The 144179-nt window shown below is 42.0% G+C and overlaps 2 protein-coding genes across 4 annotated transcripts in view; one reads left to right on the top strand and one right to left on the bottom strand.

Moving 5' to 3' along the window:
* The window catches only part of KRI1 (KRI1 homolog), a 157887-nt gene extending 151836 nt beyond the window's left edge, over nt 1-6051 (top strand). Inside the window, exon 19 of the mRNA XM_070741788.1 lies at nt 4383-6051. Within this exon, the coding sequence (XP_070597889.1) occupies nt 4383-4764 (382 nt within the window). The 3' untranslated portion in view covers nt 4765-6051. The remainder of the gene's footprint in view (nt 1-4382) is intronic.
* Nucleotides 6052-61977: 55926 nt separating this feature from the next.
* ATG4D (autophagy related 4D cysteine peptidase) lies at nt 61978-126858 on the bottom strand. 3 transcript variants are annotated; one of them, XM_070741785.1, is made up of 11 exons: nt 126657-126858; nt 125206-125504; nt 113123-113206; nt 112540-112713; nt 111804-112137; nt 85076-85140; nt 84800-84948; nt 84302-84380; nt 84038-84114; nt 62734-62853; nt 61978-62342 (listed from the first exon to the last, which is right to left on the bottom strand). In XM_070741785.1, the coding sequence occupies exons 2-11, from the start codon at nt 125420-125422 to the stop codon at nt 62160-62162; spliced, it is 1482 nt and encodes a 493-aa protein (XP_070597886.1). In that variant the 5' UTR covers nt 125423-125504; nt 126657-126858; the 3' UTR covers nt 61978-62159. The 3 variants fall into 3 exon arrangements, with proteins under 3 accessions (XP_070597886.1, XP_070597887.1, XP_070597888.1); XM_070741786.1 differs by lacking the exon at nt 126657-126858 and adding an exon at nt 126289-126466; XM_070741787.1 differs by lacking the exon at nt 125206-125504 and having other exon boundaries at nt 126657-126853.
* Between the last annotated feature and the right edge of the window lie 17321 nt (nt 126859-144179).

The raw sequence follows: 144179 nt of genomic DNA, 5'->3' as shown, positions 1-144179 counted from the left end.
ACACTAGAGCAGATAACTGTCTGGATCTTATCTTCTGCAACAGCCAAAGTGCAATATATGGCTTACAAACAATAGAACCTTTCTCCAACAGTGACCACAACATGATAAACTTCAATCTCAACCTAAGCCACACTAAGATCCACCCATAATGTGACACAGAAATTTAACTTCAAAAAAGCGAACTATGAAGACGTTGATGCCCATCTCTCAACATTAAACTGGCAAACTTTATTCTCTAACTGCAACTCTGCAGATGACCTCTACAACACATTCTTTCTCGAGATGAAAATAATCATCAGACTTTATGTACCATTAACAACTACCCCAATCAAGAAAAATAACCTCCCAATTTCAATAAGAAAATTACAAACAAACAAAAACCATCTGGCGCAAAAAAAAAAGGGACAAGTAGCAAACTTCATAAGCCATTATAAAAGCATATGCAACCAAATAAAAGCAGAATGCCTTAACTGCCACAGCATACAACGTCCAGTCAACGAAGCAGTGGAAGTGATGTGCCGGTGTCTGGAGGCTGTTGAGGCCTGGATGGGTGTCAACAGACTCAAACTCAACCCGGATAAGACAGAGTGGCTGTGGGTTTTGCCTCCCAAGGACAATTCCATCTGTCCTTCCATTACCCTGGGGGGGGATTATTGACCCCCTCGGAGAGGATCTGCAACTTGGGCGTCCTCCTCGATCCACAGCTCACATTAGAGAACCATCTTTCAGCTGTGGCGAGGGGGGCGTTTGCCCAGGTTCGCCTGGTGCACCAGTTGCGGCCCTATCTGGACCGGGACTCACTGCTCACAGTCACTCATGCCCTCATCACCTCGAGGTTCGACTACTGTAATGCTCTCTACATGGGGCTACCTCTGAAAAGTGTTCGGAAACTCCAGATCGTGCAGAATGCAGCTGCGAGAGCAATCATGGGCTTACCTAGGTATGCCCATGTTTCACCAACACTCCGCAGTCTGCATTGGTTGCCGATCAATTTCCGGTCACAATTCAAAGTGTTGGTTATTACCTTTAAAGCCCTTCATAGCACTGGACCAGAATATCTCCGAGACCGCCTGCTGCCGCACGAATCCCAGTGACCTATTAGGTCCCAGAGTTGGCCTTCTCCGGGTCCTGTCAACTAAACAATGTCGGTTGGCGGGCCCCAGGGGAAGAGCCTTCTCTGTGGCGGCCCCAACCCTCTGGAACCAACTCCCCCCGGAGATTAGAAGTGCCCCTACTCTCCTTACCTTTCGTAAGCTCCTTAAGACCCACCTTTGTCATCAGGCATCTCCCCCGGGCATATACAATTTATGAATGGTATGTCTGTATGTATGTTTGTTTTAGAAAATGGGTTTTTTAGAATATTTTTAAACTGTAGTTTAGATTTGTTGTAAATTGTTTCACTTTGTTGTGAGCCGCCCCGAGTCTGCGGAGAGGGGCGGCATACAAATCTAAATAATAAATAAATAAATAAATAAATACAAGAGGAAAACCTCATACGCTCCAAATCCAATTGAGCCTTCTACAACTTTGTCAACAACAAACTCAAGGATTCTAGACCTATCCCACCTTTCAGAGAACCCAACAACAAAGAATACCATGACGATTCATCCAAAGCAAACCACCTCAACTCATTTTTTGGATCCGTCTTTGTCAACAGTAACGGTTCATCACCCAATTTCATCAATCGCGCCACAAACTTTCTCAACAACCTAACCCTTATAGACTTTACTGAAGACCGAGTTGAAAAAGCATTACATGATCTTAAACCCTCTCTATCAGTTGGACCTAACGGTCTATGTGCATACTTCCTAAGAAAGCTTTCTTCTGCTATAGCAGAACCACTGAGCATAATCTTCGAAAAATCCTACAGAACCAGCACACTTCCTAAACTATGGTCAAAAGCTATGGTCATCCCCATTTTCAAAAAAGGAGACCCCTCTCTTGTTGATAACTACAGACCAATATCACTATGCTGCGTCCAATGCAAAGTCATGGAATCAATTATAAACTAATCAATTACCCTCCACCTTGAAACTAATAATCTGCTCTCTAACAAACAATTTGGATTCAGAAAAAACTAGCCTGCAACCTACAACTCCTTCACTGCAAAAACATATGGACTACTCATCTTGACCAAGGAAAATCTATAGATGCAATTTATATTGACTTCTCCAAAGCCTTTGATTCAGTGGTCCATGACAAACTTCTCCTAAAACTCAAATCCTATGGCATCTCAGGAGCCCTCCGCAGCTGGATTACAGCATTCCTGTCAAACAGACAAGTGGTTAAAATAGGAAGCACCATATCTACCCCTGTCCCTGTTAAAAGCGGTGTTCCCCAAGGTAGCGTACTGGGACCAACTCTCTTCATTCTCTACATCAATGACCTTTGCAATCTCATTACAAGCAACTGTTCTCTTCGCAGATGATGTAAAACTCTTCAACACCACCGATAACACAACTACTCTCCCCAAAGACCTAGACTCTGTTTCTGATTGATCTAACACATGGCAACTTCAAATCTCATCCAGCAAATGCTCTGTCATACACATCGGCAAAAAGAATCAGAACTCCAAATACAAACTGAATAATCAAATTATCACAGATAACCCCCATTTGGTTAAGGACCTTGGAGTACTAATTATAAAAGACCTAAGTGCCAAAGCCCACTGCAACAACATCGCCAAGAAGGCTTCAAGAGTTGCTAACCTAATCCTACATAGCTTCTGCTCTGGAAATCTCACACGACTTACCAGAGCATACAAAACCTTTGCCAGTCCCATCCTAGAATATAGCTCATCTGTTTGGAACCCATACCGCATCTCAGACATTAACACCCTCGAAAATGTCCCCAGATTCTTCACCAGAAGAGCCCTGCATTCCTCCTCCCGTAACAGAATACCGTACAAAACTAGACTTACAATCCTGGGCCTAGAAAGCTTAGAATTAAGACGCCTTAAAAATGATCTAAGTATTGCCCACAAGATTATATGCTGCAATGTCCTGCTTGTCAACGACTACTTCAGCTTCAACCACAACAACACAAGAGCACATAACAGATTCAAGCTCAATATTAACCACTCCAAACTTGACTGTAAAAAATAAGATTTTAATAATAGAGTTGTCGAAGCATGGAACTCATTACCGGACTCCGTAGTATTTCATAACCCCCAACATTTTACCCTTAGACTGTCCACGGTTGACCTCTCCAGATTCCTAAGAGGTTAGTAAGGGGTGTGCATAAGTGCACTAGAGTGCCTTCCGACCCCTGTCCTATTGTCTCTCCTATATCCCATATTTATTTATTTATTCATTTTTTATGCCACCCTTCTCCATAGACTCAGGGCAGCTTACAACATGTTAGCAATAGCACTTTTTAACAGAGCCAGCATATTGCCCCCACAATCTGGGTCCTCATTTTACCCACCTCGGAAGGATGGAAGGCTGAGTCAACCTTGAGCCGGTGATGAGATTTGAACCGCTGACCTTCAGATCTACAGTCAGGTTCAATGGCCTGCAGCAGTGTTCCCTCTAACTTTTTTGGGGGGTGGGCGGAAAAGTATAGTGTCTGACCGGTAGTCCCTTCGGGACTGGGCGGCACAGAAATAATAAATAAATAAACAAACAAACAAACAAACAAATAAATAAAAAAAACCACCTGTTTTGCCTCAGAGAATTTGTGTGTCTATAACAGTGAGCTCATAATAGGGCAACTCTATCAATATCAAAATGCCACTTAAATAGTTGAGCTAGTTTCTCCCCTCTGCGGAGAGGGGCGGCATACAAATCTAAATAATAAATAAATAAACTAGATTTTGATTTTCTTTCTCTCTTCCTTACTCCCATTCTTTTTCTTTCTCTTTTCCTTCCTCTCTTTTTTCTATCTGTTTCTCTCTCTTCCTCTCTCTCTCCTTCCCTCACTCTTTCCCTCTCGGCTTCTGGGCAGGTTTGAAAAACTCTGAGTTGATGATGATTTTTAAGTGAGCCATAGCTCACTGCTCAGCTTAGAGGGAACTATGGCCTGCAGTACAGCACTCTACCTGCTGCGCCACCCTGGCTCTTTTTTGATATCTCCTCTTCTATCCCTATATCTTTCTTCTATTCTGTCATTGATTATTTTATCCAATATTCTCTCTTCTATTCTTTGTCTAATTCTATTTCCTCAAAGGTGTCCTCTATTACCTTCATTGTGTATTATTGTGTATTGGACAAAATGAATGAATCAATGAATAAACAAACAAACAAACAAACAAATAAATAAATAAATATTTTTAAGTGCGAGAACTTGCACAGCTGGTGTCTGACTAAATACTTCCCCCCCCCCCCACTGTATATGCTCATGGGATCCTTAAGATCTGATTTTGTCATATGATCTTTTTGCAGAATGGAAAAAGAAAAGGATGGAAAGCAATTTCAGCCTAAGAAGAGAAAAATGAGCAGGAAGACCAAGTGTTTTGGGCATACTTCAAAAGAAATACAGTTAATTAGTGCTGGCTGTGAGGACGAAGGACATTTGTTTCTCAAGACCACAACAGATTCTGTTACAGGGAAAGAATTTGATGCTCCTGCCTCAAATGGTTCTTGTTCTCTGCCCCCCAGAGTTCAGAGATCAAAAAAGAGAGGCAGAAAGGGATTAGTATTGGGCACAAAGTTACGAATGAAAGGCTCAGAGTTCAGTTGCCAGAGGCTCCTAGCCTATGGTCTCAATCCTAAGGGCTTGCGCTATCGCCAGCTGCTTTGTGAGAAGAGGCGGAAGAAGCAATAGTGGGAGGGAGGGGCAGTCATATTTGGCCCATTAAGGGACAAGCAGTGTCATCTACTTTGATTTCAGAGTTCAGCCTCCTTTTCTCCTTTCTACTGTTTGTTAAGAGTGGTGGGCTTTAAACTCTACCACTTTGATTTTGGGAAATATGGATCAAATTGATGATATTTTAATGCATTTGCTGCCTTTATATTTTGTATTCAGCTGAGTCAAGAATCTATTGCAGTAGCTAATCCTATATTATTCCTTTTGATCACTTCCACTTGCATACTAGGAGGGCCACTGCTTGCGAAGTACCTTATTCATAATTGTCTTCATATTTTTAAAAAATCTCTAGGTGATTCTGAAATGAAAATTGATCTTTATTGCCCTAAATACCTTTGGACCATGTGGCATAGTATTTAAAGACTAAATGTACTTTAATATTTTGATTACATTGAATCATGGAGTTAGAAAAGCCACTTAGGTTTCATGTCCCTTTTGTTCAGTGCCAAATCCCAAAGAGTTTGTTGTTAAAAAATATCTTGTTTTCAAAAATATCCAATACCAAAGGAATCTTCCACTTCTCTAGATAACCGGTTGCATTATTAGAAATTTTATTGAAAACAAACTGCAGAATAAAATGTGTGTCCAAGTAACACAAGGATAGGTTCATGTCAGCACACGTCCCAGCATTTAGAGATTTTGCTTCTCCATCTTGGGAGGAGCTATCATTCAGGTTGGGATGTCCTTACCCATTCAGATTGAAGACCGAGTCTGCTAATTTATTTGATCCCAGATTTTACTTGGTCCTCAGTCTGGATGTGCGTGGTTATCAATCTCCCTTACTGGATTTGGCTCCTTTTCATGAGTAGAATATTTTTTTAGTAGATTTTATTTTATTTTTTTTAATAGTTTTTATTTAGATTCTTTAAAAACATAACAACCAAAAATAGATAAACATACATTTACAAAATACAACAACAAAAACAACAAAGAAACAAAAACAATAACAACGAAGAAAGAAAAACAACAACAACACGATAACAAATAACAATCAAAGTATACTCATATGAGGAGGGAAAATGTAATTCCTTCTATTGTTAAATATTTCATGTTCTGGTAAATACAGCCAGTATCCACTATTAATCATTTTGGTTATCCATATTCTATCAATAGTAATTTATTTCCTAGCCGCTTTCTGTGCACTTTTTATTAAGTATTTAATTTCCTAAAGATCTTTATTTCCATATATCTATTACACCCATATCGTACCAAATTTGTTATACCAATAAAGGAAAAACAATTGAATTGTTATTGTCGTATTTTAATTTAAACTTTCCTTCTCTTGAACCAATCGTAAAAAGAATTCCAGATTTTATAATAAATGGAGTCTTCTTTATTTTTTAATTTAAGAGTTAACGTGTCTGCTTCTGTGCAATCCATAATTTTTTAAACGATCAGCGAGTCATCTGGTGAGTTAGGTTGCTTTCAACATTGGGCTACCGCCATTCTAGTTGCTATCAATATGTGTATCATTAAATAATATTTATCTTTATCTAATTTCTGATCTATAATTCCTAAAAGGAATGCTTCAGGTCTTCTGTTTACTTTAATTTTAAGTACAGTAATACCTCGTCTTACTAACCTAATTGGTTCCTGGAGGAGGTTCGTAAGGCGAAAAGTTCATAAGATGAAACATTGTTTCCCATAGGAAACAATGTAAAATGAATTAATGTATGCAACAACAAAAAAAACGCAAAAAAATGCTGCCGCCCCACTTTCACCTTTTGAAACAGCCGGGCGCTTCTCAGCGTTCTCCCCAAGCCGAACCCGGAAGTTCGGCAAAAGTTCGGGTTAGGGTGGCCGCCGAGAAGCCCTGCCGTCCAGCTGTCACCTTTTGAAACAGCCAGGGGGCTTCTCGGCAGCCTCCCGAACTATGAACCCGGAAGTTCGGGTTTGGAGTTTGGGTTCAGGAGGACGCTGAGAAGCCCCCCAGCTGTTTCAAAAAGCGACAGCCGGGCGGCGGGGCTTCTCGGTGGCCTCTCGAACCCGAACCTGGAAATTCGGCAAAAGTTCGGGTTCAGGAGGACGCCAAGAAGCCCCCCGGCTGTTTCAAAAAGTGACAGCCGGGCGGCGGGGCTTCTCGGCAGCGGCAGGTTCGTAAGATGGAAAAAGTTCGTAAGAAGAGGCAAAAAATTTCCGAAGTCCGGGTTCGTATCTCGGATTGTTCGTATGGCGAGGGGTTCGTATCATGAGGTACCACTGTATATCCATTATCCATTTTTGTATCTTAATCCAAAATTCCTTTATTTTTGGGCACGTCCACCAGATGTGGTAGTAAGTCCACATGTTTTTCTTGCATCTCCAACACTGTGGCTTTATTCCAGTGTATATCTGAGCTAATCTTGCCGGGGGGGATGTGCCATCTATAATACATTTTGTATAAGTTTTCCCTGAATGCCGTTGATTTTGTTAATTTATAATTTTTAGACCAGATCATATCCCACTTATCTAAATTTACAATATAACCAAAATTCCTATTCCAACTATGGATATTATTCTTGACTATATATTCCTCTATTTTTTAGTGCAATAAATATTTATAGATTTTGGAGATCAGTTTTTTATCTTGTCCCAAGATTATTTTATCAAGTTCTGTTTCTCCCTTTTGTATCCCTATTTTTCTTTTATCTTCTTGGTATCTTGATTTTATCTGGGCATACCAATCCATTCTTATCTCATTTTTTTCTAATTGTTCCCTGGTCTTCAATTCACCTCTTTTGTCCAACCATCCTATTTAAATCTTTAGTGTTTGGCTGCATCGCAGCTTCCATGCTGGAGAACCATTTTGAAATTTGTGGGTAGTGAGCTCTTTTAATTTTGGTCCATACCTCATATATTGAGTTTCTGATAATATGGTGTCTAAAATGTTTGTGGGTTCTGTCTTTCTCATCCCATAAGAAAGCGTGCCACCCCGACTTCTGGTCTGGTCAGGGATCGCTGCGGAGGCTCCGGGGCAGGGCTCTGTCCCCGAGACTCCTTTCACCCTTCCAGAGGTCGCGGATTGTGGTTGGATCAGGTCCAGATGGCCCAATCCTAGAACAGGGGGCTCCCCCCTGTCCGAGGAGCTATTGCCGAAGCTCCAGAGGCAAGGGTGTGCCCCGCAGCTCTGGAAACGGGAGAACCGATCCTTGGAATCCCAGAGGATTCAGCCATTGCAATTCGTCTACACCAGTGGGAAGCAGAAAAGCGAGAAGAAGTCTAAGATCTGGAAGCCTAACAGAACAGAAAGAGAATACAAAAAGAAAAGAAGAAGTAAGGTAAAATTTCATTGTTCCATGATAAGCTCAGAAGATTGGAGTAAAGTGAAAGTTTAAGTTTAAGTTAATAAGGCGAAAGAGAAAGTTCATAGAAAAATTCATATCCTGGGGCCAAAGAACAGACGACCGGATCTATTTTCTTTTTTCTCTTTTGTTTCCTATATTGAAATCGAACTTTTGGATTTTTGAACTTGGATCAGAGTTGGATATATAAATTTAAATCTGCATGGGAGTATTAAGAGACATGATTTGGTAAAGCTGTAATAAGGATTGGAATTTCTAAGTCTACAGAACAACATTGAATCCCGGGCACTACTTTTGTTTACGGAGGGATCACGTTTCCTTTGTTTCAATTTTCAACTTTAAAATGGAATAAACCTGCAAGTAAATAAACAATTTAATGATTTGACGAATTTGTGACTCAAGTATCATCTCAGCCATCTCCAGTACATCAAAGTGCTACTGCAACCAATGTTCCCTCTAAATTTTTTTCGGTGTGGGCGGAAAAGTATAGTGTCTGAGCGACAGTCCCTTTGGGACTGGGCGGCATAGATAAATAAATAAATAAATAAATAAGAAAAAATTCCCTTTTTTTATTAAAAGAAATTAATAATAAAACAAAACCAAAATCTATTACTATTATTATCTTCCCTTTTTCCATCCCTGTATCCTCCCCCCTTGTGTGAACCATTTCCAATTAGAGGTGAGCTATTGGAAATGGTTCAAGAGTTCACACACACACACACACAAACGGCTGGGGTTTTTTTCCTCTGTTATTTTTTGGGTGCTTTTTACCATATGCTTTAAATCAAGAGTCATTTCTCTCTCTTTCTCTCTCCCCCTCTTTCTCTCTTTCTCTCTTTCTATTGCTTTCTTTCTTTCTATCTCTCTTGCATTCTTTCTCTTCTCTCTCTTACTAGCTCTCTCTCCCCCCTTTCATCTCTTTCTCACTCTATCTCTCTTGCTTTCTTTTTCTTCTCTCTCTTGCTATCTCTCTCTCCCCCCCCTTTCTCTCTCTCTTAGCAGCAACATTGGACAGTAGCCGTGGGGTGGCGGCAGGGTGATCAGCTGTGAGGCGGAGCTCCAGAACTGAGGCACCGATGGTGAGGGGGCTGCGAGAGTGCTTTCTCCCAGCCCCCTCACCGTCGATGCCTCAGTTCCGGAGCTCTACCTCACAGCTGATCACCCTGCCCTTTGGGAACGCCTGCCCTGCCTCTACTGCAGCTCCTTTGCTGGAAGTCTGGGATGAAAGCGCTCCCAGCAAAGGGGCTGCGAGAGGGACGGGGCAGGCATTCCCGAAGCCCGCGGAGAAATCCCTCTCGCAGAAGAAGTCGCACGCCAGGAGAAGTCGCGCACCAAGGCAGGAGGCAGCGGAGGAGGAGAGGGGGCAGATCGGGCGGGCGGGGGGCAGGGCCGAGAAGCCAGGGGTGCATTTGGCTGGAGGCACTGTGGGGAGGCAGGGGCGGCCGCGGTTCCCTTTCCTTTTACTGCTGGCGCCTCCCCGCCCCCTCCCCGCGGGCTGGCAGGGGGATGGGGAGCACGCACCCGTGGAAAAGGGCGTGAGCGGGGGTATTTGGGGGTGCGTGCCTGCTTACAGGCGCAGCTTATGGGGAACGGTGACTGCAACCATGCTTGCCAAAGAGAAGGAGAAAGAGAAAGCACAATCACAGCCTACCCTTGTAACGATACAAGAGACATTGAATGCAATGAAAGATTTCATGCTAAAATCTCAAGAAGATGCAAATCAACAACGTGAAGGTTTAAAAGCAGAAATAGGTGAACTGAGGGCAGACACGGGAGAGATGAAATGAAAGAAATACAACAGACTTTGAAAGAAAATGAAGAAAGAGTAAAGGCAGTAGAGGAGAGAGCCGGAAAAATAGAAAAAAGAATGGACTACTTTGAAGATAGATCTGATGTACTTAATAAAAAATATGATGAATCAATTACACATCTTGAAATACAACGAACATCCTTAAGATTTCAGAACATAATAGAAGAAAAAGATGAAGATTTACAAGCAAAAATGGCAGAAATTATTGGAGGAATCCTTCAGATGGACCCTTCGGAGCTAACAAAAGAAATCGAGGGCAAAGGCAGGGGTGGTAAGGCATGCGGGCATCATGGCAAAAACAAGGCTCGAGCCCGGCTCCCCCCCAGGACATTTGAGGCGCGGCGCGGTGGCAGTAATGGCCAAACCAGGGGTGGGAGTGGCACGGGTGTCATGGCAAAAACAAGGCTCGAGCCCACCCCCCCACCCACCCCCAGCACTCCAGCAGTGCCCTACTTACCTTAACTGGATCCGGGGAGCTCCCAAACTAAAGCCTCCTTGGCTGCCGGCCGGGGTTAAATACTCTGAAAAGGGGGCGTGTCCAAAATTCCCGCGCTGAGGAGAGAAGCAGTTTAATTGGCTTACCTCTGTGCGGGGATTTTGATTGGTGTGCAGGAGTCGATTTCCATCTGCTAGCGCGTACGTGTGCAGCTTATCGAGAACAGTGGCCCCCACCTCCTTCTTCCAAGGAAGCTTCACTACCTGACTCTGTCAGCAATAAAACAGGCCTATGACATGTTGATGTTTCCCCTGCATCCACCTCCACATTCCTTGGGGCAGGAGCTGGGCCAGAGCCTGTCACGCTGTGGGTTGACAGCCTCCAAAGACATTAAGAAACATCCTGTAGTTAAATGGTTAGCTCTGTTAATGTAGCTCCTCCCTTTCTATGATGTAACACTGCTTTGCTCACTTCCTCCCTCACGCAGGAAGAGAAGCTGTAGCCATTCTTCTCTTCTTAGTTGTTAAGATGTGAAGACATGTTTTTATGCCGCTCCCGGCAATATAATCTTTTTTACTTTTTCTAATAAAAGTTAACTTTGTTCTGAAATGCCTGCTTGTAGCTTAATTCCATCGACCTCCAGGAAACCTCACTTCAGCTCTAACAGGCTGATTTCTCTCAGTGAGATCCTTTTCCCATCAGAGCCAACCACAACACTAACCGAAGACCAACAACAAAAACTCAATAAACCTTTTACAATGCTCGAATTACAGCAATCTATCAAAAATAAGAAAAATAACAAAGCAACGGGTCCCGATGCAGTACCTGCGGAATTTTACAAATTAGATAGTGATATACTTTTTTCAAATATGTTAGAGTCATTTAACAAGATAATAGCGGATGATAAAGTACCTAAATTATGGACAGAAACTTTAATAACATTAATAAATAAAGCGGGAACAGAAAAGGAAAAAATTGAAAATTATAGACCGATTTCATTATTAAATGTAGAGTATAAAATTTTTATATCAATATATGCATTTAGGTTTAAAAATATTATAAATGAAATAATACATGTAGACCAGTATGGATTTTTGCTAGGTAGACAAATTAAAAATAATCTGAGGACAATTACAAATACTTTAGAATACTATGAACAACACCCTGAAAAACAAATGGCACTTGTATTTCTTGATGCCAAAAAAGCATTCGATAATGTAGATTGGGTTTTCATGAAAATACAATTAAATAAGATGAATGTGGGAACCAATTTTTTTAACATAATCAATGCTATCTATTCCAATCAATCAGCAAAAATTATAATAAATAATGAACAAACAGAAAGATTAGAAATACAAAGAGGAGTTAGACAAGGTTGCCCTATATCACCATTATTGTTTATTTTAACATTAGAAATACTATTTGGGGGAATACTAGTTGGGGGAAAGATCAAAGGCAACATGAGAAAATATTATTTTACTGAAAGAGTAGTAGATCCTTGGAACAAACTTCCAGCAGACATGGTTGGTAAATCCACAGTAACCGAATTTAAACATGCCTGGGATAAACATATATCCATTGTAAGATAAAATACAGGAAATAGTATAAGGGCAGACTAGATGGACCATGAGGTCTTTTTCTGCCGTCAGACTTCTATGTTTCTGTTTCTATTAATAAAAATAAGAACAGAAAATGATATAAAAGGATTACAGATTAAAAAAGAAATACAGTATATAAAGTCCAAGCATTTGCTGATGATGTGGTCTTTATAATAGAAGACCCCTTGACATCAATATTAAAACTAATAGACCTAATAGAAGAATATGGGAAAGTGGCAGGTTTGAAAATTAATAAGGAAAAGACACAAATACAAAAAAACATGATGGATTTACAGATAAAACAATTAGAAAAATTAACAAATATGAAGATAACAAAAAAAGTGAAATATTTAGGTATCTGGATTTCTCCTAAAGCCATGTCTTTAAAAAATGATAACTATATAAAGCTTTTAGGCCAAATTTAAAAAGACTTGGAAATATGGAACAATTTACAGTTATCTTTAGTAGGAAGAATTTCTACAATTAAAATGAATATTCTTCCCAAAGTATTGTTTTTATTTCAGATAATCCCAATAAATCCAGGAGGAAATTTTTTTAAAGAATTAACTAAGATTACTAAAAAATTCATATGGCAAGGTAAGAAACCAAGAATAAAACAAAGTTCATTAGAAGATCGGAAAGAGAGAGGAAGGCTAGCCCTCCCAAATTGGAAGTTATATTACCAAGCGGCAGCACTATCGTGGATAAAAGAATGGCTAATTTTGGAAAATAGAAGATTATTAAATTTAGAGGGCCATGATTTAATGCTAGGTTGGCATGCCTACATATGGTATGAAAAGTCCAAAACCCATTCATACTTTAAAAGAAACATAATTAGAAAGGCATTAATAGATGTTCGGAATGAGATTAAAAAAAATAACTTTCTAGTAATGCCAGAATGGATCTCGCCGATAGAAGCTATTTCTCACCCTAATTTGTTAAAAGAAGATAAAATATGGAAATATAGAGATTTACTTGATAACCAATTAAAACTGAAAACAAAACAAGAATTACAGGAGTCAGGTATAGAAATAGATTGGTGGCAATACGCCCAGATTAATTCTAGATACCAAAAAGATGCGAGAATATTTATATTTAAGAAGGATAATAATATACTTGGGAAATTACTAACCCAAAACCAAGGAAAATTGATCGGGAAGTTATATAAATATTTAATAAACTATAAGACAATAGGTTGGATATTAAAAGATAATATGATCAGTTGGTGCAAAAAGTTAGGAAAAGAAATAGACCTAGATACATGGAAAAAGGTTTGGACATATAACTGGAAAATAACTAAATCAGTATCTCTTAAAGAAAATCAAATCAAGATGTTTAATAGATGGCATTTGCCACCTAATAGGATTTCAAAGAGGTTTCCAAGTACTTCACCGATTTGTTGGAAATGTAAAAAAGAAATTGGCATATATTTTCATGCATGGTGGACATGCCCAAGATGTATTGGAATAAGGTAGAAAAATGGTTAAAGGAAATCACAAACAAGGAAATTAAGAAGACCCCAGAATTTTTCTTATTAGGTATCACAGATATTAGATATATAAAAGAAATATGTTATTTAATAATTCATATATTAGTAGCAGCAAGGATTACATTTGCACAAAAATGGAAAGAAAAGGAAATTCCAAAAGACGAAGAGGTCTTTAGGAAGATTATGGAATGTGCAGAATTAGATATGATGACGAGAAGGTTAAATCAGTGTTTCCCAACCTTTTTTGAGCCGCGGCACATTATTCATATTTTCAAAATCCTGGGGAACACTGAACGGGGGGGGGCGCGGGGGGCTAAAGAAAAGTTTGGACAAAAAAAATCTCTTCCTCCATTTCACTCTATTTCTCCCTCCCTCTTTCTCTCCCTTCCCTTCTTTCTCTCCATCCCTCTTTCTTTCTTCCTCTCTTTTTTGCTCTCTTTCTCTCTCCCTCCTTCCCTCCCTCTATGTCTTTCTCTCTCCCTTGCTCTCTCTCTGCCTCTCTTGCTATCTCTTTCATTCTCTTTCTCTCTCTTTCTCTGTCTCTCTTGCTATGTCTTTCTTTCTTTCTCTCTATCTCTTTCTCTCTCTCTCTTTCTCTGTCTCTCTCTCTGTCTCTCTTGCTATCTCTTTCTCTCTCTCTTTCTCTGTCTCTCTTGCTATCTCTTTCTCTCTTTCTCTTGCTATCTCTCTTTCTTTCTCTCTTTCTCTGTCTCTCTCTGTCTCTCTTGCTATCTCTTTCTCTCTCTCTCTCTTTCTATTTCTTTCTCTCTCTCTTGCTATCTCTTTTTCTCTCTCTTGCTATCTCTCTTTCTCTCTCTCTCGGGCGGGGGGTGGGGGCTAAAGAAAAGTTTGGACAAAAAAAATATCTCTTCCTCCATTTCACTCTATTTCTCCCTCCCTCTTTCCATTGTATCTCTCCCTCCCTCTTTCCTTTCTATCTCTCCCTCTCTCTTTCCATTGTATCTCTCCCTCCCTCTTCCCTCCCTCCCTCTTTCCTTTCTATCTCTCCCTCCCTCTTTCCTTTCTATCTCTCCCTCCCTCTTTCCTTTCTATCTCTCCCTCCCTCTTTCCTTTCTATCTCTCCCTCCCTCTTTCCTTTCTATCTATTTTCTTTCTATCTCTCCCTCTTTCCTCCCTCCCTCTTTCCTTTCTATCTCTCCCTCCCTCTTTCCTTTCTATCCTTCTCTCCGTCCCTCAACGGCGGCAAAGAAGAAGGAAGGCAGGCTGCAGAGGGCATCGAGGACAAGAGCGCTCCCTCGCTCCCTCGCCCTCTGACTTCCCTCCCTCGCTGCTGAAGGGACGAGTGCGGGCACGAGCGCGCACGCGGGCCCGTTGCAAGAAGTTTTTGTTTGTTTGTTTTTTCCTTCCCCCGGCTCACAGGAGAGAGAGAGAAAGAAAGAGCGCAGCCAGGGAAAGCGGCCTTGAGCCGAGTGTGGCAAAGGACTCCTTGCCAACCAAAAAGGGGGTGGGGGTGGTGAAGGCAAAGCCTGGGAGGCGGGGAAGGGAAGAGCGGGAGACCCCCAGACAGAATGGCTGAGGGGAAGGAAGGAGGGAGGGATTGAGAAGTGAAGCCAGGGAGGGCTGAGAGAAAAGGGGAGCGGCGTGCGCGCGAGAGGGGGGCGGGCATTCCCAAAACGGACGGAGAAAGCCCTCTCTCGCAGCGAAAGCGCTCCCAGCCAGGGGGCTGCGAGAGAGGGCATTCTCTGTCCGTTTCGGGAAAGCCCGCCTCGGCACCGGCAGCGCCCTGCCCGGCTCCACGGCACACCTGGCTGTGTCTCGCGGCACACTAGTGTGCCGCGGCACACCGGTTGGGAAACGCTGGGTTAAATAACCAAGTGGAAACAGAATTTTACAAAACTTGGGAGAAAGTCTACAACTGGTAGAATGCAAAAAAGGATCTTTAAAGATATTAAAATAAAGCATGGAATAGTTAAATTTACTAGATTGAATATATTGTATAGTGATACTTGATAGATAAGCTTATTTTTGCTAATTGATTTTAATTATTTAATTATAACTATATAATGACTAGAAAGTATTGGAAAGTCAAGATTTTCATGTTATTGTTTTATAGAGATATTTCATTGACAAGTTTACCTTTCTGTATTGATCTAAACTAGAATTAGGTTTTTTTTTCTGTATTAAGAAAACTTCTATACTTAGCGGAGCAATTGTAGCTCCTTTACATGTTAAATGTTGTCTGTCTCTTTTTGTCTTACATTTTAAAAAATTAATAAAAATATTTTTTTTAAAATGAATGGGAGTCTTAAAGCTGTCACATTTTAAGACCCCTGGGTTAGGGATTAGGATGTACTGCAAAGGTGTCCAAACTTCCTGAGCTAGTCCTCCTCTAACTGTGGCTACTTGCTCTTTAAACTCAATCAGACTCAATCCAGACAAGACGGAGTGGCTGTGGGTACTGCCACCAAAGGACACATCCATCTGACCGTCCATCACCCTGGAGGGGAATTATTGACCCCCTCAGAGAGAGTTCGCAACTTGGGCGTCCTCCTTGATCCACAGCAGACATTAGAACACCATATTTTGGCTGTGGTGAGGAGGGCGTTTGCCCAGGTCCGCCTGGTACACCGGTTGCGGCCCTATCTGGGCATGGAGTCTTTGCTCACAGTCACTCATGCCCTTATCACCTCGAGGTTCGACTACTGCAATGCTCTCTACATGGGGATACCTTTGAAGAATGTTTGGAAACTTCAGTTCGTCCAAAATGCAGCCATGCAAGCAGTCTTGGGCCTTCCAAGAAATGCCCACATTTCACCATCAGTCCGCAGACTACATTGGCTACCAATTTGTTTCCAGTCACAATTCAAAGTGATGGTTATGACCTATAAAGCCCTACATGGCATAGGACCAGACTATCTCCGAGACCAACTTCTGCCACACAAATCCCAGCAACCAGTGAGGTCCCACAGAGTTGGTCTCCTTAGGGTCCCGTCGACCAAACAATGTCGACTGGCAGGAACTAGGGGAAGAGCCTTCTCTGTGGGGGGCCTGGCCCTCTGGAATCAACTCCCCCCGGAGATTCATACTGCCCCCACCCTCCTCGCCTTCCAGAAGAGTTTAAAAACTCATCTTTGCCACCAGGCCTGGGGTTCCTTAGATCTTCCCCCCTGACCAATGAATCCTTTAGTTTGACTGTTGAATGAATGATATTGATAGCTTTTTTATTAGAATTTTAAGATTGTTTTTTAAGGTATAAATTGGATTGTTTTTTAAAAAATTTCTTTACTGTTTTCCAAAAATAAAAAATAAAAGAAAATATTTCTCACATGTTTTGTTCTGATTTTACAGATCTTAATCCATTTCTATTACCTTTTAGATACATCATTCATTTCTTTATATATTTTGTTAAATTATGTACATTCAAATATAAATATCATGAGTAGCGTTTACTATTAAGGTAAAAAGAAAGACATAGAAATCGTACATCTTATGTTTTTTTTTACTTCATTTCCATTAGTATTGTAAGGTAATTGTTATTTTTCTTGTGTATACTGATACTTTGTCTTGTTACATTTTCAGTTTTTGTTTCGAATCCATTCGTGCCATTTGTGCCATAATTGTTTGGGTTTTTTACTTTTGGTTTCCTTGAGTTTGTCATTTCGTCCATCTCTATACATCTATATATTTTGTCAATAATCAAAATTTCCAATGGGGTCTGTTCATTTTTCCATGTTTGTGCCAATGAGATTCTGACTTCAGTGTTTATGTGTGTCATAAGGAAAAGCGTTTGCTTGGTATAGGGTCTTCTCCAAATTCCTAAGAGCATACCTTCGGGTGTGTATTCTATCTTCTCTTTTGTAATTTCTGTAAACCATTTGTGGGTTGTTTTCCACATTTTTTGAATTTTGGGGCAGGACCACCACATGTGAAAAAAGGAACCTTTTTGTTTTTTACATTTCCAGCAGGTGTCTTGTAGAGGCGGGTAGATCTTCGCTAGTCTAGATGGTGGCATATACCATCTATAAAAGAGTTTATAAAAAAATTCCTTATATGCTGCTGACAGTGTGATTTTAGATATTGTGTTCCATGATTTCTCCCAGTCCACTAAGTGTATGTCATGTTGGACATTTTTAGCCCATGCTATCATAGGATTTTTGACTGTGTCCTTTATTCTTTCTTGTTCAAGGAGTAATTGATAAATTTTAGTGATCTGTTTGTCCTCATGTCCTGTCAAGATTTTATCTAGAGTTTTGGTGGAGATTTCAATACCGGGTGTATGTCTATCTTTATTATACCTGGATTTTATTTGTGTATAGGTCCACCTATCTATTTTATAATTTTGTGATTCAAGTTCTTGTCTGGTTTTCAGGTCCCCATTTGGATATAGGATACCTGCATATTTTAGCATTTTTGTTGGGTCTATCAAATTTGGATAGATGATGGCTTCCATGGTAGATAACCATCTAGGGATTTTGGTGTAATATTTCCTTTTAATTTCATACCAGGTTTTCAATAAAGATTTTCTAATCATGTGTTTATTGAAAGTAGTTTGTATTTTCTTTTCATTTTTCCAGAGATGGGCATGCCAGCCTATTTGTAAGTCATGACCCTCCAGTAACAGGATTATTTTGTTGGAAAGATTAATCCATTCTTTTATCCATACTAGACTAGCAGCATTATAGTATAATTTTAAGTCTGGGAGTCCGATGCCCCCCCTGCTTTTACTATCCTGGAGGTATGAGAATTTAATTCTCGGGTTTTTGTTTTGCCAAATGAATCTTGAAAAAAATTTATTTATCTCTCTAAAGAATTTTTGATCTAAATTAATAGGAGCAGTTTGGAAAAGATAGAGAAATTTTGGGAGGATATTCATTTTTATTACCGCGATTCTGGTTAATATTGATAATTGTAAGTCCTTCCACTTTTCCAGATTTATTTTAGTTTCCTGTGCTAATTTCTCGTAATTGTCTTTCTTAAAGGGTATAATCTTATTGGATATTGTTAGTCAAAAATATTTGGTCTTTTTTGTGATTTGGAGATTTGTGACCTCTTTTAATTTTTTAATTTGCTCTGTCATCATGTTTTTTGTCATGAGCATTGTCTTTTGCTTGTTAATTTTTAATCCCGAGAATTCACCAAATCTTTCTATTTCTTTGAGTAGTTCTGGGCCTGAATTTATAGGATCTTCCAGAAAAAAACACTATATCATCTGCATATGCTCTCAGTTTATATTCCTCATCTTTTATTTTAATTCCTTTTATTTCTTTATTTTTTCGTATTTTATTTAACAGTAATTCTTCTATTAATATAAATAGGAGAGGTGACATTGGACAACCCTGGCGCACCTCTTTTTCTATGGGGATTAGATTTGTCATGTCACTGTTTATTATTGCCCTGGCTGACAGGAGAGTATATATATTCTGAATGATATTTTCGAATTTATTGCCAAGTTTTAGTTCTCTAATTAGTTCTAGTAGGTATTGCCAGCTAACATTATCAAATGCTTTCTGCGCATCCAGGAAGGCAAGAGCTACTTGCCTTCTTGGATGCGCTTCGCAGTACTCTAAAATGTCTATCACCGTCCTTGTACAGCCTGAAATTCATCTAAATGGTAAGAAACCGCTTTGATCTGTATTAATAATTTTGTTTAGAATTCTTTTAGTTCTTTCTGCTAGCATGGACATGAAAATCTTGTAATCCGTGTTCAGCAGTGATATTGGTCTATAATTCTGTATTTTTTCTTTGTCTAATCCTTCTTTCCATATTATTGTTATATACGACTCTCTCCATGAATCCAGGATTTTTGCCTGCTTTAATATTTTATTGTATGTTTCTAATAGTTTGTTTCTGTATAGTTATAGTTATGTTTCTGTATAGTTATTTCATCGTTTAGCATTTCCTTATCAATATCCTCAATTTGCAGTATATTATTTTCTAATATGTATTTTGTTATTTTTGGTATTTCCATTAGGTTTAGGTTAGGTTTAGGTTTATTGGATTTATATGCCGCCCCTCTCCGCAAACTCGGGGCGGCTCACAACAATAATAAAAAACAGCACAGTACATAATACCAAATCCAATGCCCACCCATCTAGTTACAATTTAAAATTAATAATCTCATAAAAACAGTATATATAAAGAAACAGGCACACTGTCAATCAATCAACAAAACAACATGGGCAAGGGGGAGGTGTTTTAGTTCCCCCATGCCTGACGGCAAAGGTGGGCCTTAAGGAGTTTACGAAAGGCAGGGAGGGTGGGGGCAATCCTAATCTCGGGGGAGCTGGTTCCAGAGGGTCAGGGCCCCCACAGAGAAGGCTCTTCCCCTGGGTCCCACCAGACGACATTGTTTAGTCGACGGGACCCGGAGAAGGCCAACTCTGTGGGACCTAACCGGTCGCTGGGATTCGTGCGGCAGAAGGCGGTCCCGAAGATATTCTGGTCCAGTGCCATGAAGGGCTTTATAGGTCATAACCAACACTTTGAATTGTGACCGGAAACTAATCGGCAACCAATGCAGACTGCGGAGTGTTGGAGTGATATGGGCATACTTGGAGAAGCCCATAATTGCTCTCGCAGCTGCATTCTGCACGATCTGAAGTTTCTGAACACTTTTCAAAGGTAGCCCCATGTAGAGAGCGTTACAGTAGTCGAGCCTCGAGGTGATGAGGGCATGAGTGACTCTGAGCAATGACTCCCGGTCCAAATAGGGCCACAACTGGCGTACCAGGTGAACCTGGGCAAACACCCCCCTCGCCACAGCTGAAAGGTGTTTTTCTAATGTGAGCTGTGGATCGAGGAGGACGCCCAAGTTGCGGACCCTCTCTGAGGGGGTCAATAATTCCCTCCCCAGGGTAATGGATGGACAGATAGAATTGTCCTTGGGAGGCAAAACCCACAGCCACTCCGTCTTGTCTGGGTTGAGTTTGAGTTTGTTGACACCCATCCAGGCCCCAACAGCCTCTAGGCACCGGCACATCACCTCCACTGCTTCGTTGACTGGACATGGGGTGGAGATGTACAACTGGGTATCATCGGCATATTGATGATACCTCACCCCATGCCCTTGGATGATCTCACCCAGCGGTTTCATGTAGATATTAAATAGCAGGGGGGAGAGGACCAACCCCTGAGGCACCCCACAAGGGAGAAACCTCGGGGTCGACCTCTGACCCCCCCCCCCACTAACACCGACTGCGACCGACCGGAGAGGTAGGAGGAGAACCACTGAAGAACAGTGCCTCCCACTCCCAACCCCTCCAGCCGGCGCAGAAGGATACCATGGTCGATGGTATCGAAAGCCGCTGAGAGGTCAAGGAGCACCAGGACAGAGGACAAGCCCCTGTCCCGGGCCCGCCAGAGATCATCCATCAACGCGACCAAAGCAGTTTCCGTGCTGTCCCCAGGCCTGAATCCAGACTGCTGAGGACCTAGATAATCGGCTTCATCTCTTCCGGTTTGGTGGAGATCGCGGTGGGACATCTCTGGCAGGGCTCTGCCAGGCGATCCTTTCTACCCCCTCTGAAGGTCGCATTTGCGATCGGATCGGGCTCGGATGGCCCGATCCCAGAACAGGGGGCTCCCCTCTGCCCGAGGAGCCATCGCTGAGACTCCGGAGGCAGCGGTTCGCCCCGCAGCTTCGAAGACGGGAGAACCGATCCTCTTTGCCTAAGAGGACCGGCCAGCGCTTTCTCCCCTCACCCAGCGGGAAGCTGAGAAAAATTTCTGAAGCGAAAGTTTTACATTTAACCGACTGAAAAAGAATACATTCGATAAAGGACTCAAGGTAAAAAATTTCCTCTTTGTTTCAAGACTAGAATTAGAAGATTTGATCGTACTGAAGCCTCAAGGGAAAGCTTTCTTTAACAAGGCGAAAGCGAAAGTTTTTTTTTCTCTTTGAGATTCATCCGCAAACAACAGCCGAGACTAATCCTTCTCATTTTCATTGTTTCCATTTTGCATTTGAATTTTGGAACCTATAAAATATTTTTTCTACCTTATGCTCTAATAAAAGAACTTAAACTGGAAATGACTATTTAGAAAATTTTAATGGCTAAAAGAAATCAGTAATGATGAGTAAAATCTCTTTTTTATAGTCTGCTAAAAACATTGTGTTCCGGGCTGACATTTCAACAGCGGAGGAATATAACTTTGTTGCCTTATTTTTTTTCCTCATCCTGCTGTCTTTGCAACATAATAACATAATATAACAATTTGAAAATAAAATGGAAATAGAAGAAATTGACACCTTTCCTTTGGAATATTTACCCTTGGATTAACCTAGCTGGATTATCTGCTGACCGCCTTTGGATTACTTGCTGATTGCCTTTTTCTTGGGATTATTTTTTTCTTTTTTGAGAACTTTTTCACATCTGCCTGGCCATATGAACCTCTAACCTGACTCCATCTTGGGATCTACTTTTTTTTGCCTCTGTCTTGAATTTGGAAAAGAACATAGACTCCATTTTAATCACAAGAAAACTATTAATTTGACTTTCTTTTTGAGACCTGCAACTGGGATTAAGTATAACTGTATCTTCTGACATTTGGATCTACATTCTTCATTTATTTAGTATAATTTCTTGATCTATAAGAAGACTATAAGTACATATACTGTGTTTTCTTTTTGATTAATTAATCCTCTTTTGATCCCCTTCTGATTTTCCTTCTTTTTACTCTTATCTGTAAAAGAAGTTTGAATTGAAGACTATGCACTGTTAACAAACCTTGGCTTCCTGCTCTATTCTAATTATTTGAATTGAAATATTCCCCCTTTTTTTTCTTTCTCTCCCCTTCCTTCTCCCTCTTTCCACTTTCCTATTAAGTCTCTTTTCTCTTCTTTTTTTCTTCACTTTTTTATAACCTCCCTTTTTAAAATAGTTATTATTTTTTCTTTGCTGTTATTTACTCTGCCTTCTTATTAGACTATCTATTTTTAACTTTTACTTTTCTTTTATTCCTAAAAGTCTCACATTTGTTTTCTTTGGTATTATATTTTTAAATTTTTAAATTTTTAAAATAATAATAATAATAATATATACTGGATTTTGAATTTTGAATTTTCCTGACAACTGAAAAGTTATATTTTAAGGGTAATTGTTAATAAAACAGATTGAACAGATTTGGAATTTATAGAAATTTTCTCCCTTTCACCACATACAAATTTAGATTGATTTAAATTAATTTGAATTTTAAATAGTGGATTCAAAATTGATAATGTCAAGTTCTTCAACTTTTGTTAAAACGGTTAAAAAACAAACTACTGCAACAATCTCTTCTCCACAAGCGTCGCCGCGTCCTTCCCCGACGCATCAGACGTCAGTTATGTCTTCCAAGGATAAAGAAAAAGACAAAACAATGCAGTCCAACTTTGCAACACTACAAGAAACTTTAAACACTATGCAGGACTTTATGTTCAAATCTCAAGAAGATGCTACCCAACAAAGAGAGGCTATAAAAGAGGACGCAACACAACAAAGAGAAGCTATAAAAGCAGACTTGACAGAATTTAAAAAGGAGATGGCCCAACTGAAAGTTGATATGGGCGAGGTGAAAGACCAGATAAGGGAGATTCAACAAACACTACAAGAAAGTGATGATCGAGTGAAAAAAGTTGAAGAGAAATCTGACAAAAATGAAAAAAGAATAGAATATCTTGAAGGGAGAGCTAATGCAAGACATAGAAGACATGATGAATCAATCATGCAGTTGGAGATGCAACGTGCTTCGTATGGACTACGATTTCAGAATATGAAAGAGGAAAAAGATGAAGATTTAAAAATGACTATGGCGGAAACTATTGGAGGAATACTCCAGGAGGATCCTGCTGCGCTAGCGAAAGAAATCGATGAAGTTTACAGAACTTCGAATAGTTACATCCGTCGCCACAACCTCCCAAGAGAGATTCATATTAAATTCACCAGGAAAACTTTGCGAGATGACATACTCCACTGGGCAAGAAACTCCAAACTCCAACATCAAGGAGTTGAAATAAAAATATTAAAACAAGTTCCAAGAAGTGTCAGAGAGAGCAGAAGAGATTACCATTTCCTTACCAGAATTTTGATCAAATAAAATATAACTTATCGTTGGTTAATCCCACAAGGTCTTTCTCTGACATGGCGCTCTACAAGATACAAGTTGGAAAACGTAGAACAAGCTAGGTATTTCTTTGAAAATAGTGGCATCAGTCACATGGACTTTTCAAATAAGCAACAAGAGGCTCAACAACAACCAGCACAACAGCAACTAGGGGAAAAATCAGTAATCCAACAAGAAGAACTTTTTGAACACTGCTCAGGCAATAGAGCAGGACCAAGGTGCTAGAAGAGTTCAACCTCAGCGAGAAACCAAAAAACCTACTAAATGACAACAAGTAAAGATCTAAAGATCTTTTCGGTAAATGTTAATGGACTTAATGAACCAAGGAAAAGGAAACAAATCTTTTCTAAAATCAGAAGTCAAAATGCTCAAATTGCAATATTACAAGAAGTACATATTAAAAAAGATAACCAAAAATTATTGTTGAATCCCAAAATTGGAAAAATGTATGCTGCATTAGCAGATCAAAAAAAAAGAGGTGTGGTGATGTATGTTGAGAATTCTATAAATTCCAAACAAATATTCAAGGATAATGACGGTAGAATACTGATTGTACAAGTTGATATTGAACCTAGACCTATAGTGGTTGTTTCTATTTACGCCCCTAATGAAGACCAAATGACATTTTATAAAAATTTACATCAAATAATAATAGATTTAGCTATTGAGAATGTATTAATAATAGGTGATTTTAATGCTATTGCGAACAGGCAACTAGACCATTCAGGGGGGGGAAGTAATAATAAAAGGAAAAAAAGTAAAAAAACAAGAAATTTACTACCTAGTACTTTTCAAAAAATGAAAGCAGAATTACTGTTAAATGATATATGGAGGGAAAGACACCCCCATAAAAGACAATTTACGTTTTATTCTAATCCCCACAAAATCTGGACAAGAATAGATATGGTATGGACACCAAAAATGGTCGCAGAACAAATAAGGGAGGTAGAGATAGATGTCAATACATGGGCCGACCACAATCCAATAGTGGTTTATATAAGAATGAATAATAAACAGAATATTTGGCGGATGAATAGAAATATATTAAACGATAAGAACTATAAGGATTGGATCGAAAAGGAACTAAAAATATTTCTTGAAATTAATAAAACTCCAGACACCACTCCACAGAATTTATGGGATACACTCAAAGCTTATATAAGAGGGTTAACAATATCCTATATAGCAAAATACAACAAGGAAAATAAATTAAAGTATGTACAATTAATAAATGAATTAAAACAATTGGAATTTGCATCGCAGCAACACATCAAGAACAGAGATTTTAAAACAGAAATAAATGTAATTAAACATAAAATTAGAATTATAGAACAAAATCAAATAACTGAAAAAATTAAAAGAGCAAAACAACATTATTTTGAACACGCAAATAAACCAGGCAGATGGCTAGCATATAAACTTAGAAAGCAGAGTCAATCCAAATTGATAAAAAAACTAGAAGATAAAGATGGTACAACAAAATATGATACAGAAGGAAAGGCGGACATTGTGTATAATTTTTATAAAGATCTCTATGCCAAAGATAATGTTAGCGAAGATGAAGTTTTTAATTACTTACAGGCTTCAAAATTACCACAAATAACAGAAGACCAACAGACTACATTGGATGGACCAATAACAATGGAAGAACTCCTAACTATAATTAAAAAACAGAAAAACAACAAGGCCACTGGTCCAGATGCTATACCGGCAGAATGGTACAAGATAGAAAACGAAATAATAAGAAACCATATGTTAGAAACTTTTAATTTATGTAGACTTGAGGGTAAAATTCCGAAATCTTGGTCAGAATCGTTGACAACTTTAATACACAAACCAGGTACTGACCCAGGAAAAATCAAAAATTATAGACCCATATCATTATTAAATGTAGATTATAAAATATTTATTGCCATCTATGCAGATAGACTTAAATGAATTATAAATGGAATAATACACCAAGACCAAAATGGATTTCTACCAGGGAGACAAATTAAAAACAATCTTAGAACTGTAATAAATACATTAGAATACTATGAACAACATTCAGATAAGACAGCATCTTTAATGTTCTTAGATGCTCAAAAGGCCTTTGACAACGTTAACTGGACATTTATAAAAATCCAATTAAACAGAATGAGATTTGGCCCAAAATTTGTTAATTTAATAGATACTATATACTCAAAACAAATGACTAAGATAATATTAAATAATAATCAATTACCAACACTTGATATAAATAAGGGAGTTCGTCAAGGATGTCCTATATCACCATTGTTATTCATTATGACTCTTGAAACTTTATTAATTAAAATAAGAGCGGATTCTGAAATAAAAGGTTTAACTATAGGAGACGAAACTTACAAACTTCAAGCCTTTGCAGACGATTTAACGTTTATAATCGAAGAACCGATAACAACAGTTCCTTCTTTATTGCAAACTATTGAACAATACGGAAAGGTAGCAGGTCTAAAGATAAATAAAAGCAAAACTTTTTTCTTAACTAAAAATATGAATAAAATACAAGAAACTAAATTAGAAAATATTTCTGGAATAAAAACCGTAAAGAAAGTAAAATACTTAGGAATAAATTTAACAGCGAAAACAATAACATTAAAAAATGATAATTATATAAAATTATTATCAGAAATTAAAAAAGATTTAGAAACGTGGAATAACCTGAAAATATCATTTTTAGGAAGAATTGCCACAATTAAGATGAATATTTTACCTAAGGTTTTATTTCTTTTTCAGGTAATTCCAATAAATCCAGGGGGAACTTTTTTTAGAACTTTGACAAATTTAGTTAAAAAATTTATATGGCAAGGGAAAAAAGCAAGGATAAAAATAAACTGTTTAGAAGATATTAAAGAAAGAGGAGGATTTGGTCTTCCAAACTGGAAATTATATTACCAGGCTGCCGCCTTAACATGGATTAAGGATTGGATAACTTTAGAGAATAAAAGAATATTAAATTTAGAAGGACATGATCTCATGCTGGGTTGGCACGCGTTCATATGGTATGACAAGGAAAAAAATCACTCATATTTTAAAAGACACACATTAAGGAAGTATTTATTAGAGGTTTGGAAAGACATAAAGAAAAATCACTTCTTAAATGTTCCAGAATGGATAGCCCCCCTAGAAGCAATAACACATCCAAAGTCTATAAAAGATACGAAAATATTTTATAGATATAAAGAACTATTAAATGACCAGATGAAGCTAAAGCCTAGGAATAAATTACAAGAAGAAGGGATAATAATAGACTGGTGGCATTATGCCCAGATTCGATCTAGATACCAGAAGGATAAAACTCTTTACATTTTTAATAAAAGTAAGAATTTGCTAAGCAATTTAATTACCACCAATTCAGTAAAAATGATAGGGAAAATATATAAATTTCTTATCGCTCATAAAAATATAGAGTTGACTCTAAAAGATACTATGATAAGATGGTGCAGAAATATAGGTAAGGAAATAGATATAGATACATGGGAAAAAGTTTGGATTAATAATTGGAAAATGACCAAGTCAGTTTCATTAAAAGAAAACCAAATTAAAATGTTTTATAGATGGCATCTCCCACCAAATAGGATAGCAAAAATGTTTCCCAAAACATCCCCATTATGTTGGAAATGCAAGAAAGATATAGGAACTTATTACCATCAATGGTGGACATGTGGTAAAGCAAAAATTTATTGGAAGATGATTGAGAAGATATTAAAAGAAATATTAAAGCATGATATAGATAACACCCCGGAATTTTACTTATTAGGAATTACCAATCAGACTTATAAAAAAGAAACTCTTTATTTAATCATACACATATTAACTGCGGCTAGAATAATATATGCGCAAAATTGGAAGGGGGAGGAAATCCCCAAGAAAGAAGAAGTTATAGCTAAAATATTAGATTGCGCTGAAATGGATATGATGACAAGACGATTAAACGATCAAGAAGATACTAAATTTTATGAAACATGGAATAATATATATAAATGGTTAGATAAGAAAAAATAAGAGATGTATTTGTTTTTATTTAGGCAATAACAATATTAATATTAGCTCAAATGTATTTGTTGATGATCATGATATAATAGTTTATTCACAACCAACATATTAAGAATTTTGGTTTATGTATGTTTAGTAGTAGTAGTAGTTGAGAGTAGTTGAGAGTTGTTTAAATGTTTGATTAGATGAATATATTATACATAAGCAACATATTAAGAATTTTTACTTATACCGTACTTACATTGCATTTAAGATTTGAAAATTTTTTACTAGACCTTTTAACATTTAACAAATATTTGATTATGTATTCTTTTTTCTATTTGAATGTATACTTTCAAAAGAAGCGGGGAAATACATCCCCACTCTATGTTCAATGTTTGTATGTCTGTATGTCTATTTTATGAAAACAATAAAAAAAATTATATAAAAAAAAAAAAAAGATAATCGGCTTCATCCAAGGACTGCTGGAGTTGAAGTGCCACCACCTTCTCGACAACCTTCCCCATGAAGGGAAGGTTGGAGACTGGATGGTAGTTATTAAGCACGGCTGGGTCCAGGGAAGGCTTCTTGAGGAGGGGGCGCACAACCGCCTCCTTATAAAGGGGCGGAAAGGACCCCCTCCCCAAGGAGGCATTGACAATCTCCTGGACCCAGCTCCGTGTCACCCCTCGACTGGCCGAAACCAGCCAAGAGGGACACGGATCCAGTAAACAGGTGGCGGAACTCACAGCTCCAATGGCCTTGTCCACTTCATCAGGTGTCACCAAGTCAAACTCCTCCCAGACAGATGGACAACGACGTTTAGCCCCAGTCACGTCGACTGACTCGTTGTCAGTCGACTCTGCTTCACAATTGGAGTCGAGTTCTGCTCGGATCCGGGCGATTTTATCAGCGAAAAACGTGTTAAAATCCTCGGCACTACTCTGCAAGGGCTCCCCAACTCCCCTCTGATTAAGAAGGGAGCGGGTTACCCTAAACAGAGCGGCCGGGCGGGATTCCGCTGATGCAATCAAGGCGGCATGATACGCGCATCTTGCCGCCTTGAGCACCACTTTGTAAGTCTTAATATGAGCTCTTACAAGTGTTCGATCGGATTTGGACTTACTCTTCCTCCATCGCTTCTCCAGACGTCTCTTCTGGCGCTTCAACACCCGGAGCTCCTCGTTGAACCATGGAGCTCTACAGGGGCTAGTGCCGCGGAGAGGTCGCAACGGCGCAATCCGGTCAAGAGCCTCCCCTGCAGCCTTGTTCCAGGCCTCAGCAAGAGACTCTGCCGAACTTTTGACAAGTGTATCTGGAATAACCCCAAGCGCCGTCTGGAAACCTTCTGGATCCATCAGGCGTCTGGGGCGGAACCTCCTAATTGGTTCCGCCTCCCTGCGGGGAAGGATTGGAGCCAGGAAGTTAAGCCGCAGTAGGAAATGATCTGACCACGACAAAGGCAACACTTCTAAGCCCCTTAATCTCAGATCATTACTCAGTTGCTCAGAGAGGAATATCATATCGGGTGCGTGCCCACCCTCGTGAGTCGGACCCTGAACTACTTGAGTCAGGTCAATGGCTGTCATGGTGGCCATGAACTCCTGTGCCAGTCCAGAGGAACCGCCAAGCGACGGCAGATTGAAGTGCCCCAGGACGATAAGTCCGGGGAACTCCACCGCCAGCCCAGCCACCTCCTCGAGTAGCACAGGCAGGGCTGTTGACACGCAGCTGGGAGGCAGGTACGTGAGTAACAAGCCCACCTGAACCCCTAAGTCCAACTTCACCAGGAGGGACTCGCAACCCGCAACCTCTGGAGCAATGAGCCTACGCAGGCCAAGACTCTCCCTGGCTATAATAGCCACTCCTCCCCCCCTTCCCTGGGGTCGAGGTTGGTGCCATACCCGAAACCCAGCTGGGCAAATTTCAGAGAGAGGAACTCCTCCCTCTGGGCCCAGCCAGGTTTCGGTCACACAAGCCAGGTCGGCCTCCTCATCCAGGATCAGATCCCGGATGAGGAGAGCTTTATTTACAACCGACCTGGCATTGAGTAGCAACAACTTGAGCCCAGGGCCAGAATTACACTCATTACCAGTGCCTTGAGTTAAGCTCATGGAGCCTGAAGAAGGGATCGCTACTAAGCAGCGATCCCTCCTTCCCCTGGAACGGCTAGCTCCATTAATTCTTGTTTACATAGATTTTTATAATAATCATGTATTATTTCTTTTTTCTGTTGTTCTGTGTGTTGAGCTATTCCATTTTTGTCTTGTAATTGGTAAATCAATTTGTCACTTTTTACTTTTTTGATCTTTTGGGAAAGCCATGTACCTGATTTGTTGGCTGTTTCAAAATAGGTTTGTTTTGTTTGTTTTATATTTCTAATTAGTTCTTGTTGCTCGATGGCATTTATTTTTTATTTGGCTTTCCTTAGTAGTTTTAAAATCTTACTGTTTGTTGGGTCTTGTTGGAGATTCTTTTCTAGATTTGTGATTTTATTTTTATAATGATTGTACTCTTCCTTCTTTTTGTTTTTTTGCTGTGTATGCTATTGTTAGTCCTCTAGTGTATGCTTTTGTATTGTTTGTATTGAAGTAGGTTGTTTTTTGTTTTCTATGAGGAATAATTCTATTTCTTTATTAATCATCTTCATGTAGTTTTCATCTTGGAGCAAATTTGTGTTTAGTGACCATCTTCTGTATTCTTTCTTTTCTCCCTGCCATATAATCTTTAGTGAGTTGTGGTCAGCCCATGTGTTTGGCTCTATCTCAACCAGTTTTATTTTTTTGTGCATTCCTTTGTTTATCCATGCCATGTCTATTCTCGAAAAGGAGTTGTGTGGTGCTGAGAAAAAAGTAAATTGTTTCTCTTTTGGGTGTCTTAATCTCCAAATGTCTATAAGATCTAGTTCCTCTGTCATTTTATTAAATGTAATGAGTAGAGTGGGTCTTTTAATTTTATTTTTATTTCCTGTCTTATTATCCATATTTGGGTCCACGATCCCATTGTAATCTCCTATTATACAAACGTTTTCAGAGTTAATTTGAAGTAGAATTTTGTGTATTTTTTTATAGAATTGTTTCAATTTTTGATTTGGGGCGTAAATATTAACTATTATTAGTTTCTCTCCTTTGATTTCAATTTTGATTATTATATATCTTCCTTTTGGATCTGTTCTTATTTCTTTCGGTTTTAATTCTTTTTTCACATAGGTGGCCACCCCTCTTTTTTTTATTTTCGTCTAATGATGTATAGAGTTCTCCCAACTTGGGGTATTCCAAATATTTTTTATGTGGTAATTTAATGTGTACTTCTGGCAAACATATTATTTGGGCTTTTGGGCTCAAGAGTTTGGAAAAGACCTTTCTTCTTTTGTGACTATTATTAAGGCTGTTAATGTTTATTGAGATTAGTTTGATTTCTGATGCCATTTAATTAAGAATATTTTTCTCTTTGGTGCTGTTTTATTTTTTATTTGTTTGTTCATTTTGTTTTGTTTTGTTGCTATTGGTTGTTTATTTATTCGCTGCCGCTGCTGTTGGTAATCTAGTCTTGGTTCCTTCTTCTCTTTCTTTCTCCCTTTCCTTATCCTCTAATCTTGTTTCTTCTTGCCTATATTCGGTTCGTCTACCTGTCTCTATTTTGTCTTCTTTGCCTGAGTTTAATCTATCTCCACTTTCTGTAGTCTGGACCAACTATTTGTTCAAACATTTCTTGCGCTCTTTCCAGAGTATCAACTTTAACTCTTCTACCTTCCAAATTTATCATCATTCCTTCCGGGGTTATCCACCTAAATGTGATTTCCTTTTTATTTAAAAGTGAGGCTAGAGTCTTATAATCTCTTCTTCACTCCATTACCCTTCAGGGGATTTGTTTTAAAATATTTAATTCTCTACCTTTGTATGTCAATTTTCTTTTCTCTGGAAGCTGCATATATTCTGTCTCTTATGTTCTTTCTGGCGAATCTTAGGTGAATTTCCCTTGGCAGTTGGTGTCTACGTGCGTAATTTGTGTGAATTCTGTAAATTTCGTCCATCTCATTTACTACTTCTTCCCTACTGAGTTGTAAAATCCCAGCCACAATATTTGTCATAATTTCCCCTAGATTTTCGTTTTCTGTTTCAATTACATTTTGAAACCTCAGGAAATATGAAGATCTCTCTAATTCCAGTTGGATCAAGGAATTTTCCAGTTCTTTATGGGAGTCTTTTAGTTTTTGGTCAACATATTCTATTTTTTTTTTCATTTTGTTCTGTTTTTTTCCCACCAGGACTATTTTTTGTTCATTTTTTTGTGTTGCCATTTGGGTTGATTCCAACCTATTTTCCAATCTTAGTATATCAGTTTTTAACTCCTTATGATTATTTGTAATACGTTCTTGCAGTTTAATCATTGTCTCCTGCATTATATTTAAGGTGTTATTCATATTCTGCATTAATAATGTTCCCCCCTTTTCTTTTTCTGAATTTAACATCTCATCGATTTGCCTTCGTGAGGCTGGGGAAGCTGTATTCCCTGATGTTGTTAAAGTTGGTTTTTTACTACCTCTGGGTTGGTAATTAGCCATTTCCTTTATAATTTGGTTTTGTTTTTCTAAAATAGAATAAATTCTATTCCATATAACCATAAGAAATATTTTAAAAAAATAAGTTAGGTTTACAATTCATAAGTTTGATACCTAAAAAGTTAAAGGTTAGGAAGATTATAAATATCAGTAGGATGAGTACAATCAACTATTAGATATGTTATCAGTATTTAACAAATAAATATAACTATTCTTATATATCAATAAAGTAATTAATTGTACATGTTAAAATTGCTATATTTTATAAAGTTGCTTTAATATATAAGATCATATGAAACTAAATTATTCTAAATACTATGTTTACTTCTAATTCTAGTATATATATATATATATATATATATATATATATATATAATATGTATCTTGCTTATATCTAAATATATCTATTAATAGCTAATATTAATTCAAAAGAGTTATGAAAGGGAGATTTTTTTTTTAAAAGGGAGTAAAGCTAGAACAGAGCTTGATGAGGGGCAGTGAATGAAAATTATACAAGTATTTTATGTTAAATATTATAAACTTATTCTATAAATTTCTACAAATAAATTGGATTGTTATTATTGTTTCCTGTTTTTCTGTACATGCTGTGAGCCGCCCCGAGTCCTCGGAGAGGGGCGGCATACAAATCCAATAAAATCTAAATCTAAACTTTTTAGCTCTATTTACAAAGAGCCATAAAGATTATCACCGGAGATTCAGGAAAGGAAGTGAAAGGACAAAATTGCAGTATTTTGAGGAGGAAGAGAAAGAGGAGCTGCTTATCTCTCTCTCCCCCCTCCCTTGCAGAAAAGATCAAAAATGATGTAACAGGAAGTGAAAAGTATCTCCTCCTGTAGTCAGGGCAAGGCTGGGGGTTGCTTTAGTCCATTCTCACCCTGGGAAAGGGAGACTGGAGTCCAGATTGCTTTAATACCATAGAGGTTGGTGAAAGAAACTGTATTGAATTCAGGTTTCTTTCAGTGTGATAACTGGTAAGGGAGGTGAAGTTTCTGTGCACACGCGTTGTGTCTCTTTTCATTCTGCTTTGGGCAGCCAGAGATGTGGGTGGGGCTAGGCTATTCAGTGATAGAAATGAATAGGGAAATGCTGGAAATTTGCATTGGCTACCGTAGAAGGAGGCTACTCAGAAGCACTGAGCAATTTCTTTGTGTATGATATGACTGTATGTATGTTTTTTAATATATATATTTGGGTTTCTTGTTTTTTTAATGTATTATTGTTATTTTAGATTCTAACTATTAGATTTGTCATTATATATTGTTTTTATCATTGCTGTAAGCCGCCCCGAGTCTATGGAGAGGGGCGGCATACAAATCTAATAAATAATAATAATAATAATAATAATAATAATAATAATAATAATAGTAATAATAATAATAATAATTTTGCATAATACAAACTCTTTTCCCTTCTGTCCTCTTTCTTACTCTTACTCTCTCTCTCACACACACACAGAAGAGTCTGGCACTCAGATCATGCAGGGAAAGCACAGGGAGAGCAGCTTCTCCCATCCTTCCCAGAAAGTGTCTCTGCTGATCAGGGCCAAGGGCAGGGAGCATTCCCCCAAAGCTTTTTATTGCAGCTGTTTGGCCTTTGAAGCTGCTGCTTTCCTTCTCCACCTCGGGGGTACTTCCCCTCTCCACTGCTCCTCCATGTTGTTGTCCTCAAAGGGTGATCAGAGCACACTAACCTCCACCCCAGGCACTGGAAATTAAGCCTTGTGTTTTCTCCAGTGAAGCTGCCATTTCGATTGCTATCTCCCCCTTGGTTCTTCCTTTCTGATTGATGGTTGGATCAATCTCCTGGAATAACGCCAATTGCGGTTATTACTGCTGTCCTACCAACTCCTTTGCCCCTCCCCAGGTGCAGCATTCAATGTATAAGATGCACCCAGTTTTTGATTCTCTTTGAAGGGGGGTAAAAAAGTGCATCTTATACTCTGAAAAATATGGTAACCTATCAGCCACTGTTGCCTCTAAGCTGCGTGCATCTGTGCACGTGCATCCCAAAACACCCCCTGCGCATGCCAAAACACCACCCCACACACCCTTTTCCAAGGGCACGCAAGGAGCCGCGGCTTCCCCACACACCTCCGCCCCCCTCGCGCCCCTGGCTTCTCGCCGCTGCCCCCCACCCACCCACCCGATTCACCTCTTTCTCCTCCTCTGCTTCCCACCTTGGGGTGCGGCTCCTCCTGCAGCAGGAATGCCCGTCCCGCCCCTCTTGCAGTCCCTTCGCCGAGAGCGCTTTCGTTCTGGGCTCTCAGCAAGGGGGCTGCAGGAGAGGCGGGGCAGGCGTTCTCACAGCAGAGGCCGGCAAAGGTGATTTTCAATGTCGGGCACGCAAGTGCATGCGCTGCCCATCCCCCTGCCAGCCCGCTCAGAACATTCAAAATAAGAAAAACCTTCACCAGCGAAGGTTTTTCTTATTTTGAATGTTCCAAGCAGGCTGGCAGGGGGATGGGGAGTACACGTCCCCATGCCCCTGACATTGAAAATCACTTTCACCGGCCTCCGCTGTGAGAAGAACAGAGAGAGAACGAGAGAGAGTGAGAGCAACAGACAGAGCAAGAAAGAGGGAAAGTGAGAAAGAGAGAGAGAAAAAGGGGGAGAGAAAGAGAGAGTAAGAGAAAGAGAACAAGAGAGAGAAAGAGTGAGAGAAAGAAAACAAGAGAGAGAGAAAGAAAACAGAGAGAGAGAAAGCAAGAGAGAGAGAAAGAAAACAAGAGAAAGTGAGAAAAAGAGAGCAAGAGGGGGGGAGAGAGAAAGAGAGAAAGAAAGAAATAGATAGAGAGATGAGAGAGGAAGGAAGAGTGAGAGAGGAAGAAAGCAAGAGAGAGAGACAGAAAGCAAGAGAGAGAGAGAAGAGTGGAAGGAAGAGAGAGAGAGAGAAATGATAGAAAAAAGGGGAGAAAAAAGAGAAATGAGAAAATGATTGAGGCAGAGAATGACAGGAAAGAGAGAGAAACAGAGAGAGAAGTGACTGTTGATTTAAAGCATATGGTAAAAGCACTTAAATAATAACAGAGAAAAAAACCCCCAGCCCTCACCTGTTTTTATTAATAGTTATGTTTTTGGTTTTGCTGGTTGTTTAATACTAATGGATTTTGGGGGTTTTTTCATTATTAATTTCTTTTAATAAAAAAGAAGGGATTTTTTTCTTATTTGTTTATTTATTTATTTTCTATGCAGCCCAGTCCCAAGGGGACTGCCGCTGAGACACTATACTTTTCCGCCCACACTGAAAAAAAATTAGAGGGAACATTGCTATCAGCCTTGACATGGTGACTCTTAAGTCAGGTGGCTTCCAAAAAAGGGTACCCCTTCCAATGAATTAAGTACTGTAATTGCCCCTGGAAAATGCAGGAATCCAAAATCTTTTCATTTCATAGTGGGTTTCCAACTCTACCACTACAGGGGGAGGGGGCGGTTATATACATGGCCAACTGTTGGACCCAAATGTTGGTTGGCTAAATGTCTGGTTTGGTTTAAGCAGGCTGCAGTGGAATACGGGGTGGATCTTACCTAGGATTCTAGGTAATGCAAATTGCACCGTGACCAGGTTGATCACTTTTATGATTGGGAAAGGGCCTAGAACTTTTGGACCTAGCTTTTTAACCAAATGTATTTGGTTGACAGGAAAACCTTATCCCCCGGGGGGGGGGGTTGCGCATGCGTGAGTGAGTGAAGACGCTCTGCTGAACGCTCTTCAAATGAGAAAGTAAACATTGGATTTTAAACTCTGTCGAACCACCCTAAGTCTCAAATAAATTGAACTAAGCAATAAAGCCATACATTTGAAGGAGAGAGAAACAACTAGGAAACAGTCTGCTTTCCACTCGGAACTGTGAGTAAACAATAAAGTTAAGAGGAAAGATGGCGGAGAAAGTGGGGGAGGAGCTCACAGAAAGAATGGATGCCTTGGTAAAAGCTTTTGTTGTGGTCGGTCAGCAGTTAAAAGAATTGCAAGATGTGGTTACTAAGACCGCAACTGATTTACAAACAGTGAAAACAGAGCAAAAAGCCCAAGGTAACAGAGTTTCCAAACTGGAAGAAGAAAGAGAACATGATCGTCAATGCATAAGTATGTTAGAAGACAGATTAAGAAGAGCAAATTTACGCCTGAGGGGCTTCAAAGCTGATTTTGCTGATAGCAGAAACATGATCCAAAATATCCAGCAGTGGTTTAAGGAGAATAAAATTGAAGTGTTGGACCATGAAATAGAGAGAGCACACTGGGTTTTTGGAGCAAGATAAGACCCAAATCAACGGGACATTGTAATTAAATTTTCCTCAGAAAGAACGGCTGAAAAAGTTTATAAAGAATTAAGAAAAATCACTAACCTTACTTCTAAAGGAGCCCCGATTCGGGTGTTAAAAGATTTGTCAGTGTCAACCCTACAATTAAGAAGTCAAATGCGCCCGAAAACGGAGGCCCTGTTCAAAGGAAATATGCATTTCAGTTGGCAGTATCCCGCCATTATCGTTGTGTTTCAGGAAGGCAGGATGTATCGAGCAAAAACATTCCAAGAAGGAAAAGAAATGCTGGCGAAACTCGGCTTGAATCCAGATCTACAGCAACAGGCAGGAAGAACAACAGAAGTGCTGGAAGAAGGGGGGGCAGCAGGAGGAGGGGGGAGTAAAGATCTTATGGAACTTTTACAATCAATATTCCTTGGCAAACAAGCTCTTTTGGGGAAGGAAGCACCGGATCCCAAGGCGGAAGCAAGAGTCATGAGGCAAAAAAAGAAATGAAATGTTTGTAAAAATCTCTGTCTTAACTGTTTTAATGGTTTTACATATTAAGGGGAAAAGTTGAGGTCTGTTTCAATTTAATATCTGCTTTAACTTTAATCAAATTAAGGGAGACTTGGGGAGGGGAGTGTGGGGTTTTATTTCCAACTTTAAAATGGTGTTTGGGGGGGCACTAGCTTCGATGGAACCATGCCCCTTATGGTGCCTAGCCAAAGCAGCGGATTTCCCCCCCCCCCGCTTTTCTCTCCTTGTGAGAGAGAGTCGGGGGGAGGCACCTGGATGGGGAGAACCTTTAATAAAAATGAAAAATTAACAGAACTCTTGGTTGCAAGAGGGAGAAAGGTTAAATGGAAATACTATGGGTGATCGAACAATTATGGCGTTGAATATAAATTTATTTATTTATTTATTTATTTATTACTTAGATTTGTATGCCGCCCCTCTCCGAAGACTCGGGGCGGCTCACAACACGTGGAACAAATCAAAAATAATCTGACAAATTTAAAATATTTAAAGATTTAAAAAAGACCCCATATCCTAACAGACATACACACAAGCATACCATATATAAATTAAACATGCCCAGAGGGAGATGTTTCAGTTCCCCCATGCCTGACGGCAAAGGTGGGTTTTAAGGAGTTTACGGAAGACAGGAAGAGTAGGGGCAGTTCTAATCTCCGGGGGGAGTTGGTTCCAGAGGGCCGGTGCCGCCACAGAGAAGGCTCTTCCCCTGGGGCCCGCCAACCGACATTGTTTCGTTGACGGGACCCGGAGAAGGCCCACTCTGTGGGACCTAATCCGTCGCTGGGATTTGTGCGGCAGGAGGCGGTCTCGGAGATATTCTGGTCCAATGCCATGAAGGGCTTTAAAGGTCATAACCAACACTTTGAATTGTGACCGGAAACTGATCGGCAGCCAATGCAGACTGCGGAGTGATGGTGAAACATGGGCATACCTAGGTAAGCCCATGACCGCTCTCGCAGCAGCATTCTGCACGATCTGAAGTTTCCGAACACTTTTCAAAGGTAGCCCCATGTAGAGAGCATTACAGTAGTCGAACCTCGAGGTGATGAGGGCATGAGTGACTGTGAGCAATGAGTCCCGGTCCAGATAGGGCCGCAACTGGTGCACCAGGCGAACCTGGGCAAACGCCCCCCTCGCCACAGCTGAGAGATGTTTTTCTAATGTAAGCTGTGGATCAAGGAGGACGCCCAAGTTGCGGACCCTCTCTGAGGGGGTCAATAATTCCCCCCCAGGGTGATGGACGGACACATGGGATTGTCCTTGGGAGGCAAAACCCACAGCCACTCTGTCTTATCCGGGTTGAGCTTGAGTCTGTTGACACCCATCCAGGCCCCAACAGCCTCCAGGCACCGGCACATCACTTCCACCGCTTCATTGACTGGGGATGGGGTGGAGATGTAAAGCTGGGTATCATCCGCATATTGATGATACCTCACCCCATGTCCCCCATGTAAATGGTTTAGCATCGCCGGTGAAAAGGTATAGATTATTGAAATTAGCGAAAGAAAACTATGTGGATTTCTTATTTCTTACTGAAACTCATAAGGGAAGGAAAAAAACGGATAAACTGATTGAAAGTAAAGAATGGAAATATATTTTTGAGAGTAGAGGAGAAACAAATTGTAAAGGAGTGGCCATATTAATAAATCAAAGAAATGTTTTTCAAGTGATACAAACAAAAGGGGATAAAGAAGGAAGATTATTATGTGTAAAAGGAAAAATGAATCAAAAGATGATAATGTTAGCGGTAATATACGCTCCAAATGTAAATGCTAAACAATTTATTATGAATACAAAACGTAAACTGGATTTATTTTCAGAGGGGACGGTGATATTTGCTGGGGATTTCAATGTAGAAATAACAGCTAATAACAAAGAAAAGAAGCAATTAAATTTGAATAAGTTAAATATGATAGATTTACACTCTGATAATTCAAATAGAGGGACATATTATTCAGCAAGACACAATAAGTTTAGTTGTATTGATTCATGAACAAAACAGGAAATATTCAAGTTAAAAAGGCAGAAATCAAAAGTAATTGGATATCTGATCATGCAGCTATAACGGCAGTTATAAAGATAGACCCTACTGGTAGACAAAGAATTTGGAGATACAATACAATTGTCTCAGTAAGTGAAGAAAATAAGGAAAAAATTCAGAAAGATATTCAAGAATTTTATGAAATAAATCAAAATGACGGGATGAGACAAGAAGGCAGTTATTAGGGGTAATCTAATTAGTATGGAGTCTTATATCAGAAAACGTTGGGGGATGGAAAGGGGAAAAAGAATAAGGGAAATAGAATCAATAGGAGAAAATTTGAGAATAACCAGAAATAGAGAATGGAATGACTTGTTAAAACTTAAACAAAGAGGAAGAAAATTGGAATAATATGAGAATAGCAGTGAAACAGAGAATTGAAATATGGGGGGGGGGGAAATCAGTATTACAAATGGCAAAATACCTTTAAAAAAGAAAAGAAAAATTAACAATAAATGGTTTGAAGGATAAGGATGGAGTAATGAAATATGGTAACAGAGAATTAGAAAATGTAATAAGAATTTAATGCAAAACTATATGAAAAAGAACATGTTATGTTACAAGAAATAGAGGTTAAAGAAAGGCTGAATGAGGAAAGAAAGACAAATGTTAAATGCAAATATAACAAGGGATGAAATAATTAAAGTGGTAAAAGGGTTAAAACCCGGTAAAGCACCAGGCCCCGATGGATTTACAGATGAATATTATAAAACGTATATAGAAATTCTATTACCACATTTGGAGAAACTGTATAACAATATCCTCATAACATTAGATGTTCCACAAACATGGAAGGTGTCTGAAATTGTAACAATTCCTAAACCAGGTCGAGACTTAAAAGAACCAGGTTCCTACCGCCCAATTAGTCTGCTAAATCAAGATTATAAAATTTTTATGAAAATTTTATCAAATAGGTTGGAAAATATATTGCCAAGGATAATTGGGAAAGACCAGTATGGTTTTATAAAAGGGAGAAGAATATATGAGCCAATTAGAAATATAGTGAATGTGCTGCACAATGCTACCAAAACTAAAAGGAAAATGGGATTACTAAAGTTAGATGTTTACAAAGCTTTTGACAAAATAAATCATGAGTATTTGTTCCAATTATGCAATAGTTTTAATACGGGGAAAGGGTTTTGTCAAATAATAAAAGAAATATATAAGGACAATACAGCCTACGTCAGAGTGAACGGAAATAGAACGGAGAAGATAGGAATAAATAATGGGATTAAGCAGGGATGTCCCCTATCCCCGATGCTTTTTGCAATGGCAATTGAAACACTGGCAAATAAAATTAGAAAAGATATACAATGGAAGGGATATCAAATAGGAAGTATGGAATTAAAATTTATTTGCAGATGATGCTATAATAGTTACAGTAACACCAATAGATATGATTAAAAGAATGATTATAATACTTCAGGAGTTTAAAAAACCAATCAGGTTAAGAGTGAATATGGAAAAATCAGAAATCATTTGTTTAAATACACGGCCTAAAGAGCAAATTGAAATACGGAAGGTATCGGGTTTAAAACTGGGTAGCAAGAAAATGAAATACTTAGGAGTATGGTTATTAAAGAATCCGGAAAAAATGATGGAATTTAATTATAATTTAAATTTAATTATAATTTATAATTAATGGAATTTAATTATAATTTAATATGGAAAAAAATTCAGAAACAAATTGGCTAAATTTGATTGGTTAAGTAAGAGCTTTAAAGATGATGATTATCCCAAAAATGCTATATATTCTACAGGTAATGCATGGAACTTTCCCAATAAGAAAGATAAGAGAATGGGACACCAAATTGAATGTGTGGATAGAAGGTAATAAAAGACCAAGGATTAAAAAAAAATGGCTGATAGCAACGAAGGACGAGGGAGGCTGGGAAAATCCAAGCTTGGAGTATTATAGGGACGCATATCATATTGATAGGCTAATGGAATTACAATTATTAGAGGAAAAACCATGGGTAGAATTAGAGAAAGAAATTAATGATATTAAGGATCAGGAATTATTATTTAGGAAATGGAATAAGGTAGAAATAAATAGACTATTAGACCCTACTAAAGCGATAATAGAGAGTTGGATGAAATGGCAAGATAAATTGAAAATGACAAACTCTAAATTAGCAACGCTGCATGTGATAAATACAAAGAAAGAAAGTAACCTCGCAAAGATAATATGGGAACTAAGGAGGAAAGGTATACAGAGAATAGTTATATGAAAGGGATGGAAGAATTAATAGAAATGAAATAGAGAGGTGCTTGGGAAAACAAAACTGGTTACAAATCAATGCGATAAACACATATTTAAGTAAAAGGGAAAATAAAGAAATATTTATGAGACAAGAAATAAATTTAGAAAAGATACTAAGGGATAAGTGTAAGAATATAAAAGCACAAACAGGTAACATATATAGATAATTATTACAAGCAGAAGAACAAGTAGTAAAAGGACTGACGAGATATTGGCAGGACGAATTAGAAATTGATGAATGGGATATGGAAGTTATAATTGAAAATATTAAAAAAATTAAAAACACAAGAATAAGAGAGATGAGAAGAAAAATACTACATAAATGGTATTATACACCAGTACAATTAGCACGTTTTCAAACAACGAAGAAAGGAAATTGTTGGCATGGGTGCAAGGAAAAAGGAGTATTTATGCATATGTTTTGGGAATGTAATAAAGTTCAAAAATTCTGGAAACAAATACAAATGGAAGTGAATAAAATTACGAATGGTAACTGGAAAATAACTAAGGAAGCAGCATTATTGATAAAAAATAGTGAGGTAAAAGAATACGAAGAAATAAAAATTGCAGCGATAGAAAGTGTCCAGGCAACTATAGTGCTTGGGTGGAAAGATGACAATAAATGGACGATAAAAAATGGGTGCAAATACATGGCGGATCACATTCACTATGAAATTATGGAAATTAGACTACATAATTATAATGAAGGAAAATTAGCAGCAACAATGAGGCGGTGGGAGAAGGTTAAAAATTATATATTAACATCAGTAAGCGATGCAAATGTAAGAAATAAAATTCAATCACTCTATAAAGAATGAACAATGTAACCCAGAGACAAAGCAAATGAAGGATACAAAATGGATTCTTCCCTGGTGAAGGGATTTTTTTTTCTGTATGGTGATGGTACGCTTTATGCTTTCTGTTTGTTTTTTGTAAAATTCTAAAAAATCAATAAAAATATATTAAAAAAGAAAGAAAACCTTATCCCCCCACTCTAAAAGGGGGTTGGAATGATCGATGTTTTTCTGCTTGCTTCTTGTAGGCTTTCTCTGCCTCAACAAGTGCCTTTTTTGTGTCCTCCCATCCTCTCTTTAGTTTCTCCATCCACTCCACCAATGGATGAGGGAGGTTCTGTAGGTAGTTCAGGCATGGGGACAAAATCTTGTCTACGGGTGATCTGGAAAGGAGTTAGTCCCATGCTGCTATGTATGGAGTTGTTGTACGCTACTTCCACCAAAGGCAGTAGTTCAGCCCAATTGTCCTGCTGGTAATCCACAATATCTGAGATATTGCTCCACTAGGGTGTTAGCTTTTTCAGTGACTCCATTAGTGGAAGGTTGGAAAGCTGAGCTACATCCTTGGGTGGAGCCAATGGCACGAACTAATTCTCTCCAGAATCTGGCCATAAATCAGACCCCCCCTGATCTGATCTGATTCTATGGGGGGCTCCATGCAGTCTGTAAATGTGTTTCAGGAATATCTTAGCCAGATGTCTGACAGTGGGTAGTCCCGAACAAGTGGTGAAATGAGCTTGTTTAGAGAATAAATCAACAACAGTCCAAATAACTGTGTTACCCTTGCTCTTGAGCAGCTCCACAATGAAATCCATCACTATTTCTTCCCAGGGTCTACTGGGGTTGGAAACTTGCTACAACAACCCAGGAGGTTTACCAAAGGTATGTTTCCTAGTGGCACAGGTAATACAGCTCCTTACCATAGTCTTTGACTTCTGCTCTCATCCTGGGCCACCAGAACTGCCTCCATGCCAGGTGCAATGTTTTCAGGAATCCGAAGTGCCCCTCTAGTCTGGAGTCATGACTTTGTTTATGTATTGCATGAACACAGCTGGTGCCCCGTTTAGGCCAAATGGCATAACATGGAATTGAAAACTAGTTGAAAGCAGTTTTCCACTCATCCCCTTCCCTTATTCTTATGCAGTAATAAAGTTCTCTCAAATCCAGTTTGATGAACATTTTCCCCTTGGATAGATGATTGAAAAAGTCCTTTCTAAGGGGAAAAGGATAAGGGCACACACAAAGCATTTAAATTTCTAAAATCAACCATTAGGTGGCTCCCTCCATCCATTTTCTTCTTAAAGAGAACTGGGGCTGCTATTCTTGAGTTTGCAGGCTGAATGAATTCCCCTTTTAGGTTGGTGTCTATGTACTTCCTCAGCTCTTTCAATTCCTTTGGTGATGTTGCATACATTCTGGGTTTGGGGAGAGTTACCCCTGGTTCAAATTCTATTGCACAGTCTGTTGGTCTGTGAGGGGGCAGTTCATTGTAATCTTCCTCACTGAAAACCTTTTCCAAATCTCAAGGGGCACTTTTTGGAGTCCTGGGAGCATTCTCACCTTGGCTGTAGCTGCTGCAAAGGGGCTATCTGTTCCCTCCTGGAGAGGGAGATCCCCCCTTTGGATTTTTAATTTCTCTACTGCGGCTTTGCTGATAAGGCATCTCGGGCACCCCGTATCTATCAGGGTCTGTACTTCTCCCTCCTCCCCTGTGGTTATTACTTTAATCTTTTCCTTAAAGAGGAATGGGTTCACTCACCATAGAATTCTTTTCTCCGCTGGGCTCCTCACCCCAATCGGGGCTAGGCCCTGAAGGAACAGCTTCTTTGCTCTCAGGAGAATCCTCAGGAGGGAACAGCTCCATTGTCTGAAAGGCCCACTGCCCTGGTTCTGAGGCTTTTCCCAGTTTCCTTTTTGCTGCTGAGCATGACTTGGTTCTTGGGAGATAGAGGGAGGCTGGGGCCAAACACTCAGCCACCCTGTGGCCAGTCGCCACTGTTCCCTGTAAGCTGCGTGGCTGTGCAGACAACTAGAAATTCCCATGCAGCACTTTTCAAGTGCAGCACAATCATGCCTCTTTGTCTGTTTCAGTCTGGTTCTTCCCCGCTCCACCCTTTGCCGAGGGCAGCTGGGGACAGGAGGGGTGGCAAGGAATGCTGTTGCTCCACAAGCATCCTTTCCTTTTTTCTGGCTCCCTGGTGAAATTAACACACACCCCCCCCACATGAGGAGTGCTCGTCAGAGCGCTCAGCCTCAGCTTTCTCACCATGGCGGAAGAGCAGTGGGCCAATCCAAGTACCACACGAGATGATATCTGGGTAAGGAAGATGGCAACGGTCAGCCAGAGTCCCTCTCACTTGGTTGATTTGGCATGTGGAGGCAAGGAAGAGCCCTAATCAGGAGAGACGGTCCACGGGGAGAAAAGGTTTACCCGATCTAAGGATATCAAATGTTGTTTTGCCCAAGGAAAGATGTTTGTGTTTCACCCTTTGTTTCTTTTTAATCCCGGCCTCTGTGGTATCTCTTGCACAAAAGCACTCAAAGCATTCCCTCTTATGGAAGTATTGCCCCATTCCCCTTGAATGATTTAAGGAAAATTATTTCAAATCTTATAAAACAGAATTATAACTTGCATGCGTGGGTTGAATAGATTGAAAGATTAACATTAGTATGGAAATTACCTTGTCCTCTCCCCTTTTGAAATTGAGGGGATCTGCTGCCTGAGAACTCTTTTGTCTGTGATCCTCATGTTTCAGGCAGGGAATCCCCTCCCCAATTCCAAAAACAGCATATGTGGCAGGTGCTGCCACCTGAAAACTCTGTCCTCCATGATCCTTGTGTTGCAGGCATCGTTTTTGGAATCAGGGAGCTCATGGGCTGCCACTTGAAAAATCTTTCCTCTACGATCCTCATGATTCAGATGACAGATCACCTCTCTGATTTAACCCTGTTGTTCTGCTCAAAATTACTCTCTAATGTTATGTTCCCGGGTCTATTTGACCTGGACCGCAAATTGTTCATTTTAGGTACTTATATTTGGTCTTTTTGAAAGCTTTTTTCATTTGGAAACAAGTTTGAACATTTCTGCACACATTGAAATGAAAATTGAAATGAAAAAATTAATGCTTATTGGCTTATTTTGCTGATAAAATGTGTGCCCCCGTTTTTGTGGGTTTTTTTTCAATTTATGGATAATTTTGCTTGCAAAATGCGTTCTATTTTACTAAAGTTGGTGTGGGATTGGTAGCTTGAACATTTCTGAACATAATGATATGAAAATTGAACTGGAAAAAATTGATGCATATTTGTTTATTTTGCACATAAGTCTCCCCCCCCCCGTGTTCAATTATTTCAATTTATATAATTTGAAACTTACATACTTGTTTTTAGTAAAATGGATTTCTTTCATAAAAGTAGTTGTCTGGCTATCATGTGCTTGTTTTTCAAAAGGATATTCCAAATATTTCTAGCCAAATAAATATAAAAAGTGAAAATAATGGCACACAGCAAGGCCGGTGGTGGTGGCCCTTTTGTTGACAAAATAAATAAGAATCATTTTTTCAGTTCATTTCTATTCTCCCATGCCTCTGGAAGGAGAGTCCAGCATGGGTTTAGCTCAAGTCTTATTGGTAGGGACTGAGTTTTAAATTAATGTTATTAACATATTAAGTAGGTACCGCCCCCTTGCTGCCCCAAGAACTCAGTTTTTAAAAAATCAGTCTAGAATAGGGACTCTGAGTTTCTTGCTGCTAGCAATTGGAGTTTAAATAAATGGGATTGGATTGTATGTTTTGTATTATTTGTGATGATTGAATTTAATATTGTTGTTTCTTTGTTTTTTCTCATGTACAGGTGACTGATTCGGCTGAGGTCTCTGCCCTCCGCGGGCACCACCTCCATCAATCTCCTTATGGGGCCTCTTCTCCCTGCGAGTACTGCCCTGAAGAGGAGACGTTGAGCTTCAGATTCCTGACCTCCGAGGCCATATCTAGCCCTTACACCCCGGGTGCGGGGGGGTGTCCATCCCCTGCCCACCAAACGGGGGCGGCAAGACAAATAAAAACGCGTCGGGCTGGAGCGCCTCTCAGCTGATTTCGGGGAAAAGGAGGCGCGAGAAGCCGAAGGAGGCAGGCGGCAATACACAAAAGAAAACAATCAGCTGCTATTAAGTGCCGTGACTCTCGGCTAGTTAACTGCCAAGTAAATGCTTATTTAAAGAGGCTTCAATTTTAGGAGGGGTGATATCTCCCGCGCCCGCCAATTTCCCTCAGAAACGGCGCGCAGACAACCGTTGTTTTTAAATTGTCGCGATCTTGGCTGGCTGCCAGCAACCTCCTTACTGTTTTTTCTGCCCGGTAACAGCCGGATTGGTTTAATCACTCATGTGACCGGGGCTAGTACCGAGGCCCTCTTTTAATGTGATGCATTCCTGCTCCGGTACTTGCAAGTACAGTCGGTCTGGATAGTTTGGTCTGCTATATAAATTCATTGATTACTGTAAGTACGCTGCCCCATTATTAACCAGTATGGCTGAAAAACAAATACGTCATGGGGAGGAGCAAACCCAGCCTATTCCAGAGGCCTCCAAAGGCAAGAAAAAGGCCTCATCCAAGGCCAAATCTAAATCTTCGCAATCTTCATCTTCCTTGAAGGAGGCTGAGAGGAAGATTAAAGCACTTGAACAGCGTTTGGAAGCTGCCTTATCCTCCCCAGCACCATGGATACTTCAAATACCCCCCTTTCAACTGCTTCCATCTGTGGGGTCATTACCACCTGGATTGGCTCTGGGCACCTCAGGGTCTGCAACAGAAAGGGACTGGTCACCTGACCGCCAGGCCTTGCCATGCCCAACCCCACCATTGCCTTCGCCCATCGTCAGACCTGAGAGACCTGCCTCAGTCACTCATTTGGTGTATGGGCCTCCTGTGGGGGTGCATTCAACTTGTCCTCCCTCGGCAACGTTCACCCCAACAGCGGCAGGGCTTAGAACTCAAACAGATGCCTTGCAGGCCTTTTGTCCTTCCCTGCAGGACTTGATCGCAAACGTGTACACGCAGGGAATGGCGGCTGCAGCCCATCGCGATGCGGCCTTGCCTTCTCATTTAGGACAGTCCAGAGGCCTTTGGTCAGCCCCACCGCCCCCTTCTGGACTGGACTCTATGGCTGGTGACACAGGTCTCCTCGAGGGGGAAAGCGATCATGGCAATGACTTGTCTGATGATGAATATAGCTTTCCTGAACAACCAGCTCCAGCGGGTCTATTTAAGCCAACCTTGTTCAGGGTCCTCTTACACAAGGCTAAACAAGCCTTAGATGTCCCGGGCTCCTCAGCGCCTACAGGCACAGGAGACGGCATGAGAACATCTGCCACTCTTTGCAAAGAGCTGCCCAAGGAATCAGACAACATCCCGGCATCTGAAATATTCCTGGAGAACATTAAACGCCCATGGCAACATCTGGCGGCAGCGCAAGGTCCTTCCAACCTGGAGCGCCGTTTCTACACCTTTGGCGAGGACATCGAGACCCTGCTTCAGTTCCCGCCGGTGGACAGACCGGTGGCCACGTTAGTATCTAATGCGGTTGTACCATCGGAGACGGCGGACAGCCTAAAGCCTGATGAGCGATGGGCTGAGACCCTGTTGAAAAGGTCTCATCAGATGGCTGCATGGGCCTTCCGGGCCGCATCCACGGCGTCTTTCTTTAATCGCACTTCCATCATGTGGATACAGGAGGTCCAGGCCAGGCTGGGGCCAGAGGACTCCCGCCTCCGGCAGGACCTGAATAAACTCCTGGCGGCGGCCAAATTCTCCGCAGACGCAACTTTGCACGCGGCAAAGTTCTCAGCTAAAGGCATGGCGTCCACAATCTCTTCTCGACGCCTTCTTTGGCTCCGTCATTGGCAGGCGGATGCCAAATCGAAATGGAGATTATCATCGGCTCCATTCCAAGGCACCAAATTGTTCGGCGACATCCTTGACCCCGTCCTGGTGGAGGACAAGGATAAGAGGAAGATCCTGCCTAGATCGTATCGTTGACAGGACTGCAGCACTACACCGTATCGGCACCGGCAGTCCTTTTGGTGGGACCCGGCCTCCAATGTCACTCAATCTGGCAGGCCTTTTTCTCAGGGACAGTATAACCAGACATACACATTTTGAGGAGATAGATCCTATTTCCAGGACCGAAATACGGGATTCCAACAAACAAGACGGCCTTTTCGGGGATCCAACCAACACGCTTTCAGAAGATCAAAGTGACTGCAGGGAGAATATTCTGTTGGGGGGCAGACTTCAGTGGTTCAGCGTCTCCTGGGGGAGTACCTCCTCGGATGCCTGGGTAGAGTCTACAGTGTCTCGGGGATTACGAATAGAGTTCTTTCAAAATCCCCCAAATCGGTTTGTGACTTGCCCAATTCCCAGGGATCCGACCAAAAAGGTCTTGCTACAACAGGAAATTTTCCATCTCCTGGAAATACAGGCCATTGAGCGGGTCCCGTCTCAGATGGAAGGACTGGGATTCTACTCCAGGGTGTTTATTGTACCCAAACCATCAGGGGGTTGTCGTCTCATATTGAATCTAAAAAGCCTGAACAGGTATGTGCTTTATTGGAGATTCAAAATGACATCCTTACGTTCCATTCTGGCATCGATATGTCCCCACGACCTCCTGACGTCAATCGATCTAAAAGAGGCATACTTACATGTGCCTATACATCCGGACCACAGGAGGTTCCTTCGGTTCCATCTTCAGGATGGAATACAGGGAAATGCCATTTGGCCTGTCCTCAGCCCCGCGCACATTCACCAAGATTCTGGATGTCCTTACTGCAATCTTGCGTTCCCAATCAATTCGTATATTGGCCTACCTAGACGATATTTTACTACTATCCAAGGACATTACAACAGCACGCAGAGACCTGCAGATTACAATGACATTGTTACAGGACCATGGGTTCACAATAAACTTGGCAAAGAGCTATTTTACACCAATGACCAGTCTTGTCCATCTGGGATCACTCATAGACACCATAACCGGGGAAGTTTATCTATCTCCGGAGAGACAACTCAAGGTGCGGGACATGGAGAAGACCGTTCAGGTAAGTTCAACGGCTCTTTTTCTTATGATCAGGAATGTTCAACTTAGTATATCAAAAATTTTGGGGGAGAAATTCCTTAGAGATTTGTAGCCTAAAAAAATATAAATTGACACAAAATTGAGAAAAAATGGGGTTTTAAAAAAAAAATATAAGCCTCAATTTTTTCAGTTCAATTTTCATATCATTACGTTCAGAAATGTTTAAACATGTTTCCCAGTGAAAAATGTTTTCAAAAAGACCAAATTCAAGTACCTAAAAAAATTCTTTTTGGTTCGGGTTGTATACGACCCGAAACAGACTCAATGTGAGTTTTTTCTTTGCCCAGAAAAAAAATACCCCCCACAAATATTTTTATGATGATCAGCAGTTAAATTGAGTAAATGAATGCCTAAGATATTGAAAATAGTTTGGATTTGGAGCCTAAAAAAAATTTAAAGTGAAAATGGTTGTAAGCAGCCGGGGAGGGGGGGGGAGGAGTCCTTATTTCTGATTTTAAAAAACCAATAAGCATCATTTCTTTTAGTTCATTTATATTTTTATTATGTTCAGAAATGTTCAAACTACCAATCCCACACCAACTTTGGTAAAATTGAATGCATTTTGCAAGCTAAACTATAAATTGAAAAAAGGTTCATAAATAAAGGGGGGTTTGCCTTTTATAATAAAAATAAACCAATATGCACAATTTTTTTCAGTTCAATTTTCATATCATTGTGTGCAGAAATGTTCAGACTACTTTCCAAGTGAAAAAAGGTTTTGAAATTGACCAAACATAAGCACTTCAAATGAAGAATTTTCGGGAACATAGTTCTAGGGACTTTTTTTTCCAGCAAGAAAGAAGCCCCCCACCCCCCCAAATATTCTCATAGAGAGAACCCCTGAAATGATACAAAGCCATGAAGTTTCAAGTTCCAGATATGCAGGGAAATTTTTTTACAGGGTCTCAAACTTTTATTTCGGGCTTCACAGGCCCGAACAGAACAGCAGGGTTAAAAAAAAGGCCACGCCACAGGTGCTGCCATCTGAAAACACTTTTCTCAGTTCTTTGCGGTTCAGGTGGTGGATCTGGCCAGCAGAAAAGAGAAGGCAAATCTGCAGAGGAGGGCATGCAGCTCTGCGATGTAATCTTCACCATCAAAGGGTGTTGGTGGACGTGACTGACTACTTTTACAAAACATATGGTGAAGGACCTAGGCTAACAAACAGAGGTTGGGGGTGCCATCCAGCATGAGTCCTGGCCTCCTCCTCCTCCATGTGATCCCCTCTGCTTTTGGGGGGAAGGAGCAAGAAAGGAAAGGCATAGGAATACCAGGCAGATGGAACTGCTTATGCTTTTACAGAGAAGAACCATTGAACTTACCTGTACAGTCTTCTCAATGCACTGCAAGAAGAGTCCAACATGGGTAATACTTCAGCCTTATTGGTGGGGACTGAGTTAAAAATTAGCATATAAAACAGGTCCCGCCTCCTTAGCTGACCCAGTGGGCCAGTCAATAAAAAACGAAGGCATAGTGTAACGAACAAAGAATAATTTATGAACCAAAAGTCTGCAAGGCAAAACTTGAACTGCAGAAATAGAAAAATAGAAAATAGAAACAAACCCCTAGACCTCAAGAAACGGCCGGACAGGTTTGGACTGTCCTTGCAGTGCATTGAGAAGACTGTTCAGGTAAGTTCAATGGTTCTTCTCCACTGCACTGCTACGGAGAGTCCAACATCGGATATACTGAAGCACATTAAACTAGGGTGGGAGAAGGCTGTACCAGGGGCATAGGATTAACGCACACCCTTTGCAGCACTCTACGTCCGAAGGCGGCTTCAGCCGAAGCATAAGAGTCAAGCCAGTAATGTTTTATGAAACTGGTGGGGGCAGCCCAAGTGGTCACATGAAAAATTTCTTCGAGAAGGGCCTGTGTAGCTCATGCAGCCGTGGTGGCCACGCTCCTGGTGGAGTGAGCTGTGACCCCCACGGGTAGGGGGGTAGACTTTGACTCATATGCTGTAATTATGCAGGAGCGAATCCATCTGCTAATAGTCTTGGATTAAACTCTGGACCACAGAGACGAAGGGAGGAAAGAAACAAAAATAGATTCCATCTTCCTGAATGGCTTTGTACAGTGGACATACATCTTTAGGGCTCTACGAATGTCCAGTTTGTGCCATGTCAACTCCAAAGGATGGGATCCATGAGTGCATTATTTCTTGGGCACGATGAAAGGCCGTATTAACCTTAGTCAAAAAGGTTGGATCCAGGCGTAAGACCACCCTGTTGGGGTGAAAGACGCACAGCTCAGGTCTCACGGATAAGCAGAGAGCTCAGATACTCTCTTAGCCAATGTGATGACCACTAAAAAGGCTATTTTAAAGGATAGGAGCCTTAGCAAAATATGGTGTAATGGCTCGAACGGCAGGCTCGTGTTTGTAGGACTAATGGTAGGTCTCAGGTAGGAAAACAATGGATGGTAGGAGGATGGAGGTTAGATGCTCCTCTGAGAAAGTCCTTGACCCATGGGTGATGGGAGATAGTTTGAAGGTAGTCAGGTCTAAGCACCGTAGCTATGGCCGCAACCTGCCTGCAGTGTTCAGTGCCAATCCCTTGTCTAAGCCAACTTGTAGGAAAGATAATAGGTGGACTACCGAAGAATGAGGGTCAATGTTTTGTGTTCTGTTTTGCAGAAAGAGCAACAAAGCTTGCCTGATAGATGTGTGTCATAGACAGTCTGCGCGCTGCTTGGATCGTGGAAATGACCTTATCTGGTAAGTATTCTTTTCTCCTGCGGTCCCCTTCAAGTGCCACATGGCAAGTTTCCATCACTGGGGTGTTCTGCCGGCGTGTTTCAACCTCCCGTAATTACAGGGTAATTAGTCCAGGAAGACACACACCCCACGATTAAAGGGAAACCCAAAAGTTTTTATAAACAGAAAAACAGAAACAGCTCCCTTTTTAAATGTCAAAGGGATTTTCTGGTACACAAGGCACAGGTTAAATGCAATCCAATTGCTCACCCAATACAGTGATCCCTCGAGTATCGCGAGGGTTCCGTTCCAAGACCCCTCGCGATAATCGATTTTTCGCGATGTAGGGTTGCGGAAGTAAAAACACCATCTGCGCATGCGCGCCCTTTTTTTCATGGCCGCACATGCGCAGATGGTGGAGTTTGCGTGGGCGGCGGGCGGCACCCAGGGAAGGTTCCTTCGGCCGCCCAGCAGCTGATCTGCTCTGCAGCGCGGCAGCAGCGAGGAGCCGAAGATGGGGTTCCCCGTTGCCCAGGCAAAGGGGAAACCCCATCTTCGGCTCCTCGCTGCTGCCGTGCTGCGGAGCAGATCAGCTGCTGGGCGGCCGAAGGAACCTTCCCTGGGTCTTCCCGCCGCCCAGGCAAAGGGGAAACCCCAAGATCGCTTGCCGCTTGCCCGTTCACCCGCCCGCCCGGCTGCTCGCTTGCCGCTTGCCCGTCACCCGCCCACCCAGCCGCTCGCTTGCCGCTTGCCCGTTCACCCGCCCGCCCGGCTGCTCGCTTGCCGCTTGCCCGTTCACCCGCCCACCCGGCTGCTCGCTTGCCGCTTGCCCGTCACCCGCCCACCCAGCTGCTCGCTTGCCGCTTGCCCGTTCACCCGCCTGCCCAGCTGCTCGCTTGCCGCTCGAGCAAGAGGGGGAGAGATAGAGAAAGAGAGAGAAGGAAAGAAAGAGATGAGAGAGGGAGGTGTGAGAGAGGAAGAAGCAAGATAGAGAAAGAGAGAGAGAAAGAAAGATGAGAAAGGAAAGGAGTGATGTCATCGGGTGGAAAAATCGCGATATAGCTTTCGCGAAGATTGAGATCGCGAAAATCGAGGGATCACTGTAACTGGGAAATTGAGTCAAATAGTAAAGTCCAGAGAGTCCACACACAATCTTGAACAGCACAAAAACCATGATCTGGATGAAACAATGAATCAGATAAATTGCCATGAGGCTAAACCAGCATGCTGTTCTTTTTATCTGTAGCACTTACAGCAGCCCCACCCAACCACAGGTGGCCTCATTTTCTCTTGTAATAATCATTCAGTTGTCTCCTATGCATCACTCTACGCATGCGTGGATGTGTCATTAATTCTTGTTCAGAATCCAGAGATGATACAGATGATTGAACTCCTCCTGGGCTGTCTGCCAAACTCCCCTCTTCCCTGTCACTCACGCTTCCTTGGTCAGAGGAGGCTTCGTCAGCAGATTCCATCGGGAGCAAAACAGGCCTGCGGCATGTGGGTGTTTCCCCCACATCCACCTGCACATTCCTTGGGGCAGGAGCTGGGCCAGAGCTAACCACAACAGGGGGTATGGATATTGTATGGACCCCTGGCTGAGGAAAACCCGGTGGTTGGGAATCCACCATGGACTCGATACCGACAGGTCCATGAGGTCGGCGAACCAAGGGTATCTGGGCCAATAAGGGGCCATCAGTAAGACTCATTCCCTCAGGATCTTGGTTACTACTCTGGGAATGAGGCCTATCAGAGGGAAGGCATACAGGAGGATCTCCGGCCAAGGGGAGTGTAGTGCGTTGATTTGCTCTGCTCCCAGAGATGGGAAGCGGGAGAAGAATCTCGGTAGTTGGTTGTTGAGGTGTGTCACAAACAGGTCCACCTCCAATATTCTGAATTTGGAGACAATGTCCTGGAATAATTCTGAATTCAGTCTCCACTCTGCTGGGTCCAGTGTCGTATGGCATAGCCAGTCCACCTGCACATTGGACATTGGTAATAGCCCGGCCCCCCCTGGCTGGTCGGAACTGGTTTGATAGCTCCAATACCTAGCAGCTGCAGGATGTCTTGGATCTGCATATGGCGGTTGAGTGTTGATTATTGTCGGGCAGTTCAGGAATCTGGTTGGAGGGGTGCAAATAAACTCTATTCGGAGGCCTTGGGTTATGGCTTCTAAAGCCCAGGCGTCTGAAGAGAGAGACTCCAGGAGGTGATGAAATGTTGAACTTGGCCCTCAATGGGAGAGAGACGAACCGTTGAACTTATCTGAAGTCTTCTCGATGCACTGCAAAGACAGTCCAATGTGGGTAATTCTTCAGCCTTATTGGAAGGAACTGAGTTAAAAATTAGCTTATTTATTATGTCCTGCCCACTAGCTGCCCTATTAGGTCAGTCAATAAAAACGAAGGAATAGTGTCAACCAACAAAACTTTATTAACCATAAGAAAACCAACAAGAACTGTGAAGTGCGCCCCTGAGCTAAAAAGGCCAGGAGGGTTTGGACTCTCTGTGCAGTGCATCGAGAAGACCGTTCAGGTAAGTTCAATGGTTCTTCTCCACTGCACTGCAAAGGAGAGTCCAATGTGGGATATACCCAAGCATACAGGATCAGGGTGGGGAAGGCTGGACGAGGGGTGCCAGAATATACATACCCCTGCAGCACTCTATGTCCAAAGCGGCCTCCGCCGAGGTATAAAAGTCTAAGCGATAGTGTTTTATAAAAGTTGTGGGAGCGGTCCAAGTCGTAGCATGACAAATGTCTTCAATCAGTGCCTGCATAGTCCAAGCAGCCGTAGTAGCCACACTCCCGGTAGAATGAGCTGTGACTCCAGCAGGCAAGGGGGTGGATCTCACCCTATATGCATCAATAATACAGGAACAGATCCACCTGCTGATCGTCTTTGATGATACCTTGGCACCAATGGACAATGGGAGGAAGGAAACAAATAAAGAGTCTGTCTTTCTAAAGGATTTAGTACGACGGATATAGATTTTTAATGCCCTACAGACGTCAACCTTCTGCCACCGCAACTCCAATGGATGTGATCCATGCGTACAGAAGTCAGGAAGAACCACCCTGTCAGGATGGAAGATGCACAGGTCTGGTCTAATGGTTAATGCCAACAACTCTGAGACTCGGTGTGCCAAAGTAATGGTCACCAAAAAGACCACTTAGCTGACAGAGTACAGAGATAAATTTGCTGTAATGGTTCAAACGGGGGCTGCGTGAGTGCCTGTAGAACAAAGGGGAGGTCCCAGGATGGAAACCAATGATAGGAGATAGGTTTGATGCCCCTCGGAGGAAGTTCCAGATCCAGGGATGGTGTGAAATTGGCTGTAGGGGATCTGGTCGAAGGATAGTGGCTATGGCTGCCATCTGCCTGCGTAGAGTGTTGGCTGCTAACCCCCTGCCTAGACCTTTCTGCAAAAAGGCCAGTAACTGAATAACAGAGGATGATTGTGGTTCTATCCCCTGAGAGCTGCAGAATTGACAATAGGCCTCCCAGGTGGCCTGATAGATCCGGGTCATGGATGGTCGATGGGAAACCTGGATGGTGTTGATGACGTTTTCAGGAAGATGTTCTTTCCTCATACAAAAACCCATCCCTCTATTCCTCCTTTCCTCAAGTGCCACACAGCAAGTCTCCACCACTGAGGGCCTGGGTGGACTACTGACCCCTGAGTGAGGGAAACCCGATGGCATGGAAGGGGCCATGGAGGTGGGATCAATAAGTACATGAGGTCGGCAAACCACAGTCATCTGGGCCAGTAAGGTGCAACCAGCAAGATCTCCGCTCGTTCCAGCAGTATCTTGGTCACCACCCTGGAAATAAGGCAAATCGGAGGGAAAGCATACAGAAGGCCCTCCGGCCAGGGAGATAGCAGTGCATTGACCCGTTCTGCTCTCCAAGTCCTCATTGAAGGAGTTCTGGGGAGACTGTGTAGGAGGTGGAGCTGCCCACACATCTCTGCGCTCTGGTCTGGATGGAGTGGGCAGAGCATATTGCTGTACCCCAGCAGCAATGCCTTGCAAATAGGCTGTGGCTATCATCTCCTGAATGGCTGGAGACATAGCTTGCCAGGCCTCCTGAGGGATGCATAGGCGCGCTGCTGTGGAGGTGAAAGTGGCAGATGGTGCCCTGGACCTTTGGGTGCCTTGAGGTTGAGGCCAGGTCTGGACAGGCAGGCCTAAGTCGGCTCTTGGTAGGTCAGTATGAGGTGGCAGGATATCCTGTCTTTCAGGTGACCAGTCTCTATCATGTGCAGGTGTGGTTACTTCTGGAATGACTGGTGAGGCCTGTTGTGGTTAGCTCTGGTCTGTTTTTCTCCCGATGGAATCTGCCGACGAAGCCTCCCCTGACTAAGGAAGCGTGAGTGACAGGGAAGAGGGGAGTTTGGCAGAAAGCCCAGGAGATCAATCATCTGTATCATCCTTGGATTCTGAACAAGAATTAATGACACATCCACGCATGTGTAGAATGATGCATAGGAGACTACAACTGAAGGATTATTACAAGAGAAAATGAGGCCACCTGTGGTTGGGTGGGGCTGCTGTAATTAGTGCTACAGATAAAAAGAACAGCGTGCTGGTTTAGCCTCATGGCAGTTTATCTGATTCATTGTTTCGTCCAGATCATGGTTTTTGTGCTGTTCAAGATTGTGTGTGGACTCTCTGGACTTTAGAATTGGACTCAGGTTCCCAGTTATTGGGTGAGCAATTGGATTGCATTTAACCTGTGCCTTGTGTGTACCAGAAAATCCCTTTGACATTTAAAAAGGGAGCTGTTTCTGTTTATAAAAACTTTTGGGTTTCCCTTAAATTGTGTGGTGTGTGTCTTCCTGGACTAATTACCCTGTAATTACGGGCGGTTGAAACACGCCAGCAGAACAAGGCCGTTGAAGTTAAAAGGCCTAAATGCTGCCCTGAAGAGAGGTTGATTGTATTTGTGCAGCCTCCAGGTCTTTGATTCTCTGTTCTGCCTCTTTAAGGGCAGAAGATTAAGATGAAGAAGATGAGGAGCCCTTGGACTTAGATCTGGCTCCCTGACTTTTGTCTTTGGTCTTAGACTTTGTTATGTTGGAAGCAACTCCCTCCCCAGAGCTGGTTTGAGGCTGATCGGCCATGATAGTACTCACACACCACAGAAAATATGAAACTGCTTAGTCAGATCACCATGGTAAACTGCACCAGAAAAATGGTGGCCAAATAGCGTACCTCTTTGCTCTTGTCCAATGAGGTTTCTGTAGGTACAGGAAACGGCTCTGGCCTATTGGGCATCATATCCTGCCCAGAAATGGTGTGTTCTGTTGCCCCGCCCCAAAATGGTGGGTGCGACTCTCTAGGAGGAAAAACCAGTGAGAGCAGGAAATCAAAGGCCTGAATGCCGTCTAGCCGATCCTGCGGCCTGCACACCACCCCATCGGATTCCTTGCCCCAAGACCGATTACATGCCGTTAATAGCTCAGCTTTCCCCGCTCCTTTGGCTCTCCCAATGCACTTGAACATGTCGATCTGGGAAGTGGGGAGCGGCGATGAGGCACATGTCGCAATGCGAGGCCTGGGGAAGAGCTCTTCATTTCCCCTTCAATGGTCTTTCCAGGTGTGCCCTGCAGAGCAGGGACCCCAGACCCACGATTTCCTGGCTTTGGGGCAATGCTCCACAGAGCCGAGGCCCCCAACAGGAAGGCAGCCATTTTCCAGGTAAGCAGGAGGGAGTGGAAGGGGGGGAGGAGGCAATGCCCCACAGTGTAGAGGCCCTAGAGAAACCCCGCTTACTTCCACTCCTTGCAGTAACTTCATCCTGTGAGAGGAGACAAAAAAGGAGATAAACAGTTTTATTATATTACAAAAATTAAGGAGAGAAAAACTCAGCTGAGTTTTTAAGACTGGCCCACTGGGGCCGCTAAGGGGGCGGGACCTGTTTTATATGCTAATTTTTAACTCAATCCCTGCCAATAAGGCTGAAGTATTACCCATGTTGGACTCTCCGTAGCAGCGCAGTGGATAATGGAGCCTTCCAGTTTTGCAGGAGATATGATCTCTCACACTGTTGCAAAGTTGGCATTGCATTTCCTCCCTCACCCCCCACCAGTGTTCCCTCTAATTTTTTTTGGTGTGAGCAGAAAAGTATAATGTCTAAGTGGCACATTTACATGCCTGGGCGTGGATCGGTTAGAAAAAAAAGGGGGAGACATAGCAATGGTCATAAAAATGAAACGGCAGCAAAGTTTTGATCCTGCGATCATCGGGCTGCTGCGAAGGTCCTAAGTGTGAAAAAGGGGCATAAGTCACACTGTATTGTTTGAATGTATGTTGAGAGAAAAATATTTAAAAAATTACCCCTCCCAAAAAGTCCTTTCACCCTCTTTCCCTCCATTCATTTCATTCTTCCTCCCTCCCTCCATTCCTTCCTACTTTTCTCTTTCCCTCCCTCTTTCCCTTTTCTTTCTTTCTTTCTTTTCCCTCTCTCTCAGTCTCTCCTTCCATGTCTCTCATTCCTGCGTCCTCTCCCTCTCTCCCCCCTTCACTCTCTCATTTGTTTCTCTCTCCTCCTTTGTGTGTCCAATCACACTTGGCCAATAAAGAAATAAAGGAAGGATCGTTGTGGAGCAGATTCCATTGGCTCCAAAATGGGGGTGGTGGACCTGGCCGTGTTGGAGGGAAATGGGGGGGGGGGGGGGGAAGAGACGTGCTGCCAGGCATTCGGCTCCAGCCCCTCCCGCCTTTTCACCCTCCCTCTCGAAAGCTTCGCCCTTCCTCTCCAACCCCCACCCACCTCTCCGAAGTTTCACAACTCATCCCATTGTCTCATCACTCACAATGGACAGCTTGTGTCTCTTTTGACTGCCGGATTCTCCATTTCAAAATGCGGGGGGAGGGGCTGCTTTAAACCCTCTCAGGAGGCTTTTGAGACTCCTTCACAGCGAAAAGCACTGTTCCTGGGGACGGGCCAAGCCCCCCCCCCCCCCCCGTGGCACAAAGCAAGCACAGCAGTTAGGTGGTTGCTGTCAGCAGGGGGCCCCTGACGTCAAGCCCGCAGCCGGCTTTGCTGGTCGTCGCAGGGCTTGACGTCAGGGGGCCCCTGCTGCCTTGACTGCCGTGCTCGCCTTGTGCCATGGGGGGGGGCTTTCAAGCCCCTTGCCTCCACCGCCTCCTCTTCCACCGCCCCGCTGCCTGAGCCCATTTACAAGGGGTTGGTGGGAGACCTGATGTCACTTTTGCTAAAGGTAGGCAAAATAAGAGAGCAAAAGCGACATCAGATCTTCCACCAGCCCCTTGTAAACGGGCTCAGGCAGCAGGGCGGTGGAAGAGGAGGCGGTGGAGGCAAAGGGCTTGCATGTGCCCCCTCCCCCGCAGCACAGGGTTCTGCTGATGTCAAGGCCGCCCGGGGAAGCAGCGCGCAGCGACAGAGCCGGAGAAGCCAGGCGGGGCTTAGAGCCCACGGGGCGCAGCTCCATCACGCTGGCATGGAAAACTCTGGGCTGAGCTTGGTTTTTGCCTGTGCCCCAGCGCACTGCGCGCATTAGAGGGAACATTGCCCTCCACCCCCTCGCACCTTCCCCAGCACTGTTTTCAGAGCTGCCTCTGGAGAGGCGATGTGCAACTTGAGAAATCCCCATTGCCAAAAGCAGTGCCTGCATGTCTGCAACCTCCTCAAAGCAGTGGTCAAGGGGAGAGCGGCTCCCGCTGGCTGCATGCAGCATGCCCCATTTTTGAATGTGGGGAGGGGATCACAGCACTGCTGCCCAAAAACTTTCCTCTTGCCACCTGAAAATGCTTTTCTCCCCAGCAATCTCCAGCAGAGATCTCTGTTGCTTTGGGGTTGGGGGGGCATTGATTCATTCAGTCACTTCTGCAGCCATTCAAGGGAGACAAAGTTGTAGGAGCAGCCTAAGGACGGAGGGCATAGGGCCATAGTAACAGCATGTCCAACTCCTCCGCCTGTTCTCCTCTAACACCGACCATGACACATGCAAAGTTAATAGCGTGCATTCCCCCCCGCTTCCTTCCAACAACCGGTCAACCCCCCCCTCCTTCCCTGCTATGCAAAACTCTTTCCTCCCAGAATCCAAAAACATAGCATGTGGAGCCCCCATAAAAATCATACCCCATCCCACCCACTCAGTTAAAAACACATAGTGATAGGGTTTGTTTTAAACAGATAAAAAGATCTGTACTACACATTATCAAAACTCAAGTGAAAATGAGAATGCTGCTGATCCTGATGCTGGTAGACAGAGGCAGAATTCTTTTTTTCTTTGTTTTCTTACCCCCAAATTAAGGTGCATCTTGTACTCCAAAAAAGACAATATTGACTCAACAACAAAACATTCTACAAATGATTGGTAAAGAAGTAGAATGAGAACTTGGTAACTACAGTATCCTATAGTATCTTAGAGTGAGAATTTTCTTCTATAAGCAGTGTAGTTTTGTGGTTGGCTCGCAGCCAGGCTCTCTGGCCATGGACTTTGAGCCTGATGAGCCGGGGCCCTCTGGGTATGGATGTCCTGTTTGGCTGCAGGGGGAGTCAGAGAGCGAGCCAGAGGAAGAGAGAGAGTCTGGGGGAGAGGAACCTTTAGAGGCTTTAGATCCCCCAAATGGGGATGTGCAGCCTGCAACTGGGGATTTGCAGCCCCCAACGGGGGCTGGGTCAGGGTCTGAGGAAATAAGGGACCCGATCCTGAATGCCCAGGTCAGAAGAATGAGGGACAGACAGGAACAGTTAAGGAAGATCAGGAAAAAGCAGCACAGCTGGGCATAATTGGCACTCTCCAAGAGTATTTAAAGTGAGGGGTTTGAGAATGCTCTTTGCAAGCAGTCAACGTTCAAACCTTTGAAAGAAGAACAGCCTGTATTCTCTCTGACAAACCTGGATTATTTACTGGTCAGTTCTGGGGTTAAATTCTTATGAAGGACTGTCAGCTGGGAAGCACTAGTGTGGGAGGCATTCTCTTATCAATTTGGCCTCATGCCTGGACTTTGGCGAAGATAGAGACTTTGTTTAAATGCAGCATTTGTGAAGCAACAGACGTCTCATAAAAATAACTTTGCTTTGTGTAAAAGAACTGTGTGTGTTAGCATTTACATTTTTGGGCTAATTTTTGGCTGCTGATGGGCACGACGGAACAGGTAGAACATGCTTTTGTGGATATTTCTGAAAATTACAGAACAGTAAAAGAACTGATTCCTCATGTATTTATGGAATAACTTAAATAAATTTGACCACCTCAAACTAATTATTGTAGAAAAAACCACAACATTAATTCCCAGATAAAGACACAGGTAACTTGCAAATTTTCAGAGAGAACATTTATTGACTAAAAATGGAAGGTATTGCCTTTGAAGGGAGGGATCTCTTTGCAGTAAACTTGTAAAATGCCAACAGCAAATCAGTGGACAAATTGGGCCTGTTGGACAAGTTCCTGCACCCACACCTAAATTAATAAAGCCATCGCTTATAAAAGGCAGAAGGCATGTAACTGCCAAAATTGTTAATTTACTTGAAGAGGAAAAATGTCATGGGGAATAGCTCTGAAAACAGTACTTGGTGAAGGTGGAGAGAATTGAAACATATCTGCCATGAAGTGAATCAATGGCGACCAATAGCTTTTTCTAATAGAACACCCAACCAATGTGCAAAAGACCCCGAGAGGCTGACTACCAGATACATTAATTTTCCTAATTCCTATTTGAAATATTTCTTCCCTATGGGAGAGTAAGCCGTTCAATTCATTTGTGTTATGACAATATTGTTTATTCAAGCCAACAGCCACTCGATTTTATACTTGTCTTGTTTTCCCCAATTCAGTTGCTCAATGAGTGACTATTTAAAGAAACCCTCAATCTTTAAACTAAGAGGGGGTCTTCTTTATATGCACAAAAATGCAATTTAAAAAGAGACCAAACTGTTCTGTTCCTTTTCTTCCTTCTTTTTAAGGGCCTATGAAACTAGTCCAGAGATGATGAAAAGGAAGCTCTGGTGCTCAGGCTGGTGCTCAGTGTCAGTAGGAAAGACAAATCTGAAGCTAACCAACAGTCTTCTTAATAATCCTCATCTGACTGTTTTCTTTCTACACGCAGAAAAATAGATCAAGATATCATTTTAGTACTAAGTGTCCCCCCCCCTTTTTTTTTTTAACAATCAGCAGCTTTGTTCCAGTGTCACAACCTCCTGTTAGCTGCCTTATAAAAAGTGAGAATAAGTTCGTGAATGGATTTTGGAACCCCAAAATATTTATTTTTTGTAGTGTCTCCCATAAAGGTATTACAGGTCAGAGTAGCAAAGACAACTGTTTTGTCTCAGATTTCTTTTTTGGACTTAAGAAATGCAGCTCTACATTCTCTACAGAAATAAAAAAATAAGTCTGAGAAGGTGGGTCTGGCTAGCCAGCAATCATAAGACAACAAATTCCTCAGCTGAGGTCTTCTTTATTCTGTCCCATTTACTATGCCGCTGGATTTGCATGGGTTGCTGGGCAAAGTGGGCACACATTTCCTCCAAACCATATTCCTGAGCACAGCCCTCCACAACCGAGAACATGGGATATTTTTCTTTGACAGCTGCATAGTTTAGGATCTGCAGTGGGAATGAAGAATAATGAATTGGCACAATCCATTTACTTGCTATAAAATCCAGACAAGAAGGCTTGGCCTAAATTTTTATTAAGCCTGAATTTTGCTCCATTTTTGACTGGAGGAACACTCCTTTTATAATGGCTTGTAAGAATTACACAGAACTCACAATTTATGATGGAAGCTTCCAATTTTCTAAGTCTGCTAAAATGCTAGTACTTTCTTTAAAACACAAGCCTCTTTTTTAAAACTCTCATTCCAATTTTCCACATTCAAATAAACACTTTGTATTTGTTTCCCCAAATTTCTGTCAAGTTCTCTCTTTAATCCAGAGTAGACATATTGTAATTTAGAGAATAACTTGCAAGTGAATCCAGAAAAATATAATTCCTCACCCGAGTTAAGTCCAAGCAAAGATGTTCAAATTCCACTCTGTGATGTACATAGAACCCAATAGTACAACTGGGATCTAACTTTGTGAATGATGTTTTTCGAGGGTAGTTACAATGGAAAGTCTGGAAAAGAGTTAACAACATTAAGTTTCTCCAATTTTTTAGACTGCCTCTCTTTAGAATCAACTTTCAAATGAAGTTCTTAGATTATTCCACCATAGACAGAAACTGGTAAGATTGAGAACAGACATCATAAGCCTCAATTCCTCTTTCTGTAACTAAAGAAAAAAAAGATTTCAAAGTCAAATATACAAACCACTACAATATTATAGACTGATATCAAGACATCTTTGCTTTCAAGATAATATGTATGGAGTAGTGCTTACAATTCAATCTCATCTTAAGACAAGTGAGCATAATTGAGACAAATATTTTAAAGAGGAAAAATTAAAATAACTAATTATTTTTATTATTATTTTTAAAATACGTTTTTATTTATATATTTTTTATTTTTATTATAGGAAAAAGTTTCTAGTCTGCAACTCATTGGCATCCTTAAACAATGATATCACATCTTGATGTTCAATTGTTCTCTACAAATTGTTCTGTCTGACTTGATGACCAGTCAGCAATTAAATCCCCATTAATACTCAGACACAGAGTTGGGAAGTGTAATAGTCTATTGTACAAGCAGATTTGTTGAAAACCACATGGATTAAATATTTTATACAATGAATTTATATATAAATTAACTGATTTCCCAACTTTTGGATTATAAATAGAAAATAACATCAGCATGGACTTCATGGATTAAGGTTTTTTTTCTTTTTATTACTATTATATAATTTTTTCCCTTCTTCTCTTGTGGATTGTGGATTGTAGGAAGAGGATTTTGAACTGTTATAAAGGTTTTTTTTTTCTTTTCACCTTCAATGTTATGGATATTGGCTTAGTTTGCAACTAAAATATATTGACTATACATTACAGCAGCGGTCCCCAAACTACGGCCCGCGGGCCGGATGCGGCCCAACGAGGTCTTTTAACCGGCCCGTGGCAAGCTCACGAGATTTTACTGGTCGATAAAATAAGCTCCCGAATCTCCTGTCAACTCACCGCGGTCGGCTGCTCAGCGAGGAGAAGGTGGAGAGGCAAGGGGGCGGGGAGGAAAGCAGGACTGCAATTGGCCCCTTCCTTTGTCGCCTTTAGGGAGAGAAACTGTTGCTGCCCTATGGCAGAGCAGCAACAGTTCCTCTCCCTAAAGGCGAGAAAGAAATTGGCCAATTGCAGGCCCGCTTTCCTCCCCGCCCCCTTGCCTCTCCACCTCCTCCTCCCCTCCTCCTCCGCGGTGAGTGGACGCGAAATTCATGAAAAGGCGATTGGCAATTGAAAAACTGTCCACTGAAAGTCACAGCTAAGTGCACCATGGCTAAGTTTGTGTGTGGGGGGAAGGCGGCTGCTTGAAAACCCCTGACCTCCATCGCCTCCCCCCCACGGCGAGCACACCTCGCCGCTGACACAGGCGGCGGGGACTGCCCTGTCCCCCTGTCCCCCCCTGCGCAAAACTACGCAGCCCCAGATCGCTCGCTTCTCCAGCCAGCAAAGCCGACTGCCCGGCTTTGCTGGCTGATGCAGGAAAGGAAAGCGTCACATTTAAAAAGCATGCCACTTTCTGGGACTGCGGCGCCGTGGTGGCCTTCAAGCGCGGCCCTTCGCGGCGCCCCACCACCCGTTCCTGCAGGAAGAGATCGGGCACTTTACCGGGAGGTGGAGGCGGCGTGGGGCCGGACGCTGGGTGCCGGGGAGGGCGAAGGAGTGGACGCGCCTCTCAGCTGCAGAGCGGAACGGGGGTGGAGATCAGCAGCGGAGTCCGGCGTTGGGGGCCTGGGGCCATGCGGGACCGCTCATCCAGGCTTGCCGGTCCACGCGCGCCTGGATGAGCAGTCCCGCATGGCCCCAGCGCCGGACTCCGCCACTGATCTCCACCCCCGTTCCGCTCTGCAGCTGAGAGGCGCGTCCACTCCTTCGCCCTCCCCAGCACCCAGCGTCCGGCCCCACGCTGCCTCCACCTCCCGGTAAAGTGCCCGATCTCTTCCTGCAGGAACGGGTGGTGGGGCGCCGCGAAGGGCCGCGCTTGAAGGCCACCACGGCGCCGCAGTCCCAGAAAGTGGCGTGCTTTTTAAATGTGACGCTTTCCTTTCCTGCATCAGCCAGCAAAGCCGGGCAGTCGGCTTTGCGGGCTGGAGAAGCGAGCAATCTGGGGCTGCGTAGTTTTGCGCAGGGGGGACAGGGCAGTCCCCGCCGCCTGTGTCAGTGGCGAGGTGTGCTCGCCTTGTGCCGTGGGGGGGAGGCGATGGAGGTCAGGGGTTTTCAAGCAGCCGCCTCCCCCCCACACAGAGATAAGAGAGAGAAAGAAAGAGAGGGACAGAGAGAAAGAAAGAGGTACAGAGAGAAAGAAAGAGAGGGACAGAGAGAAAGAAAGAGACAGAGAGAAAGAAAGAGGGACAGAGAGTAAGAAAGAGAGGGACAGAGAGTAAGAAAGAGAGGGACAGAGAGAAAGAAAGAGGGACAGAGAGAAAGAAAGAGAGGGACAGAGAGAAAGAAAGAGAGGGACAGAGAGAAAGAAAGAGGGACAGAGAAAGGGAGAGAGAGAAAGAGAAAGAAAGGTAGAGAGAAAGAGGGAGAGAGAAAGAGAGTGAGTGAGAGAAAGAGAAGAGAGAGAGAAAGAATGAGAGAGGGGGGAGAGAAAGAGGGAAAGATAGAGAGGGAGAGAGAAAGGAAGAGGAGAGATAGAAAGGGAGAGAGAGAAAGGAGGAGACAGAGAGAGGGAGAGAGAAAGAGGGAGAGATATAAAGAGAGTGAGTGAGAGAAAGAGAGAAGAGAGAAAGAAAGAGAGAGAGGGGAGAGAGAAAGAGAGAGAACTAGAAAGACAGGAGGACAGAGAGAAAGGGAGAGAGAGAGAAAGAGGAAGAATAAATATTAAATATTGTATTTGTTCCCATTTTGTTTTTTACTTTAAATAATGTACCGTATTTTTCGCTCTATAAGACGCACCTGCTGATAAGACGCACCTAGATTTTAGAGGAGGAAAATAGAACAAAAATATTTTGAGCCAAAAAGTAGCTATCACACATGAGCAAGTTCTTGCATCCATAATTCTATCCTTTCTATGTCTTCCTCCCTCTTTCCTCCCTCCCACTTTCCTTTCTATCTCTCCCTCCCTCTTTTCTTTCTATCTTTCCCTCCCTCTTTCCTTTCTATCTCTCCCTCCCTCTTTCCTTTCTATCTCTCCCTCTTTCCTCCCTCCCTTTTTCCTTTCTATCTCTCCCTCCCTCTTTCCTTTCTATCTTTCTTTCCCCCTGCCTTTCTCCAAGCCCTTCCTTTTCCCTCTCCCTAACTACCCCCTTCTCCCTCCTTTCTATCTCTCCCTCCCCCTTTCTCTCTCCCTTCCTTCATCTTTCATTCCCTCTCTCTCCATCCCTCTTCCTTTCTCTCTTCCTTCCTCCCTCTTTTTTGTTCTTTCTCTCTCCCTCCTTCCCTCCCTCTATGTCTTTCCCTCCCCCTTCTTCCCCCCTCTCTTTCTCTTGCTTTCTTTCCCTGTCTTTCTCTCTTGCTTACTTTCTCGCTTTCTTTCTCATTCTTTCTCCCCTCCTTTCTCTCTCTCTCTCTTTCTCTCTCGTTCACCACGCCGGCAACAGAGAGAAAAAGAGAGAGAGAGAGAGGGAGAGAGAGTGGAGGGCGCCGTTGTCTTCGCCTCTTCCCGACAGCTCTGCAGCGAAGAGGAAACAGTCGCGCACCGCCCCCCGGGAGCCCAGCCGATTTTTGGAGCCGTTTTGTTTTCAGCTGGGCTCCCGGGAGGCGGAGCATGGCCGGGTACCGTGTCTTCGCCTCCGCGCGCTGCCTCCGCCCGGCCGAGAACAAAACGGCTCCAAAAGTCGGCCGGGCTCCCGGGAGGTGGTGCGCGACTGTTTCCTCTTCGCTGCAGAGCCACACGGAGGCGAAGACACGGTGCCCGGCCACGCTCCGCCTCCCGGGAGTCCAGCTGAAAACAAAACGGCTCCAAAAATCGGCTGGGCTCCCGGGAGGCGGAGCGTGGCCGGGCACCGTGTCTTCGCCTCCGTGTGGCTCTGCAGCGAAGAGGAAATAGTCGCGCACCACCTCTCGGGAGCCCGGCTGACTTTTGGAGCCGTTTTGTTCTCGGCCGGGCGGAGGCAGCGCGCGGAGGCGAAGACACGGTACCCGGCCACGCTCTGCCTCCTGGGAGCCCAGCTGAAAACAAAACGGCTCCAAAAGTCGTCTGGGCTCCCGGGAGGCGGTGCGCGACTCTTCAGGGTTGGGAAGAGGAGAGGCGGCGACAGAGGCGGGACACTTTTGGTGAGTATATCGCCGCCCCCCCCCTCTGCTCCAGCGCCTCCCCCCCCTCCCTGCCTGCAGCTTCGCTCCATAAGACGCCGCTGATTTTTCATCCTACTTTGGGAGGGAAAAAACTGCGTCTTATGGAGCGAAAAATACGGTATGTGCAGTGTGCATAGGGATTTGTTCACACGTTTTTTTAATAGTCCGGCCCTCCAACAGTCTGAGGGACAGTGAACTGGCCCCCTGTGTAAAAAGTTTGGGGACCCCTGCATTACAGCATAAAAGCCAGATAGAACAAAGAAGAAGGAAGATCTAGGAAAGATTGAAGAACAATCAATTTAAAAAAAACACTTTCTTTTTACATACTTGGAATCACCCACATTGAACATATTATGCAAGTATTTACTGATCTGAATTATTTATATATATATATATATATATATATATATATATATATATATATATATATATATGTCACATGTTTAAGCTGAATTTGAAAATTAAGGGAGACTAGGATAGATCTATTTCGGCCTTATTTTGGCCTCATCAGCTAGCCATACCCACTGGGACTTGAACCTGCAACCTTTGCCTTGTAAGGCAGAGAATTATCCTCTAGGCTACAATATCCAATCCCTTCATATATATGTTTTCGTAAATTTTCACAGGTATATGTATGTAGATTGTTCTGAGTTCGGGTTTTGCCCTGTGTAATATTTTGCATGTTTATGCAACGTTTCGGTGAAATTACATTCACCATCATCAGGCTGAAGTTTCCAAGCTTCGTGCTGTTGTACAACAGCACGAAGCTTGGAAACTTCAGCCTGATGATGGTGAATGTAATTTCACCGAAACGTCGCATAAACATGCAAAATATTACACAGGGCAAAACCCGAACTCAGAACAATCTACATATATATATATATGTGTGTGTGTGTGTGTGTGTGTGTGTTAAATGTTTTTAGCTGGAATTTTAAAATTAAGGGAGACTAGGATGGTCCCATTTCGGCCTTGTTCTGGCCTCATCAGCTAGCCACACCCTTTCCTTTACTGGGATTCGATCTGGTGAACTCTGCCTTGTAAAGCAGAGAACTAGCAGTTAGAGCTATCAGATCAGAACCCTTCCAGCTCTGTACCAGGGAGGGGGTATATGTTTTTTTATGTCGGATCACCCTGGTATATTTTAGGGAACGTCACAGCTCCTTTTTTGCCTCTAGGCCCAACCCAGGACCACTACAAGGCAATTAATATATTTTATAGCCGACAACTATATTTAACACATACAGAATACTGTATACAACAGCACGAAGCTTGGAACTTCAGCCTGATGATGGTGAATGTGATTTCACCGAAACGTCGCATAGACATGCAAAATATTACACAGGGCAAAACCCGAACTCAGAACAATCTACACACACACACACACACACACACACACACACACACACACATATCCTATTCCCTATTACATTCTATACTATAGGGTTTCCTTTTGAATATAGATTATAAAATTAAAATGATTTGCTAGAATTTTATTCTCCCCCCCCCCATCTGGTAAACCCCCTAATCTATATAAACAGGTTGTCCTTTATGAGTAGTAATTGATTCATCTTTTTTTCCTTATTTTTCCTTCCACTGCCTTTTTCTCCTTTAAATTTTTTCTTTTTTAAAATTGCTCTTTTCCTACTACTTTTAGGTTCTTGTTGATTTAATACATTGGACAGATTTAATTGTTTTATTGTCTTATAGATATAGTCATTTGCTTTTGATTAAGTATTTGATTAAATATTGATTGTCTGATTAAGTCTTGTTTAAGTTTCTTTCTCTAGTTTTTTCATTGTATTAGGATTATTATTTTAATTATTATATTATTGCTGTCTTATTACTGTTTTTTATATTGTTCAACTCATTTATTATATTGCTTTTATTGTATTACTACTGAGGTTTTTTTTTAAAAAAAATTTATTTTTAAGAATAATAGAGAGTAAGTTAAGATAGTTTATTACCAATTTGGAGATAGACTATAAAGCTTTAGAGATATGAGAGGTGCTTCTAAGATGCAAAGTACGACTACGACTACTATTACAACAACAACAACAAAAAACCAGGCATCCACCCCAATGTCTACTCCGAAGGTATCTCCAGTACCATCTCCATTACAACAAAGATCAATAACAACAATGCTGGCCAGGGATAAAGAAAAAGAGAGAACTCCAACAGAATCAAATTTCCAGACCATACAAGAAGCCCTAGTCTCCATTCAAGATTTCATGCAGAAAGCTCAAATTTCAATGGATACAAATAGAGAAGAAGTTAAAAAATACTTAGAAGAAGTGAAATCTGAAATGAAATCCGAGATGGGGGATTTGAAAACTGAGATAGGAGATTTGAAAGTCGAAATGGGAGAAGTGAAAGGAAACATGAAAGAGATGGACGGAAACATCAAAGTTATACAACAAAACTTACAGGAGAATGAAAAAAGAATCCAAACAATGGAAGACAAAGTAGAAGATGTAGGACAAAAGTTGGAAGAATATGAAGAACATGATGCATTTAATAGAGGCTTTGATAAAGCAATAACCAATCTTGAACTCCGATCTGCCTCACATGGACTGAGGTTTCAAAATATAAGTGAAGAGAAGGATGAAGCTTTACCTGTAAACAGTGTTCCCTCTAATTTTTTTTTGGGTGGGCGGAAAAATATAGTGTCTGAGCGGCAGTCCCTTCGGGACTGGGCAGCACAGAAATAATAAATAAACAAACAAACAAACAAACAAACAAACAAACAAACAAATAAAAAACCCACCCTGTTTTGCCTCAGAGAATTTCAAAATAAAATACAGTACTGTGTGCCTATAACAGTGAGCTCATAATAGGGCAACTCTATCAATATCAAAATGCCACTTAAATATTTGAGCTAGTTTCAAACTAGATTTTGATTTTCTTTCTCTCTTCCTTACTCCCATTCTTTTTCTTTTTCTTTTCCTTCCTCTCTTTTTTCTCTCTCTTCCTCTCTCTCTCCTTCCCTCTCACTCTTTCCCCCTCGGCTTCTGGGCAGGTTTGGAAAACTCTGAGTTGATGATTATTTTTAAGTGAGCAATTGCTCACTGCTCAGCTTAGAGGGAACTATGCCTGTAAAGATGGCAGAAATAATAGGAGAAATACTTCAGATGGATCCACAAGAACTTATAAGAGAAATAGATGAATATACAGAGTCCAGACAGGCTATGTAAGGAGACACAACCTTGCAAGAGAAGTTCATATCAAGTTTGCCAGAAGAATAATCAGAGATGATATTCTGAAACAGACAAGAACTCAAATTCCGAAGTACAAAGAGAAAGATATTATAATCTTAAAACAAGTTCCAAGAAGAGTGAGAGAAACCAGAAGAGAATATTACTTCCTCACTTCGGTACTAATTAAACAAAATATAACTTTTCGATGGCTTGTACCAGAAGGACTTTCCTTATTTTGGCAAGGAGCCAGAATCAAATAGAGAGTGTAGAACAAGCAAGAGCCTTTTTTGCACAAAATGGACTGAATAGAACAGAACAACCAAATAAAGAATTGAAAAATAAAGAAGAGGAACAGGGGGCTGCCAGCAAAGAGAGGGAGGAAATGCAAGATGTCAGAAAGAAACAACCACAAATTCAACAGGAATTGGTCTTAAGTAGCATATTGAGAGAACCTAAAGAAACCAAAAAATACTACAAATAGAGATGTTACAAGATTTAAAAATCTTTTCAGTCAATGTGAATGGATTGAATAAGCCAAGAAAAAGAAATAAAATATTGACTAAACTTAAAAAACAAAGAGCACAAATAAATATTTTACAAGAAGTTCATATTAAGAAATCAAACAGAGAATTACTCAAAAAAGTAAAATTAGGGAAATTATATACAAGTTTAGCAAACCCCCCAAAAAGAGGTGTGGCAATGTATATTGATGAAACAATACAGTCAAAACAGGTATATAGTGATTGTGAAGGTAGAATTCTAATTGTGCAACTAGATTTAGAACCAAAACCTCTCGTTATTATATCTATATATGCACCGAATGATAATCCAAAACAATTTTACAAGGAATTACATGATAAAATAATTGAATTATCAATAGATAATATGATAATAGTAGGTGATTTCAATCCAATTCCAAATAGCCAAATGGATTATTCAGGGAAAAGGAAGGGAAAGAAAAAAAAGGTAATTTTACCAATAACTGTTGTTAAAAGATATATGGCAGGGAATACCACCCACAAAATAAACAATATACTTTTTATTCAAACCCCCACAAAATATGGACAAAAATAGATATGGCATGGGCACCAATCCATACAATGGAACAGATTACAAATATTGAAATACAAACTAACAGCTGGGCAGACCATAATCCACTAGTTATATATTGGAAAGGGAAGGGAAAACCTAAAAACTGGTACATGAGTAGAAATGTTCTACGGGATCCTTTATATAAAGAATGGACGGAAAAAGAATTAGAATCCTTTTTTGAAATAAATAAAAATAATGACACAACCCCACAAAATCTTTGGGATACAACAAAGGCATATACAGTGTTCCCTTGCTTTTCGCGAGGCATGCGTTCCGAGACTGCCCGCGAAAGTTGAATTTCCGCGAAGTAGAGATGCGGAAGTAAATACACTATTTTTGGCTATGAACAGTATCACAAACCTTCCCTTAATACTTTAAACTCCTAAATTGCAATTTCCCATTCCCTTAGCAGCCATTCAGATTATTACTCACCATGTTTATTTATTAAAGTTTATTAAAAAATATATTTATTAAAGGCAGACGAAAGTTTGGCAATGACATATGATGTCATTGGGTGGGAAAAACCATGGTAAAGGGAAAAAACCCCACAAAGTATTTTTTAATTAATATTTTTGAAAAACCGTGGTATAGACTTTCCGCGAAGTTCGAACCCGTGAAAATTGAGGGAACACTGTATTCGGGGCCTAACAATCTCTTACATGGCAAAAAAGAGAGAAAAAGATACAATATCAAAAACTAACAGCAGAATTAAAAAAATTAGAACTTGAAATGCAACGGAATGAATACGATGACAAAGTTAAAAATCAGAGCGATATAATAAAACGCAAAATAAAGCTAATAGAACAAGAACAAATAGCCGAAAAAATTAAAAGAGTTAAACAAGATTACTTTGAACATGCAAACAAACCAGGAAGATGGTTGGCTTATAAATTAAGAAAAGAAAGAGAATCAAAAATTATTAAAAAATTATTAGATAGTAAAGGCGTAATAAGACATAGAATAGATGAAAAGAAGGAAATAGTACTAGAATTCTATAAAAAATTATATGGAAAAGAAGAAATAAAATAAAAGGAAATCTTTGAGTACTTGAGTTCTATAGACTTACCAACATTCACGGAAGATCAACAACAAAAACTTAATAAACCTTTTACAATGTCTGAATTACAACAATCTATTAAAAACCAAAAAAATAATAAAGCCACACGCCCTGACACAATACCAGCGGAATTCTATAAATTAGATAGTGATATTCTTTCCACAAATATGTTAGAGATATTTAATAAGATAATAGCAGATGGAAAACTACCTAGATCATGGACAGAAACTTTAATAACACTAATACATAAAGAGGAACAGAAAAGGAAAATTATAGACCAATCTCGTTATTAAATGTAGATTATAAAATTTTTATTTCAATATATGCATATAGGTTCAAAAATATTATAAACGACATAATTCACGAAGATCAGAATGGATTCCTACCTGGTAGACAAATTAAAAATAATTTGAGGACAATAATAAATACCTTAGAATATTATGAACAACATCCAGAAAAGCAAATGGCATTAGTATTTCTTGATGCCAAAAAAGCATTCAACAACATAGATTGGCTTTTTATGAAAATGCAACTAACCAAGATGAATGTGGGAACTAAATTTTTCAATATAATAGATGTTATTTATTCCAACCAATCAGCAAAGATTATAATAAATAATGAACAAGCAGAAAGATTGAAAATACAAAGAGGTGTTAGACAAGGTTGTCCCATATCACCATTATTATTCATCTTAACATTAGAAATATTATTAATAAAAATAAGAACAGAAAAAGATATAAAAGGATTACAGATTAAAAAAGAAATATATAAAGCGCAAGCACTTGCTGACGACATCGTTTTCATAACAGAAGACCCTAAGACTTCAATACCAAAACTAATATACTTAATAGAAGAATATGGGAAAGTGGCAGGTTTAAAAATTAATAAGGACAAAACACAAATACTTACAAAAAACATGAGAGATACAGACAAACCAACTAGAAAAATTAACAAATATGAACATAACAAAAAAAGTAAAGTATTTGGGTATTTGGATCACTGCTAAAGCCATATCACTAAAAAATGATAACTATATAAAATTATTAGGTCAAATTAAAAAAGACCTGGAAATATGGAATAATTTACAGTTATCTTTAGTAGGAAGAATCTCTACAATTAAAATGAATATTCTACCCAAAGTATTATTCTTTTTTCAGGTAATCCGACTCCAAGGTCTCTCCCTTGTGGGGTGCCTCAGGGGTCGGTCCTCTCCCCCCTGCTATTTAATATCTACATGAAACCGCTGGGTGAGATCATCCGAGGGCATGGGGTGAGGTATCAATCAGTACGCTGATGATACCCAGCTTTACATCTCACCCCATGTCCAGTCAACGAAGCAGTGGAAGTGATGTGCCGGTGCCTGGAAGCTGTTGGGGCCTGGATGGGTGTCAACAGACTCAAACTCAACCCGGATAAGACGGAGTGGCTGTGGGTCCTGCCTCCCAAGGACAATTCCATCTGTCCGTCCATTACCCTGGGGGGGGAATTATTGACCCCCTCAGAGAGGGTCCGCAACTTGGGCGTCCTCCTCGATCCACAACTCACATTAGAGAACCATCTTTCAGCTGTGGCGAGGGGGGCGTTTGCCCAGGTTCGCCTGGTGCACCAGTTGTGGCCCTATCTGGACCGGGACTCATTGCTCACAGTCACTCATGCCCTCATCACCTCGAGGTTCAACTACTGTAACGTTCTCTACATGGGGCTACCTTTGAAAAGTGTTCGGAAACTTCAGATCGTGCGGAATGCAGCTGCGAGAACAGTCATGGGCTTACCTAGGTATGCCCATGTTTCACTATCACTCCGCAGTCTGCACTGGCTGCCGATCAATTTCCAGTCACAATTCAAAGTATTGGTTATGACCTTTAAAGCCCTTCATGGCATTGGACCTGAATACCTCCGAGACCGCCTCCTGCCGCACGAATCCCAACGACCGATTAGGTCCCACAGAGTGGGCCTTCTCCGGGTCCCGTCAACTAAACAATGTTGGTTGGCGGGGCCCAGGGGAAGAGCCTTCTCTGTGGTGGCCCCGACTCTCTGGAACCAACTCCCCCCGGAGATTAGAACTACCCCTACTCTCCCTGCCTTCCGTAAAGTTCTTAAAACCCACCTTTGCCGTCAGGCATGGGGGAACTGAAACATCTCCCCCGGGCATGTACAATTTATGTATGGTATGTTTGTGTTTGTGCCTGTTAGTATATTGGGGTTCTTTTAAACTTTTAAAAATATTTAAATTTATTTGGATTTGTTACGATTTGTTTATGCCTTGTTGTGAGCCGCCCCGAGTCCGCGGAGAGGGGCGGCATACAAATCTAAATAATAAAGAAAGAAAGAAATAAAATCCAGGAGGAAATTTCTCTAATGAGTTAAATAAGATTACTAAGAAATTCATATGGCAAGGCAAGAAACCTGGAATAAAACAAAGTTCATTAGAAGATCAGAAAGAAAGAGGAGGACTTTCCCTCCCAAATTGGAAACTATACAATCAAGCAGCAGCATTATCTTGCATAAAAGAATGGCTAACATTGGATAATAGAAGATTATTAAACTTAGAAGGCCATGATCTAATGTTAGGTTGGCATGCATTCGTTTGATACAAAAAGCTTAAAACTCACTCATATTTTAAGAAAAATACAATTAGGAAAGCACTAATAGAAGTATGGAATGGGATAAGAAAGAATCATTTTCTAGTAATGCCAGAATGGATCTCCTCAATAGAAGCCATTTCTCATCCTAATTTATTAAAAGAAGGCAGAATATGGAAATATAGAGAACTACTTGATAATCAATTAAAATTGAAAACGAGACAAGAATTACAAGAGTCAGGGGTAGAAATAGATTGGTGGCAATACGCCCAGATTAACTCAAGATATCAAAAAGATATAAAAATATTTATTTTCCAGAAAGATAATAATACAATTGGGAAATTATTAATTCAAAACCAGGGGAAATTGATTGGAAAGTTATATAAATACTTAATAAATTATTAGACAACAGGTTGGGTATTAAAAGATAATATGATCAGTTGGTGCAAGAATTTTGGAAAAGAAATAGACTTAGATACATGGGAAAAAGTTTGGACTTATAATTGGAAAATAACTAAATCGGTCTCTTTTAAAGAAAACCAAATAAAGATGTTTTATAGATGGCATCTGCCACCCAATAGGATCTCTAAGATGTTTCCAAGTACTTCACCTATCTGTTGGAAATGTAAAAAATAAATTGGCACATACTTCCACTTATGGTGGACATGCCCAAAAACCAAGATTTATTGGGACAAGGTAGAAAAATGGTTAAAAGAAATTACAAATAAAGAAATCAGGAAGACTCCAGAATTTTTCTTATTAGGTATTACAGACTTTAGATACAAAAAAGAAATATATTATTTAATAATTCATATATTGGTAGCAGCTAGGATCACTTTTGCACAAAAATGGAAAAGGAAATTCCAAAAGATGAAGAGGTTTTTAAGAAAATTATGGAATGTGCAGAATTAGATATGATGACGAGACGGTTAAATAACGAAGCTGAAACACAATTTTATAAAATTTGGCAGGAAGCTTATAATTGGTGGAATGTAAAAAAAGAATTTTAAGGATTATGAAAATATGGAAATAAAATATCAACTAGCTTAATATATTTTGATATATTATTAGATTGAATATTACATAGAGATACATGTTGGATAAATTTATTCTTGTTAATTGGTTTTAATTATGTCAATTATAACTATATAGATGTAACTTCATTTCAAGTTTAAGATCTCAATGCAGTTATTGATTATTTAGAGATATTATATTTATAAGTTTACCTTTCTGTATAGATCTAACTTAGAATTAGGTTTTTTTTTTCTGTATTAGGAAGAATTCTTATCTTAGCGGAGCAATTGTAGCTCCTTTATATGTTGAATGTTATCTGTCTTGTTTGTCATACTTTTAAAAAAAATAACCAATAAAAATATTTTTAAAAAAAATGAAAACCACAAATTAAAGTAAAGAATGTCTGTCGACTGCCAAAATTCAAAGTGAGCGGCAAAACTGAAAAGGAATGTTCCAAAACAGAGTTGTAACTTAAAACCTGTAGCTTGGCTGAAGCAGAAATACTCACAGACCTCTCAAAACTATATTTTTTCAAGACTGCAGCAATATTTGAGAGGGGGAAAAACTCTGAACTTGCTCTTTCCCTCTTGTAGGTATAAACGTTGATTTCCTGCAAAGGGAACCTCCAATCTCCTCCACTTTTAAATACTCTGTGATTACACACTACGCACAGCAGTATTCAAGGCCTCCCTTTACATCTGCATAACTGCTCTTGTCTCCCACGTATTCTTCTCACCCATGCAACTAAAATAGGCTCCACAATCTCCCCCTCTTCATTGGACCCAGACAAAGCCCTAGCTGGGTGTTCTATATTCTCTGCAGGACCCTCAATCCCTTCCTCATCCTCATATCCAAATTCTCTGATAGCCACACAGGCCTATGATGCTCAGACGGACCCGGTTCCTTCTCTTCAAAGTCTGTGATTAAAGAGGCTGGCTGTGATCCAACCACAACACAAACAACGCAAAATTAGGTCACCTACCCTGAACCATGATACACAGAGATCACAGTTGATCATAGAGATCTCATATTGCATTTCCCTGAAAATAAGACCCAAGTAGAGAATAAGCCCTAGCATGATTTGTTAGAATGTCCCTAACAGAAGTCCTACCCAAAAACCCTAGTTAATAAAAGCCCTACCTCAAAGCCTTATCCCAGGGGTTGGCAACAAACAGCTGTGGAACCACATATGCCTCTTTGACCCCTTTGTTGCAGCTTCTTGCCAAACGGCTAAACTTTTAAAGTTCAGAGAACCGGTTGATCCCACCACTGGCTGGCCCCACCCCACCCCTTTTTCCTCTCTTCCCCATCATTCCTCACCTGGCCTGACAAGATAATGGTGACATGGGAGAGGGAGAAGCGGCACTCTTGCTAGGTTTCGTGGTCACTCCTTCTGTCCCTTGTTGGTACTGGGCATTCCTCAGTCGCTCGGGGAAACGCACAACCTGCTTTCCGCCCAACTGACATTGGCCTTGCAAACATGAGAGTTGGTGGGGTGGGAATGAGAGGAAGGGACGATGCAAAGCGGGCAGGACCCACAGTGCCCAGCTGTAGCTTTAAAGTTCTCATGGGGAAATTCGCTGCCCGGAAGACACTTTTCAATCAACTCCAATGGTGGCATCACTCTGCTGGAGGAGTAAAGCTCAGGGCAGTGGGAAAAGGGGGTTGGCCCCGCTGAACCTCACATGCTCACCCCAGAGATTGCGCATGTGCCGAATTGGTTTCTAGGCATTTCACCTCTGGCTCCGAATAAATATAAAATGTAAAGAGTTTTCTCCCCCTTAAAAAGACTATAAATCTTCCTTAGAAAAAAAATAGGAGATACAAGAATCTGCCGGCATCAAAGAGAATTTGAAGAATTACGATTTCAAGCAAAGACGGAGGTGCTTTCGCTGTAACAAGGAAGTGATAAGTGAGTACAATAAATCTTAAAATAGCGGAGGGAGGGAAAAAAGAAGACGTTTCCAGCTTAGCAAACATTGAAAAAAAACTGGATAAACTGCTGGACATTTGCAGTGGATTTGAACAGAGATTTAATAAAGTTGAGACTAAAATGGAACAGCTGGACTTAGAAGTAAAGCAAATTAAAAAGGCGGAAGATTCCTCTGCTGGAAAGATACTGAAAGTTGAGAAACAAGTGATGGATTACGATGGAAAAATAAGACAAATAAATGATAGAATCGCAAATTTGGAGGACAGACAGAGAAGGAGGAATTTGCGTTTACGGGGGTTCAGAATGGATTCAGCCTCTGATTTAAAGTTAACAGAAGCTGTCTGTGCTTGGTTAAATATACAGACAGGCGTGCATGTCAGCGTGGAGGAGTTGCTGCGAGTTCACTGGGCAGCCCCCAGAAGAGACGGAAGACAGAGAGATGTGATCATTGCTTTCCTCAGTGAAAAAAAAGCAGAGATGATTTATAAAACTTTGAAGACTTCTACGAGCCTTAAACAAGACGGAAATGAGATAAGGGTTCTGAGGGATCTTTCCTGGGAAACACTGAGAGCGAGAGCTGTGTTGAAACCAATTGCAAGCCGGCTATATCAAAGTGGAACCAGATTTAGCTGGGGCTACCCAGTGGCCATCTTGGTGTTCCAGGACAATAAAATGTACAGAGCACGTTCATTGGAGGAGGGAAAGGCTTTATTGGATCAACTGGGGATTAAGTTTGATGAAACTGGAGCACTAGCATGTGAAGGAGAAGAGGCTTTTGACAGTCGGAGTACCCCAGATGAGGAGGAAAGACGAAGGGAAGAGCAGCTGAAGGAGTTAAGCGGGCAGGTGGAGGCCATCAGAAAGGAGCAGAGAAGAACACGGGCTCTGCGTGAGAAGAGAGCCAGAAAGTGATGGTGTTTGGTCCCTTGTCTTGTTGTGGGGGGGGGGGGGGGGGAGGAAAAGAATTATTACTATTACTATTATTGTTGTTATTATTATTATTTTTCTTGGAGATGCCTTGGGATTCCTGTATATCTGTCATTCAGTGGGGGAAGTCTAAGGGGGAGAAAAAGGTGGTTTAAGAATTTAAAGGTGGTTTAAGAATTTAAAATTAAAGAAGGAATTATTTAAAGGAGAAAGGAGGGGGGAGAAATTTTCTCTTTAATAAAATTAAAAAGGGTTGAAAGAGGAGCTAGTTGAGTGGGAACGTAATCCAGATAATGTGCCTCATGTATGGGCAAGGTTTTTTCTTGTCTTCTCCCCTCTCAGTGGGGGGAGCACAGGGGGAGGCACTAGTGAAACTATAAAAGAGATTTATAAAGGAAATGAAGCATATATAAGAGTGAATGGACAAAGAACGCAGAGTATTAAAATATTAAATGGCACCAAGCAGGGATGCCCTTTGTCTCCAAAATTATTCGTAATAGCAATAGAGATCTTAGCTAATAAGATAAGACAAGATAACACTTGGGCAGGATATAGAATAGGGGAATTAGAAATGAAAATAAATTTATTTGCAGATGATGCAATTATATTGACCCAGACCCCGCTGGAGATGATTAAAGGTATAATAAATATTTTACAAGAGTTTAAGCAGGAATCGGGACTGTCGGTTAATATGGAAAAATCAGAGATTGTGTGTTTAAATATAGATCCGAAAGAGAAGATAGAAATTAGGAAAGAATCAGGGTTGAAATTAGGACTTAAAAAAATAAAATATTTGGGAATTTGGTTATTGAAAAACCCAGCGAAAATTGAAGAGATTAATTATAGATTAATATGGAGGAAAATGTTGAAACAGATGAGGAGTTGGAAAGATAAAAAGCTAAGGAGACTCTCTAAAATAAGAGCTTTAAAAATGATGATAGCTCCCAAGATGATGTACCTATTTCAGGTGCTGTCGGGGGGGCTATCGGTATGTAAGTTTGAAGAGTGGGACAAAAAATTAAATTATTGGATTGAAGAAGACAAGAGACCAAGAATAAGAAAAAAGTGGTTAATTGCGAATGAAAAAGAGGGGGGATGGGGAGTTCCATGTTTGGAGCTGTATAGGGAAGCTTTTCAAATGGAAAGGTTAATGGAGTTGCAATTAGGTGAAAATAAATGGGCGAAATTGGAAAAACAGATAAATGGGATGAACAATAGAGAATTAATTTTTAGAAAGTGGAATAGGAGTGATATAGGTAAATTAATAGGCCCAATGAAAGGGACTATGGAAATTTGGAAAAAATGGCAGGGGAAAATAGGATTATATAAATCTAAACTGTCATCGCTTTATGTAATAAATAGAGAAAATGAAATTAACTTAAATAGGGTTATAGGAGAGTTGAAGGGAAGAGGGATAACTAAGATAGAACAGTTATACGAGAAGGATGGCAGGCCAAGTAGAAATCGTATAGAATGGTGATTAGGTAAGGGAAGGTGGCTACAAATAAATGCAATATGTAAATATCTAAATGAAAGGGAGAATAAAGAAGTATTATGGAGGGAGGAGACAGGGTTAGAGAAAATAATAAGAGAAAAAAGTGAGGGGATAAAGGCGCAAGTAACTAATATATACAAATTGCTAGTGCAGTCAGACGGGGACACGATCGATGGATTGACTAAATGGTGGCAAAATGAGATATAAGTAGAGGCACAAGAAATGGAAAATATAGTAGAAGATATAAGGAAAATAAAAAATACAAGAATCAGGGAAATGAGAAGGAAAATATTACATAAGTGGTATTTCACTCCCGTTCAATTCGCACATTTTCAGCAGAATGTCAGGGGGAATTGTTGGCATGGTTGTCAAGACAAAGGAGTGTTTATGCATATGTTTTGGGAATGCCCGATAGTGCAGGAATTTTGGCAAAAAGTGAAAGAGGATATCAATAGAATGTTAAATATACAATGGACAATCACTAAGGAAATGGCAGTACTAGTAAAAAGCAATGCGATGGGAGAATTTAGAGAAATAAAAAAAGCAGCAATAGAAAGCGCTCAGGCAGTAATAGTTCTGGGTTGGAAGGATGCGACAAAATGGACAATGCAAAATTGGTATAGGTACATGGTGGATCATATTCAATTTGAAATTATGGAAAAAAGGATAAATTTGGATAATGAAACTGAGTTGGGACAGCTGATGGGACGGTGGGACAAGGTAAGACGTTATATGACGAGCAGAATCCGAGACCAAGCTACAAGAAATGGATTGGAATCACTCTATAACATGTAAACAGATATATTGCTCTTGGGTTAAGTGGACTATACAAGAAATACCTCCAATTTGGTGGTGGGGAATGTGTGTACAGTGATCCCCCCAGTTTCGCACTCTCGAACATTGCTAATCGCTATATCGCGATTTTTCCACCCGGAAGTAAAAACACCATCTGCGCATGCGCGCCCCTTTTTTCTATGGCCACGCATGCGTAGATGGTGGAGTTTGCGTTCCCCGGGCAGATCAGCTGCTGGGCGGCTTCCCTGGGTCTTCCCCCTCTTGCTGGCGGGAGGGCGAGCGGCGGGCATCAGCGAGGAGCCGGGGTTTCCCCTTTGCGTGGGCGGCCAGTAAGACCCCAGCGCCGCTTCCCAGCTGAGTCCCGAAGCCAAACGCAGAAGTTCGCCTTTGCCGTCTGGCTTCAGGACTCAGCTGGGAAGCGGCGCGAGCGAAGGGCGTGGGCGGGCGAAGGGCGGGCGAGCGGCGGGCGAAGGGCAGGCAGGCGGTGGACAAGCGGCGGGCGGACAAGACAAGCGGCGGGCGCAGCAGCAGCGAGGAGTTTGCGTGGGCGGCGGGGAAACCCCAATCTTCGGCTCCTCGCTGCTGCGGCGGAAGTAAAAACACCATCTGCGCATGCGCAGATGGTGTTTTTACTTCCGCACCGCTACTTCACGAAGAATCGATTGTCGCGAGGGGTCCTGGAACGGAACCCTCGCGATAATCGGGGGACCACTGTATGTCGGGGTGGTGGGCACAATTCACTACGCACTGTTTTATGTTGTGTGATGTTAAATTGTTAAAAATCAATAAAAAATATATTTTAAAAAAACAAAACAAAAACATGCTCACCCCAGGAATCAGGCTCGGAGAAAGCCATAGCACTCCCGCCAAAGATGCCCGTCAGCCGGTCAACCCACCAGCCTTGTGTGCCTTTCCTGTGCTTTGGTATTAATAATACCAATAAGCCATATTTACTTCCTCTTTACTAAGTCTTCTAATTTTTTCTGCATGTTCCCCATAATTTGTGACCTTGAATATAACCTTTCTGCATCTTCTGATGTATTCATGAGCATCCCTTTCCTATTGCTTCCTTATTTGTTATAAGATTATGGATACTGGACATTTTTTAGGGTGATTCTGGATACTAATGCTTCCCTTCCCCTCCCTCACCATCCCAGATTTAGTTTAAAACTTGCCAGATAATCTGAGATAATACTTTTCTCAGAAAGCAGAATCAAAATTTAGGAGGTTTTTACATTTTAATGTGAAAGTGCTATCTTGACTCATACAGTAATTTTTCTCCGATGTGGAGAACACTCTGTCAAACAGTAATGATTATATTAATATTGGATCTTAAGTATAAGTTTAAGATTCAATATTAATATAACCATCACTTTAAGTTTAAGGTCTACTTTAATATTTACACTGCATGTTCTGCTTCCAAAAAAGGGGCCCTCATTGAAAACAGAACAAGAATATAATGAACTCAGTAGTAAACTCATTGTTCATGATGTTCTTGTTCTGCTTTCAATTTCCAATGGAATCCAGAAAATCTCATTCAATTCTCAATCTATGTAAGTACAAGAAAGGAAAATTTAAAGATAGCCCCAAGCCTGACTTACAAATGTCCCACATTGTAAGGATTTCCGACCGTAGTAAAATCTACTTTTCTTCTCCTTATGATTTGTCCTACCTTCAGTACTAAGATGTATAATTTGGCTATAGCAAATACTTTCTTCAATCGGAGTATTCTTCCTTATATTGGATTGTTTCTGGAGTTCTAATTACAGTGGTACCTCTAACTAAGAACACTAGATAAGAACCAGGTGTTCAAGATTTTTTTTGCCTATTATTAAGAACCATTTTCTAATTAACAACCCAAGCCCCGAAAAATTTCCCAGGAAATTTGAGAGCGGCACGAAGGGCCGGCCAGTTTCCTGCCATTCCTCCTTAATCCGGCCATCTTGGGCTTTAATTGGGCTGCCAGAGGAGTCTTTCAGTGGCGCTTAAGGAGGCTTTGTCAGTCCAGAGCGAACAAAGTATTTTCCCTTCTCTGGGCGCTTGGAGAAGGAATAAACCTCTGCCAGCACCCAGAGAAACGAAACGCTCCCTTCGCTCTGGGCAGCCCAGATGAAACTGAGCGTTTTCCTTTCTCTAGGCACTTGGAGAGGGAATAAACCACTTTGCTGTGGTGACTCTCTCGCGCTGCCTCCCATACGCCCGGCACGAGGCTGCCTCCCGGAGTGTCTGGGTGCAGAAAGGCAAAAGAGGGTGCTTTGCCCCAGCTGGATCAACTCAGCTTCAGCCAAACCGAAGAGTCACCACAGTGAAGGAAAGGTGTTGGCTACAAAGCGAGCAAGCGAGGACAGGAGAGCCCTTCAGAATGGCAAGGAAGAGGAAGCAGTAGCAGCAGCAGCAGCTGACTTTTGGTCAAAGGAGCGAGAGGTTCCCCCCTCTCGCCTGCCTGGGTTTCTGTCTCTGGCACAGTGTATGGGAGGTGCGTGCTCCTCTTCGCCGCCTCAGAATTCCTCTTTTTGTTAAGCCTTAAAGTTTTGAATTTTTTTTATTACCCTCACCTCACCTTCTTCCTTCGGAAGCGACTGTCCTCCTCTTCCTCCTCCTCCCACCCAAATTCCGAGCTTTTATTTCTTTCCTAATGGGTTTGCACGTATTATCTGCTTTTACATTGATTCATAATGGGAAAAATTTCTTCTACTTACAAACTTTTCTACTTAAGAACCTGATCACGGAATGAATTAAGTTCTTAAGTAGAGGTACCACTGTACTTTCATGATCTTCTCAATTATTACATTCCTTAAGTTCAAAGAGATATTGATAAATGCTCACCTCTACAGGAAAGTTCTCCTTAGTGGTATCCACAAAAGGCTGACAGTAATGGGGATCCAAGTATAACAAGAAGTCATCTAGGCAGCAAGGGAAGTAGGAGGCAGACATAAGCAATGCATCTTAGTTTGATTATCTTCTACTTGAAAAAAAACTGCACTTGTCAGAAGAGACATGGACCACTCAACATGCCCTTAGCTGCTTTTTCAACCAATTGGTTCACATGCGTCCTCTTTGAATTAGTCTGCTGCTTAAGTGGTCGATTACCTTGATATCCGACAAAGTACAATGAATGTTTTGGTTTTCCTCCAATAATTCCAATGCAGAAATCTAATTTCAACAGCTCCTGCAGAATAAAGTTCAGAATTCAGGAATTTCACCAAATGTTTCTTCTTTTTCCAATTCAACCCCATCTACAATGACTAGGAGAGAGACTATCACTTTTCAACCACATTGGATAAATATAAAGAAAGAATGTAAGTCGTAAAAGTTGGGAAAGCTGGTAATTCAGTTTACTGCTATTCCTGATTTGCTGATTTTCTAAGAGCAATATTCTTGTCTTAGTTAAACAAATGGGAATACATAGAAGGAGGTTCTAGAAACCCTTTCCTACGCAGACATTGTACAATTCTGTTTACTGAATATGCAACTTTGAGAGACAATCAATATGTCCAATTCATGCAATCAGTTGGAAAAGAACGAGACATCAACACGAATTGTATATGAACCCCGGTATCCCACTATTTGCACCTGTTCTCAAGTCACCTTGATGCACTCCACATAGGCAGGATTAAAAGTCTCTCCACCCAGCCGCATGGGCACCAGTATAATGACTGCTTTCCATTCTGCCTCAGGATCCCATGGAGTCCTGCTGTTACTCTTCTTGGCTAGGTTTCCCACATCCCCTTTGTACACTATGGGGACACGAGAAGATAATTCAGTCATAAACTATATGGACAAAAAGCTAGTTAAATCCTTTTGACTGCACTGAGACTTGAGCCTAAAACAAACTTTCCCAATTCCCCCTTCTCCAAGCCTTACCTGTGCAATCCTGAGAAACATATATTACCAAGTTGCCTGCTTCTATGGAGCAATCCACTGCTTTCCTACATGAACAAAATAGCACACTTCAGTGGAACAATATTCTGCCAATCTGCACAGTTCAGATGATTGTCATGGGAAGGGGGATGGAGAGTAGACAAACAGTTAACATTAATGGGAAATATCCTTGCTGGAATAAAAAGAAATCGGGCTCAGTTTGTGATAGCATAATGACGTAGGAGTCAGAAAAGCTTCCAAAATGCCATTGCTGCCCCAATACATAAAATGGTAGAATATTTTAACCTGTTGATGTTTCTGACCCACAACTCATAGAAAACTGAATCAACCTGGGTAAAGGTATGACATGCCAGGAATTCTAATTTAGCAACATTTGGGAGGCCATAGGTTCCCTTTCTCTAATAAGAATATATTTGAATTTCAAGGTGACAGCTTCTGAAAAATACAGATGCTAAAGAAATGTGAGCTTTGCCTTGTACTGCTTTTCTCTTTTTCATAATTAATAATGCAATTCATCAAGGAGAAGAAAACCAGCAAAGTTCTATTGTTACTCTTTTTAGTAAAATTTGGACAACATTTGCACTCTAAGCAAGCATTTTAAGGTGCATTTAGTGCTTAAGTCAACCATTCTGAAACCTTGTGATAACAGAGTTTGATTATCCCTAGTTGTGCTGTCAAAAATTCCCCAAATAAGAACATGGAGGATTCTTGGCAGAGAACCTGACTCTCACTAGCTGAAAACCCAATAGAATACTGAATAGAATACTGAATAGAATACTGAAATAATTAGGAGCATGTAAAATGTTTCAATATTAACCCTTTGAATCACCCACTTTTTAAATTTGAAACAATTTTTTTCAGTCACTCTGAGAATACTCAAAACCAATGTTTTGAGGCTGTTTCAATTACTACCAAAGTAATTGAAACAGCCTATTTCAGATGGAGAATAGCTATTCCAAATTAGAATTAATTATTTTGGGACTTCCGATGGCAGTAGGACTGCGAGAGGAGGCAGGAGAGCGGGAGCTCCACTCCCAAATCTTCTTTTTTCCTCCCTAAGGCCACTATGTGCGGTTCGATCGGATTCGGAGGGATCGATCGTTGAACAGGGGGATCTCGGGAGTCTTCAGGGCAGATCGCCACTACCCTGAGGGACAAGGACAGCCCCGCAGCTTTGGGAGGAAAGAACTAGTGTGTCCGGCCATAGCAGGAAACAGAAGAGTGATCAAAAGAAGCAATTGGAGAATATATAAAGAATATCTTAAAGAATCTATCAAAACCAGACTGATGGTGAGAACCCCAATGGACTAGATTAAATAAGTTTAAACTCGAGGCGGAAAGTGAAAGTGCAAAGAGAGTGATCGTGGAAAGCCACAAGCAGAATGCGTGCTCCATGACAGCATGAGAGAAAGTAAGTGGATTGAAAGTACACAGGGAGACAATAAATCTAAAATAAGTTTAGTTTTAGTTTAGTTTTAATTGGATTTGTATGCCGTCCTTCTCCAAGGACTTGGGACGGCTCACAGCATATACAAGAAACAATAGTACAATTTATACAATTAATATACATAAAAATAATCTTTAAAAATTCTAACTTTAAAAACTTCCATTAACATTCATTCAATAAGATCATAGAGTTCTCAAGAATTTGTGAAATTAACGAGACAGCGGACTTACCCATAAGAAATAAAAGGTAAGCTGTTATTGAATGACTGTTTTTAAGGGGACAAGGAACTGTTGAAAGATTGTGAAAGGAAGAGAGTGGGCACAGAGACAACACCATTACTGAGCTGGACTGTGAGTGACAGTGCAGAAGAAAAAAAAGAAATTGAATAATCACTAGCGGGTGATTACTCACTAGAAAGTGAGTTTGGGTTCCGGGACTAAATTATACACTTATTATTACGTTTTCATAATCCTATCTGTATTATCCTAATATTTAAGAAGTTTAACAATTAAGGAACTTTACAATATTTATAAAACTCTATAACAACATTTTATTTGGGACTGTGGATTAAGGATTGTTTCTCTCCTTTGAGTACACAAGTTTGTGGATTACAACCTTACTTGGATAAAGAAAAGCGGATTTAACTGGACTTAAGAAATTCCCTTTTCTCTTTTTTCTTTTCCTTTTTTCGGAGGGGAAATAGATGGAACTAAACATATAAAACAACTATTTTTATTACTACTTATTATTATTTATTTGGGGGATTTTTTTCTTTTCCCTTCTCTTTTTCTTTTTCTCTTTTTTTTGTTCAAATATGAAAGACTGCTGGAATAATTTTTTCCCTCTTGGCACTTCTAACGTTGATAAATTTATTTGGTCAGCATTGCTGATTGATAATTGATTTCCCCTTTTTTCTCATATCACAGCTTTTGCTCTCTTCTTTTCTTTTTTCCTTCCTTTATCTATTTTCTTCTTACATAGAATTTATATTTATTTTAGATAACTGGAATATTAATAGGATTTTGAAATTTACTTAAGATTATTTAATACATTAGTTATTATTGTAAAACTTGTAGACAATTAGTAATTATAGAACATACAATTATTTAGGAATTTGAATATTTAGAAATACTAGATATTAAACTGAAACTATCTATTTAAGCACTTAATTATTATATATTAATCATACAGTTCATAGTCAATAGCATTATTAATATATTGTAACATTGATTTAGTATTTGATAAGATCTGCTTAGAAATAGATTTTTTCTTTGTTTTTGTTAATAATTTATTTAAGAAAACATTGAGCTAATAATTATATGATACTGTGGGAAAATTTGTCAAATAACATGACCAGCATAATAACAACAATCAAGATTTGTAAAAAACAATCCTCTAATATTACACTGATATCGCAGGAATCACCTTCACACCAGAAAACATTAGATATGATGTTGTCTAAAGAAAAATCTGGATCAATGACTAGCTTACAATCAATTCAGGAAATGCTAATCCAGATGAAAGAATCAATGGCTAAATCTCAGATAACATTAGAAAGTAGTAGAGAAGAAGCAAAACAGCAGCATGAAAAACTAAAAGCAGAGATGGGCAACCTAAAAGAAAAAGTCAAAGGTATGGATGAAAAAATTGTGGATATTCAGCAAACACTACTAGAAAATGAACAGAAAATTTAAAAAATATAGAAGACAAGGTGGAGAAAGTTGAACAGAAAATGGAGGCGATTGAAGAGAAAAATGATGCATCAACAAGAAATTTAGAAGAAGCTATCACCCACTTAGAGATGGAGCGTGCATCATATAACTTACATTTCCAGAATATAGCAGAAGAAAAGGAAGAGAAGTTAGGAGAGAAAATGATAGAGATATTGGCTGAAATCTTACAAATGGAGCCACAAGAGATAATACGTGAAGTCGATGAACTATACAGAGTTTACACAAATTTTGCAAGGAGGCACCATTTACCCTGGGAAGTTCACATAAAATTTGCAGGAAAAGTTTTAAGAGATGGTCATGAAATCAAATAATTACTTACAAGGGCAAAGAAATCATAATATTGAAACAGGTACTGCGAAGAATAAGAGAAAATAGAAGACAGTACCAATTTTTAACAAAGAGATTGATTAAAGAAAACGTAATGTTTAGATGGCTGGCACCAGAGGGTATGATTATAACAAGAAAATCAGAATAGAAGCAGTGGAAGAAGCAAGAAACTTTTGTGAAGAAAAAGGGCTAGGACTGGAAAGAAAGTAAGGGAAGTAGAGAGGGATTAGAAGAAGCAAGCCAGAAGAAAGACGAATCAATCGCCACAGGAAAAAAACAGAAAGAAAACGAAAGAAAACTAGAACAGCAAAAAAAGACTCTGTTCCTGAACCTCCTTTTTCTCCCTGGTGGTCGTGTTTTTGCGATTTGATCAGACCTGGAGAGTCTGATCATAGAACAGGGGGTCTCCTGGTGTCCGAGAGGCAGATTGCCACTGCCTCGGAGAACAAGGATTGCCCCGCAGCTCCAGGGAAGAAGAACCGGGCATCAGCTACGGTGGGTGCCCGGCCTTAACAGAATGTCTACATAGGAGGAAATCAAAAATTCAACTAGAAGTCGATCGGAGGAAACAGATCACCAAAGGAAAGAGAAAAAGTATAAAAAGAATCCCATGACTTAGGTATTTCTAAAATTGCTAGAAAGGTCGAGCGATGGAATGAAGTAAAATTGAGTGGAGATTCATGAAACGGAACTTAACACTGCCGTGACGTAACAAGAACAAAGGACAAGTTTGAGCTTTAAAATTTATAAATATCAGTGGACCTTCTCCTGGAAAGAGTGAGTGCCACTTTATATTTGATTTGAGGGATCAGGAGCTGGTGATAGCCAGAATTTGAGAACATTGGATCGGCAGTTTATGCCTTTTGTGCACATGATGACGTTGTCATTACGGATTTAAAGGGACATTGCAAAAAAGAGGATTAGACTCTGGAAGAGAGAAGATAGAAGAGGCTAAAATTATATAGTGGATTGACTTTTTTTTAATTTTTCTTGAGATATAATCAATTGTGATTGGGACCCTATCCTAGATGGCAAGTTTGGACAGTGGATTGTTTTGGAACAGTTGCTGAAACTTGGATTATATCTGTTTTCTGGATCCATCTTGGATTTTTCTTCAACTGTGGAACTTGACTATGACTCCCTTTAATTGTCAGTTGGAATATGTTTGAAATCCGAACATTATTGTGCAAGAAGGATACTATTAGAAGAATAATCTACATATATATGGACTAAAAAGATCGGACAGTAACAATAGTTTAAGTATATTTGGATTCTTTTTTCTTCCTTCCCTTCTCTCTTCCTTCCTCTTCTCTACTTTTTCTCTCTTTTCTTTGTTTACAAATAGAATGAATTGCTAAAGTGTCTTCCCCCCTCCTTCTACAACCTTCTTATATTGTTATTTACATTGTTACTTTTTTGTTGCTATTATTACTTTGCCTTAAACATTTGATTATTAACCATCTAATCAACTAAATATCTATTAATAAGCAATTATTTTAAGTAACTAACTGTGATTAATTATTTGTAAAGTAGATAAGCAATAATATTCATTTGAAAGTAATTAATAGTAAGAAATCAAATAGTTAATGTAATAATTAAGTAATTAATTTAGTATTTAAATAATTTTACGCTAATTTAATAACTGTATTTTTATTTACTTATTTAGTTTCGTAAGTCAAATTACATAAGATATAAGTTACTATATTTGTATTCAGGTATTTGGTATTTGGTAAACCTTGGTAAATGAATTTTGGAAACGGAGATAAAATATTTAGAGCAGTGTTTCCCAACCTTTTTTGAGCCGCGGCACATTATTCATATTTTCAAAATCCTGGGGAACACTGAACAGAGGGGGAGGGGGGAGAGGGGCGGCTAAAGAAAAGTTTTGACAAAAAAAATCTTCCTCCATTTCGCTCTATTTCTCCCTCACTCTTTCTCTCTCTCTTCCTTCCTTCCCTTCTTTCTCTCTCCATCCCTCTTTCTTTCTTCCTCTCTTTTTTGCTCTCTTTCTCTCTCCCTCCTTCCCTCCCTATATGTCTTTCTCTCTCCCTTGCTCTCTCTGCCTCTCTTCCTATCTCTCTTTCATTCTCTCTCTTTCTTTCTCTCTTTCTCTCTCTCTTTCTCTCTCTCTTTCTCTCTCCCTTGCTAGCTCTCTTTCTTTCTCTGTCTTTCTCTTTGTCTCTCTCTCTTTCTGTGTGTCTCTCTTTCTCTCTCTGCCTCTCTTTCTCTGCCTCTCTTTCTCTGTCTCTCTTTCTCTCTCTCTCTGCCTCTTGCTATGTCTCTCTTTCTGTCTCTCTCTTTCTGTCTCTCTTGCTGTTTCTCTTTCTCTCTCTGCCTCTCTCTCTGTCTCTCTTGCTATGTCTCTCTTTCTTTCTCTCTCTCTCTCTGCCTCTCTTGCTATGTCTCTCTTTCTCTCTCTTTCTGTGTCTCTTTCTCTGTGTCTCTTTCTCTCTCTCTCTGCCTCTCTTTCTCTGTCTCTCTCTCTCTTGCTATGTCTCTCTTTCTCTCTCTCTCTCTGTCTCTTGCTATGTCTCAGCTGTGAGAAGAACGCCTGCCCCGCCTGTCCTGTAGCCCTTTCGCTGACAGCCTGGGACAAAAGCGCTCGGTGAAGGGACTGCAAGAGGGGCCGGGCGGGTGTTAGTAGCCAGATGAGGAGGACGAGAAGCCGCTGCAGCCACCCCCAATCCCCCCTTCCCCCCCCCTTCCCCTTCCAAAGGCCCCTGGAAAAAGGCAGGAGGTAGCAACGAGGCGCGAGGACAAGCAGGCAGCTTGGCGGAGGGGAAGCGCTGAGGGGCTCTCCTCCTTCCCCACCCCCGCACTTCTCTCCCGCCCTGGCTTTTGCTTCGCCCGCAGATTTCCCCGCAGTTCAAAAGGAGGCAAGAGGTGGCCTGGATGAAATTGCGGGGAAATCATGGGGCGAAGCGAAAGCCAGGGCGGACTCGCAAAGGCTGGCTCAGGCTGCATGAGGAGAAAGAGGCGGAGGGAAAGAAGATGATGGCAGCGGGACCTGCAGCTCGGTGGGCGTCTCCTCTGGGATGGAATAACTCTCTTTCTCATGCTGCTCCCACCATGGCTGCGCGCAGTCCCGGCGCCCCTGGCTGAAGGTCGTCCTGTGGCTGGTCTTGGGCTTTACGGTTGCTTCCTGGTTCCCTCTCCTCCCACCGCCTGTGTCTACCGCCAGCGCCTCATTCCTCGGGCCGGAGCTGCCGCTTCCTTCCAGGCAGCCCAGCCATGCTGCCGTAGAAAGTGCAGAGGTTATTGCCATAGCTTTTGCCTCTACTCAGGGAGCCATCGTAGTTGAGCTGAGCGAGAGGAAAAGGTGCGGTGACCACGGTGGCTCCCTGAGTGGAGGCAGAAGCTATGGCAATAACCTCTGTGCTTTCTACGGCAGCGTGGCTGGGCTGGCTGGAGGGAAGCGGCAGCTCCCACTCGAGGAACCCACGGCAACGGCCGCCGGCTTGGTGGGAGGCGACGGCGGGAGACACAGGCGGTGGGAGGAGAGGGAACCAGGAAGCGACTGTGCAGCCCAAGACCATCCACAGGACAACACTCAGGCAGGGGTGCCGGGACACAGGCGATGGGACTGCTCAGACAAGGAGCACAGCAGGACGGCGGCCGGAGGAGGAGGAGGAATAGGAGAAGTCGCAGGCTCCACCGCAGCTGCAGCCATCTCCGCGGTAGGAGCCAAGCCGGGCTCCAATGTTTGTAAAAGTTTCCGTGCCTCCTCACTGTGCAGCTTACAGGGATCTATGCCGGCAGCGCCCCACACAGCTGGAGCTTCCCTAGGAGCTTCGTGGCACACCTGGCCATGTCTCGTGGCACACTAGTGTGCTGCGGCACACCGGTTGGGAAATGCTGATTTAGAGTATATCAACTAGAAATTAAGTAAATTAAGTACAGTAATACCTTGTCTTACGAACTTAATTGGTTCCGGGACGAGGTTTGTAAGGTGAAAAGTTTGCAAGATGAAACAATGTTTCCCATAGGAATCAATGGAAAAGCCAATAATGTGTGCAAGCCAATTAGGAGAATCCAAAATATTAAGGCTAAAAAAAAAAAAGCGGCGGCCAGACAAAGCTGAGGCGAACACCTTTCTTCTCCCTTGAGCTCTATGAGCCTTTCCCTCCCGTTTTTGCCCACCTCTCCCTCCTCATCTCCCCCACACCTTTCTCCTCCCTTGAGCTCCATGAGCCTTTTCTTTCCGTTTTTGTTCACCTCTCTCTCCTCATCTCCCCCACACCTTTCTTCTCCCTTGAGCTCCATGAGCCCTTCCCTCCCGTTTTTGCCAACCTCTCTCTCCTCATTTCCCCCACATCTTTCTCCTCCCTTGAGCTCCATGAGCCTTTCCCTCTCCTTTTTTTGCCTATCTCTCTCTCATCTCCCCCACACCTTTCTCCTCCCTTGAGCTCCATAAGCTTTTTCCTTCTGTTTTTGATCACCTCTCTCTCCTCATTTCCCCCACACCTTTCTCCTCCCTTGAGCTCCATGAGCCTTTTCTTCCCGTTTTTGTCCACCTCTCTCTCATCTCCCCCACACCTTTCTTTTCCCTTGAGCTCCATGAGCCTTTCCCTCTCGTTTTTACCCACCTCTCTCTCCTCATCTCCCCCACACCTTTCTCCTCCCTTGAGCTCCATGAGCCTTTTCTTCCCATTTTTGTCCACCTCTCTCTCATCTCCCCCACACCTTTCACCTCCCTTGAGCTCCCTGAGCCTTTCCCTCCCGTTTTTGCCCACCTCTCTCTCCTCATCTCCCCCACACCTTTCTCCTCCCTTGAGCTCCATGAGCCTATCACTGGATCCGTGTCCCTCTTGGCTGGTTTCGGCCAGTCGAGGGGTGACACGGAGCTGGGTCCAGGAGATTGTCAATGCCTCCTTGGAGAGGGGGTCCTTTCCGGCCCTTTATAAGGAGGCACTTGTGCGCCCCCTCCTCAAGAAGCCTTCCCTGGACCCAGCCGTGCTTAATAACTACCGTCCAGTCTCCAACCTTCCCTTTATGGGGAAGGTTGTGGAGAAGGTGGTGGCACTTCAACTCCAGCGGTCCTTGGAAGAAGCCGATTATCTAGGTCCTCAACTGTCTGGATTCAGGCCCGGCTACAGCACGGAAACTGCTTTGGTCGCGTTGATGGATGATCTCTGGCGGGCCTGGGACAGGGGCTTGTCCTCTGTCCTGGTGCTCCTTGACCTCCCACTGGGTGAGATCATCCAAGGGCTTGGGGTGAGGTATCATCAATACGCCGATGATACCCAGTTGTACATCTCCACCCCATGTCCAGTCAACGAAGCAGTGGAAGTGATGTGCCGCTGCCTGGAGGCTGTTGGGGCCTGGATGGGTGTCAACAAACTCAAACTCAACCCAAACAAGACGGAGTGGCTGTGAGTTTTGCCTCCCAAGGACAATTCTATCTGTCCGTCCATTACCCTGGGGGGGGTAATTATTGACCCCCTCAGAGAGGGTTTGCAACTTGGGCGTCCTCCTCGATCCACAGCTCACATTAGAGAAACACCTTTCAGCTGTGGCGAGGGGGGCGTTTGCCCAGGTTCGCCTGGTGCACCAGTTGCGGCCCTATTTGGACCGGGAGTCATTACTCAGTCACTCATGTCCTCATCACCTCGAGGCTCGACTACTGTAACGCTCTCTACATGGGGCTACCTTTGAAAAGTGTTCGGAAACTTCAGATCGTGCAGAATGCAGCTGCGAGAGCAATTATGGGCTTCTCTAAGTATGCCCATATTACTCCAACACTCCGCAGTCTGCATTGGTTGCTGATCAGTTTCCGGTCACAATTCAAAGTATTGGTTATGACCTATAAAGCCCTTCATGGCGCCGGACCAGAATATCTTCGGGACCACCTCCTGCCGCACGAATCCCAGCAACCGGTTAGGTCCCACAGAGTCGGCCTTCTTCGGGTCCCGTCGACTAAACAATGTCGTCTGGTGGGACCCAGGGGAAGAGCCTTCTCTGTGGGGGCTCCGACCCTCTGGAACCAGCTCCCCCCTGAGATTAGGATTGCCCCCACCCTCCCTGCCTTTCGTAAACTCCTTAAAACCCACCTCTGTCGTCAGGCATGGGGGAACTAAAACATCTCCCCCTTGCCCATGTTGTTTTGCCGTTTGATTGATTGTGCCTGGTTTTTATATATATTGGGATTGTTTTATGAATTTTTAAACTTAAAATTGTAATTAGATTGGTGGGCATTGGATTTGTTACTATGTACTGTTTTTATTATTGTTGTGAACCGCCCCGAGTTTGCGGAGAGGGGCGGCATATAAATCCAATAAATCTAAATCTAAATCTAAATCTATAAATCTAAATCCCTCCCATTTTTGTCCACCTCTCTCTCCTCCTCTCCCCCACACCTTTCTCCTCCCTTGAGCTCCATGAGCCTTTTCTTCCCGTTTTTGTCCACCTCTCTCTCATCTCTCCTACACCTTTCTTCTCCCTTGAGTTCCATGAGCCCTTCCCTCCCGTTTTTGCCCACCTCTCTCTCCTCATCTCCCCCACACCTTTCTCCTCCCTTGAGCTCCATGGGCCTTTCCCTCCACTTTTTTGCCCACCTCTCTCTCCTCATCTCCCCCACACCTTTCTCCTCCCTTGTGCTCCATGGGCCTTTCCCTCCACTTTTTTGCCCACCTCTCTCTCCTCATCTCCCCCACACCTTTCTCCTCCCTTGAGCTCCATGGGCCTTTCCCTCCACTTTTTTGCCCACCTCTCTCTCCTCATCTCCCCCACACCTTTCTCCTCCCTTGAGCTCCATGAGCCTTTCCCTCCCGTTTTTGCCCACCTCTCTCTCCTCATCTCCCCCACACCTTTCTCCTCTCTTGAGTTCCATGAGCCTTTCCCTCCGCTTTTTTGCCCACCTCTCTCTCCTCATCTCCCCCACACCTTTCTCCTCCCTTGAGCTCCATGAGCCTTTTGTTCCCGTTTTTACTCACCTCACTCTCATCTCCCCCACACCTTTCTCCTCCCTTGAGCCTTTTCTTCCCGTTTTTGTCCACCTCTCTCTCCTCATCTCCCCAACACCTTTCTTCTCCCTTGAGCTCCATGAGTCTTTTCTTCCTGTTTTTGTCCCCCCTACTCTGCCCAGCAGAGCGCCCGTTTTTTGCGATCCTGGGATTCCTCTCCTGGGATTTCCCTACAGCATTGCAAAAATGCGGAAGTCAGGAGGTGGGGTTTCCCATGGAGGGGAGCCTCATGGGATCCCAGGATCGCAAAAACCTGCCTATGGCTTGCAAAGAAATCTCAGTGGCGGCTTGGCAGGTTCGTAAGGTGAAAAAAGTTCGTAAGAAGAGGCAAAAAAAATCCGAACCCTGGGTTTGTATCTCGAAAAGTTCATATGATGAGGGGTTCGTATCATGAGGTACCACTGTATATTAAATACAAATCTAAGAGTGGCTATTCAGAAAAGATTTTAGAGGCCTATCTAACATGTCTAACACGACATCAACCTTAAAAACTTCGAAAAAGCAGGCTTCTACCTTATCATTGCTTTCACAAGACTCTCCTTCCCAACAAGCATACTTTCAAAGAGAAATCTTCATCTCAACTGAGTCTTCAAACTATCCAAGAATCTCTGTTAGTGATACAAGAGTTTATGCAAAACCCCCAGATTTCAATTGATAACAACAGAGATGAAGTGAGACAACAACATGCAAACATTAAAGCAGAAATGGGAGAGATGAAAGAAAGTGTTCTGCCAGCGTGTTTCAACTGCACGTAATTACAGGGTAATTAGTCCAGAAAGACACACACCACACGATAAAAGGAAAACCCAAAAGTTTTTATAAACAGAAAAACAGAAACAGCTCCCTTTTTAAATGTCAAAGGGATTTCCTGGTACACACAAGGCATAGGTTAAATGCAATCCAATTGTTCACCCAATAACTGGGAACTTGAGTCCAATTCTAAAGTCCAGAGAGTCCACACACAGTCTTGAACAGCACAAAATGCACAATCTTGACGAAACAATGAATCAGATAAACTGCCACAAGGCTAAACCAGCACACTGTTCTTTTTATCTGTAGCACTAATTACAGCAGCTCCACCCAACCACAGGTGGCCTCATTTTCTCCTGTAATAATCCTTCAGTTGTTGTCCCCTATGCATCACTCTACGCATATGTGGATGTGTCATTAATTCTTGTTCAGAATCCAAGGATGATACAGATGATTGATCTCCTCCTGGACTGTCTGCCAAACTCAGATTCCATCAGGAGAAAAACAGGCCTGCGGCATATGGATGTTTCCCCCACATCCACCTGCACATTCCTTGGGGCAAGAGCTGGGCCAGAGCTAACCACAACAGAAAGAATGCGTGGAATGGATGAAAAAATTAAAAACATACAGCAAACTTTATTGGATTAAAAACAGTTGAAGGAGGGACTATTATTTTCTTACCAGAAAGTTAAAGACAATATAACCTTTCGTTGGCTTATCCCTGAAGGCTTGTCATTAACATGGCAAGGATCAAAAGTAAAAATTGAAAATCTTGAACAAGCCAAAATAATTTTTGGAAGGAAGTGGACTAAACATAATTAAACAATCAAGTAAGGACAATAGAGGAAGTAGGGATGAATTGGAGACTGCCAGCCAGGAGGAGGAGGATATTACAGAGGAAAAGAGAAAGGAAACAAGGAGGAAACAACCACACCAAGAATTGATTTTGAGTAGTAGATTGAGAGAACACAAAGACACCAAGAAATACTATAAATAGATATGTCGGGAGACTTGAAAATATTTCCGTTTAATGTAAATGGATTAAATAACCCCCCAAAAAGCAACCAGATATTTGCTAAACTTAGGAAACAAAGAGCAAAAATTATTATTCTCCAAGTTCACATTAAAAAAACTTAACAAAATATTATGGAACCCAAAATTAGGTAACTTTATACCAGTTTAGCTGACCAAAAGAAAAGAGGAGTAGCAGTATATATTGATGAAACAATAGACTCAAAACAGTGATCAGGACGGCAGAATATTAATAGTACAATTGAAACTAGACCTTGAACCTCTCATCATGGTGTCCATCTATGCACCTAATGAAAACCAACAAGAATTCTTTCGAAAATTACATGAAAAAATAACAGAATTAAAAATTGAGAATATGATCCTAATTGGTGACTTTGACGCAATTTCTAATAGTATAAATGACTACTCAGGTCAGAGAAAAGGAAAAAAGAAAAAGATCCTACCAATAACATTTTGGAAATTGAGTAGAGTTAGCCCTGAAAATTGTTTGGCGGGAATGCCACCCATTAACAAAACAGTATACTTTCTATTCAAATCCCCACAAAATTTGTACCAGGATAGATATGACTTGGGCGTCCACACACATTTCTGAACATATAAAGGACATAGAAATAGAAACAAATAGTTGGGCAGATCACAATCCTCTTGTAATTATTTGGAAGGGAACTAAGAAACAAATTAATTGGCAAATGAACCGAAATATTCTAAGAGAACCCCAGTATGTGTAGTGGATAGAAAGTGAATTAGGTTTTTTAAAAATAAATAAAAATGAGGAACCATCACCACAAAATTTGTGGGATATGGTCAAGGCCTTAAAAGAATTACATATTAATAAACAGAACCAAAGATTAATAGAAAATGTAAAATTGGGAAATTTATATACCTCATTGGCAGAGCAAAAAAAATGTGGTGTTGCAATATATGTGAAAAAAAATCCAGTCAATTCAAAAGAGATATACAAAGACCAAGAAGGTAGAATATTAATAAAACTGGAAATTGAATAAAAATATTTAAATTTGATAACAATTTATGCCCCTAATGAAAAACAAAAAGAATTTTACAAAATTTTGTATGAAAAAAATATAGAGTTAGAATTGGAAAATTTAATAATTTTAGGTGATTTTAATGCCATAGCAAATAAGTAATTAGATTACAAAGGTAAAAAAATAAGAAAAATAAAAACAAGTTGCCGAAGTCTTTTTGGGAAATGCGTGATGAATTTAAAGATGTTTGGAGGGAGAAACATAAAAAGCACAACAATATATATACTACTCTAACCCACATTATAGTAGGTCAAGAATAGATATGGCCTGGGCCACAGCATCAGTAAATAATGAAGTAGAAGAAATTGAGATTGAGCCCAACAATTGGGCTGACCACAACCCAATAACATTAATATGGAGAAAAAAGAAAAAAGGAACAAAATGCATTATGGACAGGAAAATTTTAAAAGAAAAACAATACAAACAAATGCTAGAAAAAGAATTAGATATATTTTTTCAAAACAAACAAAACAGAAGAGGTAACACCACATATACTTTGGGATACAGCCAAAGCATACATTCGAGGTTTGACCATCTCATATGCAGCAAAAAGAAATAAAGAAAAAAGAGCCCAGCAGGAACAATTAAAACAAGAATTAATGCAAATAGAAACTGATCTCCAAATCGACCCAGAAAGCAAAAACCTTAAAGAAAAGAGCAAGAAGAAATTGCAGAACAAATAAAATTAGCTAAGCAAAACTATTTTGAGCAAGCAAATAAACCTGGTCGTTGGTTGGCACACAAATTGAGGAAACAACGAGAAAGGAAAATCATAAACTAGAAGATAATGAGGGTAACATACGTACATTGTAGTAAAGAACAGAAAAAAAATAGCATGGGAATTCTTTAAAAAATTATACACACATGAAGAGGCAGATGAGGGTAAAATAAGAGATTTTATAAAATCAGTAAACATGAAGTCACTCACAGAAGAACAACAAACCTTAAATAGACCAATAACGATTACCATATTACAAGCAATAATAAAAGAACAGAAAAATAATAAGGCACCAGGTCCAGACGGTATACCGGTTGAATTTTATAAGCAAGAAATAAATATAATGGAAATAAATATGTTAGAAATATTCAATGAGATAGTTCAACAAGCGGAATTGCCACCGTCATGGTCCGAGGCACTAATAACACTGATCCCTAAGACAGACAAAGATAAGGAAAACATCCAAAATTATAGACTGATATCTCTTTTGAATACTGATAAAATATTTAGTACAATATTTGCAATGAGGATGAAAAAAAAATTAGATCAAATAATACACCAAGACCAAAATGGATTCTTACTTAAAAGACAGATCAGAAACAACTTGAGAATAATCAATACATTACAATTAATGAATCTAATGTAGGAATGAAAGTTTGAATTAAGATAGGCATAACATAGAGTTTGATATGGTTTAGACTGATGCAATGTAATTTTTTAATGTAAGGTGGAAAAAAGATTGTTGTGTTTTTGAGGTTTTCTTTGTTAATATTATATAAGCTCCATAGAATGTTTTTTTAATGAAAGAAAATGATTAATAGAAAAAGAAAATGTTTATATATGTACTTAGGTATTGTTTTTTATTCTATTTGAAAAAAAAATCAATACACTCGAATACTATGAAAACAACTGTCAGCTGCTTCAATCAAAATTTAAGAAAAATAAAACTCAAGAGTCCATTTCAGGTTCAAAAGTGAATTTGTCAAAAATCAGAACTGAAAGCAATGAAAGAGAAGCAAAGACTAAGGAAAAGGGCACGATACAATGTCGGTTGGTGGGCCCCAGGGGAAGAGCCTTCTCTGTGGCGGCCCCGACTCTCTGGAACCAGCTCCCCCCAGAGATTAGAACTGCCCCTACCCTCCTTGCCTTTCGTAAACTCCTCAAAACCCACCTTTCTCATCAGGCATGGGGGAATTGAGATATCTCCCCCGGGCCTATATAATTTATGTATGGTATGTTTGTAGGTATGTCTGTTTAAAAATGGGTTTTTTAAACTATTTTAAATTTTAAATTGTATATTGTATATTATTAGATTTGTTATGAATTGTTTTTTATCGTGTTGTGAGCCACCCCGAGTCCACGGAAAGGGGCGGCATATAAATCTAATAAATAAATAAATATCAAAACCCCTTTTGGAGATTGGCCAATTGCTAGTGTCTATAACCATCAGGTGGACGCATCTTCAACCTCATGTCACATTGATGGAATGCAGCTTCAAACAGTCTCCTCCTGGTCACCTGGTTTCTAGGAAAACGAAACGTATCCCACTCTACATTGGGAAACCAAACTTCACAGAGCCTCCTGCACTCTTCCCCCCCTCAATGACCAAAACCCCTCCCCGTTTCTCATGGCAACCGAAGCGTAGTAGAAATGTAGAATCATAGCTGGGTTGACGACAACACAGGAAAGTAGATAGCACTGTTTTTTCTTGATGCAGAAAAAGCCTTTGACAATGTGAATTGGAGATTTATTAAGATACAATTAGAAGAAATGAAATTTAGCTCCAATTTCATGAAATTAATTAATTCAATTTATTACAAGAAAAAAGTTATAAATTACAAGCTTTTGCTGATGATGTGGTTTTCATAACAGAATATCCCATGAAAACTATCCCAAAACTAATATATCAAATAGAAGAATAAGGAAAAGTGGTTGGATTAAAAATTAATAAAAACAAAAAAGGTCATAACTAAAAACTGCACTAGGAGTTTAATAGACCAATTGTTCCATTATCAGACATTAAGGTAGTAAGGAAAATTTAATATTTGGGAATTTGGGTATCAGCAAAATACACAACATTAAAAGAAGATAATTATAATAAGTTAATAGATCAAATAAGAAAAGAGCTATAGAGCTGGAAGAATTTACAAATTTTTCTTACTAGGAAGAATAAATGCTGTAAAAATTAGTGTCTTCCCCGGATTACTTTATGTATTCCAAACGATACCACTTAACCCAGGAAGGAATTTTTTCACAGAATTAACTAGGCTAATTTCCAAATTTATTTGGTTAGGTAAAAAAATGAGAATAAAATTAAAATCATTACAATCTGTAAAAGAAAGGGGAGGGTTAGGCCTACCGAACTGGAAATTATATTATTATGCCACAGGATTATCTTGGATTAAAGACTGGATAATCTTAGAAAATAAGAGAATACTAACTCTAAAAGGATACAATCTGCTTCTGGGGTGGCATGCCTACGTATGGTACGAAAAATGTAAATCACATACATATTTTAAAAAACACATACTTGGAATGCGCTAATATAAATATGGCAGGATATAAAGAAACACCATTATCGAAAAATACCTGAATGGGTCTCCCTAATTGAAACAAAATATCATCCAAGTCTAATACATTTAGACCAGTGTTTTTCAACCGGTGTGCCGCGGCACACTAGTGTGCCGCGAGACATGGTCAGGTGTGCCGCAAGGCGGCTCGCCCCCCCCGCTATTGCCCCCCGCCGCCGCCGCTGCTATTGGCACCCTCCCGCGGGAGGCCGGCAAAGGTTGCTTTGAAAGTCGGCCCCCTCGCGCCCATGGCTTCTCGTCGCTTCCCCGAAAGCTGCGCGTGTGTGCGCGCATGCACCCCAAAATACCCCCGCCTGCACCCTTTTTCACGGCCGCGCGCTCCTCATCCCCCTGCCAGCCCGCGGGGGGGCGGGGAGGCGCCGGCAGCAGAAGGGAAGGGAGCCGCGGCCGCCCCTGCCTCCCCACGGTGCCTCCGGCCCCCTCGGCCTTTCGGCGCTGCCCCCCGCCCGCCCCCTCTCCTCCTCTGCTGTCTCCTGCCTTTCGGCGTGGCTCCTCCCGCACCCAGAACGCACGCCCTGCCCGTCTCACCTTTGCCGAGAGCACTTTCGTCCCGGGCTCTCAGCAAGGGGGTTGCAGGAGAGACGGGGCAGGCGTTCTCTCAGCGGAGGCCAGCGAAGGTGATATTCAATGTCGGGAGCGCGCGGGCGGTTGCGCGCGCTCCTTACCCCCCTGCTAGCCGCTCGGAATATTCAAAATAAGAAAAACCTTCGCCGGTGAAGGCTTTTCTTATTTTGAATATTCCGAGCGGCTAGCAGGGGGGTAGGGAGCGCGCGCAACTGCCCGCGCGCCCCCGACATTGAATATCACCTTTGCCGGCCTCCGCTGAGAAGAACGAAGAGAGAACGAGAGTGAGTGAGAGCAACAGACAGCAAGATAGAGAGAAAGTGAGAAAGAGAGAGAGAGAAAGGGGGGAGAGAAAGAGATAGCAAGAGAGAGAACAAGAGAGAGAAAGAGTGTGAGAAAGAAAACAAGAGAGAGAGATAGAAAAAGCAAGAGAGAGAAAACAAGAGAGAGAAAGTGAGAGAAAGAGGGAGGGAGAGAGAAAGAGAGAGAGAGAAAGAACAAGAGAGAGAGAAAGAAAATAAGAGAGAACAAGAGAGAGAGAGAAAGAAAATAAGAGAAAAAGAAATAGCAAGAGAGAGAGAAAGCAAGAGAGACAGATAGGGAGAGGAAAGGAGAGAGAGAAATGAGAACAAAAAGGGGAGAAAAAAGGAGAAATGATTGAGGCAGAGAATGAGAGGAGAGAGAAACAAAAGAGAGAGAGGGGGTGATTCTTGAAGCATATGGTAAAAAGCACCCAAATTATAAGAAACGCTCCCCAGTCCACACCTGTTTTTGAAAAGAATAAAAGAGAAAAAACCCCAGCCCTCAACTGGTTTTGGAAATGGTTCCAGTGTGTATACACACACACACATAAGGGGGGGGTGACAGAGACAGGGATGGAAAAAGAGGAGAAGTGAGAGGGAAAAGGAATGAGGGAAAAAGGGAGGAAGAGAGAGAAATGACAAACATGAGAGAGAAAAGGGGGGAAGACAGGAGAAGTACCCAGAAATGAGATATAAATTTGAGTAGGGATGATTGATGATTGACTGTATTTATAAGGGGATGTTACATGGGATTGTATATACGAGGGGGTTATGTATGTATGTATGTATGTATGTATGTATGTATGTATGTATGTATGTATGTATGTATGTATTTGTGTCATTTTGGTTGGTGGTGTGCCCCAGGATTTTGTAAATGTAAAAAATGTGCCGCGGCTCAAAAAAGGTTGAAAATCACTGATTTAGACAATACTATAAGATATAAAGAATTATTGAAAGAACAACTCACTAAAATCAAAAGAAGAACTAGAAGAAAAAGGGAGACCATTAGATTGGTGGACATACTTACAGATACACGATACATATCAAAAACATAAGTCAGGACCTGGTTTTCAAATGACAGTGGTCTAGATAAGATAATTATGGGAAGAGATACAAAATTAAATGGCAAAATTTATAATTTTTTAATTAATTATGAAATGGAGGTGGAGATACAGTGGGGAAAAAAAGTATTTAGTCAGACACCAGTTTTGCAAGTTCTCCCACTTAAAAAGATGAGAGAGGCCTGTAATTGACATCATGAGTAGACCTCAATCACGAGGCAACATAAGAAAACACATCCAGAAAATCACATTGTCTGATTTTTAACGAATTTATTTGCAAAGTATGGTGGAAAATAACTACAAAGAAGCAAGATTTCTGGCTCTCACAGACCTGTAACTTCTTTTTAAAGAGGCTTCTCTGCCCTCCACTCATTACCTGTAGTAATGGCACCTGTTTGAACTTGTTACCAGTATAAAAGTCACCTGTCCAAAACCTCAAACAGTCACACTCCAAAGACCAAAGAGATGTCGAAGGACACCAGAAACAAAAATGTGCCACCTGTGGTACCCATGCCATAGGCTCACCATCACTGCCTTATACCATCCTAGACGGGAGGATGGGAAGCCACTGAAGCCTAGGGAAGATGAAAAATGGGCCTACCAGGCCCATCAGATGTTGGAAAACTGTCCATTTCTTGCCTCCAGGGGGGCAGGGGAGGCTGTTTTCAATCTCTACAGGCATTGAATTATGGGGGTGGGCACTCGTGCATTTGCAATAGTGCACACGCACAGGCTTTCGGCACCCAAGGGAAAAAAGGTTCCCCATCACTGTGCTAGATTGTATCCCTCTGTTGATGCAGCTCATGATTATGTTGGCTTTTTTTAACCGCTGCTGCAGTTGCTGGCTCATATTTAGTTGTTTGTCCACCAAGACTCCTAAACCTCTCTCTTCATACGAACTTTTCAAGATACGAACTGGGCGTTCATGATTTTTTTGCCTCTTCTCACGAACCATTTTCATCTTACGAACCCTCGCATCTCTCCCGGCTGCTGCTGCTGTGAGCAGCGGCCAAAACAAGCGCTTTTAAGTTTGTAGACTATGAAGATCGCAAGGGAACTGGAGCCAGGCTTTGCCGTGCAGGGTCTCCATCCCCCATCCCTTCTGCTACCATCATGGCAAAGCACCAAGGCATTGGAGAAGAGAGAGAACAGGCAGCAAAGGTAGCAGCGGGTGCGGGGCATTTTGGAAGAGAGTTCGGGCATAGAACGTAGCAGGAAGCCAGGGGCATATTGAAGAGAGTTTGGGAACAGAATGTAGCAGGAAGCCTGGGGCATATTGAAGAGAGTTCAGGGACAGAACGTAGCAGCAAGCCAGGGACATATTGAAGAGAGTTTGGGCACAGAACGTAGCAGGAAGCCATGGACATATTGAAGAGAGTTTGGGCACAGAATGTAGCAGAAAGCCAGGGGCATATTGAAGAAAGTTCAGGCACAGAATGTAGCAGGAAGTCAGGGGCATATTGAAGAGAGTTTGGGCACAGAACGTAGCAGGAAGCCAAGGGCATATTGAAGAGAGTTTGGGCACAACGTAGCAGCAAGCCAGGGGCATATTGAAGAGAGTTTGGGCACAGAACGTAGCAGAAAGCCAGGGGCATATTGAAGAGAGTTTGGGCACAGAACGTAGAAGCAATCCAGAGGCATATTGAAGAGAGTTTGGCCACAGAACGTAGCAGCATGCCACAGGCATATTGAAGAGTTTGGGCACAGAAAGTAGCTGCAAGCCAGGGGCATAATGAAGAGAGTTTGGGCACAGAATGTAGCAGGAAGCCAGAGGCATATTGAAGAGAGTTTGGGCACAGAACGAAGCAGGAAGCCAGGGGCATATTGAAGAGAGTTTGGGCACAGAACGTAGCAGGAAGCCATGGACATATTGAAGAGAGTTTGGGCACAGAACGTAGCAGAAAGCCAGGGGCATATTGAAGAAAGTTCAGGCACAGAATGTAGCAGGAAGTCAGGGGCATATTGAAGAGAGTTTGGGCACAGAGCGTAGCAGGAAGCCAAGGGCATATTGAAGAGAGTTTGGGCACAACGTAGCAGCAAGCCAGGGGCATATTGAAGAGAGTTTGGGCACAGAACGTAGCAGAAAGCCAGGGGTATATTGAAGAGAGTTGTGCACAGAACGTAGAAGCAATCCAGAGGCATATTGAAGAGAGTTTGGGCACAGAACGTAGCAGCATGCCACAGGCATATTGAAGAGTTTGGGCACAGAAAGTAGCTGCAAGCCAGGGGCATAATGAAGAGAGTTTGGGCACAGAATGTAGCAGGAAGCCAGAGGCATATTGAAGAGAGTTTGGGCACAGAACGTAGCAGGAAGCCATGGACATATTGAAGAGAGTTTGGGCACAGAACATAGCAGAAAGCCAGGGGCATATTGAAGAAAGTTCAGGCACAGAATGTAGCAGTAAGTCAGGGGCTTATTGAAGAGTGTTCGGGCACAGAATGAGCGTTGACTCACCTGATACACTCTTTCTCTTTGTTGGGGAGTTGCCAATCAGGATGGGTTGTACTCGCTCGTCAGAGGCGTGTCCGAGTCATGAAAACTATAAATATGCTGGAACCGCCCACAGGCCCAGTTTTGATGACAAAGTGAAAACGTTGACTCAAGTGGCAGCAGACTGCTAAATTGTCTAAACAAATTTTTTTCAAATTATATGCACAAATTGTAACCCCTAGAACGGAGTGGGGAAGTAGATAGGCAGGTGTAGAAGAAATATGAGGTAGAGAACGGTAAAGGAAGGGGGGACCTGATTGACAACTCCCTAACCAAGAGAAAGAGCGTATCAAGTGAGTCAACATTCATTCTCCTCGGAGGGGGGAGTCGCCAGTCAGGATGGGACGTGTCGAAGTTATTGTCCCTTTGCAGGACCCTTCTGCCAAAAGCAGCTTGCGTCGAAGCAAATTTGTTGACCTTGTAGTGACAAATGAAAGGAGTGAGGGAGGTCCAGGTAGCTGCCCTGCATAGCTCCTCCAATGGGCATTGAGTGGCCCAAGCCGCTGAGGTGGCTGCGCTCCTAGTGGAGTGAGCAGTGATGCTCAGAGGTCTGTGAATGCCTTCCACATCATAGGCCTTGGCGATGGCACACCTTATCCATCGACCAATGGTAGAGGAGGAGGCTTTGAGGCCAATCTTTTGGGGCGAGAAGAAGACAAACAGAGCCTCGTTTCGTCTGATAGGCTGTGTTCGTTTGAGATAAATACGGAATGCTCTCTTAACGTCTAGTGTGTGCCATCTATGTTCTGATGGGTGAGATGGACGGGCAAAGAAGGTGGGCAAGATGATGTCTTGGCTTCTATGGAAGGTCAAGTTGATCTTGGGAGTAAAACATGAATCAGGACAGAGGACTACTCTATCCTGGTGGAAAAGGGATAAATCTTCTCTGACCGATAAGGCTACTAGCTCGGAGATTCGTCTGGCTGTGGTGATGGCTATAAGAAATGCTACCTTGAGAGAGAGGAAGCGAAGAGAGGCCTCCTGTAGATGTTCGTAGGGTGGCTCTGTCAGGGAATGCAGCACTTTTGGGAGATCCCAAGTGGGAAATCGATGGATAACAGGGGGGTTGACGTTAGAGACACCCCTGAGGAATCTGGATACTAGGGGAATGTGAGCAAGTGAAGCCCAGTTGTCACAAGCAATGATGGAGGAGAGGGCCACAGTATGTTGGCGGATGGTGTTTGTAGACAGTCCTTTATCCAGGCCCTGTTTCAGGAATCTGGGGACCTTGGAAAGAGGGATGTGAATGGGAGAAAGTCCTTGTGAGTTGCACCAGGAAGAAAAGGTCTGCCAAGTTGAGGAGTAGATGCACTCCATGGATGGTTTTTGTGCTTTGTGGATGTAGTCGATAACGTCATTGTCGAAATCCTGGCTCCTCAGGACGCTCCGCTCAAAAGCCAGGCAGTCAAGCGGTATTGGCCTGGATCCAGGTGGAGCAGGGGACCCTGGGAGAGAAGCTGTGGTTCCACTGGAAGATGCTATGATTCCGCTGCCGACAAGATCTTTAAGTCTGCTTGAATGTTGTCTGTTCCCGAGATGCATTCTGATCGGAGAGAGGTTAAATGTCTCTCCACCCAAAGGCCAATTCTCTTGGCTTCTGACATCAGGGTCTTGGATTGGGTGCCACCTTGCTGGTTGATGTGGGCCTTGGTGGCCATATTGTCATTCCTGATAAGGACATCCTGTCCCGTTATGAGATGATTGAAACTCTTGAGAGCTAGAAAGACTGTGTGTAGCTCTAGCCAGTTGATTGAGCAGGAAGCTTGATTTGAGTTCAAATGCCTTGAGCTTGCTGGTTGTGGCAGTGGGCTCCCCAACCCGACAGACTGGCATCTGTGGTGATTGTTATGGTTGGGGAGGCTCGATACAGAGTGCCTTCTTCGATGGCTCTGGACTTTCATCATATGAGGGATCTTCTGACCTGTGAGGGAAGATGAGTTCGTCTTGCAAGATGCGCCTGACCCAACTTTTGGAAGGGGAGGAGAAACCACTGGAGGTCTCGGGAGTGAAGTCAGGCCCAGGGAACTATGGAGAAACTGGATACCATTTCCCTAGTAAGGAGGAGAGGGAAGGGAGGGGAAGGGTCACCCTGGACCTGAGAGACCAACTCCCTAATACTGTTTATCTGCTCAGGGGAAAGAGTGAATAGACCCTCGGAGTTTATGATTGTGCCCAAATGAAGGATGGAGGTGGAAGGGGTGAGTTGGCTCTTTTGGAAGTTAACTGAAAAACCGTGGGCTGATAGGACTTTGGTCGTGATCTGGAGGTGGGCCTTAGCCTGGTTAAAGGAGCTGGCTAACACCTGCTAAGACAGACAGGACCTTCGTGAAAACACGAGGGGCTGAGGAAAGGCCGAAGGGAAGGGCTCGGTATTGGAAATGCTTGCCCTCATAGGAGAAGTGGAGAAACCTGCAGTGTTCCTTGGCAATGGGAATGTGGAGGTAGGCTTCCATTAAATCTAGGGAGGACATAAAGTCGCCCTTTCTGATGCACGCTAAGATGGTCTTCAGGGTGTTGAATTTATGGTATTTCAAAAAGAAATTATGGCTTTTAAATCCAAGATTGCTCGCCAACCTCCGGAGGACTTAGGGACAATAAACAAAATAGAGTAAAAACCCTGTCCTAGAAACTCAGGGAGACAGGCCTGAATGTCCAGGAGGTGTTGGATAGCCTGTTCCATGACGGCCCTTTTGGAGGGGTTCCTAGAGACAGAACAGGAGATAAAGAAAGAAAGAAGGGTGAAGATGAGTTTTAAGTGTAAGCTGTGGGTAATGGTGTTGAGGACCCAGGGGTCTGAGCAGGTGGAGGCCCAATGGGAGGCAAATTTGCCCAGGCGGCCACCTATTGGAACTGAAGACAGTTCAGGAGGAGGGGATCTACCACCTACCTCTTTGTCCCTGGTGGTTTCCGGTGGACCCCCGAAAGGGTCGTTTGGTCCCTCTACTTCTCGAGGCCTTGTCTTGGGCATTGCGAACCTTGTAATTTGACTGAGATGGACCCTTGTAGTGGAACGATTGGTCTGGCTGACGAAAGGGTCAGCGAAAGTAAGGGGAAGGGCATTGGGTGGTCTTCTTTTGGCTCGAAGGTAAGATCTTCTTGTTCTTCAAGTCAATGAGAAAGGGCTCAAGGACATCACTAAAGAGGTTTTTCCCCTTATACTCTGCCGATGCGAATCGCCACTTGTGCTTGATGTCTACCTGCCATTTCTTGAGCCAGGTCATCCTCCTGGCCACCACTGAGGAGGCCATGGTCTTGGCTGCAAACCTGGAAGTGTAGAGGGTCATGACAAATAGCAATTGGCAGGTGGCGAATAGCTTGTTCAAAGTCTGCTGAGCTGTAATGTCAGAGGCTGAAATATGCTCCTGTAATTATCTAATATAGATCAGCATGGTTCTGGCAAAGAAGGAGGATGAAAATGCTCCTTTAATTGCCCAATCTGAGGCTTGGTGGGTTTTCTGTAGGACCTGGTCGATCTTTCGGTCCTCTGCCTTGAGAAGCTCATCTGCTTGTCCTAAAAGGGTCTCTGAAGAGTGCAAAGCTAGGACAGGAATGTCCACTGCTGGAGGTTCCAGAAAGGATGAAAGCTTCGAAGCTGAATTGAAGAATCTTTTTTCTAAGCTGGAAGGAGCAAGACCTGCCGTGGGATTCAGGCATTGCTTCATGACGGTTTCTACAAAGAGGGGAGGAGCCGGCACAACATCCTGTTCCTCCGTATAAGGTATGAATAGGGTCCCCACCTGTGTAACCGAAGGTTGAGGCTGAACTGGAGGGGCTGTCAGGCCCGCTGCTGTTCGAGCCTTCAACAATATGGTGGAGAACAGCTCCGTCGGAAACAAGGCTGCTGACATGGATAAGGCTGGAGTGGCTCCCTCATCTCCTGAGAGCCCAGCATTACCCTCCTCTGGGGTTTCCTTGTCAGAAAAATCCGAGTCTTCATCGGAAGAGTCGGACCAGGACCCCTGAATGGGTCTTAAAGACAGAGAGGGTTGGAGTAGAGGGGCCACTGCTGGTCTAGGAGGCAAGGTGGTCGTCAGGTTGCTGATATTGGAGGCCACGCTGCTTTGGACCACTGACTCAGTCCATTTCTGCACAGCTACAGGATTGAAGACCAGAGGAGAGGCAAGAGAAGCTTCTTGCTCATGGGTAGATTGTGATGTCTGCTGCATCTCTCCTGTAGGAGGAACTGGAGGAGCCGAGGGAGCAATCAGGATAGTAGGAGAAAGAGGAATTGGGGGTCTAGGGACTCCCAAGTTCAGGTTTTGATTAGGTAGGCCCGCTGGAGCCCAGATGTTGGCAGCGAGCGGGGGGTTAACCCCCGATGGGGTAGCGGGAGAGGAAGCAGGACCAGGATTCCTGGCTGGAGAAGGAGAGAGGGCCCTAGCCGCTCTTTCATGAATGTGCTGAAGGGTTCGGTCTCTACGCTTCCCTGCTCTGGAGGACTGAGCGATTGGATTGCTCTCAGGAATAGTAGAGATGGTGTCAGGATCTTCCTGGAGAGGCCTATTGGTTTTCTTGGTTCTTTTCCCCCGCCTTGGAATTATCTGCCATGTTTGGACAGGGTAGGCAACAGGGAGGTTGGAAAAAAAGGGGGGGGGAAGGAATGAGCACTCCCCTGTGGTCAATCTGTAAGGTGGTAAGGGGAAGAATTTGATTAAAGACTGTATGTCTATTGAACCTTACTCTTGGTACTACTATCAAATTTAGGCCTAGCTCAATTGTACCTGGAGGCCCAGAAGGGGAAAACTCCTGTATGAATGATATTATTTATTCTCCGTCTATAAGCCCTAGAGGTCCCCAAAGGCCTGGAAGACAACTGAAGCCCTAGAGTAGGCCCAAAGAGGGGCCAGAGGTCTCAGCTGGTCAAGTCCTGAATCAAAATAATTCTGGGACTGCTCCAATGCTCAAGTTTTAAGACCCTAAAGGTGGGGAGCAGTCAGGCCTAGGAATAGTGGGAAGGCAAGAGGCTTCCCCTAGGCTGAAGGAGGGCCTATTAATAAAAACTGCCAGGAGACCCTGTAAATAGGAGCGGGGCCGTGCCTGCTGCGTCACCAGCAATATGCCTCTGGCTTGCTGCTACGTTCTGTGCCCAAACTCTCTTCAATATGCCTCTGGTTTGCTGCTATGTTCTGTGCCCAAACTCTCTTCAATATGTCTCTGGTTTGCTGTTATGTTCTGTGCCCAAACTTTCTTCGATATACCCCTTGCCTGCTGCTACGTTCTGTGCCCGAACTCTCTTCCAAAATGTCCCTTGCCTGCTTCTACGTTCTCCACCTAATCTCACTTCCAAAGTAACCTCTCACCCGCCACTTCCTCCAGTCACCGTTTTCTTTTTTTAAAACCTTAAAGTTTTGGATTTTTCTAATTGGTTTTCACGCATTATTCACTTTTACATTGATTCCTATTGGAAACATTGTTTCATCTTACAAACTTTTCTACTTATGAACTTGGTCACGGAACGAATTAAGTTTGTAAGACGAGGTATCACTGTATTTTCCAAGGTATAGACGTTAGGCTGATCGGTCTGTAGTTTCCTGGGTCTGGTTTTGGGGGGTGGTGGTGGTGGTGTTGCCTTTTTTGTAAATGGGGACCATGTCAGCTCATTTACAATGTTAATGATCTTCAAACCTGCTCTTCCACATCTCTGTAATATAAATTCCTTCAGATACCATATTACCATATTATCACTCACCTGAGGATGTGGGCAGTAACAGACGGGCCATACCAATCTCCAGCTTTCTTTCCTGAATTATGCCCAAGATCAATTAATTGGTGGATCCCAAAGGGTGCTTGTGGCTGATCTGCAAACCATGAAATAATCTTACGGTGGTAGCATTCCTTCTCCAGTTCATCAGATCTGCAGGTATTCCGATGAGCCCACAATTCCCAGGGGCCTATGGTCTTATTAGTGGGGATGGATGAAGTGTTGTGCAGATGGGAGATGCTGGGACAGGGCAGAGAGGCAGCTTTCATAGGCTGTATATCTGTCAAATTGGTAGTGATAAGAACCTCTGACCAGGTCCAGTCTGAAAAGTGAAACACAAAATCAAGAAAAATAAGAAAGGATAGCAAGCCATCCAATTCCGCAACACCCATAGAAAATAATTGAAGTATCATTTATTCACTCAATAGCAAATGAACTGTAACAGACTGTATAACTGTTGAACGTATGACCCACATCTGATATCACAAATTAAGTGCTATTCACATTTTCTATTTTTATACAGATGTCCTCTTTGCTCTTAAGATGGAAGATGACAAATCCAAATAAACTATTGAATTAGATAACTCTTTAAGATCAAAATGTAAACATTGCATTTTGGGACAAAATTTAAACATTATACATTCCAGATACTTATCCTGTATTTGTTAGTATAAAGGCATGAAAAGTCCCTTTCAGTTGTCTCACATATAGCCTTGCCATTCACCTTTGCTAAGAAAATGGACAAGGAGTCCCTGTGCAAGCAGCATCTGCCCACTGCGCAACATACAGCCCCAGCCACAGTCAGTGGTCCATGAAGTGCCTTCAAGCTGCTGAAAATCTCGACGGTAAGTCAGCCAGATACGAGAGGCAAAGTCTTTCTGGAAGCGCTCCACATTCTCTTCAACAAAAAATAAAATTCTGTCAGGTAGAGGTTCTCTGTGGCAGAAGCACCATTTTTTAAAATCAAGCCTCAAAGAAGTCTGAAGACACTTTCATACAAACTAAAGTTGCAGGAAATCTTAGCACATACTGTATCTTTTGAAGCATAAGACAAGGCAGGGAGAGAAAGATTATAAGGGGCTAGCATAAAATAGTTTCCAGACTTTGATGAATCTAGGTACTTTTTTTAGGGAAGGGGTTCCTGACAATCTTCTAAAACATAGCAACATTCTTTAACATGGATGTATGAACTGTTTAGCAGGTTGCTGAGATTTTTAGATTTGTTTTTTAGAGAAAAGGAAGGGCAGTAAAATAGAACTCAGCTAAGTGGTGAGAAGATCCTGCCCTATTGCATCAAACTTACTCACCCTCTTCTCCAAAGTGATAGACACGTCCAAAGAGATGGACTGGGGAAACCTTGCTGAAATTGGTTTTGATTCTGAGACTCCAACCTGAGACGAAAAAGGAACAGGAAATTCAATTTTAGATCATGTGATATGTCAGTTTAAAGCAATTGACCAATCCCTTTTTTCTTATAGAAGTTTCTGAGGGAATGTGTTACCTGACTACCAGTTTTGCAACAGTACATAATCTTCATTTGCACAAATGTATAACAATAGCAGAAAAACAATCCACTGAACACAGCCTTTTCCCTGTTAATCTCTTTTGTCAATGAGGCAATCAAGGAATAAGAAGCAAAAGGAGTCTCAGGGCAGGAATACTTCAAATACATCCCAATTATTGGCAATGTGCATAGGGTGGAGGTCTAACCAACACACATTAAATTCATAAATATGCATACATATATTAAAAAACCCTAGTTGAACTCTTTGTCCTTAGAATACAGGTAGCCCTCGACTTATGTCACAACTGAGTCCAAAATTTCTGTTGCTAACTGAATTTGTTAAGTGAATTTTGCCCCAATTTATGACCTTTCTTACCACAATTGTTAACAGTTTTGAAGTTAGTAATACATATGGTAAGTCAATCTGGCTTTCCTATATTCACTGTGCTTCTCAGATGGTGACACATGATCCCAGGACACTACAACTATCATAAATATGAGTTGGTTGCCAAGTATCTGGATCTTGATTACATGATCATGGGAATGCTGCAATGAGTCATAAGTCACTTTTTCAATGCCACTGTAACTTTGAATGGCCACTAAATTAACTATTGTAAGCCAAGGACTACCTGTATGCACACCCATTTACACCTGCAGTGTTAATGGCTGTGACTAATGATGTAGCCACCCCGAGTCCTTGAAGAGGAGCGGCATACAAATCTAATAAATTATTATTATAAATTATTATTATTATACAGTGACTAATTATATCTATATGGATACTAGAAAAAGGTTGTCAACCCTGGACCCATTTTTGAGCATCTTCAGAGTTGCCCATAGCAAGGCTGGAATGAAGTTGTGGGAAAGGGAGGGGGAGTAGACATAGCTGGGGGAATATATAGCCAAAATAACATTATTTCTTCTGGGAACCAAGAACACTCTCACCAGCACCTGGAGGGGCATGAATGGGAGAAAGACCTGATTGGGGCATGTGATGGTTGTATGTATATGAAAGAGCTTTGGGTGGGGAAAACCCGAGGAACTTCAGAGTCAGGTTTTCACAAGCTGTGCCAATATAACATGCCTAATAAATCTATATTTGAGGAACCTTGCCTTGGAATTTTGATTTCATATGGGCTTTGACAGAACCCTGACAAAGCTAATTAACAATATAAACCTCTCTACCATTTTAATCAAGAAAGAAGAGTTCAAATAATGACCTAGTTTTGTGCCTCATCAAAAGATTACAGAAATCCAGAATTAGAATAGCTAAGACATTGCTATAGGCATTATTTCATAGGAGAGAAAAATCAGAGATAATATAAATTAAGGAGTTCATATTGCTTCTGATATTGTATCATTAAAAAAGTGATAACTTTCAACAATAGAATACTTGTGTTTACAACTGCAGTCCAAGCTAATGGAGTTGCAATTATTCGAGAATAGATGGGTGAAACTGGAAAAACAGATAAACAGGATGAAGAATAGAGAATTAATCTTTATAAAGTGGAATAGAAGCGATTTAAATAAACTAATAGGTCCCATGAAAGGGACTATGGAAGTTTGGAAAAAATGGCAGGGGAAAATAGGATTATATAAATCAAAATTGTCATCGATTTATGTAATAAAGATAATGAAATAAATTTAAATAGGGGTATAGGAGAGTTGAAGGCAAGAGGGATAACTAAGATAGAACAGTTATATGAGAAGGATGGAAGGCCAAGTAGAAATTGTATAGAATGGTGGTTGGGTAAGGGAAGATGGCTACAAATAAATGCAATATGTAAATATCTGAATGAAAGGGAGAATAAAGAAGCACTATTTAGGGAGGAGATAGAGTTAGAGAAAATAATAAGAGAAAAAACTGAGGGTACTAAGGCGCAAGCAAGCAATATATATAAGATGTTAGTGAAGTCAGACGGGGATGTGATCCAAGGATTGACTAAATGGTGGCAAAATGAGATACAAGTAGAGGTGCAAGAGATGGAAAATACAGTAGAGAATACAGTATAAGGAAAATCAAGAATACAAGAGTTAGGGAAATGAGAAGGAAAATATTACATAAGTGGTTGTTCTGCCGGGCTCTCTGATAGGAGTCTCCCAAAAATTCAAGGGTACAAATTTCAGACACACACATGTTTGAAAATTCAAAACAATGTTCTTTATCACAAAAGTCAAAATAAACTAAGTACTCTTTTTGTATTGCAAAGAGCACTCTTCCCAAAACAACAGGGTAGTTTGTACAATTTCCCTTAAGCAGTCACTAAGTACTTAGCCAGCAGCTGTGAAGAAACTTCACACCCCTTCTTCTTCCAACGAAGTGAGACACACACACACACACGTTGCTCTGCTTTGGTTTCAAAGGCGTGAAAAAGCAACAAAGTCCAGCAACACAAGATTCCTGATGAACTCCGATCAGATATTCTTCCACAATGGCCAAACCCACATGCTGCTATTTATAGCAGCAGCCCTAATTACTGGAGCCCCACCCAAACACAGGTGGCCTCCCTTATTTCCTGTAATATGTTCTTACTTGGTCTCTTCTATGCATAATTCTGCGCTTGCGTGGGTCCAAAATGTCATCATCTGAAGCAATAGAAGATAAGGAAGATTGACTGCCTTGGCTGTGTGCCAAGCCCTCCTCTGCCGAGTCACTCCCACCTTCTTCTTCTTCCGAGGAAACTAAACTCTGAACTGATTCTGTCGGCAATAACACAGGCCTGTGACATGTTGAAGTTTCCCCTGCATCCACCTCCCCATTCCCTGGGGCAGGAGCTGGACCAGAGTCAACCACAACATTGATATTACACACCCATTCAACTTGCACACTTTCAGCAGAACGTTAAAGGTATCTGTTGGCATGGGTGCCAAGATAAAGGAGTGTTTATGCATATGCTCTGGGAATACCCACTGGTGCAGAACTTTTGGCAAAAAGTGCAAGAGGATATTAAATATAAGGTGGACGATTACTAAGGAAATGGCAGTATTAGTAAAAAGTAGTGAGATGGGAGAATACAGAGAAATAAAACAAGCAGCGATAGAAAGCGCTCAGGCAGTAATAGTCTTGGGGTGGAAAGATGCGACAAAATGGACAATGCAAAATTGGTATAGGTATATGGTGGACCACATTCAATTCGAGATTATGAATAAAAGGATGAATTTGATTAATGAAACTGATTTGCAACAGCTGATGGGGCAATGGGACACGGTATGACGATATATGGCAAGTAGGATCCGAGACCAAGCTATAGGAAACAAGTTGGAATCACTCTAAAGAATTATTTCACTCTTAGGTTTAAATGATTTATACAAGAAATATCCCCAATGGGTGGTGGGGTATGATTGATTGTCTGGTGGTGGGATCACTGAGCACATGTTATATGTAATATGTTGTGTGTGTGTTTTATATTATAAAAATCAATAAAAATATTAATTAAAAAAACATTACTACTTTACAGTTTGCAACTTTCATCTTTTTTTCTTCATTGAGAGTACCACAATAATCTTTTCAGGCAGTTTTAAAGAAATGGATAGACTTTTTAAAAAAAATAAATCTTATTGATTTTTATAATATAAAATAATACACACAACACAAAACAGTGCACAGTGAAATGTGCTCCCGCCACCCAACAGCAATCATTCAGTCCGTCCACCAAATGAGGGTGTACTAATTTATAATATTTTAAAACCAGGAAGTGTAGAGTGATTCCAATTTGATCTTTATGGCTCGGTCATGAATTCTATTAGCCATAAAACCTCTGACCCTGTCCCATCTTCCCATCAGTTTTTTTTTACTTTATTTTCATCAATTGTATTCATATTAATTTCCATAATTTCAAATTGAATGTGTTCTACCATGTACCGATACCAGTTCTGTATTGTCTATTTTGTTGCATCCTTCCAACCTAAAACTATTACTGCTTGGGCACTTTCTATAGCTGCTTCTTTAATTTCTCTGAAATCATCCATATCCCTCCTCATTATTAGTACTGCTATCTCCTTTGTAATCACCCATTTTATATTCAGCATCCTATTAATCTCATCTTGCATCTCTTTCCAAAATTTCTGTACTACTGGACACCAGTGTTCCCCATAAGCTGCGCGCCTGCGCACACGCGCTCCCCCAAATACCCCCTCACGCACCCTTTTCCAGGGGTGCGCGTTCCCCATCCCCGCCAGCCCGCGGGGGGGGAGTGCGGGGGGGGGCAGGGGCGGGGAGACGCCGGCAGTAGAAGGGAGCTGCAGCTGCCCCTGCCTCCCCACAGTGTCTCCGGCCCCCTCGCGCCCCTGGCCTCTCGACGCTGCCCCCCACCCACCCGATCCGCCCCCTCTCCTCCTCCGCCACCTCCTGCCTTGGGCCATGACTTCTCCCGCAGCGGTGGCTGCGACTTCTCCTTCTCCACTTCTGCGCTCCCAGCCAGGGGGCTGCAAGAGAGGGTTTTCTCCGTGCGCTTCGGGAATGCCCGCCCCGCCCCTCTCGCAGCCCCTTCGCTGGGAGCGCTTTCGTCCCGGACTTTCAGCAAGGGGGCTGCAGTAGAGGCAGGGCAGGCGTTCCCGAAGCGCTCGGAGAAAGCGCTCTCGCAGCCCCCTCACTGACAGAGAGAGGGGGGGGAAGAGAGAAAGTAAGTGAGAAAGAGAGAGAGAGAGAAAGGGGGGAGAGAGATAGCAAGAGAAAGAAGAGAAAGAAAGCAAGAGAGATAGAAAGAGTGAGAGAGATAGAAAGAGTGGGAGAGAGAAAGTGAGAAAAAGAGAGAGAGAGCAAGAGGGGGAGAAAGAAAGAGAGAGAAATGACTCTTGATTTAAAGCATATGGTAAAAAGCACCCAAATAATAACAGAGAAAAAAAAACCCAGCCGTGTGTGTGTGTGTGTGTGTGTGAACTCTTGAACCATTTCCAATAGCTCACCTGTTATTGGAAATGGTTCAAGAGTTCACACACACACACACAAGGGGGGAAGAGACAGGGATGGAAAAAGAGAAGATAGTAATAATAGTAATAGATTTTGGTTTTGTTTTATTATTAATTTCTTTTAATAAAAAAAGGGATTTTTTTCTTATTTGTTTGTTTGTTTGTTTATTTGTTTATTTATTCATACATACATACATACATACATACATACATACATACAGTGGTACCTCAAGATACGAACCCCTCGTCTTACGAACAACCCGAGATACGAACCCGGGGTTCAGAAAAATTTTGCCTCTTCTTGCGAACTTTTTTCGTCTTACGAACACCAAACTCGAACTTCTGGGTTCGGCGTTCGGGAGGCTGCTGGGAAGTCCTCCGGCTGTTTTAAAAGGTGACAGCCGGGCTGCTCGGCTTCCCAGCAGCCTCCCGAACCCCAAACTTTTGCCGAACTTCCGGGTGCGGGGTTCGGGAGGCTGCTGGGAAGCCGCGCAGTCCGGCTGTCACCTTTTAAAACAGCCGGGGGGCTTCCCAGCAGCCTCCCGAAGCCGAACCCGGAAGTTCGGGTTTGGCGTTCGGCTTCGGGAGGCTGCTGGGAAGTCCCCCGGCTGTTTTAAAAGGTGACAGCCGGGCTGCGGGGCTTCCCAGCAGCCTCCTGAACCCCGAACTTTCGCCGAACTTCCGGGTTCGGGAGGCTGCTGGGAAGCCCCGCAGCCCGGCTGTCACCTTTTAAAACAGCCCGGGGGGGGGGGGGTGTTCCCAGCAGCCTCCCGAAGCCGAACCCGGAAGTTCGGGTTTGGCGTTCAGCTTCGGGAGGCTGCTGGGAAGTCCCCCGGCTGTTTTAAAAGGTGACAGCCGGGCTGCGGGGCTTCCCAGCAGCCTCCCGAACCCCGAACCCGGAATTAGTAGTCAAGAATATGACAGAAACAGAGAAAAGACAACTAGAACACAATACAGATATGAAGATAGTTAAGAAAGTGAAGTATTTATGAATCTGGATTACATACAAAACCATATCCTTAAAAAATGATAACCATATGAAACTTATTGGCGAAATTAAAAAAGATCTAGAAATATGGAATAACTTGAAATTATCTTTCATAGGGAGAATTTAAACAACTAAGATGAATATATTACCTAAGGTATTGTTTTTATTTCAGGTGTTACCTATAAACCCAGGAGGGAAATTTTTCAAGGAGTTAACAACGATAGTTAGGAAATTTCTATGGCAAGGAAAGAAGGCGAGAAGATTGGATAACATTAGAAAATAGAAGAACCCTAAACCTGGAAGGTTACGATCTTAAGTTAGGCTGGCATGCCTTTATTTGGTATGAGAAGGACAAAACACATTCTTATTTTAAAAAACATATAATAAGAAAACATCTATTAGAAGTTTGGAAAGACATAAAGAAAGATCACTTCTTAACCATTCCAGATTGGATCTCCCCATTAGAAGCAATTTGTCACCCTAACTTAATGCAGGAAAGGAAGATACCAAAATATAAAGAACTAATTGATGACCAAATGAAATTAAAATCAAGACAAAAATTAAAGGAAATTATTAAATTAAATAACAATAGATTGGTGGCAATATATTCAGATACAGTCTAGATATCAAAAAGATACTAAAATGTATTTATTTAGGAAGAGTAAAAATTTCTTAGGAAATCTATTAATTACAAATCAGAGTAAATTAATAGGGAAAGCATATAAATACATGATAGGATATAAAAATATAGACCAGACTTTGAAAGACAATATGATAAGTTGGTGCAAAAATCTAGGAAGAGAAATCGATTTAGAAACTTGGGAAAAAGTTTGGATATCCAACTGGAAAATGACAAAATTAGTCTCATTAAAAGAAAAGATGTTTCCTAACATGTCCCCAAATTGTTGGAAATGCAAGCGAGAAATAGGTTCCTATTTCCACCAGTGGTGGACTTGCCATAAAATTAAATTATATTGGAATATAATAAAAATATATAAAAGAAATTACTCTACAGGATATAAAGAAAACCCCAGAATTGTTTTTATTAGGTATAACAAAACAAAAATATAAAAAAGATATATTTTTTAAAATTACTCATACTTTGACAGCGGCTAGGATAGTATATGCACAAAATTGGAAGGGAGAAGATATTCCCAAGGAGGAGGATGTAATAAAGAAAATTATAGAATGTGCAGAGATGGATATGATAAGGCGGCTAAACAATCAAGAAGAATCAGATTTTTACAATATTTGGAATAAAGTTTATACATGGTTAAATATAAAAAGAAAAATAAATAAAATAAAACCAAAATTTAAATGACTTGAAAGCATGTAAATGTATTAAAATAGTTTATTTTTCTATAACTACAGTTAATAATGGTTATATTACATAAAACAAAAATTCTTCTTTTCATTCAAATTACTATGTTGAATTTGCAATTGTTAGTGTATTCTTTTTCTGTATTAGAAAGACTTCTACAATAAGCGGGGCAATTGTAGCCCCAAACATATGTTAAATGTGTGTTTGTTCTGTTTGTTTTTTTAATGAAAATCAATAAAGATATAATTTAAAAAAAAACTGTTTTACTCAGGAGATAGAAACGTTGGCATCCATTGTGGTCAGAACAAAAGTTGAGGATTATCTGTCTGACCAGTGCACTCTTTTAGAAGCAGATCAGGAGTCCATTTTGAAGCTCCACAGAAAACATCTAAGGGGGAAGGCAGGTTGTCCTCGACTTACAACGGTTGATTTACTGACTGTTCAAAGTTGCAACAGCCCTGAAAAAAGTGACTTATCCCCCTTTTTTACACTAACAACCTTTGCAGCAGCCCCACGTTTGCATTATCAAAACTTGGCCGCCGTTTCTTATTTATGACCGTTGCTGTGTCTTGAGGTCATGTGACCCCCCTTTTGCGACTGTTTCACAAGCAAAGACAATGCCGGAGGGGGGGGAGAAGCCAGATTTGCTTAACAACCGGGTTTCTAACCGATCCACGCTCAGGCATGAAAATGTGCCACTCAAACACTATACTTTTCCGCCCACACACACAAAAAAATTAGAGGGAACATTGATCTAATCCTGGTCCTGTCATCAGCGGTGTCCTTCAAAGCAGTGTTTTAGGACCAACACTGTTCATACTGTACATAAACCATCTTTGTGACCATATTATAAGCAACTGTATTCTCTTTACCAATGAGGTTAAACTATTTAATATCACTGACAATGCTATTACCCTTCAAAAGGACCTTGGCCATGTAGTAGAATGGTCAAACAACTGGCAACTTCAAATTTCAAACAATAAATGCTCTGTCTCACACATTGGTAAAAAGAATCCGAATACTAAATATATACTTGGAGGAAACGAACTTGTAGACAACCCTCGCTCTATCAAAGACTTTGGAGTACTCATATCTAGTGTTGAGCGAACCCGTTGAAGTTCGGGTTCGGTAGGTTTGGATGAACCCGAACCCCAACACCTCTGGCGGGAGGTGAAGCGCTGGGGGGAGGCAGCGATGGGCTATGAGCTGGAACGCTAAATTGTGCTTGCTGCGGTGGCTCGTAAGTTCTTGCAGCAGAACCTGCCTCCCAAGCTCTCTTGCCCGGCGGGAGACGAAGTGTTGGAGGAGTGTGTGTCAGGCTCCATCAAACGGGGGATGGCTGGGAGCTGCCAAAATGAGAGAAAACTAGGGGCAGGGATTTTCGGCGGCTCCTGGCCCATCCTCCATTTGATGGAGCCTGACACCCCCTCTCCAGTGCTTTGCCTCCCATCAGACACCTCTACGGGATGGGCAAGCTGGAGCCCGCCACCTCCGCGTTGCTTGAGTACTTTGACCGCCTTTGTCCCGTCCTGCCCCTCCGGTTCCCCGGCCCCGCAGATTGAGAGCTTCTCCTCCCCGGGGGCCGTTCCCGCGGGGCCGACTACACGGGCAACGGTTCCTTTCTGGCACCGGCAAACAGAAAGGCGACTGACGGACTGGGTGCGCCCACTCTCACCTCTCCAGCCAGCAACACCGTCATCAGCCCGGCCAAGCCGACCTCTGGAGGCAGCCCGCTCAACAACCTCAAGGAAGAAAAAGAGGAGCAGCCGTAGCAGCAGCTTGGCTCAAATAATCCAGCCATGAACTGGATCCATGCTTGCTCCGCCAGAGAAAAGCGTTGCCCTCACACCAAATCCCAGACTCTGGAACTGGAAAAGGAATTCCTCTTTAACATGTACCTCACCCGAAAAAGGCACTGCAAGGTGGCGGGAATTTTAAACCTCACGGAGAGGCAGGTTAAAATCTGGTTTCAGAACAGAAGGATGAAAATGAAAAAAAAAAGAATAAAGGGAAAAGGGACATAAAGGAGACTTAAGGCTTCCGGGGGGGAGGAGAAGGTCTTGGTGAAAATATTGTAGCGTGGGGCTTTTGTTTTCTTGTTTTAAGGAAGCCCCAAATTCCCCAAAAAACGCCACTCCAAAAGCTTCCTAAGCCGCCCCAAATCATTTCCAAAGACTTCCAGACTCACCTCTCCTTTCAAAATGCCTCATTTCTCCTTGCTCCCTTTGTTCAATCCATTTGCCTTCATTAGGACCTCGATTTGGGTGGCATAGGAAGCGGCTGTAGGGGCGATTTTAGAAGCAATTTGGGGCATGATAGGAAGCTTTTGGAGTGTTGATTTTGGGAGAATTTGGGGCAAGATAGGAAGCTTTTGGAGTGGTGATTTTTGGGGGAATTTGGAGCAAGATAGGAAGCTTTTGGAGTGGCAATTGTTGGGAGAATTTGGGGCAACGTAGGAAGGTTTTGAAGGAGTGATTTGGGGAGAGATTTGGGGTGGCGTCAGCCTTCATTAGGACCTCCATTCCTCGATTCTCCTCGCTGTCTGTCTCCATTTCGTAGTCTTCATTTTGTCTGCCTGATGCTTTTTTTTTTTAAACCTTAAAGTTTGAATTTTCCTAATGGGTTTGCACGCATTATTTGCTTTTACATTGATTCCTATGGGAAACAATGTTTCGTCTTACGAAGTTTTCACCTTACGAACCTCGTCCCAGAACCAATTAAGTTCGTAAGACAAGGTATCATTATACCAAAATGTCCTTCTTGTTAATGACTACTTTACCTTCAACCACAACAACACATGAGCACATAAGAGATTTAAACTAAATTTAAACTGCTCCAAACTAGACAGTAGAAAACACGACTTCAGCAATAGAGTGATCAATGCCTGGAATTCACTTCCTGACTGGTGTTTCTTCCCCAAACGCTAAAATCCTCAACCTAGATTGTCTACAATTGACCTCTCCCCTTTTCTAAGAGGTCTGTAAGGGGTGTGCATAAGCACATCATTGTGCCTACTGTCCCTGTCCTAGTGTCTTCTTTTATCATTCCTTTCTATATTATGTTTATATAAAATACTAACCTATACTTGATTGACAAACAAACAAATAAATAAAATATCATATTTTTCCTACCTTTAAAAATTCAAAATCTGGAAAATCTATCTAATTTTGAATAATGGACCCAGGGGCCTGCCCTCCCTCCCCTCCCTCCCAAGCGCTTTGCCACTTCAGGAGGCAGCTTGAAGCCGGCTCTGGGTGGGAGGGGCGGGAGGAGGCATCCTGGCTTTGGCCCGGAGCTGCTGATTCGGCTTGGGGGGGAGCAGGAGCAGCAACTCCAGACCCAGGGGCCTGTCCCCCCCCCCAGCACTTCGTCGAGGAAAACTTTTAGGGAGGTGATGCCCCGCCGCTTTACAAACCACAAGCAGCTTCCTGGCATGTCAATCCACCCAGGAGGCTCCCTCCGGGCAGTCTGCGCTGCCTCCCCCCCTTCTCCCCCCCCTCCCCCCCAAATGATCAAAAGTCCAGCAGTAATGGGGCAAAAGGGGTGGGTTTTGGGCTTGCACGCAATAATCGCTTTTCCATTGATTCCTATGGGAAACATTGTTTCGTCTTATGAACTTTTCACCTTACGAACCTCATCCTGGAATCAATTAAGTTCATAAGACAAGGTACCACTGTATTTATAGATAACTAAATTCTAAACCTACATATTTAAAAGTTAACAATTAGGCCTGTAAAGGAAGCAGGACATTTTATTCATTCATTCATTCATTCACTCACTCACTTACTTACTGGATTTGTATGCCACCCCTCTCCGTAGACTCGGGGTGGCTAACAACAATGATAAAAACAGCATGTAACAATCCAATCCAATACTAAAATAACTAAAAAAAAACCTTACTATAAAAACCAAACATACAAATAGACATACCATGCGTAAATTGTAAAGACCTAGGGGGAAAGAATATCTCAGTTCCCCCATGCCTGATGGCAGAGGTGGGTTTTAAGAAGTTTACGAAAGGCGGAGGGTGGGGGCAATTCTGATCTATACAGTATCCTGACAGACAAATGAATTGATTTTATAAGTGTGAAGAAAACATGGGGCTTCTGATTCTAAAGTCACAAAATATATTAAGAATTTAAGTGAAAATTCAAATGGCATAAAAAAAGGAAAAATATATAAGATGCAAAGCTGATGGAAGTACTTTACAGCTGTTAGATTTTTTAAAAAAATCTATATTTCTCAAGTCACTAAGGTTCACCTTAGTGACTATTAAACATAGAAACATAGAAGTCTGACGGCAGAAAAAGACCTCATGGTCCATCTAGCCTGCCCTTATACTATTTTCTGTATTTTATCTTAGGATGGATATATGTTTATCCCAGGCATGTTTAAATTCAGTTACTGTGGATTTATCTACCACGTCTGCTGGAAGTTTGTTCCAAGGATCTACTACTCTTTCAGTAAAATAATATTTTCTCATGTTGCTTTTGATCTTTCCCCCAACTAACTTCAGATTGTGTCCCCTTGTTCTTGTGTTCACTTTCCTATTAAAAACACTTCCCTCCTGGACCTTATTTAACCCTTTAATATATTTAAATGTTTTAAATATATTTAAACAATGATATGAGCTGCTCATTCCCATGGAGTTTCTATAACTTGAACTTACCATATTTCATATTGTTCCAGGTAGAGAGGAGCTTGCTCTTGATCTTGTCCACTTCATCAGGTTCACTACACTGGCTACAGGTGGCACTTCTGGGGAAAAGACCTGGATAGCTCCCTCCCTGGCTGCTGGCTCTGGGATTAAAAAATTGCCTTCCATCTGCATGGCGCAACTCTTCCTGGCTTAAATACTGCACTGAGGTGGGTGACACAGAATTCATTTAACAAATGAGATGAGTGGAGACTATGTCCTTTTTGACAGGTTAAGATGAAAGCTTCATGTGTATTGCTGGGGCAGTAGAACTACAAAATCAAAGGCAAAAGAAAGCTGCTGTAAAGGTATAACAGGCCAACAATAAGTATTAAACAAATAAGCATTAATTTTTTTCATTTCATTTCATTGTGTTCAGAAATGTTCAAATTAGTATGCCAATGCCAAAGATAGTCAAAAATTTGGAACTTTCAGGCTAATCTATATATAAATTGAAATAATTGCACACAGCCAGGGGAGGGGCAGGCTTTTCTGAGCAAAATGAACAAATAAGCATTATTATTATTTTCATTTCATTGTGTTCAGAAATGTTCAAATTAGTATACTAGTGAAAAAAGTATTCAAAAAACACTTCCAGTGCCTAAAACCAACCTTTTTTTTTTACTCTGGGTCTAAAAGGACCCGAAGGACCACAGGTGTATAGTAAATGTGAGGACAACAAGCAAATAATTTTCATTTTCTGTTCATAACAGTTAAAAGACTATGTCCATGCAAATCTTTGTACAAGGGAAGTTCAGATATTTTAAAAATCTGCAACATAGAAAAGAACCAGAGAGAAGACCATGGTTCCTCCAGCAATGCTTAAAACGTTTATACCAAAACTTTAAAAAATATAGAGATTGTGTACTCCAGGTGTAATTTGATGTTCACTTCTTCAGTTCAACACTAATAAAAGCTAATTTAGAAAGGCCAAGAAAAGAAAAACTCCAACATATTTCCAGTCAGTATTGTCAAACCTATGCTCTACTGATTACCATATTTGGGTTTGCGCTCCTTAAATTATATGCCGAAAGCAAGATTGCTTGTGTTGCTTACCTGGAGGGGTTTATAAGGAAAGGGAAGATCTGTTTTGGTGTCTTAATCATTAAAGCATCAGGAAAAGTTAAACAGAATATTTAGAAGAAAGCGGGAAAGTTTAACAGGACAGTTTCAACCCGCTCCTAAATCCGCTCTGCAGTACGTACAATCAGGTTTACCCGGCCTATGATGAGTGTGGGCGGGGGCACAGGGATCTTGGCCAGTGAAGAGACCCGTCTACGCCTGCGCATTTGCCCTAACCCAGAAGTCGTTTCCTACCCCCGCCGAACCATGCCCCTCGCAACCAAAGCGAAGACCTGTCTCAAAGCCTTCTCTACCCCACGCAGTAAGGTCAACGCAAGAAGGTCCCATCTCATCCTACTTACCCAAACGGCGCAAGCATAGGATACAAGAGTACCGGCCCTCTCTTGGCGTCTCGTTGTTCCGGTGGCCACTATTCAATCCGCCACGAGCGGCAAACTCCACACTACCTTACCGTACGCAACGATGCCTCCGGCGCCGTCATCTTAGATTCTCGGAACAAGCTTTCGGCGGAAGTGCTTCCTTGCCCTTAGCGGCCGGAAATACTTTGGCCAAAAGTATTTTTTCTCTTTGGATAAAAAGAAAGAGAAGGTTTGGATTAGAGTGTTTCTTTGCTGTAGGAGCGTGTTCCGCGTGGGTTTGCCCCTCCTTCCTAAATGTCTTTTCGGTCTTCCGTTTGGCGGGAAGAACATGATTTTTCGAGGCCTTTAAAGCTCTGCTTCATAATTTTAATAATTAATAAATTGTAAAAGACAGCTTTCCATGGAACAGCTTACATCAGGGGTCAGGAACCTTTTTGGCTAAGAGAGCCGTAAACGCCACATATTTTGAAATATAATTCCGCGAGAGCCGTACGTATCTCCCTTTCTCTCTTTCTTTCTCTCTCTCTTTCTCTCCCCCTCTCTTTGTCTCTTTCTATCTCTTTCTCTCCCTCCCTCTATCTTTCTCTTTTTATCTCTCTCTTTCTCTTTCTCTTTCTCTCTCTCTCTTTCTCCCCCTTCTCTCTGAAGTGGGGAGGGCCGGGTTGGCACCAAGGGAGCTCGAGACGGGGTGCAAAAGCAAACTACTCTGCTGGCCCAGGCCCACATCGGAAGGAAGGAAGGAAGGAATGGTAAAAGGGGCGATCAAGAGAGGAATGGGTGAATGAATGGACGGAGGGTGGGAAGGAAGGAAGGAAAGAGGGAAGGGACAGAAACAGAGGAAGGGTGCAAAGAAAGCAAGGAAAGGTGTGAAAGGGGAGAGTAAGAGAAGAAGGAGTGAAAGAAGGGAATGAGGGAGGAAACAAGGGAGGAAGGAGAAGGAAAGCAAGAAATGGAGGGAGGGAGGGAAGGAAGGAAAGAAAGAAAGAAAGAAAGAAAGAAAGGGGGAAGGGACAGGAACAGAGGAAGGAAGCAAGGAAACTTATGAAAGGGGAGAGTAAGAGAGGAAGGACTGAAGGAAGGGAGGGAGGGAAGAAGGTAGGAAGGAGAAAGAAAAGAAGAAATAGAGGAAGGGAAGGTAAAAGAGAGAAAGAAAAAGAGCAAGAAAGAAAGCAAGAAAGAGAGAAAGAAAGAATGAAAGAGAAATAAAAATAGAGAGGGGGAATGAAAGAAATGGAAGGAGGGAAGGAAGGAGAGAAAGAAAGAGAAAGAAAGAAAGCAAGAGAAAGAAAAAAGAATGAAAGAGCAAGAGAGCAAGAGAGAAAGAGAAAGAGAGAAAGAAAGAAAGAAAGAAAGAAAGAAAGGCAACTTCAAAGAAAGGCTCACTGAGCATCTCTCACTCTCTCTCTCTTTCTATCCCTCTTTCTTTCTCTCTCTTCCTTTCTATCTCTCCTCTTCCTTTCTCTCTCCTCTCTCTCCCCCTCTCTTTCTACCCTCCTTTCTCTTCCTTCCTTCTCTCCCTCCCTCCCCTCCCTCCCTCCTTCCTTCCTCTCCATTTCTCTTTCCCTCCCTCTCTTTCCCTTTTCTTTCTTTTGGTCCACTTCTCTCTCTCTCCGCTTCTCCACTTGCCTCCCCCTCGCGCCTCGCCCTTCCCACCCGGCCACCCGCGCGCGCTTACCAGCAGCAGGAATTCAAGTAAGCCCAAAAGAAGCCATTGGCTCCGGGCGGCGTTCATGGCCCCCCCGAACCCCCAGCCCAGCTGGAGCTCCCTCTCACCGCCGCCATCTCCCTGCGACTGCCTGCGGCCGCTGCAGCCCCCCCCTCCCACCGGGCCACAAAGGACATTTGCCGCCGACGCCAGTGAAGCTTCAGCTGGGCGGGGCGCTGCTGGTACTTCCCTCCTGGGGCTCCCGCTCGCAGCTGTCCCCCGGCTTCTGCTCGATGCCGCGGTTTTCGGCGCTGTCCTGCTGTGCCCCAAAGACGGAAGGCGGGAAAAAGGCGAGAAGAATGGAGCTCTCCTTCTTCCTGCCTTCCGTCTTTGGGGCCCAGCAGGACAGCGCCGAAAACCGTGGCATCGAGCAGGAGCCAGGGGACAGCTGCGAGCGGGAGCTCAGTGCTAGGAGCCCTGTCTGCGAGCCAGATACGGCCATCAAAAGAGCCATATCTGGCTCGCGAGCCATAGGTTCCCGACCCCTGGCTTACATCCTGATACGATGTCTTTAACACAAACAACCGTGTCTGTTTATTACAGGTCTTTGGAAGAGACTGGTTAAGTGGATAACAATACCAAATCCAGCTTTGACTGAGCTATGAGATGGAGAGCAAATAAATTTGAGAAATAAATACACGCCTGACTGACTGTAAGATAAATCTGATAAGTCAGGGCCTTGCTTAGGATTTCAATTAAGTTTTCCCTAGTCTTTAACTATGAATCTATAATTATAGATTTTCCAAATAACACCAGATTTTAACTTTACTTTAAAACAAACTTTGCTTTGTTGCTTGTATCCTTACGATTTACATTGACTGGTTCCTAATATGATTTGATTGCTTATTTGTACCCGGACTATCATTACAGACCAGTTGCTCTAACATCTGTAGTTATGAAAACCTTTGAAAGGCTAGTGGTGTTTCACTTGAAAACCATCACGCTCCACTGTTAGACCCCCTGCAATTTGCATACCGAGCAAGAAGGGGGAATCTGCTAGATGGCAGACATTTTCAGGATATGCAACATTGTAATGTAATAGAATAGTGGGTGTATGTGTTAGAAAGTAAAAAGGTTGAGTGTAGAGTAAGATCAATAAGTCGAAATTATCTTGTGGGGTTATAAATCAGTTAATGTTTCAAAATGTTTCAAAATATGTTGCAAGAGTCTATCTTCAAGGTCAAGTTAATTGTAATCCGTATTTGGTCATGTTCTGTTGGTAGTTAGTATTTTCATCTAAATGAAAATACTAACTACCAACAGAACATGACCAAATACCGATTACAATTAACTTGACCTTGAAGATAGACTCTTGCAACATATTTTGAAACATTTTGAAACATTAACTGATTTATAGAGAGGGAGGGGGAAATTTTGTTATACAGTATACCTTGTAGAAATCTGATTCCTTTTTATTTTGAATTTCCATTGTAATTTTGGACATCTCTGCACATTCCATAATTTTAGTGATAATCGTTGACATAGAGGGTTTTTTTTCCCTACTTCCTTGTCTGGGCTTATGTGATTCTAGCCGCTGTAAGGATCTGTACCATGAGATATTTTTCTTCTGATGTAAGTTTCTGTCTAAATATGCCTAAGAGAAATAATTCTGGTTTAAGTGTTACATTGTTCATTATGACTTGGTCTAAGAGATTTTTAATTTGTTTCCAAAATTTTTTGGCTCGGGTACAAGTTCATCATAGATGGTAATAAGTTCCGGGTTTAGTTTTGCACTTCCAGCATGTTGGGGATAAGTTTGGGTACCTTCTAGACAGTGTAGCTGGGGGTAGGTGCCATCTGTAAAACATTTAAAGTTGGTTTTCTTTATAAGATGTTGCTAATGTCATCTTGTAATTTACTGTCCATATTTTTCCCATTTCATTAGATTAATGGTATATCCAAAATTCTGAGCCCAGGCAATCAAAGATCCTTTAACTTGTCCCTCCATACTGTCCTGCATTAGTAGATAATTGTAAAGTTTAGAAATCATTTTTGCACTTGGGCCAAAAAGAATTAAGTCTATTGGATTATTATTTTGAAAGCCAAATTTATTTTTGTGTTCCTTGTATTTGGAATTAATTTGTAGATATGTTAACCAGTCCAGATTTATCCCTATGTCTTGAAGATGCTGTTTTGTCAGCAAATTATCATTTTCATCTAATAATTGTTGATATGTTAATATTTTTGAAGTGGAGAAAAGGTTGGGATATGTAATTAATTCATTTGGAGATACAGTGATCCCTCGAGTATCGCGAGGGTTACGTTCCAAGACCCCTCGCGATACTCGATTTTTCGCGATATAGTGGTGCGGAAGTAAAAACACCATCTGCGCATGCGTGCCCTCGCGCATGTGCAGATGGTGTTTTTTACTTCCGCACTTGGGAAGACCCCCGCCCAACAGCTGAGGACCCGCCTGCCCGCCGCTTGTCCGGCCGCCGCGCCGCTCGTGCCGCCGCTGCTGGCGCGAGCAACGCCGCTTCCCAGCTGAGTGGCGCGAGCAACGGCATGGGTGGGCGAAGGGCGGGCGCGCGGACAAGGGGCGCACGAGCGGCGTGGCGGCCGGACAAATGGCGGCCGCGCCTGGCGGCAGCACGAACAACACAAACAGCGTGGCGGCCGAACAAACGCACGAGCAACGCAAGCGGCGTGGCGGCCGGACGAATGGCGGCCGCGCCTGGCGGCAGCACGAACAACACAAACAGCATGGCGGCCGAACAAACGCACGAGCAACGCAAGCGGCGTGGCGGCCGGACAAACGGATTCTCCTCCGACCTGCCCTCACCTTAGCTTCCAGCTGATGCTTCGATCCTTGGAAGAGGCCAGAGCGCCTTTCTGCACCACACTCTGCGCTCGGGTTCCTTTCCGGAAGATGGAAGTTTCTCTCTTTCCATCCTTTCTAGCAATACAATACTCGATGGTTAAAACCATTTTAACCATCGAGTATTTTATTGCTAGAAAGGATGGAAAGAGAGAAACTTCCATCCTTCCATCCTTTCTAGCAATACAATACTCGATGGTTAAAACCATTTTAACCATCGAGTATTGTATTGCTAGAAAGGATGGAAAGAGAGAAACTTCCATCTTCTGGAAAGGAACCCGAGCGCAGAGTGTGGTGCAGAAAGGCGCTCTGGCCTCTTCCAAGGATCGAAGCATCAGCTGGAAGCTAAGGTGAGGGCAGGTCGGAGGAGAATCCGTTTGTCCGGCCGCCACGCCGCTTGCGTTGCTCGTGCGTTTGTTCGGCCGCCACGCCGTTCGTGTTGCTCGTGCTGCCGGCAGGCGCGGCCGCCATTCGTCCGGCCGCCACGCCGCTTGCGTTGCTCGTGCGTTTGTTCGGCCGCCACGCCGTTCGTGTTGCTCGTGCTGCCGGCAGGCGCGGCCGCCATTCGTCCGGCCGCCACGCCGCTTGCGTTGCTCGTGCGTTTGTTCGGCCGCCATGCCGTTTGTGTTGCTCGTGCTGCCGCCAGGCGCGGCCGCCATTTGTCCGGCCGCCACGCCGCTTGCGTTGCTCGTGCGTTTGTTCGGCCGCCATGCCGTTCGTGTTGCTCGTGCTGCCGCCAGGAGCGGCCGCCGTTTGTCCGGCCGCCACACCGCTCGTGTGCCAATGTCCGCTCGCCCGCCCACGCCGTTGCTCGCGCCACTCAGCTGGGAAGCAACGCTGGGGTTTCCCCGCCGCCCACGCAAAGGGGAAACCCCGGCAAGAGGGGGAAGACCCAGGGAAGCCACCCAGCAGCTGATCTGGCCAGGGGGAAGCAAACTCCACCATCTACGCATGCGTGGCCATAGAAAAAAAAAATGGCGCACATGCGCAGATGGTGTTGTTTACTTCCGGGTTGAAAACTCGCGATATAGCGTTTCGCAATAATCGAGATCGCGAAACTCGAGGGATCACTGTATCTATTTTGGTATAGAATGATAATAATTTCTTTTTATATGTTCCATGTTGTTATTAAGGTTTTCCTTAAGTAATGTTTTCAATAATTGGGTATTTTATGAGCATCCATTATTAAAAAAGAGTGCCATCCAGATTGCAGGTCGAACCCCTTGAGGGTTAATAATCTTGTATTCTTCAGGATTACCCAGTCTCTTAGCATATTTATTTTATTTATTTATTAATAGAGTTGAAAGGGACCGTTAGGTCATCGAGTCCAACCCCCTGCCTGAGTAGGAAACCCTACAGCACCCCAGCCAAATGGAAGTCCAGTCTCCTCTTGAAGGTGTCCAGAGTTGGGGAGTTCACCACCTCCCCTGGCAGGCAGTTCCATTGGTTGATCGCTCTGACCGTCAGGAAGTTCTTCCTTATTTCCAGGTTGAATCTCTCCTTGGTCAGCTTCCAACCATTGTTCCTCGTCCGGCCCTCTGGTGCCCTGGGGAATAAAGAGACCCCCTCCTCACCGTGGCAACCCCTCAAGTATCTGTAAACTGCTATCATGTCCCCTCTAGACCTTCTTTTTTCTAGGCTGTCCATGCCCAGTTCTCTCAATCTCTCTTCGTAAGTCTTGGTTTCGAGTCCCCTAATCATTTTGGTTGCTCTTTTTTGCACCTTCTCCAGAGTTTCGATGTCTTTTTTGTAGTGAGGTGACCAAAATTGGATGCAGTACTCCAGGTGGGGTCTGACCAGGGCATAGTAGAGTGGTATTAGTATTTCCCTGGTCTTGGAGTGTATTCCTCTGTTGATGCAGCTTAGGATTGAGTTGGCTTTTTTGGCTGCTGCTGCACATTGCTGACTCATGTTTAGTTGATTGTCCACCAAGACTCCAAGATCTCTTTCGCAGTCACTACTGCTGAGTGGGGTATCTCCCAGGCTGTATGTATGTCTAGGGTTCTTTTTGCCGAGGTGGAGGACTCTGCATTTGTCGGTGTTGAACCTCATTTTGTTGGTATGGGCCCACTGTGATAGTCTGTCTAGGTCTTCTTGTACTCTGCGCCTGTCCTCAAGGGTGTTGGCTACCCCCGCCAGCTTGGTGTCATCTGCAAATTTTATTAGTTCCCCTTTTATTCCCTCGTCCAGGTCGTTGATGAAGATGTTAAAGAGTACAGGACCCAGGACAGAGCCCTGTGGTACTCCACTGTCTACTTTTTTCCATGTGGATTTGGTGCTGTTGAGGACAACTCGTTGGGTGCGGTTGGTCAGCCAACTGTTTATCCATCTACGTGTGTAGTAATCTACTCCATTTTTTTCTAGTTTGTGGATTAGGAGATTGTGGTCGACTTTATCGAAAGCCTTACTGAAGTCCAAGTATATGAGGTCCACTGAGTTGCGTTGGTCAACTGACTTGGTTATGGTGTTGAAAAATGTTATGAGATTGGTTTGGCATGATTTGTTTCTGATGAATCCGTGCTGGCTATTGGATATGATCTTGTTTGTTTCTAGGAAGTGGGTAAGTTGTTTTTTGATTATTTTCTCCAGTATTTTTCCAGGTATAGAGGTCAGACTGATTGGTCTGTAGTTACCTGGGTCGGTCTTTTTGCCTTTTTTGTGGATGGGGACTACGTCAGCTCGCTTCCAGTCTTCCGGTAGGTCTCCAGTGATCCAGGATATTTGGTAGATGAGGAGGAGTGGTTCCGCTATGGTGTCTGCCAATTCTTTTAGGACTTTGGGGTGAAGTCCGTCTGGCCCTGGTGATTTGTATTTGTTGAGTTCCCTCAGGTAGTCCCTCACTGTGCTTTTGTCTATGTTGAGTTCGGTTCTGGGGCAGTTTGTTGCAGTTAAATTGCAGATTGGTTGGAGGGAGGTTCCCTTTTGTGTGAAGACTGATGCAAAGTAGGCGTTGAGTAGCTGTGCTTGGTCATTGCTGTCTGTGATTTCTCTGCCCTCTTCGTTTTTTAGTGTGACGATTGTTTCTTTGATTTTCTTCTTATTGTTGATGTGTTGGAAGAATCTTTTTTTGTTGTCTTTGACTTCCGCTGCAAGGTGTTGTTCATATTGTGCCTTTGCTGTTTTTATTTTTTGTTTGCAGGAACTGGCTGTTTGCTGATATTCCGCTTTGGTTATGAGTCCTTCTTTCCATTGTTTGTACTTAGCTTTTTTTCCTTTTATGTCATCTGCGAGGGCTTTGTTTAGCCATGCAGGTTTAGTTTTGGTTTTCCTGTTTTTCCTTTTCATGGGGATTGCGTTGTTTTGGGCGTCTATGATGCTGTTTTTTAGGATCACCTAACCCGTTATCTGTGTGTTCCAGGCGTGTGTTTCGTCCCACCAGGTTTCTGTGATTCCAATTAGATCGTATTGGCCCTCATGTATTAATAATTCCAGTTCATCCTGTTTGTTTCCCAAGCTTTGTGCGTTCGTGTACAGGCATTTTAGATGTTTGTGTTTGTTTGCAGGTAGAAATTTTTTATTCTCAGGTTTGTTTGTAGGTTTGTCCCGTTCCCCTTCCTTGTTTTGTTCAGTGTTTTGTCATATAGTTTGGTCACCCTCCCCTCTCAGAGCTAGTTTAAAGCCCTCCTGATGAGTTGGGCTAGTCGGTTGCCTAGGAGGTTCTTCCCCGCTCTAGTGAGGTGTAGCCCGTCGCTTGCTAGAAGCCCTTCTTGGAGATAGTGCAGGCCATGGTCGAGGAAGCCGAAGTTCTTATGGCGACACCATCCTTTAAGCCAGTGATTTATCTGCGGGATTTTGCGTTCTCTGGCGGGGTGTCGTCCTCTAGTGGGGAGGATGGAAGAAAAAACAACCTGAGCATCTGTTTTTCTGATTGTGTTGCCCAAGTGGTCATAGTCTTTCATAATTTGGTTCATGTCTTTCCCTGTGTCGTTGATTCCCGCATGAATCACCAATAGTGGGTAGTAGTCTGTGGGTTTGAGTATTTTGGTGAGGTTTTCAGTTATGTCAGAGATTTTAGCTCCAGGGAGGCAGCACACCTCTCTAGATTGGTTGTCTGGTCTGCAGATGGGAGGCTCAGTTCCCCTGAGGATTGAGTCTCCTATTACCAGTACTCTCCTTTTCTTTTTGGCTGGCTTGGGGTGAGGGAGGTTAGCTTCTGTTGTTGAGGCTTTTGGTGGAGTTGTGTTGTGCTTGGTTCTTGGTGGTTCTTTGTCAGATGTTTGCAGGTTTTCTTGTTCCGAGAGTACTGAATATTTGTTGCTTGTAGGCAGTGGGGTTGGGAGGAGGAGGGTTGGAGTTGGTGGAGGCTTGTTTTTTCGTCTTAGGGTGATGTGTGTCCAACTATTTACTGCTTCTGGGGCGTGGATTCGGCTTAGCTCCTCTGGGGTGTTGGTTTTGTTGGGAGTCTGACGGATTTTCTCGTTGTGATGTTGGTGCTTCAGGGTTGTTAGGTTTTTCTCTAGGTTTTCGATTTTTTCCTCAAGTAGCTGGATGAGTTTGCATTTGTTGCAGGTAAAGTTTTGGAGGTTTGAGGGGAGGAGTGAGTACATGGAGCACAAACTGCAGCACACCATGGATTCAGTTCCGTCTTCATCTATGCTTGTTCGGGGAGTGACTTCTGTGTGCATGGTTGGTGTATCTTCTCTCTCTCTCTCTGTGTTGTTCTTTATGTGTGTGGTAGGTTGCAGGGTGGGTGCGGGAGAGTGCAGAGGTGACATGTCTGCTCTTGTTGCTGGGTTGGTGATTTCCTCTGCTTCCCTGGTCAGCAAACCTGGTGTTCTTTTGCCTCACGGTGAGCTTTTAGCTTCTTCCCAGCATGTACCAGGAGTATGCAAATTACCCCCTGAAGCTCAGATTCCTGAGAATTCCTCAGATTCTGTTAGGATCTGTAGCTTTTGAATGGACGTGGCTGCAATGTTATTTTATTTTCAGCCGCTAGATGGGGTTGGAGCTTCACTGCAAGCTGGGCTATTTTAGGTTTATGAAGGATAGAGGTTAAGGCTTCTTCCGCTGACGTTCCCACTGTCAGCTGTATGCCTGTGCAAGGCTCCGCTGTCAGCTGGGCATTGGGATTGCTGCTGGGGGTTTGAGGAGGCTGCGGAGCGAAGTCTTGGGTTACTTCCGCTGATGTCAGGGGCTCAGGGGAACCTCCTGCGTCAGCTGTGCTTTGGGAACAAGGCCCTAGCCCTGGTTTACAAGCTTCAGATGTCTCAAGCCTTAGTTGATAGCTTGGCTGGTAGATATATCTGAAAATATGATTGCTAGGATCCCTCCCCACCACTAGGGGGAGCTGGAGCGTTGCTGCCAGATTAGGTGACTTTTCAAATTGGTAGAAGCTTTCACTTCTGAGACCACAGGAAGTCTCTTGGTCTTTGTTAAATTGATGGAACACGTGGTAATGGAGGTGCCTAATCCTAAATCAGCGTTGGGAAGGCTCAGGCATTTGCAGAGTCAGTTGGCTCCTAACACTGTTGAAATGAGCTGCAGGAGGCTGATGGCTCTTCACTGAAGATAGATAACATTGCATAGATAACATTGCAGCTTGATGGTATAATTGAAAGTTTGGGAGACCGAGGCCTCCTCTAGAGATTTTTTAATTTAATCCTAGCCTTCTTTTTGGACCAAATAGCTTTCCAAATTTCCCTTTGCAAATTGTTGAAAAACGTTTTGTTCATATTTATTGGGGCAAATTGGAAAAGGTACAAAAATCTTGGTAGGATGTTATATTTTATCGCAAATATCTTCTCCATCATTGTGCATGTGTCAGGTTTTTTCCTAGATTTATTATGTAAAGGGAAATTTCCCTCTCAAAATACTATAAATCCTTCTTGAAGAAAATCAGAGGGGTAGAGAATCCACAGAACTACAAAGAGAATCTAAAGATTTATGGTTTTAAGCAAGGACGGGGATTTTTTTGCTATAAGGAAGTGAGTACAATAAATTTTAAAATGGCAGAAGGTGGCAAGTCAAGCCTTGGGAAAATCGAAAAAAATTGGATAGACTGTTAGAAATTGTTTCAGGATTTGAGCAGAGATTTATTACAGTGGACTCAGCACTGGGGAATCTGGCTTCAGATGTAAAATTGGTTTAAAAAGAGGCTGACGTAGCTACTGGAAAAATTCAGAAAGTTGAAAAACAAGCGAAGGATCAGTAAGAAATAATTAAACAAATGAATTATAGAATTGCTAATCTGGAGGACCGTCAAAGGAGAAGAAATTTACATCTGTGTGGGTTCAGATCAGACATTGCTTCAGGCTCAAATTTAAATGAAGCAGTAACAGTAGCAAGCTGGCGTCCAAGTTGGTTCTGATGATATAATATGTGTCCATTGGGCTGCCCCACGGAGAAACAGGGAGAGGCAAAGAGACATTGTTATGGTTTTGGCTAGTGAAAAAAAAGCGGAGATGGTTTACAAGTCTTTGAAAAGTTGTGCCACCCTTAAAAAAGATGGGAATGAGATAAGAATTCTGAGAGATCTCTCTTGGGAAACCTTGAGAGCGAGAGCTGCCTTACGCCCAATTTCAAGCCGTTTATATCAAAGTGGAAAAAGGTTTACTTGGGGGTTTCCAGCTGCTATTTTGGTGTTCCAAGAAAATAAGACGTTCGACAAGGTTGCCCGATTTCACCCTTATTGTTTATTCTATCGTTGGAAGTTTTATTGATAAAAATAAGAGCCGATTCAAAAATAAAAGGGCTGACTATTGGGAAAGAAATATATAAAATGCAAGCTTTTGCAGATGATTTGACATTTATAACGGAAGATCCGATTACTGCAGTTCCAACGTTAATACAGACAATAGAACAGTATGGTAAATTTGCAGGGTTAAAAATAAATAAGAGTAAAACGCAATTTATAGTTAAAAACATGACGGAATTACAAGAAAGAAAACTTGAGAATATAACAGGTATGAAAATTGTTAAGAAAGTTAAGTATCTTGGAATATGGTTAACATCTAAAACTATATCTTTAAAAAATGATAATTATATGAAATTAATTGAAGAAATTAAAAGAGATTTAGAAATATGGAACAATTTAAAATATCTTTCATGGGAAGAATTGCCACAATAAAGATGAATATTGTACCTAAGGTATTATTCCTGTTCCAGGTGATACCAATAAATCCAGGAGGGAATTTTTTTAAAAATCTAATGACAATAGTCAGAAAGTTTTTGTGGCAAGGGGAAAAAGCAAGAATAAAGATAAATATTCTAGAGGATATTAAGGAAAGAGGAGGGTTTGCTTTACCAAATTGGAAATTATATTATCAGGCAGCTGCCCTAACATGGATTAGAGATTGGATAGTGTTGGAGGATAAAAGAATATTAACCTTGGAGGGTCACGATTTAATGCTTGGGTGGCATGCCTTTATATGGTATGATAAAGATAAAATACATACATATTTTAAAAGACATACAATAAGAAAGTATCTATTAGAAGTTTGGAAAGATGTAAAAAAAAATCATTTTTTTTAACTATCCCAGACTGGGTTTCCCCATTAGAAGCAATAACTCACCCTAAATTGATACAGGAAATGAAAATATTAAGGTATAAAGATTTGTTAGATGATCAAATGAAATTAAAATCAAGGAATAAACTACAGGAAGAAGGGATTAAAATGGATTGGTGGCAATTTATTCAAATTCAGACTAAATTTCAGAGGGACAGTAAGGTTTATGTCTTTAATAAGAGTAAAAATTACTTAAGTAATTTATTAATTACAAACCGGAGTAAACTAATTGGGAAAGCATATAAATACATGATTGGTCACAAAAATATAGACAACCTTAAAGGACAACATGATAAGTTGGTGTAGAAATATTGGCAGAGAAATTGATTTAGACACATGGGAAAGAGTCTGGACTTTTAATTGGAAAATGACAAAGTCGGTATCGCTAAAGGAAAATCAAATTAAGATGTTTCATAGGTGGCATCTTCCACCAAGTAGAATTGCCAAAATATTCCGTAATATGTCCCCATTGTGGTGGAAGTGTAAAAAAGAAATAGGTTCATATTATCATCAATGGTGGAGTTGTAGCAAAGCTAGGACATATTGGAAAATGATAGGAAGAATAATAAAAGAGCAAGAGATAGAAAAAACTCCGGAATTTTACTTATTAGGTATAACTAAACAGAAATATAAGAAAGATATTTTACATCTAGTTATTCACATAGCGACAGTGGCCAGGATAGTATATGCGCAAAATTGGAAGGGGGAAGATATTCCCAAAGAGGAGGAGGTTATTAAGAAAATATTAGACTGTGCTGAAATGGATATGATGACAAGACGGTTAAATAACCAAGAAGAATCTGAATTTTATGTGATTTGGAATAAAGTGTATACAGTGATCCCCCGTTTATTGCGTCCCCAACCATTGCGAACAGGGTACTTCGCTATTTTTCAACCCGGAAGTCAAAATACCATCTACGCATGCGTGCCCGTGGGCACGCATGCGTAGATGGCAACCGGGAGATCAGCTGCTGGGCGGCTTCCCTGAGTCTTCCCCCTCTTGCTGGCGTCAGCGAGGAGTTTCCCCACCGCCCACGCAAACTCCTCGCTGCCGCCCGCCCTTCGCCCGCCCACGCCGTTCATTCTCGGCGCTTTCGAGCTGAGTCCGGGAGCGAGTTCGCTCCCGGATTCAGCTCGAAAGCGGCGAGAATGAACGGCGTGGAAAAGCCGTTCCACGCCTTTCGTTCTCGGCGCTTTCCAGCTGAGTCCGGGAGCGAGTTCGCTCCCGGATTCAGCTCGAAAGCGGCGAGAATGAACGGCGTGGAAAAGCCGTTCCACGCCTTTCGTTCTCGGCGCTTTCCAGTTGAGTCCGGGAGCGAGTTCGCTCCCGGATTCAGCTCGAAAGCGGCGAGAATGAAAGGCGTGGAAAAGCCGTTCCTTGCCTTTCGTTCTCGGCGCTTTCCAGCTGAGTCCGGGAGCGCTCCCGGATTCAGCTCGAAAGCGGCGAGAGCCAGCGCCCCCCGGACCCCCAACCCGGGTTTGGGGGGCTGCTAGGAAGCCCTCCATGCCGGCGGCAAACAGCCGCGCCCCCCAATCTTCGGCTCCTCGCTAGCGCTGTGGGAGTAAAAACACCGTCTGCACATGCGCAGATGGTGTTTTTACTTCCGCAGCGCTACTTCGCGAAAACCCGCTCGTTGTGGGGGGTCCTGGAACGGAACCCTCGCAACGAGCGGGGGATCACTGTACATGGATAGACAAAAAGAAGAATTTAAAAATGCACAATAGTAGTATGGTTAGGACTTAATTTTTGTGTTTGTACTTTGCTTAGATATGAAGTTTATGGTTTTTTTATAGTAAGGTAATAAGGTAACATAAAATTTCTTCTTTTCACTTAAAGTAATAGGTTAATTTAACATATTAATAATGTATTCTTTTTTCTGTATTGCAGTTTGACTTCTTGAATAAGTGGGGTACTTGCAACCCCAATTTTATGTTAAGTGTGTGTTTGTATGTTTGTCAATTTTAAGAAAATCAATAAAGTTTATTAAAAAAAAGAAAAGAAAATAAGATGTACAGGGTTTGAAGAAACTGGAGCACAAGGAGCTATGGGTGAGACAAAAGAAGCAAAAGAAGGAGAAGATCTTTTCAGCGGTCGTAGTACTCCAGACGAGGAGAAAAGACAAAGAGAGGAACAGCTGAAGGAGTTAACTGAACAGGTGGAGGCCATTAGAAGGGAGCAGAGGAAAAAAAGAGCTCAGTGTGAGATGAAAGTGAAAAAGTGATCTTGTTGCCCCCCCTTTTTTTCAGAGATGTCTTTGGAATGTAGTGTATCTGTTATTCTGGGGGGGGGGGGGAGAAGGAGAAGGGAAAATGATAAAGGAAGTTTAAGGGGGGGAAGTTAAAGAAGTTAAAGAAGGAATTATCTAAATGAGAAGGGAGGGTGGAAGGGGAATTTTTCTCTTTTATTACATTTAAAAGTGGTTGAAAGTGGAGCTCAGTAGTGTGGGAACGCAATCTAGAGAATGCGCCTCATAATTGGACAAGGGTTTTTCTTGTCCTCCCCACATTTGCTGAGGGGAGCACGGGGAGAGGCATGTGGAAGGGGTGACAGGAGTAAGGAAGGGGAAAAAATTAAACCAAGGGCAAAACAAGAGGGTGAAAGAGTTATTTTGGTATATTATGATTGAGTGTAAGATAATGGTTTTAAATGTGAATGGTTTGGGATCAGATATGAAATGTTTTACGATATTAAGGATGTCTAAGCAACATAAGGTGGATATTATGATTTTGACAGAAACACATAAAAGACGGGGAGAAAGGGATAAATTGATTAATGATAGAAATTGGAAATGGTATATGAATCTCGAGGAACGCAAAATAGTAGAGGTACGGCGATTCTTATTCATCAGAGGGTTCCTTTCAAAGAGGTTGGAGTTCAGAAAGATAGAGAAGGAAGGCGGTTATTTGTTAAAGGGAAATTAATCAAAAGAATTTGACATTAGCAGCAATTTATGCCCCGAATACGAAAACAAAACTATAATAAATGCTAAGAGGAAGTTAGATAACTTTATGGAGGGCTCAACTCTTTTGGCAGGAGATTTTAATATGCAGTTAACAAATGGGATTGGAAACAGTAGGATGTTACATTTAAACAGACTTATTATGGTGGATCTTCATGCAGATATTATTCAGGAAGATATCATACATTTAGCTGCATTGATTATATATTAATGAATAGGGGGGCAATATACAAGTTAAAAAAGTAGATATTAAAAGTATTTGGTTATCAGATCATGCCCCACTATTGGCAGAATTGGAAATAGGTCAGGAACGCAATCAAAGAATTTGGAGATATAATGCAGTTGTAACTGCTAGTGAACAAGATAAAGATAAATTGCAAACAGAGTTATGTGAATATTTTAGACTTAATGATGTGAGTGGTATTAATCAATTGTGTGGGATGCATGTAAGGCCTTTATGAGGAGACAATGTATATGTATTGAAGCAGATATTAGGAAGAGGTGGGGTAGAGAAATGGAAATGAAGATAAGGGAAATAGATTTGATACAAGAGCAGTTAAGATTAACTAAAAGTAGAGATTGGAATAGTTTACTGAAATTGAAAAAGAAACAATTGATGGTGTACGAGAAGATCCAATGGAACAAGATGAGAATGACAATGCGACAAAAAACATTGAGTTGAGGGACAAAATCAATGCAGCAAATGGCCAGATATTTGAAGAAGAGGAAAGAAAAATCATGTATATTAGCACTGAGAGACTCTAGTGGAGAGGTTAGATATGGTAAAGAGCAGCTAGAGAAGATAACGAGGAAATATTATGAAGATTTGTATAAAGAGGAGCAGATTAAGATAGGAGACCTCAATGTTGGGAATAATAAATAAATAAATAATAAAGGGTTAAAACAAGCCAAAGCACTGGGCCCGGATGGTTTACAGGGGAATTTTATAAAACTTATATACCGTATATACTCGAGTATAAGCCGAGTTTTTTAGCCCCAAAAATGGGCTGAAAAACACAGCCTCGGCTTATACTCGGGTCATTGACAAAGTCACCACACGAGGGCGCCATTGCTTGAGCCAGAGCGAGGAGGCACCAGCTTTTGTCCCCTCTGGCACGCCGTAGTTCCTCTCCCTAGCTCAAGCAAAGAAGGCAGCCATTTGCAATGGTGAGTCAGATTAAAAAGGCCCCCTGCTGTCAGATTCTCCTCCCCCTCCTTTGAAAGGATTTAAACTGTTTAAAAAATGGTATTTTGTGGTAGTTGCTGTCCTTGCTTGGATAGGATCTAATAATGTGTTATGAGGCAGAGCTAGACAGGAATTCTTTTTCTATCTGTCTATCTTTCTATCTATCTATTTTTCTATCTATCTATTTTTCTATCTATCTATCTATCTATCTGTATCTATTTCTATCTATCTATCTATCTATTTTTCTATCTGTCTGTCTATCTTTATATCTATCTGTCTATCTATCTATCTATCTATCATCTATCTATCTGTATCTATTTCTATCTATCTATTTTTCTATCTAACTATTTTTCTATCTATCTATCTATCTGTATCTATTTCTATCTATCTATCTATCTATCTATCTATCTATCTATCTATTTTTCTATCTGTCTGTCTGTCTGTCTATCTATCTTTCTATCTATATCTATCTATCTATCTATCTATCTATCTATCTATTTTTCTATCTGTCTGTCTGTCTGTCTATCTATCTTTCTATCTATATCTATCTATCTATCTATCTATTTCTATCTATCTATCTATCTATTTTTCTGTGTCTGTCTATCTATCTTTCTATCTATATCTATCTATCTATCTATCTATCTATCTATCTATCTATCTATCTATTTGGTTTTCTATGCTGATAACCTCACAGCAGCTAATGCTGAAGCTCTTCTTTGGATACACTTATTTGTTTGTTTGTTTGTTTATTTATTTAATTGGATTTGTATGCAATCCCTCTCCAAGGACTCAGGGTGGCTCACAGCATATATAAAAACAGAACAATAATGTAAATCCAATTAATGATGAGAAGGAATCCAGTTTTGAAGGATTTTAACTCTTAGGTTTTAGCTTTGTTCCTGATCGAGCTACTTTTTTTACTTTTTAATTTATTGTTAATATTGTTAATTTGTTTACCCTCTTTTAAATTTACAGAGCTAGTTTACTGGTTTTCTTTAAAATAAATATTCTAAAACATGTCTCAATTAATGTAATTTTATTGTTTTCCATTTTTATAAGTTACCAGTAGCCACTGCATTTTCTAACCTCGGCTTATACTCGGGTCAATACGTTTTCCCAGTTTTTGTGGCAAAAATTGGTGCCTCGGCTTATACTCGGGTCGGCTTATACTCGAGTATATACGGTAAATATATTGTTGCCACATTTGGGGAAACTGTTTAATAATATATTGTTAAATCATGATATCCCACAGACATGGAAGCTTTCAGAGATTGTTACTATCCCAAAGATGGATCGAGAATTAAGAGAACCTGGGTCCTACCATCCTATCA

The sequence above is a fragment of the Erythrolamprus reginae genome, chromosome 2, assembly GCF_031021105.1.
Source record: "Erythrolamprus reginae isolate rEryReg1 chromosome 2, rEryReg1.hap1, whole genome shotgun sequence".
Lineage (NCBI taxonomy): Eukaryota > Metazoa > Chordata > Lepidosauria > Squamata > Dipsadidae > Erythrolamprus > Erythrolamprus reginae.
The sequence above is the reverse complement of the archived record's forward strand: the minus strand, read 5'-3'. Positions and strand labels throughout refer to the sequence as shown.

Bases quoted from the DNA above. Each gene is read 5' to 3' on its own strand.
- ATG4D (XM_070741785.1), bottom strand. From the start codon at position 125,422: ATGAATTCTGTGTCACCCACCTCAGTGCAGTATTTAAGCCAGGAAGAG. The intron at 85,141-111,803 runs GTGAGTGATAAT...TTGTTCATGTAG, and splicing joins GTTACTGCCCACATCCTCAG to GAAAGCAGTGGATTGCTCCA. The intron at 62,343-62,733 runs GTGAGGAATTAT...TTCCCACTGCAG, and splicing joins TTTGCTTGGACTTAACTCGG to ATCCTAAACTATGCAGCTGT.